This window comes from Vigna angularis, chromosome 1 (assembly GCF_016808095.1).
Source record: "Vigna angularis cultivar LongXiaoDou No.4 chromosome 1, ASM1680809v1, whole genome shotgun sequence".
NCBI classification, from domain to species: Eukaryota; Viridiplantae; Streptophyta; class Magnoliopsida; order Fabales; family Fabaceae; genus Vigna; species Vigna angularis.
The window spans coordinates 16,985,650-17,103,456 of NC_068970.1; the positions used below are offsets into that span (position 1 = coordinate 16,985,650).

A 117,807-nucleotide genomic window follows, 5' to 3' on the forward strand; every position below is an offset into this window, starting at 1 on the left:
TAACTTTAAGGTTTCACACATCTTTAGAGAAAAAAAAATCTGCCAATAAATTTGTTAATTTAAGGATAGACTATAAAAGTTATTTTATTTGGTATCATATAATTTAGGGTCTCGTTATATTAGACATGATTTTCGTAAAAATGTATGGATGTCCAAATATAGATTATTTCAGTATGTTTATTTTTAGTATTATCAAAATGGATAAAAATTCGTGAATCAATTTGTTCATCATAGGTTTGGGTTGGGTTAGATTAAAAAAAATGTGAAATTTTAATACAAGCTAATTTTGATTAATTCACTAAGAATTCGGTTTACTCGGGTTTAACCTGTGCTGAGTCAGGTTGGCTCACCAACCCACTTATTTTTTTTTTAAATATTTTTTTAGTGAAATAAAATTAATTAATTATTCAATGAAACTAAAAACATTGCAACTCAAATTCTTATTTTGCTTATACAGAACCCTTTTTTATATCAATTGGTCCAATTATTATTGTTTTAATTTTATCAATCAAAGTAACCTGTCTGAAAGAAGAGGTAAAATAAGTTAAGTAAGTCAATGACTCAACCCATTTAACCAACATCCCGTGGTGGGTCGTGTTAGGTTTAAATTTTTTTGGCTTGCTAATAAATAAATCGGGTTGGGTTGATTCACTAAATAACCAACCTGTGGTGGGTCAAGCAGGCCAAATGACCCATTTTAAAAACACTACTTATATTTCATGTTTATGATTTGGTTTCGCACTTACAATTTTATGTATTTCAATTATGTTATTTTTTTTAATACATTCTTCATTTTGGTATCACTTATATATTGACATAGTTTGATATGTCTTTCTAGTTAGGATATCAAGGTTTCGTTGTAATGTTGTATGGAATAAAACCTTTTATAGAAAAAATAGTATGGTATCAAATAATATGATAACCTTAAAATATTTACAAAGAATAAAATGAAAAAAACATGTGAATTTTAAAGAAAAAATATAGTGTTGTAGACATGTAGCTCGTTATTTAATTTTGAGACCATCTTCTTTGTGCTCCCAATGAAGAGATAGATGAATGGTGAGGAAAACTGTGGATGATCTGTATTTAAGAATAAAGGTATAAAAAGTGACAGCTATTTCTTGGTTTTTATGTTACCTTTATTTATTACATAGTTTAGTGTCAAGTATTATTATTTCGGACTAAAAAAACCGTTTACAATTTTAGTACTTTGTATTTAGTGAGTTGTGTCCATCCCTCTTTGCTACAGTTTGGTGGTCCCCTGTTGCGCAAAATTAAAACGATGTTGATAGATTATCTTTGTTGTACCGAAGCTCTCAAATCTTGTCAGGTTATCATCTTCCCAAATAAAAACATAGCCTTTTTATTTTTATTTTTATTTTTATTGCTTGAAAGTATGTGGGATCTCATTCAATATTATAGCTCAATGCAATTATTAAAATGGGTATAAAAACTAAGCTGTGTGTATTACTTGACCATTGCGTATTATTTATACACTAGTTTATTTTGCAGATATATAATTGCATGTAATATAATTAATTGCAGATAATAAATTATGTTTTATTCAATTTTATTATTTTTATCTAGTGTGAAATTTAGATTTATTTTTTACTATTCTCTCGTATCCAAAATTAGGGAATATAATTTATTTCTTTTTACTAGAGACACCATATTTCATTCCAATTTTGTTTCCTTTCAATAGCTACACACCATTGCAAAAATTTTGCTAGGTTTCTACAGTATTATGCTAAGTTAACGCAGACAAGTGTACATACACAACTAATAACAAAAATAACAAAAATTTTGTTATTTTTTTTTTAAAAATGAAGCAATTAGGTTAGTAACATACTAACACCACCGTTAAAGAAAATATCATTTATTAATGTGTGATTTTTTTACTTTTTAAAAAAAATTAATTATTTTTATATTTAAAAATAATAATTTATCATGTATCAAACTAATATTATATTACATAATAATAACAACAATAATATGGCATGACAATAACAACCTTATATATTATTATCCTATCACATGTCATTATATTAGTTTCTATTTTGTAATGGAAACATATTGATTTTCAATAAATTATAGATATAAATAAGTTGTGTTCTATTCCCATGAAAAAATGTCATGTTTTAAAATACAATTCGATTTCTTAATTTATTTTTAACATTAAAATTTGTATATTATAATATGATTTTGTTTTTATTTTTTTAAATAGAAATAATTTGTTAAAACATGTTTTACACTATTTAAATAAAAATTATCTTTCAAGACACAACTTTACTTATATTTCATAAAGTATTTTAAATTTATCTATTTTGATGATTTTTTAATATATATATATAAAAGAGAACTAACACTATCGATTGCTTTTATATCATACACGCACACACAAACACGTTACTTTGATTTTTTAAATGCTACAAAAATGACTTTTTTTATTTATTTACAATGTTAATTATAGACTTAAATTAACTTTTCTTTGAACAAAAGTTAATTGAAATCTTAATTAAAAGATTACATATTCTCTATTGAGAACTTAAGTAAAATCCTTTTTTTTTTATTTACAAGTTCATATTAATTGATATCTTCATTAAAGGAATCGAATTTAATACTATTTGACCAAGGAGTTTCTGATACATATGATATGCACTATTGTTCAGAAATTTTGACATGATTGAATCGTTGTATACTAAGACCAGTTTCAGAACGTTAACAATTCCTATTATTAGGACATGACACAAGTTTCAGAACTTTAACAATTCCCATTATTAGGACATGTTTTCCTTCTGGTAGTAGATCATAGACTCAACAAATACAGCGTGTCAAAAGTTAAGAAATAGTACAACACAGACGCAGACGACACACATGGTTCAAAGGAACTCCTGAAAACAGGAAAAAAAAAACACCGTATGTTCAAACAACAATTAATACCGTTACAAAATCTGGCTTTAACTGATATTTCTCATTCAAGATATTTTTCAATAGAATGGAGTTAAAAACTATTTATTTATTTTTTAATTTAATGATTACTGAAGTAAATGTTACCTCTTTCAAGGAAGCCTTTTTTCTACACACTTGATAGAGGATCAAATTCATGACATGTTAAAAAATCTAACTGTATCAGCTTTATATTGAAAAGAAAAGGTTTGACCATTTAGGAGAAATATATAGATTGTTCCTTGGTAGATAAGATATGATGTATAACATTTCAGAGAGATGCTGTTGCTCACAGTTATTACTCTCTGACTTAACAAAACCAAAGGAATTGATGTTTCTATATAGTTGTTTTTTGACAATAGAATATGAAACTAATTATTATTTAATAATAGTTTAACCTAGAATTAAGAAGTTGAGATGTGCAATGCAAGTAAAGGATTAGTCAGATGTAATTAAGAGGGTCATGTTTAGGTTGAAGCTAAGAGTAGGTGCTTGAAGAGGACGACACAAACAATGACAAGAATGTAAGATGGGCGTTTTCTTGGTGTGTTCACAGGCGAAGAAAGTTATGTTTGAAGTGTTTCTTTATAGGGGTGTCTTTAATTGCTTGTCCTATATATCTGCACTCAATTTAGATGAAAGGGTCAGAAAAGGGAAATAAACAAAAGTACCAATCACTCGTTATAAAACAACACTTCAAAACTTTAAACAATATATATTTTAGAAACACAAAAATACATTTTTTTTATATATTCTCTTACAATTTTCAATAATTATTTTCCACCTTTAAATCTTTAACCAGTGTCCTTTGAAAATCAATCAACAAGCAGATCCTCCATACCTTGTATGGGGATAGTGAACCATTTTTTAATATTTTATTTTTAGAGATGCATTATAGACAATAGTATAAAATTGGCAAACATTATTAAATTAAAAAAAAATTCATTATATTAAAAATATATACTGCTTTAATTTTAATATTATAAAAATGCGTAATATAAAACTTTAAACAATTCTTAATCATTATTAATTAAGATCCTTGAAACGGTCCTTTTGTGAAACTTGTTTGCCGAGAATTACCATCTAACCATCATAAAATATGATGACTTTTTTCATCTCATTTATACTTACAAAACTTAAATTTTTTGCTATTTAATATTATTTATTAGTCATTAGCATTTTTTGTTTAGTGAAAATTAGACTGATAGTATAACTATTTAAATACTGTGATGACTTTATATGCAAACAAAATGACGTATTAAACATACTATTTGTTTTACCGGTTGATGTTGTGTTGTAAAAATATTTTAATTAAAAATACATAGAAAGTAAAGTCGTAAAAGACATGAAGTTTTTTTTTTTATTTCTACGGTTAAACTCGTATAGTCTAAATTACCAAGTTATTATAAAAAATGTTAATATTACTTATAAGCAATGAAATAACATTTTTTATCTGCATAAAACAGATTACATGTTATTGGTGGTTGTTCGGGGCGGGGAGATGATTAAACAAGTGGCAGAAGAGCGTCTCAGACATTTTGAAGGCGTAGAAGCCAAAGGAAGGAAGGTAATTAATTAATAAACTAAGATGTTTGAAGCAACATACGAAAGTTATTACTAATTAAGATAATTATATGATGTAATGTTTGTATAGAGGATCCAAATGCTGGGTGTCAAAAATGGGTGATACATTCGATTGGGGTTTTGAGGGATTGATTTTGGTCCCTAGTCATGTCCCCTACTACATATATATTTAAAGAATTTATATATTTTTGGTAGCTAGCTATCTCCAATTTGTTCATTCCCACATCGACTAACTCTCCCATCACTTATCTATCTATCTATCTTAAATGTCAGTTTCAGTACCATGGCTACAGGGATTGGCCTTGTCTCGGTGACCAGATCCAAAAATTCTACCATCCAAACCCTAACTCCATCACCACCTCTCCTCCTCCCTCACCCTCTTGGATGTGGAATCCAAGGGACCAAGAAGATGACTCCTGGGAGGTCAGAGCCTTTGCAGAGGACACCAGCAACATCATGGGCACCACTTGGCCTCCAAGGTCCTACACCTGCACTTTCTGTAGAAGGGAGTTCCGTTCAGCACAAGCCCTCGGTGGCCACATGAACGTTCACCGCCGCGACCGTGCTCGCCTCCACCAAGCCTCACCCATCAACCACCACCACCACCACCACCACCACCACCCCATCTCCTCTCTCTCCCGCTCACACCACTCTTCCTCTTTTCTCAACCTCTCTCACTCTCCGGACCCTTTCGCAAATGGTGGGGTGTGCCTCTTGTACCCCTTCCCTAGCCCTAACACTGCTCCATTCTCCCCTCTTGGCCAAACCACCAGTTTCAATAATGCATGTGCTGACTCTCCCTCTTCTCTTTTCTCTGTCTCCTCTTCCCTTTCACACCCTCCAATGAGCCTCCCAACTTGCTCAAATGCCTCCTTTGATTTCCCAGTGGCGGAGCCTGCCACAAGGAGGAGGACCGTTCTCTCTTCTTATTCTGGGAAAGGGGAACAAGAACCCGCAACCTCCTCCGCTCATCATGGCCAACACGAGGAGCTTGATCTAGAGCTCCGTTTGGGAAATAGATCAACATCAACGCCATGAGAAAACGATTGGGTTTATTTGTTTAATGTCTTGTGAAGCAGGTGAGGAAAGATCAAAGTCCAAACTCCATAGAAAAGGAAGTTATGTGCATGTGCTTTGCTCCCTTTTACAGCTAAGCGGCGAGAGATGACAGAGAGAAGTACTGTAATTTATGTTTTGAAGACACCATGTAGAATTCTCGTATATTATAGCTGAAGCTCTGATATGGATCTTTTGGTTGGATATATTTTTCTTTTATTTTTTTGTTCAATTTCTTTGTAAGGATCCCAGTTCTTGGTTGATTCAGTTTGTTAGTATTTGGTTGTTTTGCGAAAGGTGCACCTCAAGAGCTATATGGTGGGAGGGGATTGGAAAGGGAGGAAGGAGAAGGCTTCGCATATGTAACTTCAAAGAAAGGGAAAATGTAAGTTGGTACCATTATTTTTCAAAAAAAAAAAATTACCATTAATTTATTGATGGAAGAAGGATTAGGGTTCGAAGGAGACACTGAGGAAAGGTTGTAGTGGAGTGTCATTTTCCGTTTCAGAAATGTTGCAGTACATATATGTCTACCTGCTCATATACATTTTCGAGGTTTTTTTCTTATATATATTTTTATTTTTAATACAGTAATATTAACATGTTCTCACTCAAACTTATGCAAAACTCCAAATGCATCATTTTCAAATTTTTTACTATTTTATGATTTTATTATTTATGTAATTTCTAATTTACACACATACATATACATTTTTTTTTATAAGAATACCTAAACAGCATTTATCATGAAATATATAATATTATATGTCAGAGAAGCCATTAAACTTATGGATAAGTTTAGATCACCAATTGAAAAGCATTACTAAATTTGTTAATATAATCTTTAGAAGACTATATTCGTTGGAGCTTGAACAAGGTGTTTCGTGCTAATTTAGGTTGTTTGTGTTGAATCAATTCATAAAATCTATTTTTTTTTCTTTTGTAAATTATAAATACTATTTACAAAACATTTATATAGAAATTAATAAAATAAAAATATGTGTGTTTCATGTTAATTTGTGTAGTAAATGTTTTGTGAGAAATAATACTTCTCTCATGCGTGCGTGTTCAATCATCTAGCATTTTCTTTACAGAGCAGATAATTTCTTATGAAACATTAGTACAAAATAGTAAAACACGTACTTTTTTTCTATTGGACAGAAGCTAAATAAAATATGAAGAAAAAAAAACTTAATTTTTAGAAATTTATTGTCTCAATATTCGTGTGAACGAATTTATAAAACCTATTTATTACATTTTATTTAGTTTTTTTGTATTTTTTTTCTGTTACTCCTTCTGTTTATTAGAATATTAGAAGCATGTGTATGGTGTTAGTTTGCCAAATTTTGCAAGAAAGTAATAATAATCCTTTGTTCAGAAAAAATGTTCTAGGTTTTGCAAATTTTCTCAACACGAATAACATAATATAGAGACAATACAAATGCAACCATTATTCTTTCAAAAATGAGATATTTTGTATTTTATTTAACTTATATGCCTATGTCACAGAAACATATGTGGTACTAGTTCTTGCAGTGATTGCTTCACTAGAAACAACAATAGTAGCTTTATTCAACTCCTATATAATGCTTTAAGTAGCTATTTTTCATAATTTTTTTACGGTTATTCTTTCAGAATACGTGTATGAATACGATTTACCTAATTAACTGAAGTATTATAAGAAATTTATTAGAATGCAGGCTAATTTTCATTTTCATATGTAATATTTATTAAGCTGAGACTTATACCATCTCACCGCACTTATTACCTCTTAATACAAAAAAGAATAAGGAAAAATCACTTATATACCAAATTTTTTATTTAAAGACTAAAGTATTGCCTTTAGCGTGTAGGATTCTACTTCTATTTAATATAACTTATATTTTCCTTTCCAGTTTTATGGGTTCATTTCAAAGCTCAGTCTCTCTTTCTGTTTACATGGATTTTGGAAGTTTACAAAATTCAGACTAATTAGTTAGTTTAATATATAATTAATCATAACATTTTTTTTTATTTTTTCATTTTTATTATTCAATAATTAACTTTTCTTTTATTTCCATTGTGAAGATTATATATATATATATATATATATATATATATATATATATATATATATATATATATATATATATATATAATCAATATGAAAGTTTTTCAACGAAACAATGGGTAGTTTGTTACTTGACATTTAGATTTCAGTGTCCTTAAAGTAATTGTCGAATTTCTTTCTGTTGAAAGGGATTAGTACTTAAATTGGGCAAACCTTAATTTGTTGAAGCTTCATAGTGTTTTTATCTTATTCTTTAATTATAATTAAAGTTTCATCTTAATAATTCGTCTAATAAATAATATAAAAAAACACTTAAAAAATTATAAGTCTTATATTTTTCCTTTACAATATTGATCGATTTCAATCATTCCTCCAATATGTGTTACTTGCAAATTAAAGTTTTGAAATCATTAATTACGTATGCATGTGGAACAAATCCAATTAATTGTTTTCTTTGGTGATTGTGATCTAATTACAAACACCGCTTTAATGAATAGCTAAAAATATGAACATAAATTATTAGACTTTTTCGGGCAGATTATAATGTATATAGAATAAGATAACTCAAGATACTAAGAAAAGTTAGCATTTAGTGCTGCTGCCTTCCTTTGTCCACACACACATGCAAGTTGAAAAGTAACTTAACATATAAAATAGTTTTTAGAGTTATTGCCAGTTATTTCCATTTTTTGAATTGTTTTCCATGTTTTTATTACTATTTTTTTTTTCCTTTTTAATGTTTTAATCATCTAATCTTATATTCATTTGTCAACTTTTGATATGCAATATATTAATAAAAATAATAATTGAAGTATCGATTATAGCAGTAAGGCATTTTAATAACATATTTAATTTCTTTTGCTATCTTTCCTTTGTTTTTTAAATGGTATTTATAATAAAATTATATAAGATTAATATTACTATATAATTATAGTATATAATAAATATTCTTATCACAACAACAATAATATATTATAGGAGAGATTTATTTTCAAGTTTCAGAAATCTCTAATAATTTTCGACGATTTTATTAAAATCATAGTTAAATTACAAGTATTGTTTTTAGAAAAATATTTTCGACGATTTAGGAAAGAAGGGTAAAATATTATTTTGATTCCCCTAATACGCCTTCCTTAGCACATTTTTATTTTTGTTCACTTTGGTTTCTAATTTAAACTTCATCTCTTCTTCTCCACTTTGACTGTTCATCTCTTCCACCATCATTTTTGTTGGCTACCATCTCTTTTATGTCGTCAGTCATTGCGTCACCTTCATTAGATTTCCATCTTCTTCACCTTCTAGCCACCACCTCACGGCTCTATCAATCACTGTGAGCCTCCACCACTTTCTGTTAAACATGCAGTCAGTCATAAGAATCTACCACGACATCATCTTTATTCCACCATTGAATCAAAACTCAAGTCCTAAATCACCACCATGTTTGGTCATAGTGTCACCACGAGCATCATCAAGCCACCCAAATTGTGAAAACCCAAATTTATAATGTTTATTTATGATAAATATTTTAATTAATAAAATGGGTGTCAAAATTATCGCTTTGTACTTTGACCATGTCATAGTAAAATTTACAAGTAAATCTACAATAATTATTTATCTTTAAATTCTTCAATAATAAGCTTTTTTAAAAAAAATTCATCAGCATCCGTCGATAATTGAAATTTTTGAAACTTTGTTAGTAAATACGTTGATATTGAATCTTTTACAAATTTATTGAAAAATATATTTTCTGTAAAATTCATTAGTAATTTCATCAGTAAATCTACTACTAAAATGAATATCAGGCTTTACAAAAAAATTTACAAAATACTTGTTATAAATTAATTGGAAATTAGCTTGAATAAAAAATGAAGAAGAAAAGAAGTAGAAAATGAGGAGGAGAAGGATGAAGAAGAAGAAGAGATGAAGCTAGCTAATAATGATAAAGGTAATGTCAATGATGATAAAAAGTGATGTCACGTCAACTACAACAGAAGTGGAGACGACGATAACAATGGAAAATGAGAAGGAAAAGAGGAAGGAAGAAAAGAAGGAGAAAAGAGATAGACAAAGTAGCAAGATAAGAGAAATAGGAGGAGAAATGAGAGAAGAAAGAGAAAAGAAAGAAAGTGGAGAAGGATGAAGAGGAAGAGCAAAGGTGACAAATGCAACAATAATTATGATGACAATGACAATGACAATGATAAAAGAGGGAGCAAGTTGAAAAAAAAAAGGAAGGTGAAGAAAAAAAAACAAAGATCAAATTATATTATTTATTGATAAATTTTTATTAATGGATTTTGATGAGTATTGAGAAATTTTATCTATTAATGATTAATTTTTATATCAATTAAAATTTATCAATAGAGATTCTATAATTGAATTTTTTATTGTCGATAAGTCAAATAATTTTAGTTTATAAGTGAATTTTGATAATCACCGGAAAATTTCGATAATCAGTAAATCCAAATTTTTCCTTGTAGTGCTATGATACTTATTATTAGCATTTATTCGATTTTTATATAAATTTTTACTTTGTTATTTAGTATTTATATTATGGACGGAGTGCTTGCGGATGGATATATATATATATATATGTATATATATATATATGTATATATATATATATGTATATATATATATATATATATATATATATATATATATATATATATATATATGTATATATATGTATATATATATATATATATATATATATATATATATGTATATATATATATATATATTAGATTAGTTTGAAAATGTAGGAATTATTCCTCCCCATTTCCCAACAATTAAATTTGTAGAAGAGAAAAAAATCCTTAAAACTCAATGTTAATAAAGAAAATTAATAGTTTGACTCTAGCTTACAAAGCAATTTAATTACTACATTTTAGCTTAAAATGAATTTGGTCTAAGTCTTGTTCAGCTTCCTTGAAATATTATTGACTTAAAAAGTAAGAGACACAGTTTGCCCCAAAAGTTAATTTCTTGATTATTTATTTATGCATTTTATTTTCTTAAAATTTTATATCATCCACTTTATCCTTTACCTTTATTTTACCAGTTAATAACGAAAAAAACATTTTATCACAATTTAAATTATTAAAAATAAATTAAAAACATATTTATATTAAAACTATTGTTATTATAAATAATTATTTCATAAATAAATATTACAAAAAAAAATACTGGTAAATATCTATATTCCTTAATAGGTATTTGATCTTTGTATATATGAAAAATATCTATTAAGAAATTATCCTCTTAAATTTAATTTAATATTTCATAAAAATAGTTTCTAATTCTCAATAAAGACATCCCAGGTATTAAACATAAATAGCTGTCCATTTCATATCTGAGTTAAGAGACTGAAACCTTTTCATGATTCGAATAGAAAAAAAAGTGTCGTGTAAGGTTGGACTGTGAATTACTGTACCCACCTTTTTTTCATTGAAATTGTAATTGAGTCTAGTACAACATTTTATACTAAAAATTTAATAAAATTCATTTCATTAGTCATGTTTGATTAATTATTACAAAATATTTCTAATTAAAAAAAAAGCTAACCAACGTGTTACTTTTTATACTCTAAAATATATGTTTTTTAACACTTCCGTTTTACTCTCACATCAAAAGCGTAATTTTTTTTCACCCTTCATTTAAAAAATTTATTACTCTTTTCCATCCCCCTTTCACCTCATTTTTCCAATCTAAACACCTAAACTAATATTTTTGTTTTCACTTTCTTCCATCTTTCCCAGTCTCAAATTTTTTTAGATCACTCTCTTTGATCTTATTCTTTAATCCCAAAACTATATCCCTTCAATTTCCTTTTCATCAACCATTTTCCATCGGACTTCTCCATTACTTTTAAGATTTCATTTTAATTTGATTAAAATAATACGACATCACAAAGTACTGAAATTTATTTGATTGAGTGTGTAAAGCACATAGCTATTAAATATTTTGTATCTTTCTCTAGTTTAAATTAGAATACAATTTTGAATATATAATTAATTCTTATATTTACTGAAATGATGTGAAATTTGTTCCTAATCAGAAACTACAAACTAAAAGTATATTAAAGTTTCTAAAACAACTATAGCCAAACTTTCAAAATATTAACATAATTTATTCAAGAAAAATCCTAATAGAAACCAGAAGTATATGTAAAGATTGAAACTTAATGGATCAATCTAGTTAAAGAAAGTAGGATTATAATTAAGATGTGGCACGAAGAGAACTGAACATATTTCTTTTTCACATAAAAAGGAACGTAAGAAAGACTTGAACATATATTTTTTATTTTTTTTAAAGTTTGTAAAAGGTTTAAAGTACCCAAATAGTTATATTAAATCAATTATTTATTGTAATGCATCCTTGACAATCTATTTTTGTATTAGTCTTTGAAGAGGTAAATTTGTGTATTTGAAAAAGAAATATATAAAAAAAGTAAAATAGTAAATGTAGAGTATAAAAATTGGGAATGAAAAAGAAAAAGTATACATAGATTGTTGCTTTTGTGAAATGGAGGAAATGAGCACACACAGAAAACGAATCGTGGGAGAGGCTTTAATTTTGTTAGTCTAAGTAGGCCTAACCTGCACATGCAGATATCTAGTTCCATGATCAAAAGCTGAGATTTTTTTCTTCACACATATTACCCAATTAGCCATCTCTAGCTTCCCTTTTCTGGACAAGTAGGCTACACATGACCAGAAACATGGTAAAAGAGTAAAGACTAAAAGTTCAGGTACTTAACCTCCGTTTCGTGCTGCTGTTTATTTTCCATTTTTACTGTCTACACTTTATACATGCCAGTTTCCACACACACGCTATCTTTCTCTCTCTCTATTCCCATGAATGCTTGATTAGCTCAACAAACCAGACTCCATATATATGCATACATACACATACACATATACATATAGCATTAAACGTGAGTCAGAGAGCTACAACAACTATGCTGGGAACCCAGTAGGTACATATGCATGTGTTCTTTGCTAGCTGTGTCGCCGCACTATTGGCGTGCAATCTTTATTGTTAGGCTACAGCAGAAAACGTACATTCATTGAGCACTTTCTTGTGTTGTTACCATTAATTAATCCATGCTCATGCATGTGGTCCAAACCCAACATCCCAATGTTTTAACATGTCGTTTCATCGTATCCGTTAGGTTGATGATGCTGTTATTATTGTTGTACTCCACACAAGTCCAATTCCTTCCCACTCAACACACTTAACCAGATTTTTTTCTTCAAAAAAATCACGTCAGTGAGAAAGAGAGATTCATAGATTAGCAAGTTCTACACTATGAATTCAAAAAATTACTTAAACTCCGACAGAAGAGTTTAGTGAGTTATTTGTCACCGTTGGTTAGCTTTTACATCGCTATATATAACTAACTGGGTAGTGTAAATCACAACTTCACATGTATAAGCGGGACCATACTTGATTTGTGTGCATAAACCCCACTCAGTTATCACAGTGTTGCCCTATCTATCCTACGACTGAGACTTGAAGGTTTGTAAATTAGGGTGGGATAAAGAGATAAGGTCACTGTATATATAGGACACATACTTAAGTAGGTTTAATGTTTTTGTACTGACTCGACCAATGACTAAGGTAAGATATGAGTTGGAAGGAAATGGGGAAGGAATGGACCAACCCTCAAGTTGAAATAGAATAAGGATCTGTGATAATGAATATATATTTTGTATATGCTTTGCTTGGTTATTCTTATGATCATAGTCAATTTCATTTTATATGCAAGATGATGCTTTTAGTTTCAGAAATAAAGCTAGAGGTATGGCATTTGGTATGGTTCTCTGTTACCTGATTCACATATGGCCATTGAGACTCGTGAAATTATATATTTTATAAAAATTTATACTACTTTTCTTTTAATTTTTTTTTTTATAAATTATCTTTTTTTCTATTAAAAAAATATGGATTCCCCTCTGAATTGGATATACATATATGGGAAGATATTGATCAGTTGAATTGTTCAAGGGTGTTCTTGGATATGGATTGGAGCAGCAGTTCTGCCTGTGGGGGGTTCATTTTACTTATCCTAATCTGTAATCATTTGAATCCAAGTGAAATATATTTCTCAATATAATTGGTTTTAGTTTTAAGGATTGGATTCCCTTTGCTTCTTTTTATGACAAAAAGTTATTTGAGAAAGGCAGCAGGGATAATAATAAAAATAAAAATAATAGTATTAAATATAAATGGATCAATTTGTTTAGAAATAAAAAAGATCTCGGTGGATATTGTTATTTAGTAAATTTCTTTTTACAAACTAGAAAAAAAAGCAGAAGTTATACTTCACGAATGTTTATAATTAGAAGAAAAATAACAAAATTTATGAGACATGTTTTTTTAAATATCTCATTCTTTTGAAAAATTATAACAAACATGAAATCAATTATTTTGAAGAAAGAAATTTATTTGAAAAAAATTCTTATTAAAAAGTGGAATTATTATAAATATAAGTAAAAATTAATCAGTAATATAATATATTACACTCCTGGCTTTGTCTATCTCCTTTGAGGTGCTAAAAATTATTGCTCTTCCTAAAAAATACAACTGCATCAAAACTGTTAGATTTCTCAAAGTATGATAACAATTTTTAAATATATGGTTGTACCTACAAAAATTAAATGAACATGCTGCTCCTGAGAATTTTTGTACTATTAAAACACTGTTGTAATTTTGTTCATTAATTAAGGACACGAATCAGCTTAGTTATCTTGCCAATAGACCAATAAATTATACCCGTACATGAAGGGAGACCACTACACTATGCACAAGGGAATAGCTGAAACCTGAGAGCAAACCTTTTATCCTTAATTTGGAATATATATTACTATATCTTTCCTATAAATAATAATAGGCTAAATTTTTTTATTTTGTATCTTGAGTTTAATCTATTAATTTTCTTAGAAAAATCCCCTTGGTCTTTCTAAAATTTTAAAATTATTGATTTCAGTTTTTTCCATACAAAACTAATCAAAATGTTAATTATTTTTATATTACTGAATTAGTCTACTATTTCTGCGTTGAAAATTTATTCTTTTTAAAAGGGAAATAAGGATAATGTTGTTGTTTGAGTGGGATAAAAGAGGGTCCTTTTCCAAATTGTGATATTAGAGTTAATGTTATTTGTTGTCACTGCATACATGATATGGATTTATAGTCCCGCATACTAAAATCTCTCACTTATGTTAATTATGTATTCAAGAAAGAATATTACATACGAAATTACTGTCTTAAGCTCTAAAAAATCTAATTCTAGACAGGCTTGAAAAGAAATTTCTCAAAATTCATTCTTCTAACCACTCCAAGTTAAATTCCTTCTTCTTTTTTACCATATTGTAATAAACCTTGAGTTGGATTTCCTTTCTTAATCGACTTTCAAATTTCAATTGAAAGCAGTGAAATATTTACCAATAACATTAACCCTATACTTTGATATAATTTGAAAAAGAAAACAAAAACATTTTTATCCACCTCAACCACAACATTTAAACGTTTTATCTTAATGTCATCAAACATAAACTTAAAAGATATATAATCTCAATGTTGTACATGTATATATATTCATAACAACTATAAATAAAATTTTATTAACGTTTTCAGTTAATTTATAATAGAAAAAAAAAATGAACCAAGTTTAAACCTTAAAGAATTAAAATAGACTTTTTAAAATTATGAGATTAATGTCACCATAAGTTAAGGAGAGAAAAAAATAGAATTTAGCCATAATTAATATTTTGCACTGATCATCATGGGAGCACATATGAATAATGTGTTTCACTATGCAAGGAGCATTAGGTACTCAAGCTTACAGGGTGGTGGACCCCAGCATTTTACAGGGTAGCCAGCTAAGAGGAGCACAAATATTTATAGGGTCTGCATGATTTCTTCAACCCTCATTTGGCACCACATCGATGCTTCACCCTTTTATGTGCTCTGACCTTGGTCCCCTCTCCTACCTATTCCTCTCCAACATAGCATACCATACCTCTTTCTTTTATCATTCTGCATCTTCTGATCATTCATCTCTCTCTTCTGTTACTGATATAGATGCCCAAAAATCTCACAACCATGAATTCAGTGTCCACTACTTTTAACATGATCGATCATCATATGTCCCTCTGTGTGTGCCTTGCAACAACCCCAACACAAAAACCATTCATTATTACTCTTCTAAACAAGTACCTTAAATTAAAAGTATTGATTAGCATTCTTGTAATTAATTAGTATTATTTAATCTGATAGGAACCCATATTCAGGACAGTTAAAAAGAGTTGAAAGGGGTTTTAAAAAGCAAAAGCGTGTGAGATGTGAGTGGGTGGTGGGATTAAGTTTAGTCGTGGTCACTGCATGGGCTCAGATACCCAGTTACTCATCAGTAATCATTGCCTTTCTCTTATCCTCATCTGCATGGAAGCCTGTCTTTTGCCCTTTTCCTCCCTTCTAAACAATTGACTGTTCTTAACAGTGACACTTCCATCTCAGATTAGTGCATTTTGAGACTCTTGCAACATGCATTCACATTTTTGCACACCCAAAATGATCCAGAATATGACACTTCCCACTTGAGCATTTTTTAATGTTTACTGTTGCATCGGTTTTTGTTTATCTTCTATCATGTTATCTCAAACAATCGCAGCAAATCTGTGTGTTGTTCTTACTGAAGCATCCTCCAACAGCAAAAAGACAGCCCTTCAAAACAAGTTTGGAAACTTCACACCACATACATCTACTTTACATGAATTCTAAAATCGCTTTTTCAACAGATGTAGGTGATGACATATATGAATATCTGTGAACTGAAAACCATACTGGTCGAATTTTTAGCAGAAAAGGAAGGCTTCTGCACATGAGAAGAAAACGTAATAATAAAAAGCTAAAGTGGTGTCTTCGTCACTCTTTTCTTTTTACAAAGGAAAACCAACTTTTGAATATTTGATGTTTTGTTTTGGTCTGCTTGGCTTAAACTACTAAAACTGAAAAGGTAAAGCCAAAAGACCATATACGAATTACAAACTTTTGTTGAGTATAGCTTAGCCGATTATTTGATTCAATATTTTGATTCAACCTTTTTAAAGAAATAACTTTTTGTTTTTAACACATTAATGAGAAAACTATTTGAACATTAGCCATTACATTTATAAAACTAGCTAATTCTAACCATACTTGCAATAAAGGAGATTATAACTTAAACTCTGGTAAACTGATCACAATAAACATAGCAAAGTAAAAGAGCAATCAAAAGGGTACCATTAGTTTTGATTAAGAATGAAATAAATTAGATCATTTGTGAAAACCTATTGACACATATCAATTCTAAGTTGGGTAGTCCTATTTACAAAAAATAAGTTAAACAATCCCTCTTAAGCTTTATTATTAAAAAAATAAAATAGGATTAAGTCATTCAAAAGTTTATTCATATGCTTTATGAGCTAACACAGTTAAGCGAAAATAATGATATAATAATCTTATTATTATTATTATCACTATATTAATTTGGATTGTAATATTCTAAAAATATATATTGCTAATATGTTAGAAAGTATAATGGTGAGAATCTCCCTTTTATCAAATTAGAAAAAAAAAACTTTCTTGTTCTTCCCTAAACCACTTTCTCTCAAAACAACTTTCCATTTCTCTTCCCAAAATCTAATTGTTAATATCTTTTGAAGATCCCAGGCAAAGGAAATGATATTTGCTCAGGATTATACTAAAGCTATTGAACAATCTCTCCTTCTAGGTAATTCCATTTTCTGCCATTTTGTTGTGAACTGTTACTTCCTTTTCATGTAATTATTTTCTTGTTGTATGTGATTTTCTTTACTATTCTCTTTAAAATCTTTTTTAGTGGAGACATAAAAGAAAAAAAAATTGTGCATGGACCGTTGATAGATTTTTTATTTTGGTAGACAAGGGATTTTAAGTGTGATATGAATGTTGTGTGTGTGTGTAAATCTTGTAAATTGTGGATAGGAATGAGAAAATTATGAAAGGATGAGAAAACATTAATTCTTGAAAATTTTATCTATTTGTAATGGGTAATGATTCTTTGGAGTTGGGTGATACGTATGTGATATTTTTTTCATACTGGGAATGATTTTTATCTTGCTAAATGATTTTATTTGTATAATACCTTTTATAATTTTTATCATGTGTGAAAATGCATGTGTATGCATGAAGTTTTAATCTCAAGGTTGTTAAATTAACTATTTTCAAGGGAAAATGTTAATTTATGATGAGTATGATATGAAAAATAATCATACTCAAAGAGCTATAGTAAACGTTATGAGTACTGGATGAGATATATTATGTTCCACTTGGTTACTATTGTTGAGAAAGAGCATGTGTTACAATAGTTCTATGTTGATCTTTGGTCTCTTATGTGATATATCTATATTTCAAATATTTATTTACACAACCTTTATATATATATATAAGATTTAGATTAAGGTTTATTTTTGTGACAATTCGCTTACCCTTACATTTGTGTTTGTTTCTTGTTTTCTTCTCTCCTGCGGTGGCAGTAATGTTGAAGCTAGAATAAAGAATTGAAGAATTAGTATAGGAGTGTTTTAGATCTTGGGTTGGTCCTTTTGAAAAAATGTATTAAGACTGTAGTTGTATTTGAAGTACTTATGAGTTCATTTTGAATGTATTTTGAAAGACTGAACTATAAATGAAGTTTATATTATAGAGTTTTACTTGTACGAAAAACTCAGTTCTATTATTAACAATTGTAATGTGAATTTGTTCACACATAATTATTAAAAGGTTTAATCATTCACTAAGTCCCTATTTTCGTATGAAATCTCAATTTCGTCCCTTTCTTTCTGAAAATATCAATTGGGTCCCAATTTTATGAAAATTGCAACAAATGGATCCTTTCCGTTAAATAGTGTCAAACGGCGTTAAGTGTTGTATGACCTGATATGCTTACAGTGTTATTTTTAACACACGTGTCATTACGTGGATAAATTTTATTATTTTAAATTTTGAATTAAAAATTAAATTAAAATAGGGGAAATTCAATTAGGGCAAAGTTGGCAATTCAATTACAGAATCCCATTCTCTCTGCAATGATAATGTATTCCGGCAACGTCTCCTCTTGGACCCCATGTTTTCCGGCACCAGTCTACAGCCACTCCTCTCTCAACCCTTCCCATTTTCGCGGACTGACGACCCAACCCTAATTTCGCAAACCGCATAGCCTCCAAAAATCCTTGTCCCTAAAATCAAACCCTCTCAACCTTTCAAATTCTTCCCCAATACCATCCCACCCCCCTTTCTCCGCCTCCCGCAGCTCCGCTCCTCGAAGCAGCCCCAGCAGAAACGGCAGCGTTTGGAGTCTCCGGTGATCCCGCAAAGCAACCTGGCTCGACAACGCAGACAGAAGATGAGCGTGAAAATTCTCGAAGATTTGGAGGGTTCGAGGGTTGAATTGGCGGAACCAAACACAGATTTAGGTGATTGAGGAGAGACTGTCGGATGAGACAGTGGAGGATTCTGAATCTTAAGCTAGGATCCAAAGAGAATCATTCTGCTTTGTGACTTTGATGTTACTTCCCCAGGTCTATTGTCGTCAACAAGAGCATCAACAAGACCCTTTGAATCCAATTTATCCCAATAACGCTTGTGTTCGCCAACTGGGGTTCTGGGGCTGTTTGTTTCTGACCTGAAAGGGTTTTTCAAGCCAGACAAAGGCTTACTGTCGAGTATAGAGGTTGGACTCGTCGCAGTCTCAGTTTCACACAACACTTTCGATGTCAAATTGGCGAATAGCTTAGGAGAACTAAAGAAAGACGATACCAAAATAATATAATTTCACCACGTTCCTAATGACACGTGTGTTAAAAATAACACTGTCAGCATACCAGGTCATACAACACTTAACGCCGTTTGACACTATTTAACGGAAAGGATCCATTTGTTGCAATTTTCATAAAATTGGGACCCAATTGATATTTTCAGAAAGAAAGGGACGAAATTGAGATTCCATGCGAAAATAGGGACTTAGTGAATGATTAAACCTTATTAAAACTACAAGGACCATATGTTAATTAAGCATTGTTAGTTGTTTGTCTTGAATTTTTGGATTGTTACCTTTTGGTATCATAACAATTTGAATTTAGGTGAATTGTGGGATGTGGGGTTTGTACTTGTGATTATGTTGCATGTGTATAAGGAAGTGTTTGAGTAAAGAAGTGAGCAACATTAGTAAAAATTAATATATTAAGGGAGAAATGATTTTGATATAGTGATGAGGGTGCACACTAATGACTAAGTAATGATAACTTTCTACCAAATTCTGTAATTTTATTTTTCCAAGTTGAGAGTTGGACTTGTCAATTTTTGTATATAACATTGAAATACTGGTATGGTGTTTAACATAAATTTGTGTATGATTGGGGTGTTATGCCCTTGTTATTAGGAACATGTTAAATTATAAGATGGTTTCCAAAATGCTATAAATGTGTATCTTATTCCTTTTCTTATGATCCAATGAGCATGTCTCGTAGACCCCTTCCACCACCTCAACCCAATATTTACTTAGGTCAATTTATCAAGGCCATCGAGATGATGGTCAATGTCATGCAACAACAAAGTATGACAATGACTCACGCTCATCAAGAAACATGAGATAGTAGAAGGCTACAAGGGTAGCCAATGTTAATGTTGTAGGTCCTTTAACAATTGAGAATGTTGTTGGACCTTCAATTGCACAACCTCAAGAGTATTTGAGTTTGTCCAAGTTTATGAAGCACAACCTTCTAAGGTTTAATGTAAATGCCCATCTTGATCAAGAAGTAAAAGGGTGGATAGGGCAATAAAAAATATTTTTGAAGCGACCTCATGTTCGAAAATAAGAAGTTGAGTTATGTAATGTATTTGCTATTTGGGGAGGCCAAATTTTTATGGGTAGGAGCAAGGCAGATGAAGGAGGCCAAGGCTGAGGAAATTTGTTGGGAAAGCTTTAAGATGCAGTTCTTGGGAAAATATTTTCCAAATAGTGTCAAGTTTGCTAAAGAAATAGAGTTTATGAGGTTGGAACAAGGGGATATGTTTGTACATGCATATGCGGCCCCAATTCAAGTATCTATCTCATTTTTACACCTAAGCCACCTCTAGGGCTTAGAGGTGTAGAAAGTTTGACAAAGGGCTTATACATTATTTAAAGAAGATATTGGCTTATGTGTGTATTCACGAATTCCTTGCATTAGTGGAAAGGTGAAGATGATTGAATGACTAGAATAACACCCCAAAAGAGTTATGAGGCTATATCACAGTGGGTCTTCAAGTGGGTCTTTTGATGGAAGGAATAGAGCACATCAACAAAAACCATATGATAGGCTTCAACCCTTAAGGTTTGTAGCATTTTCCCTTCAGTCTCAATAATAAATGTTAGATGTTTTCAATGCATTGGGCTACATTTGAAGAAAGATTGTCCAAGGAAGATTACAGAAATGAAGTGTTTTAATTACAACAGGCTAAGACACTTAGTTAGAAACTGTCTGCAGGGTGAGATTCATAACACTTCTGCAAGACCAATTGTAACATCCCATAATCTCACACTAGAAAATGCATTAATTTATATATTGTAGCATTACATTTACGGTAACATCCCGTAATCTCACACTTGAAATTTTGTAGTTGATATATATATATATATATATATATATATATATATATATATATATATATATATATATATATATATATATATATACATATATTTCAAACTCAGATTTCAACTATTAATTCATAAATAAAACTCAAATTTTTCTAATTTAATCTTCTATTTCTTTCTTCATCAGCACTGGGTCAGATGACATTCCTTCATCTGCTCCCGTATAACGAATTATACGATCATCGCACATACACAAACACAAAAACAAGTAGGGTGAGCTAACATGCAACAAATCATTTATAAGACATGCATAATTATTTTGATATAAACATCATATAGTAATTATGTCCGACACCCTCATACCATAATTCCTATTAGACACTCGTCCCACGATACCCAATAAACACCACAATACCCAATAGACACTCATTCCACAATACCTAATAGGCACTTATCCCAACGATATGTTGATGAGCGATACAACGGAAGGTTTTTCACTTGTGATGTCATTCTTAGTCCCCTCACTATGTCCAAAACCGGCACATAGACCAGGACATTCTGTCCTCCATACCATTCACAAGGTTAGTCCCCTCACTATGTCCTAAACTGGCACATAGACCAGGACCTCCTGCCCCTCTCACCACATAATTCATCATTCTCTACTTGAGACTGAATGATTATTAGAGTATCAGGATAACCTCCAACTTCATGACCCTCAACATCAACATATACGCACATACCATGACATTACAGAATCTCTCCACGAAACTCATACAATGCTCACATTCCTTAACTCATATTATACCATTACGAAATCTACCCATAATCCTCATACACATACCCTGACATTACATAATCTCTCCGCGAGACTCATACCATACTCACATTCCTCGACTCATATTATACCCTTACGACATTTCCCCGTAATACTCATACATGTTTAGATGCATAAATTCAAATCAAATAAACTTCAATCATTTCAGAAATCATACAAACTAAATATATTCCAACAAGATATATTACATGATAATTTAACAGTACATAATCTGTACACAAGATTTAAGTTAAAAACCTGTCGAGTAGACTTCCAGGAAAGAGAGGTGCGTCACAATGGACAACTTAAGTACCAAGTCTTTCCTTAGCCAAAGTGTTCCTCAACTAGTTTTTAACAAATTTCTTATTAACAGATTTAAAACAACAGCATATAATATTTACACCGAATATCAATATAGATAAACATACAGTAAGCATTAACAATATTCATACATAATTTCAAGACATGAATAGTAATAAAACAGTACTAAATCATAATATAAAAGCTTAGAAAAGTTAGCTCCCCTACCTCTATTCCAGATTCCTCTTGATCTGAATTTATTTCCCCGAAACCCTTCAGAACCTCTACTCTTCTTGCAACTAAAAATTTCTCCCTAGCTCTTTCTTCTCTATTTCTCAAGCTCTCACTTGATTCCTCTTTTCTTGGTGCAAAATACCCTTCCCTCCCATGGCTATTTATAGGTAAAAAAATTTACTATTCATTAATTTTTTTAATATTATTTATTATTTTAATATTATTTAAAAATAATATTTTAATTAGCCACTTGATTAAATCTGAACCTAATTTCATCCATGCTAAGGAATCCTAATTTCTTCCATGCTAAGAAATCTTAAATTTTTTTTTTTACTATTCACTATTTACTTTTTACTATTCACTATTCACTTTTTACTATTCAATTTTCTAAAAAAATTCTAAATAAGTTATCAAAATTTTGAACCTCTTCTTCTAGAATTACTATAATTTTATATCCAAAATTTACATTTCTTTTTTTTCCATTAAAATTATTATTACTAATAAAATGCTAAAATTTACTATTATAAATATTTTTTTTTCATGGTTCTTACACCAATGCCACAACAACCATCTCATTAACAACCTACTAGACAGGGAGGTGACAAACCTCACTAGTACAATACAGAGAAACGACACCGGTTATTTTCGCTTATACGCAGCGGTTCTACAACCGAGGCATATACAGGCGAGGTAAAAAGGGGTAAGCTTTTTGCCTCGGTTCTGAACCGAGGCAAAAAGGTATGTGCTTTTGCCTCAGTTCAAATCCAACCGAGGCAGTATAGGGGTTTTTTCTTTTTTTTTTGTGTTTTTTTTTTTGCGATTTGCTAGGTCAGACATTAGTCCTTGGCCGCAATCCATCAACGTCCAGTGAAATGCAACCTCCAAATCACTACAAGAACAAGGACAACGATGCAACCTCCAAATCACTACAAGAACAAGGACAGCGTGCTCCCACCACCACCTGCAGAGAATCAATCAAACAGAAAACAACCCATTCAAAATCAGAAAAAGGGGAGGGAAGGACGCTTCCTCCTTCGCTGCGAATCAAAATGGAGAGAAGAAGAAGAAGAAGAAGAGTGGCCACTGCGCCCTTGTGCCCCGGCTGCGCCCCTGTCGCGTTTCCGTCGCGCCATTGATGATCCCTCCAAGTTGGTTGTCCGCGCGAGAGGAAGAACCCTAGGCTAGGTTGGATCGGAACAAGAGGAGGAAGGAACAGAGAAGAGGAAGGAAGCCTCCCTCTTGGCAACGTGAAAGAAAATGGGAGAACAAGAGGAGTGGCGCAACACCACAAACAAGAGGAGCGGCGCAATACCATGCCTGTTCACGAAATTTAACCCTAAACAGATGTTGTTACCTCGATTATTTTTTAACCGAGGCAATAAGGGTCTACGGCCTCGGTTCTATAAAGAACTGATGCCTAAACCCTCTAAAAAATATATAAAAAATTTCAGCAGGGTCTATGGCCTCGGTTCTATAAACAACAGATGCCTAAACCCTCTCAAAAAAATAAAATAAAAAATTTCAGCAGGGTCTACGGCCTCGGTTCTATAAAGAACCGATGCCTAAACCCTCTCAAAAAAATAAAATAAAAAATTTTAGCTATTTTATGCCTCGGTTCTTTAAACAACCGAGGTAATAGACCTTTGCGATAATTACAAAAATGCCACCGCGTCAGTTTTAGGCATCGGTTCCTTATGAACCGAGGCATATACATTTCTGATAATTACAAAAATGCCACCGCGTCAGTTTTAGGCATCAGTTCTTTTTGATCCGAGTCATATATGTTTGCGATAATTACAAAAACACCACCGCACCATTTTTTGCTTCGGTTACAACTAAACCGATGTCTAATGCACGAGTTAAAATCCTTATTTTTTACTAGTGCCTCACGCAGTCGAGAGAGTTTTTTCTTTATCCATGGAGGAGGCAGCCATATTAGGTAATCTTATTTTAGGGGGGTGCATAGTAACTAGTAGATGTTTGGAAGTATTATTTGATACTAGAGCAACACACTCCTTTGTGTTAACTTTGTGTGTGTAAGGGTTGGAATTGTTAATGAAAGAGTTGTAATTCAAGCTATTAGACCCACATCAACCTCGAGCTCAATATCTACTTCTCTAGTGTGTGTGTCGAGTGTTCAGTTGTAGTGGAGGGACACAGATTCAAGGTGAATTTGATTTATATATATGTACGTGAGTTAGACATTATCTTAGGGATGGATTGGTTATCTGTCAATCACATACTCTTGGATTATTGTTATAAGGTGCTTTTTCCCAAGCTTGAGAAGTTGAATATAGTGTTTACACATCGGACATGGAAAGAGATAAAGGAAGGAGCACATGTTATATGCTCTTAACTTAATTGGATGAAGGAGATAATGGAAAAATTGATATTATTCATGTGGTGAGTGAATACATGGATGTTTTTTTCGAGTTATCTATTGGTCTTGTGTCCAAAGTTGGGTCAGTGTCCATAGCCCCTTACCAGATGGTATTGGTTGCAAAACCAATGACAAATGCACCGATCACAGCGTAGCAAGTGATAAATATGGTTCTCTCTTAAGGGTTGTGCAACACTCGACAACTCTTGCACTTAATAACTCAATTAGACCATACAGTTCACAAAAAGACAAAGGAAACTTTTTTTTTGTATTTTTAATAAACAGTTTTTGTGTGCAAAGAAATGTAACATAGAGTATTTAAAATTTGTTAAGACTATAGTTTATCCATTCATTCTCATGTATTAACAAACACCTCAATTCCATATTTAAGTCAAAATCAACTCACCAAAATACTCAAATCCTATCCCTAGTGACTTTGAGTCTATGATAACTCATCAAGTCTCAATTCCTTGAATCATCAACCAACAATCATGCATTAAGTTCAACAGTCTTATGATTATTAATAAATCATGTTTTATCCCTAGATACAAACTCCATTTGGTATTCAATTTAAGTTCTATGTTCAAGTCATATTTTCTAATACATCAAGAACCATAAATCAAGTCACAATAAACATTAAGCATATAAATCAAATACTAACTTTGAAATGGAAATACATATGTATTAACATCACAAAATACATAAGATTCAATTTATTACATCTAATCTCACCAAATAAGAATAATCATTCATGGTGGAGAACTTAGGGTTCTACAAATTGAAGAAATGGGGAAGAAATGAAAACTAAAGAGAAGATGCAAGCTCTCTCCCGAGGTTTTTGGCAACTGCTCCATGCTGCAATTGTGTCTCCCATTTGCACCAACACCTCCATTTTTGTGGCACATCTTCATCTTCAATCCCAAAAGAGGAAAAACTACCATGTATGAAGGAGGAGACCCAAGGAGGAGAGGGAGAGATTTCCAACACTCTAAAAATCCTCCAAAAATTATATATATTTATTTTAAATTGTTATATAGTTATACATCTATATAAAAGTTAAATTTGGTTTAAATTTGGAGAAAGATGTAATCACTTTAATTTTAAAAAAACATTAGGACTAAAATGAGACATTATACAAATAAAATGATTGAATTGAGATTTTTCACATGACAAGTGCCACTGTCACTGCCACGTCACACTGTCTCTACCATGTTACATTGTCTTTGCCACGTGACATGATCTTCATTTAACATGTGACAATATTTTTTATAAAATAAAAATTAAATAAAAATTAAAAAACCACATAATGACATGTGATATTAAGTTAACGTCGTCAGTTCTATATTAACGGAAAGGGTCAAATTGCATCATATTTTAAAAATGAGGACTCAATTGAGACAACTTAATACTTGATAACCGAATTGATATTTTTGTACAAATATGAAGACCATCCGAGAGTTTTAACCTTAAAAATAACAATTTTATAAATTCAAATGATTTTTTTAAAATAATTTTAAATAATTTTATAACAATTTAAAACAAATAAATTTAAAATTTTAAAAAAATTAAATAAAGTTCAATGGAATATATAAATATAAATAAACTTAATATTGTAAAATATTTAATAAAAATATCAATTTTAATAAAAATATTTGTATAACATTTATTGAAAAATATATTTCATTTTAATTTGGAAACAAACAAAATTGCTTTATTTTTTTAAAAAAATAAGCCTAATTTGAGATAAAATAAATATAGAGATATTAAATCTAAGACAATAAATGACCGTGTGATGAGTGATATTGTCATTGTCACGTCACATTGTAACGGTTAGGGAATACAATATTAATTTGAAACATGATTTATTTTCTTAAAAATTAAAAAATAAAATAAAAATAATTAAAAAATATTTAATAAAAATACACAAACTAACACGTGACATTTCTTTAATATTGTTAGTACAATAAAAAAAACTTGGATGGTATAAATTTTTATAAATTAAAGAGCAAGACAGAAATAAGAACAAATCAAATGATTTAACCAAAAATTTAATACCATTTAGTCATGTAATTAAATTTATATAAAAATCATAACATGATCTTAATTCGAAATTTCAAAAATGTATCTTTGTAATTTTTTTTATCCTTATATTTTATTTAGCTTCTATCATTTTTAGGAAACATGTGACTTTGGATACACAAAAAGATATTTTCCTCGTTGACATTTTTTTTATGTGGATCTTAATGAAAAATTTATTGTTTGTAAATTTGTTTTAAAGGTGAAGACTTTACAATATACCGAAATTTCCATAATGTATTTCGATAAATCTAGTTAATGTAAATGTGTTTTTGTTACGTCAAAAAATTTAAAATGTTAATAGTGAACTTAACAAAAAAAGGGTGAGAATAACGAAGCCCAACCTAAACTAATGTTTATGCACATTATAGGCTTAAGTTTCAACTTAAGAAATTGTTATTTGTACCTATGTTTCTTTCTAATTCACATTCTATCTATATTTGTCTCTAAAAAATACTCTTAATTATCCAAACTTACCTTCTAGTCACATCTTCATTTTAATAAGGAATCTTATTCAAATTCATTAGATAATATATATTATTGATTCTTAATTACAAGCAATACACTCAAGTTCTGATTTCAGTTTAAATAAAACTTCTAAAGTTACATTATTTTTAAGCAATTTATATTAAATAATTTTTTATCAATGACTAGTTCTATAAACACTCACATTTTTATTTTTTTATTTACACTTCACATTTTCTTTTTTTCTCCTTGTGACATGCATAGGATGGAATTGATAAATACAACCCACTCTACGTTAGCAAGATAATATCCCATAAATAGGATTCAAAGCATTATTTAAGACATTAATGTCATTATTTGAACCTATAATACAAAAAAAAAGCATGTCAAATACATAAGTTTTGTGAAACCATGACTTTAATATGTTCATAGTTTTGACATGTTCACCAAAGAAATTGTCGAAGAAATTAGAAAACTTGACAAATTAAAGAGGAGTTAGATTTCAACCAAAGTCTCCTATAATCCAAACATGTTCTAATCAATGAATTGATGTCTTCTAGTTTTACATATATAAAAGTTATTTAGACTTGAGACACCACACTCGTACTTGAAAAACCTTCAATTTTAGTGAGTGAGAAAGATTGCATATCGAGTAAAAAAATATGCAAAAACTTAAACTTCACACTAAGCTTTAATTTTATTTTAAATTTAAATTAAATATATTTTTAGTGTATTAGATTTTAATACAGTTTCATTTTCAAACTTTAAAAATATATAAATATATTCTTTCTATTAATTTTTCTAGGTATCAAATAAAGTTTTAATATGAAATTAGAATTGTTTATATTGATAATTTTAAGTTCAAATATGAGTCTTTCTGTAACATTCCAAAAATATAGTGCAAAATCATATAATAGAATAATCACATATAATAATATTATAGTTCAGTTATTACAAAAAATAGGACGTACGGTTATGGCCGAACAACCTTACAAAAATAGTAGGGAGTTAAAATTGTACAAATGGCTACAAATATAAAACGAATGGCTTATAACCTTTCCTATGTTGAACGGTCAAATCAAAAGATAAAGTAAACGAATGATCGAACGCTCCTACAAAAGAGTAGGCCAACAACTGACCGAGCGTCCTAAGGTTCGACCTTCACGTCTGTCTCTTCCAATGCTTCTTCCAGCAACTCTTCTCCTTCTGTCCCCACCCACAGGGTGATCATCGCAATGACAAGGACGAATGAACGAGAATACATGACAAGACAGGAAATAGGGTAAGCTTATGTAATTTAATTCAAGTATCAACATATATTTCACACAATCAACTAAACAAGATAAATCATTAACTCTTTCATGCAAAGCCTAATACTAGACTCTGACTGTCCGGACTGTATGAATTTTGTGTAGCTACGACGTTCGTGCACCCGGGTGATGTAGTAACTAGGATACCCTCAACAGCTGCCACCCGAGGTTAGTCCTATCTGTCCAAATTAACCATAAGGACTAGGACCTCCTGCCATTCGCACACATGACTTACCCTTCTCTACGTGAGAAACGAGTAATCACGGAATATCAGAATGAACCGCCAACTTAGCTTTATCCACATTCATACTTTACCAATTTCCAATATCCATTCATGATATATTCCTCCCCGGAATACTCTTTCATAATCAAAGTCATTTCATCCATATCATATTCCATCATCTTTCATCATTAAAACTTCAACTTAACCAATTTGAATAAAGATCTCGTAGGATACCAAATATCGAACGTTAGTTTTTTAATCTAGAACAAGACCAAACACTTGAAGTGAGACCGAGATGTCTCCAACTCAAAACAGATCAAATCGAGAGAGTTACTCACTTATTGTGAAAGAGACCGAATACAATAATAGTTCTCAGAGGCTAATAGAATCGAACGTTATTTACCAAGTAAGCCAATTTAATGAACTGATTCTTGATAGTTCAAACCGAACACCATAAAGCCTAGGCCGAGTACTAACACTCTAGGCCGAACACCATTAGAAACTGATACTGTAGGACATCAAATAATAATAACAGACGTAATTATATGAAGAAACCGAACGATATAAATACTTAGCTTTATTAATGAGTTTAACATTAAGGAGACGAGTGCTAGTGGAAGACCGAGCACTGTAGAGACCGAACGTTATTGAGTTTGGCCGAATGCTCTTATTTTAAAAATCATATTACTGAATCAAGGTCGAGCGCTTGGTTTAAGACCGAACACCACTTAGTACGAGTACTTGGTGTTAGACCGAGCACTACTTAGTACGAACGCTTAGTGTAAGACCGAGCACTACTTAGTACGAGCGCTTGGTGTAAGACCAAGCACTACTTAACTTATAGAATAAAGGTTTGATAAATATAAGATATCATTTAACTAATGTTCAAGAACGAACGAAACATACAAATACATATAGATATACTAAAGTTTATAATCAAATACCAAGGAATGAATATCCTTGGTTGAACGCTTAAGTCCAAATATTACAAAACGAAACGAAGACGCTAGTCTTCAACTAGAACTCTCTCCAAATGAAAGAATCCAGTTCCAACCGAGTCTACAAGAAAATCGAACACTATATCGAACGAGCGCTGGTCTAATACCAAACACTTATTAAGAACGAACGCTACTGAGAACGAACGCTTGTATAATTGAATGGTCAATACTGACTCTCGACAACATGGTCTAATACCAAACACTTATTAAGAACGAACGCTATTGAGAACGAACATTGGTATAATTGAATTATCAATACTGACTCTCGACAACATCCCTACCCATTTCATGGCTTTCATTAATCATCAATACTTTTAAACGACATACCATATTTCATCATCAACCAAATCATCAAACACAATAGCATTCCAGTTCCTCATACAGTCAACAATGTAGTAACAACCATTTTTCATATTCATTCAAAAATCAACGAACATGCATCCATACAAAGCAAGAATCTAAATCAAATTATATAAGCTTCCCTTACCTCTAAGCGTGACCGAACGTTCACAGAGGTAGAATACGGGTTCACCACTATGGTTTCTTCTACCCTTAAAGCTCACTGATTTCAAAACTATACCAAAGTAAAGGACCAACACACTATCAAAATTAAATATGGAAAGGTGATCAACTCAAGCAGCCAAAAACTAGGCTTGCATGCACAGAAAAATCACTCGGCTGAGAGAGATGAACTTACCAGTCCAAAATCCGAAACTGATATGTTCAAACGGACGCCCTCGACGCCGGGAAAGTAGAAATGGTGCCTGAGTGGTGATCGGAGGAAGGAAAGATGAAGATTTCTTAGAGAGAAGTAAGAGCTTTTTAGAGAGAAGGAGGAGAAAATGGTTTCAGAGATTTGGAGAAGAAGGTAAGCATGCAGAAGTGGCGTGAACTTTTGAAAACCCAGAATTTTACTCCTATTGTCATTAGCGAACGACCAGCCTCCTGCTGTCACCTGATTTCCAGTTCTCTTCTTTGACATTTGGCTTCCATTATGCAGGGGTTTTTAGTGGTTTTAAATGAGTTCTGACACTTTCTTAGATATTATTTAATATGTAAAAATATTTAATGTTGATAAATTAAAATAATTATATTTATTTATTTTTTAAAGTTTGAGAATAAAAATGTATTAAAGTTTCAAAAAAATTAAAATACATTTAATTCTTTTAAATTTTAAAGCTTTGAAAAGAAAAGGATTGAAGTTTAACAATAATAAATGAGCTTATCTTAAACTTTTCAAACTTATCAATAATCGAGTTTGACAATAAACTTTATAATAATAATAATAAAAAAAAATTCCAAGAGTCACGAAAACACGCATAATCCTTAAGTAATACACAACAACATAATAAACATTTTTTTATGTTATTAAAAACTTTTACATCCCCTGCTAATTGGTTATAGAATTTTAATCATTCTTGATATTGATTATTGTTTTACATCTACTGCATATTGCTTACTTTTTTATTTATTTCGCATACCATATATACTCACGTATTATCTCACAAATTCAAATAAATTATTACTTTATTATAAATAATAAAGTTTAACAAGTTCACCTATCATCTCTAATATATATTTATTAGCTATAAAAAGTAATATTCACTTATCTAGAACTTGATATGCATACAAGATAAATCAAGAAATAATCAATATACATTGATTATTAATTGTGCACGACTAATTTATGAAATAAAATATTGTGATGATTTTTAATCACAACTTTTTTTAGTGAAATTCTAATACAAGGATTGCCGTTTTGGCTTAATTCAGAAACATAAAAGATTAAATTAAATTTTCTAAACAACAAAATACTCATACTAAGTTTAATGAAAAAAAATAAAATACTATAATTATAAATTGCTGTAAAATGTATATAAAACCTTGCATTTAATTTAAATTTACAATAATATACGATAACTTAACAGTTTCATAATTTTCCATACATATCAATTGAATTGAATTTTAGTTTATTTTTGTACTAATCACTGAATTGAGAAAAAGAAAGTCAGATAATCTCAAATGGACGTAAGTATTTAATAATAATTGTTTTAGCACTAAAAAAACAGGCAATCTGGCGATACTGGGAAATAAAAGAAGCGGTGAGTGTGTATGGTTTCGAGATGCAAATGCATTCATGTGCAAGTAATGAAATTGAGTTTGGCAATAGCAGAAAAAAGAGGAATAATAGCAAAAGATTATTGCCCATTATGCACAACGCAGAGAGTGTGGTGTGGATCATGAGTGTTCTTAGAGTCTGTAACCCTTCCTTCCATTCCCTTGTCATGGGTATCGCTTCCTCTGTTCATGCGTTTGCATCATTGCCATCATTGGGGAGGCCAAAGTTAAAAACTTTAAGGATCCTCTATCAGACTATTACTACTCACCAACCTTCTCAGGCATGTATTATTTTTTCTCTCCTGCTTTTACTTACTATTAATATTCTATTTTATATTATAATTAGCCTGGCGGTTCTGGATATAGTATGTGATTAAGTGTTTTCTCTTTGGTCTTTTTGTGCGTGTGTGAATCTATGGTTTCGTTGTCTGATTGGGATTGTGGGTATCTAATAAATATAAAGGTTATGTTTTTCATGTCAATACTTGATTTGACTTTCTTTTAGAAACAGAAAATTTTGTGGAAGGTCTCTTGTTTATGCTGTTTCATTTCCTTTCTCTTGTTTATGATATGGAGTCTTAATATATTTTGGGTATATACGGCTTGGGTTGCATGCCTGTCATATGTTACAATGGCACTGTTGAATTCGGTCTTTAATGATCATATGGTTCTGAAAAAAAGAAGAAGCAGTAATGAAACCTTTTGGAAGTTTCTTCTGCTCTTTCTTGTCATTGTATTGCAAAGGTTTAGCTTCTGCATATATGGTTTATTGCATCAATTTGTTTGTCCTGTTGTAGAACTTTTGCTTCTCCTCGACCTTCTCCCTTTCTGCTCTGCCCTGGTGATGGTCTAATTTGGACAAGGTTTCCTTCAGCGGCACTTTGCTACTCAATCTTGAACATTAAAATCCAATAGTTCATATGCTGCACCACATTTATGGTTTGCATGATTGCATCATTGTAGCTTATGGGTTACGACTACCTGATTGACATTAGTTCCTGAAATTAATATTTTTTTTTTATATTTTCAAGGCTCGAGTAAGAAAAATGAATCAAAGGAAGCATGTTCTGATTAAAAGAAGTAGATGAAAATCAATTTACTTTTATCTAAATGAATTTTCAGTTTTTGACAGAGTACAGTGGCATCACCTGTTCCATATGATTGACCACATGGTGATTGTTGTGTGTTTTTAATGTTTCAATGGAGTGAAGAGGGCTAAAGAGTCCATAAAGCAAGTAAATATTGAGGCTCTTCTACCTTGAGCATATAGTAAACTGAAAATAACTGAAATAAGTGATTCTAACTAGTTTTGATGTGAGAAGCTCAAGTCATGTGATAATCATAGGGGGCAATTATGTAGTAGAGATTATTTTTTTGACTTGTCAAACCGTTTTTAATGTTGTTGTATTTTGTAATAGTTTTTGCCAGTTGGGGAGTTGTTAGATTTGAGAATATGGTAATAAAAAAATTTCATCGTCCCTCTTTAAGTTATAAACAATCAGTTTATATCGAAGAACATTTTCTAACTTTTTATGTTTGTTTTCCCTTTTGGTGGTGTCTAGATTTATTAGTTCATTTTGACACTTTCCTACTATCTTGTGTGTAGGTAAAAGTGCGGAACAAGATAATAGGGTGCCATAAATGTAAACTATATTATAATTGGTTGAATTTTTTCAATGAACACTTGGGCTACCTTAGTACAGTAGTGGCCCATTCACCTGTAGTATATTTCCTTTAACAAAGATTAACCTTGGAATTCTTGCATGGAGAATGGAACATCCATTTCTCAACCATTAAGGCTCTCAACCATGAAGCAAGGAATTTTACATTTTTGGGTGCTATCATTTTTAAATAGCACCATTAATCATATAGCTATATTGAAATTGATATGATTTTGAATCCATTTCTTTGAAAACCACCTTAATTGTTGTCACCCTTACCCTACCTTAGTTGAAACCTCAAGGGTGTGGTTTAGTTTCACACCGACTAGAGGTATATGGCATAATGCTCAAGCAATCCTCACCTTACAATTCAGTTTTGTGGGTTTAAGTTAGGCCTTAAGACTAATTTCAAAGACAGTTATTTTTTAAAAAAATATAACACAAGAGACTTGATTTTTAAATTCCTTGAAAGGATATTTGATTTTTGAAGTTGTCTATGGTCTGAGTTATTTATGTATGTATTTATTTTCACCACCCATGATGAGGATTTCAATTCTATATTGGTTATTTGCCAATCATATAGTTTGTGCTGATATCTTTTAATTGAGTACATTGCTGGCTCCTAGCATATCTTTGTTGTTATTGGTAACCGTCGTGATTTGTTATTATTTCAATTAGTAGATTGTCGTTTCCCAGCTTTTCAGCCTTTCGAGTTTGAAATGGAAGAAAAGTTCAGATCGTGCAATGCGTGTGACACATGTTGCTCATGCCACTGTATGTGCATATTGAACAAGTGGCGACAACAGCGGGTGTGGGAATTGACAACTTTACTGATTAAACCTATGAGGGTAAGGGAACCAATTCTCTTCTTAGACAGCATTCAGTCCTCTCCTTTGTTGAGTATCACTTGCAATTGTAGTTGTGGGGTAAGTACCATCTCTATTGTATATTCAAATCACAACTTGTTTTCTGGGAATGCAGAAAGTTAAACTACTTTTAGGGATTTTGATTTGTGCAAAGACATTGAATTGCTTTTAAACGCGAGCAATTCCCAATGTCGTATTCGATCCAATGCCTACCTGAGGTTTGACCAATTTTGACGGTGATAAATTTTCAAATTGACTTATTACATGAGAGTATAAATTTGGGGATTGATTTTCAATGCCGTTGATAGGAAGAATTCATGAAGATTGGCTTTAGATGATAATTTTTAAATGGTTTTTGGTGTTCATTTTGGCGAAGGTAATTGCGATCATCATGATTCTCAAAACTTGGCCAAAGAACCTTCAATAATTGGAATCTTATTTCAAACAGATCGGATCAATTAGATGTTTTTCATTAAGAGATTTTTATGATAATGCTCTATCTTTGTGGAGGCAGATTATTTATAATTTTTTGTAACTGTATTATAGATCTCTGGGGAAATTTTCTATCAATAAAAATTGATTCCTATTTTTTTATTTCAGGGAGTACCTTCCTAGTTCCTAAGCAAACAAAGGGAGTCCTCATTAGCAAAAACAGCACTATCCAGTTAGGCTGTTGGGCAGATGAAGTTTATAGCTGTGCTACTTGTGACGGTGGTGATCACATTTGAGTTGGATTGAAGCTGAACATCATTTGTAATGCAAGAAGAAGCATCTCCATAAGTCTATTGTTGTGATTAAGAACACCAGTGTGCAAGAATCTTGTTCAATTGCATTTGGCGAATCCTTGGGGTGCCTCAGATAAGATGGACGGTAAAGTATGTTGTATTTCCTTTTTATTTACTTCAAGCTATCCACTATTAATTGTAAATTTTTTGAATTAAGATTGTCTGTTCTGTCACTTGAGATTGACCAAGGATTTCTTAACTGCTTGAGGAGATTCTCAGCATGATGAATTATATACTCATAATTCACTATCTCTAGTATTAGGAAACTAGGAAAATAAGGAAAGTAGAGAATTTGGAAACAATACAAGTCAATGCCTAATTATTTACGAAAGAATACAGCCAGTAAATAGAACATTTTTTATTTTCCCAGAGTAGAAAATACTTTCCAACTTGTTTGAAGTGGTTTCAATTTACAAGGACCTCAAAGAGGCTTTGTTATGATATATGAAAGCTAGTCACCGGAACTAGCAAACTTAATAGTGATTCCCTAGATGGAACTTTTTATGCTTGGTCCGGTCATAAAAGACTGGATTTGGTACAATATGTGAAGTTGCTTTTATTTTAGTAAATTAGTTGCATATGATCAACATTTCCAAATTTTAACTCACCAAGTGTCTATTTTACTTTTACATGTTCACTAGTGAATATGGCTCAATACTAGAGCTTTATAGAAAACTGATTAACTGTATTTTGCTTCTTACTTTTCTAACATACAAGGTTTGCACTATTAAAAACATGTATGTACTCCCAAAAGATGTGATTTTGGACCACCTTCAACTTTCCAAAAATTAACCTGACCCTTGGATTTCTTGCTCTATCAATCTAACTTGTACTCTTTGCTTTTGTAATGCAACCTACCTGGCTTTGTGACTGATAGGTTCAGTGGAAAAGTCTATATTAGGAGAAATAAATAAAGGAGGTAGTTATAACCTTCTGCAGCTGTAACAGGTTGTAAGAAACTAGTATATATAGTCTGTGTTTAGGCTATTGTTTAGTTTTTTGGAGTTTAGGAGGAAAAGGGGTTTGGGAGAGTTAAGGTCCTTTCGAAAAGACCTGTGTGAAAATCTCTGTCCTAGGTTCTATGGACCTTACAAGGTTATTGAGAAAATTGGAATGGTCGCATATAAGTTGGATCTGCCCATTCACAGCAGAATCCACCCAGTGTTTCATGTGTCTCTCCTCAAAAGAGCAGTCCAGCCAGCTACTGTTATCCAGCCTTTACCTCCCACACTCACTGAAGAATTAATATTAGATGTTCATCCATAATAGTTATTAGACACCAGGACAAATAACCAAGGAGAATTGGAAGTCCTAATCAAATGGCAGCACCTTCCAAATTCGGACAACATTTGGGAAGCAGCCTCTTCAATCAGCAACGAATTTCCAGATTTTCACCTTGAGGACAAGGTGAAACTTCATGGAGGGGGTATTGATAGGTTTGGCATTGTCTATAGTAGAAGGAAAAAAACATGACAGTTAGGACAGTTATCTTAGTTTGAGGAAAGGTTGTGGAGAGTGAGGTCTCTCGAAATACCTTAGTTGTAATAGAATTCTTGTCTAATTTCCCTAGTTCATTGATAAGGAAATAGACTTTGTGGGAATAAAGTATATCTTTCTATAAAGTTCTCTTCCTGGACCTATCACATTCCTAGTTTGTGGCCTTACAAATATTCTTACCAAAAGAAGAATGAAATAGAAAAGTTAATTAGTGAGATGTTGAAGGATGGCATCATTTGCCCAAGCATCAACCCTTATCTAGTCCTATAATTTTAGTGAGGAAAAAGGATGGTGGGTGGAGATTTTGTGTAGATTATAAGGCTCTTAACAAGCTGACAATCCCTAATTAATTTCCAATTCCGATAGTTGAGGAGTTGTTGGATGAATTAGCTGGAGCAACCATTTTTTCTAAATTGGATCTTAAACCTGGCTACCACCAGATTTGAATGAAGGAGGAAGATATTGAGAAGACAACTTTTAGGACTCATGAAGGCTACTATGAGTTCCTTGTCATGCCTTTTGGGCTGACTAATGCTCCAACTACCTTTCAATCTTAATGAATGAGGTTCTAAACCCTTTTCTCAGGAAATTTGTACTAGTGTTCTTTGATGACATATTAATCTACAGCCCTTCATTGGATATGCATCTCTAGCATTTATCCCAAGTTTTACAGCTCTGGGAAGTCAACAAAAAAAAATGTAGTTTTGGCCAAGCTAGTGTTGAATGTTTAGGCCATGTGGAAGTGGCCAATCCCAAAAGATGCCACTACTTTAGGTGGATTTTTGGACCTTATGGGTTTATTACAGGCGGTTAGTGCAAGATTACTGAAAAATTGCAAAACCTTTTACATAATTATTGAAGAAGGATGGGTTTCAATGGAATATGGAAGCTCGGAGGGCTTTTGAAATCTTAAAGGAAGCTGTATCACGATTGCCCACTTTGGCCATTCCTGATTTTTTGAAACCTTTTGTGGTTGAGACTAATGCTTCAAGCAAACGGTTAGGTGCAATCCTTCTTCAAGAAGGTGTCTTGTTAGTGTTAGAGGCTGGAAGGTGTATGAGAGAAGGAGAAAGGTAGGGAAGTGAGTTGGAGAGCCTAACTGTATTAACAGTTAGGAAGGGGTGGGTGTGCATGCCTATAAAACATAACCACTGTATTTTTGTTTAGTTAGTTAAGACTTTATTTTGTACAGTCAGGGCTAGGACATGAGGAGGGGGATTAGGCTCCCGCATATACCCATTTTACTTGTATTTTGATCGTTGTTAATACAAGAATATACCATTCTTTTCCGTTTAAGTCTTACTTTGGTGTTTTGGAGTGAGAAAGATAGGTTTCATTTTCCAGAAACCTATCAGTTAGCTTTCTGGAGCCAGGCTTTGTCAGACCATGCTCAAAACAAATTGGTTTATGAAAGTGAATTAATGGTAGTACTACAAGTAGTGCATTAATGGAAGCATTATTTGTTGGGGGCTCATTTCGTGATTGTGACAGATCAGAAAAGCTTAAAATTTCTGATGGAGCAGAAGCTTTTAATAGAAGAACAGTTCAGATGGGCATTAAAATTAATTGGATTTGATTTTGAAATCAGATATAGACCTGGAAGAGAAAACACCGTGGTTGATGCTTTGTCCAGAATTGCTCATTTCAGCAGCATCTCTGTGTTAAAACCCCAAGAATGGGACGATTGGGAAGATGAGATGCGGAAAGATGTGAAATTGAGTGGTATTATGATCGGTTTACTAGTAGATCCTAATGCTCACCCTCATTACGAGATCAGAAATGGAAGACTGTATTATCATGGTAAATTGGTGTTACCCAATAATTCTTCCCAAATTCCTATCATTATTAAGGAGCTGCGTGAAACCTCCTTGGGAGGACACAATGGTTATTTTCGTACCCTTAAAAGAGTCGCGGGTGTTTTATATTGGGAGGGCATGCAGAAGGACATCAAAACTTTTGTAATGCAGTTGTCAGAGGAATAAAACTGAGACACTGGTCCCTGCGGGATTACTGCAACCACTGCCTATTCCTACACAAGTATGGACAAATATCCCCATGAATTTTATTGGAAGACTACCAAAAGCAAAGGGTAAAGACACCATTTTGTTGTGGTAGACAGATTCACAAAGTATGTTCATTTTTTTGCTTTATCTCTCCTTATTCAGCATTGGAAGTGGCTCAGCTTTTTGTGAAGGCAATTGTTCGTTTACATGGATTCCCCCTCATCCATTGTCAGACTGAGACAAGGTTTTCCTTAGCCAATTTTGCAGGGAGATTTTTGAACAGGCTAAAACTAAATTTAAGTACAACACGGCTTATCATCCACAATCGGATGGCCAAACAGAGACTGTCAATTGTTGTCTGGAAACATATTTAAGGTGTATGTCAGGCACTCAACCTAAACGGTGGCCCATTTGGTTACCTTGGGCTGAATTTTGGTTTAACACCAAATACAACACCTCTTCACAAATGACACCATTCAAGGCTTTATATGGATGTGATCTTTCTCTCATTTTGAAAGGCAAAACAATCCCAATCCAATGTGGAGGGTGTTAATCAGATGCAGGAAGAAAGGGATGCCATTTTGAAAGAGTTGGAAGATAATTTGTGCAAAGCTACAAGCCAACAAACATAAGAGGGATGTGGTTTATAATTGAGATTGGGTTTTCTTAAAGATTCAACCATATAGGTTCAAATTTTTAGCAAGAAAACCAAATGAAAAATTGAGCCCACACTATTATGGCCCTTATCAAGTGGTGGAACGAATTGTTAAGGTTGCTTATAAATTACTCTTGCTGAACACAGTCGTATTCACCCTGTCTTTCAAGTATCTTTACTCAAACCAACAGTGAGTGTTATGCCATCCTCTCAACCTTTACCCCCTATGATGTGCTGTCCAAGGAATATATGTTACAAGTTACACATGAAAAGTTGTTGGATACATGAAGGAATACAACGGGCGAACTGGAAGTCTTGCTCAAATGGCAGGAACTCCCTTGAGATGGAGAATAGTTGGGAAATGTCATCAACACAAAATTTCTAGACTTTCACATTGAGGAGAAGGTGAAACCTCAAGGGCGGGGTATTGATAGGTTAAAGTCTATACTAGGAGAAATAAATAAAGGAGGTAGTTATAACCTCCTCCAGCTATAACAGATTGTAACAGACTAGTATATATAGTTTTTGTTTAGGCTGTTGCTTTTAGTTTTTTGGAGTTTAGGAGGAAAAGGGGTTTGGGAGAGTTAAGGTCCTCTCGAAAAGACCTGTGTTCTAAGACATCTTGGGTTTTCTTGCCACATTGGCTGTTAGAGAGTGGAAAATGTATGAAAGGAGAAAGAAAACATTAATTACCTAACTGTTTAGCAGTTAGGTAGGGCGAGAAGTGTAAATGTGTATATAAGGTAGAGTTGTGGTGTTGTAAAGGGTTGTTGAGTATATTCTTTTGTTAGTTGTAGGAGACATTGTCCTGGGAGGGAGATTAGGCTCTCTAGTGACTGCTTGTACTGGATTCTTGGAGATAATTCTATACAAAACTATTCTTTCCCTATTTGTTTCTGGTGATTAGTGTGGGTGAGTGTGTGTGGAGTTGGGTTTCTCTTTCTAGAAACCTAACAATTGGTCCGACCTGCCGGATCCCAATTGGGCGTGGAGATCAAATGGATAGGCGAGTGAGCGTGGTTGAAGGGCGGCTGAAACATATTGAGATCGCCGTGGATGGTTTGAAGGTAGAATCGGCGGCGAATCGTCAATATTCTATGGCGATGCGCAAGGATATCCAAGATTTGATGAGGATCATGGGAGCGCAAACCAAACATATCGTGGGGAACTCCGATGGGAGTTAGGGGTCGGTCAATGGCAATCGGGAGGACCGCCGGGATGATCGGGACGAAGAGAAGGATGGGGAACGCCCTGAAGGGCCACCCACTTGGCGGAGAAGGGTGGAGTTACCTGTTTTCGAAGGACAAGACCCATTGAACTGGACAAACAGGGCAGAAAAGTTTTTCGAAATTCAGAAGGTGACTGAGGCGGAGAAGGTTGAACTGGCGTATATTAGCATGGAGGGAAGCGCCGATTACTGATTCAAATTCTGGAAAGAAAAAGCGAGAGACCAATCTTAGGGGGGTCTAAAGGAAGCTTTGGTTATCAGATTTGAAGGTCGAAATCGGGGCGAAATTTTTGAGAGGATGGTGGCGATAAAGCAAACGGGCACGATGGAGGAATATGTGCAAGCTTTCAAGGTGCTGGTAGGACAAACTAGGGCGTTTTCTGACGACCAGTTGTTGGGGTATTTTTTGGCGGGCTTAAGGGAAGAGTTGCAGTGTCAAATTAGACCCCACGATCCTCAAGATTTGATGACGACCATGAGGATTGCGCGCGATGTTGAAGAAGCGCTACGCGGGTTGAAAATGAATGGGTGGACGACAACCAAGAATATGCAATCTTAGAACCGGTTGACGGGAGGTGGAGGAATAGTGACGAGGACCGAACCGGTGAGGAGTAACCCAGGGAGAATTAGCGCGACGGAGAGCGTGGGTTCGGTAGGGCAAGACGAAATTGTGAGAAGTGGAGCACCGCGAGGCGGAAAAACGGTGGGCAGTGACAATCGAGGCGGAACTCGCAAAACCTTCCTTACCCATAATTTTTGAAGCGATGAGAGGAGGGGAGATGCTTCAGATGCGGGGGACCTTTCAGCCCTGGGCACCACTATCCTGAGAGGAGTTTACGGGTAGTGTTGTTGGCAGAAGATGAGAGGAGGAAACAGAAGAGGAGGAGGCCGAGGTGGAGCAGAAACTGATGGAGTTATCAGTCTTCTCGGCTGGTGGACTGAACCAACCTAAAACAATGAAGCTGCAGGGTAGAGTTGGAGGGAAAGTGGTGTTAATACTCATCGACAGTGGCGCCAGCCACAATTTCATCAACATGGGATTGGTGGAAGAGCTAAGTCTAGACCAAGAAGACACCCCCATATCAAGTAAGCTTGGGAGATGGGCAGAAGAAGAAAACAAGAGGTTGGTTCCCCAGAGTAAGGGTCAATATAGAAGGGATAGAGATAGCAGAGAAATTTTACTTGTTTGAGTTGGGTGGAGTGGATATGATCTTAGGAGTGGAATGGCTGGCCAAGTTGGGGGAGATCACCGTGAATTGGAGTGAGCTGACTATGTCGTTTAGACAAGGAGGGGAGAAAGTGGTTATCAAGGGGATCCTACATTGGCAAAGAGGTTGGTTGAACTTGAGGCACTGTTGAAAATGAATGAGGTAGAAACCTGGGCCCTGGTATGGAGTTTAGAGCATCAGGAACAGGGGCGAGAGGATTATGGAGGACAGGGGTTAACGGGGAAGCAAAAGGAGAAGTTGGAGCAAGTTCTAGAGGACCATGCAGAGGTCTTTTGTGAGCCCAAGGGGTTACCTCCTGACAGGGACAAGGTGCACCAAATCACGCTTAAAGAGGGTACCGATCCGGTGAATGTCCGGCCATATAGGTACCCCAATTTGATGAAAGGGGAAATTGAGAGGCAAGTGGCGGAGATGTTGAAAGCAGGGATCATTAGGCCGAGTACTAGTCCTTATTCGAGCCCCGTGATTCCAGTGAAGAAAAAGGATGGAAGCTGGAGGTTTTGTGTAGACTATCAGGCGTTGAACAAGGCTACTATCCTGGATAAATTCCCTATTCCGGTCATAGAGGAATTATTAGATGAATTGAGAGGGGCAAGGTATTTTTCGAAGGTAGATTTAAAGGCGGGGTACCATCAAATCAGGATGGGGAATGAGGATATACATAATATAGCTTTCCGAACTCACCAAGGTCACTATGAGTTCTTACCAATACCCCGGCAACGTTCCAAAGTGCCATGAACAGCTTACTCCAGCCTTTCATGAGGAGGTTTGTTTTGGTATTTTTTGATGACATCCTCATCTACAACCGAAATTTGGAAGACCATGTACAACATGTGGGACAGATTCTGAGTGTGTTGAGGAAGAACAAATGGGTAGCCAATAAGAAGAAATGCGAGTTTGGCAAGGAGGAGATAAGATATTCGGGTCACTTGATATCTGCAAGGGGTGTGGAGATGAACCCAGAGAAAATCAGGGCAGTGATGGAGTGGGAGGAACCCAAGACGCTGAAGGCGTTGAGAAGATTCTTAGGTCTTACGGGTTATTACCGACGTTTCGTGAAAGACTATGGGAAAGTAGCAAAACCCTTGACAGAACTATTAAAGAAGGGGAAATTTAAGTGGTCGGATGGGGCCAAGGAGGCGATGGACAAATTGAAGGAGTTGATCACCACTGCACCAGTGCTTGCTCTGCCAGATTTTGAACAACCCTTCCCTATAGAGTGCGATGCATCTGGAGGAGGAGTAGGAGCAGTATTAATGCAAGGAAAAAAACCCATTGCGTTTTTCAGTAGAGCTCTGTCAGAGGGATCACTAAATAAGTCCATATATGAGAAGGAACTACTTATGGCGTTGGTTATGGCAATACAATATTGGAGACCCTACCTGTTGGGGCAGAAATTCTTCGTTCACACGGATCAGAGAAGTCTCAAATACTTACTAGAACAAAGGATAACCACCCAGAATCAGCAAACCTGGATTGCGAAGTTGCTAGGTTACGATTTCGAGATCCAGTATAAATCCGAAGCCACAAATCTTGTTGCTGATGCTTTATCCAGGAGAAGGGAAGACAAGGAGGAGGAGGAAAAAGAATTAAGGGTGGTGGGGTGGCCTTATTGGGGAGACTTTGAAGAAGTGCTGCGAGAAGTAGAGGAAGATGAAGCTTTGGTGAAGATCAGGGAAGAAATTAGAAAGGATCCTAATCCACCTAGCCTATACACTTGAACATGATCGGCTGCATCATAAGGGAAGGTTAGTTCTGTCTGCAAAGTCAGCTTGGATACCTAAGATCCTAGCTGAGTTTCATTCGACTAGCACAGGGGGACACTCTGGGGTGTACAGGACCTATCGTCGAGTTGCCTAGTCACTCTTTTGGATCGGGATGAAGCAGATGGTGACTGATTTTGTAGCAAGGTGTTTGACGTGCCAACAACACAAATATTTAGCGTCCTCCCCCAAGGGTTGTTGCAACCCTTACCCATATACCTCATGCTGTCTGGGAGGAAGTGAGTATGTATTTCATTGTAAAATTGTCGAAATCACAGGGATATGATGCAGTGTTGGTTGTGGTGGACCGCCTCAGTAAGTATGGGCATTTCCTGCCACTGAAACACCCTTACTCGGCCCATACTGTTGCGGAAATTTTTGTTAAGGAGGTGATAAGGTTGCATGGGGTGCCAATATCCATCGGCAGTGACCATGAACCTTTGTTCTTGAGTGTGTTTTGGAGGGAGATCTTTAGGATGCAAGGCACGCAGTTGAAGATGAGCACTGCCTATCATCCTAAAACAGATGGGCAGACGGAAGTGTTGAATAGGATACTGGAAGGCTACCTGAGATGTTTCTATTCTGAGCAGCCAAAAAACTGGAGTATAGTAATTCCTTGGGCTGAGTATTGGTACAATACTAGCTATCAAAGTACTGCAAAGTATACTCCTTTTGAAACGGTGTATGGGAGAGCTCCCCCTTCCCTGAATAGGTTTATACCGGGGGAAACAGCGGTGGAAGCGGTAGCACAGGAGCTGCAAATGTGTGATGAAGCGTTGAAGCAGCTTAAGTTCCATTTAAACCGAGCCCAAGATATGATGGCAAAGTACGCCAACAAAAAAAGAAGACTTGGAGTTGGAGATATTAAGATTGATGATTGGGTTTACTTAAAAATAAGACCCCACAGGCAGAATTCTATGCCTGCTAGGCTGCATCCCAAACTAGCAGCAAGGTATTTTGGACCCTTTAAAGTGTTACAGCAGGTGGGGGAGGTTGCGTTCAAACTTCAATTACCTAAAACAGCTCGGATTCATCCGGTATTTCATGTGTCCTAGTTAAAAAAAGCAGTGGGTACCCAGAATGTTGAGAAGGAGCTACCACTAGATCTGCAAGTAGACCAACCTTTTGACCCTTTCAGATTTTAGACAAAAGGCAAATGCAGCAGGGGAGGAGGTGGTGCAATGGAGTGGCAAGAAGGGGGAAGAGATGGTGCAACATGGGAAAATGTTTCAATGATCCAAGATCCGAATTTCAACCTTGGGGATAAGGTTGCTCATCTAACTGCGGGTAATGTTAGAGAGTGGAAAGTGTATGAAAGGAGAAAGAAAACATTAATTACCTAACTATTTAGCAGTTAGGTAGGGCGAGAAGTGTAACTGTGTATATAAGGTAGAGTTGTGGTGTTGTAGAGGGTTGTTGAGTATATTCTTTTGTTAGTTGCAGGACAATGTGTCCTGGGAGGGAGATTAGGCTCTCTAGTGACTGTTTGTACTGGATTCTTGGAGATAATTCAATACAGAACTATTCTTTCCTTATTCGTTTCTGGTGATTAGTGTGGGTGAGTGTGTTAGGTTCCTTTATTCAGGGAACCTAAACAATAGCTTCTCTTCTCACTCACACACTCAACAACGGAAGAAATAAAGTATGTATATAAGTATTTTATTCAATCTGTAGTGTAAAGAAAGAAGAAAATACAAGTAAATGTTCCCCAAGGAAGCCTCCCTTCGTCCACTGGCCAAGAGGTCCAGTCTAAACCCTAAACAAAATCCTTGATAAACCCTCTCCCCTTATTTTGTAATTATTTATACTCTCTCTCTACTAACAACTAACCAACTTTCCCGCCCCCGACTTTCCACCTAACATAAAGTCTCCACCGTTCGGTATTAGCAACTTAATACCGTTCGGTCCTTCACTCCCTCCTCTCCTGCATCGTCCGTTCGGTGTTAACCGCATTACGGTTCGGATATTACTTCCACATTACCGTTCAGTCCTCCTCTATCATTCTCGTTCGGCCCTCCTCTAACATTACCGTTCGGCCATCCTCTTTTATTCCTCCTCTGATATACCTTTAGCTTCCTAACATTACCCTCCTTCCCAATATCAACCTTGTCCTCAAGGTTGAAATCAGGGAATTGCTGCTTAATATATTGCTCCTCCTCCCAGGTAGCACCGTCTACACCACTCTCTTGCCACTGTATGAGGACTTGGGGTATTTCCTCCCCTTGCTGCGGCTGGTTTCTGCGCTGTAGCACCTTCATAGGTGTATATTGAGGTTTGTCATCCTGTAGTTCAGTAGGAAGGACGCCTTCAACTGGATGTGATCCTATAGCTAACTTCAGCTGGGACACATGGAGGACAAGGTGTATTTTTGATGTGTCCGGTAACTGCAGCCGAACGGCTACTGGACTAATTTGTTTCTCCACCAAGAAGGGATCATAGTACCTTGCTGAGAGCTTAGGATGGAGTCTTGTGGGCATATATGTTTGCCTATGGGGTCGGATTTTCAAAAATACCCAATCTCCTTCTTTGATCTTGGCATCCACCCTTTTTTTATTGGCATAATATGTCATCTGGTCTTGAGCCCTAGCCAAATGATATCTCAGTTGTTGTAAAGCCTCATCTCGAGTCTGCAAGTCTTGGGCAACTGCTTCCACCACTGTCTCCCCCAGAATGAATCGTGTCAGTGTGGGAGGGGGTCGGCCATACATAGTTTCAAAGGGTGTGCACTTGGATGCCCCCTGAAAACTGGTATTATACCAGTATTCAGCCCAAGGCAACACTAAGCTCCAACCCTTGGGTTGTTCCGAACAAAAACAACGCAAGTATGTTCCTATCACCCTGTTCACCACTTCAGTTTGCCCATCTGTCTCTGGGTGGTAGGTAGTGCTCATCTTGAGCTGGGTGCCCTGCAGTCTGAAAATCTCCTGCCAAAATATACTCAAGAATGTCGAATCCCTATCACTTACAATGGTCATAGGTATACCATGTAGTTTAATCACCTCTTTCACAACCACTGTAGCTATGGATCTTGTAAGGATGCTTAATGGGAATGAAATGCCTATATTTGCTGAGCCTGTCCACCACCACTAAGATAGTGTCAAATCCTTGAGATTTGGGTAATTTGACCACAAAATCCATACTTATGTCCTCCCAGATTGCTTTTGGAATAGGTAAAGGTTGTAAAAGACCCTTGGGTGAGGAAGCCAAATATTTATGCTGTTGACAAACTAGGCATGCAGCCACATAGTCTATGACTGTCTTCTTCATTCCTGCCCAATGCAATGATTGTGCCACCCTTCTATAGGTCCTATAGACCCCTGAATGTCCTCCTGTGACAGTGTTATAAAATTCTAACAATAATTTCAGTATCCAGGCCGATTGTGCTGATAAGACCAACCTTCCCTTGTAATGTAATCTCCCATGTTCCAAGGTATAAGCTGGATGGGAATTAGGGTCTTCTCGTATGTCTTCCACTATTTTCTTTAAAGTCTCATCCCGTTCGACCTCTTCCATAATTCCCTGGAAATCTGATCAGTACGGTCGTGATATCATCTGAAGTGCTTTGTCTTCTTCCTCCCATTCTCCCCCTTTTCTAGATAACCCATCCGCTACTCAATTCGAAGCTCATGTCCTGTGTTGTATTTCAAACTCATACCCCATGAGTTTAGCTAGCCAATTTTGTTGGCTTTGAGTAGTAATGCGCTGCTCCAGGAGATACTTTAAGCTTCTTTGGTCAGTATAAACAACAAACTTCTGACCTACTAAGTATGGCCTCCAATGCTGGATAGCAAGAGAGGATTCGGATAAGGCCTTACTGAAGAAGGCTGTGGGCCTTTTGTTCTGTGATAGTACTACTCCCACTCCCTTGCCAGAGGCATCACACTCCACATAAAAAATTTGATTGAAATCAGGTAAGGCCAACACTGGTGCTGTAGTAACAACATTTTTAAGCTGCTGCATAGCTTCTGTTGCAGCTGTAGACCACTTAAACATCCCCCTTTTCAGCAAGTCAGTAAGGGGTCTAGCCATCCTCCCATAATCTCTAATGAATCTTCTATAATAGCCTGTCAGCCCCAAGAATCCTCTCAGCTCTTTGATATTCTTGGGCTCCGGCCAGTCCAACACTGCTGCAATCTTTTCTCTATCCATTTCAACCCCGACTGCAGATATTGTGTCCCAGTACTGCACCTGTCTTTTGCCAAATTTGCATTTTTTTCTCATTGGAAAAGAGTGCATGTTCAGCTAATACTTCCAAGACTTGCACTAAATGTTGTGAGTGTTCCTCCCATGTTTTGCTATATACTAGTATATCGTCAAAGAACACTAATACAAACCGCCTCAGGAAAGGTCTTAAAACGGAGTTCATCATGTCTATGAACATGGCTGGAGCATTTGTTAGCCCAAAAGGCATAACCATAAATTCGTAATGCCCTTGGTGAGTCCTAAAGGCACTTTTATGAACATCTTCACTCCTCATCCTAATCTGATGATATCCAGCCTTTAGATCCACTTTTGAAAAGTAAGATACTCCTTGGAGTTCATCCAACAGCTCCTCAATAACTGGGATAGGGTATTTATCAGCCACGGTTACTCTATTCAGTGCCCTGTAGTCTACACAAAACCTCCAACTTCCATCCTTCTTCACCAAAATTACAGGGCTAGAGTAAGGACTATTGTTGGGCTTAATAATACCCATATGAAGCATCTCTTCCACTTGCCTCTCAATTTCTTCCTTCATCCCATGAGGATAGTGGTATGTCCTTACATTTACAGGTTCAGTACCCTCTTTCAAAGGGATTCTATGATCAACTCGCCTTTTTGGTGACACCTTGAGGATCTCGGAATATTCCCTCAAAATCACTTAATATTCTTCTCAGCCCGGCCTCTTCATTATGAGTTAAGCAACTCTCCTCTGCCTCATCTTTCATCAACTTAGTTTGACTCAAACTCCAAACTAGAGTCATTATTTCGATCCCCTTTTCTTTTAAGAGAATTTCTGGAGTTATCACTTGTCGCGTTAGGGTAGGATCCCCCTTTATTTCCACCTCCTTCCCTTCATGCTCCACCTTCATAATGAGCTGTCCCCAATCCACTTTAATCTCTCCCAAAGAAGCCAACCAAGTTACTCCTAATATTACATCCACTCCACCCAACTCAAAGAGATACAACTTATCTCTGACTTCCAGACCTTCCAGCGTCATAGGAACTCCCAAACAACACCCTGGGGCCACCTTCTTCTATCCATCTCCCAAGCACACTTTATAAGGAAGTGTATCGATGCTTTCCAACCCCAACTCCTCCACCAATCTGGTGGCTATAAAGTTGTGACTCGCTCCGTTATCAATTAATACCAAAACCTTCCTTCCTTGTACCCAGCCTTGTAACTTCATGGTATTAGATTGTGTCAACCCTCTGGCAGAGAAAACCGACAACTCCATATTTGTTTGCTCCATTTCGATCTTCTCTTCACCCTCTTCTCCTTCATCTTCTTTTGCCAGAATCATCACCCTCATACTCCTTTCAGCACACCTATGGCCCGGGCTGTAAGGGCCTCCGCAAGGAAGCAACGCCCTTCTTCGCTCCTCTTAATGTATTCGGGATAAGGCAAGGTCCTTACTCCTCTTCCTTGAGCATTCCCTCCTCCGCTACTGCCTACTCGGGAGACTAAATTGCTGGAAACGCCTTCTTTCTTCATTCCCGACCCGCCACCGGCGTTTGCCGACCCCTCCGTCGACCCGCGATAGGTTTCCGTCCTCGCGACAGTACCTGTACTCGGGGCATATCTTCCCCAAGTCGTCCCTCCTTTTCCTCCCGTTCCGCTATTACCTCGCGATACAGATCCCGCCTGCTCGACACCGCGAGCTCGCTCCATCGCTGTCAACAAATCGCGTGGATCGTGCGGCCTCACTAGATTTCTCAATCCTTCCTGCAACCCAGAAAAAAATACCCCAATAATTGTTCCTCCTTTACTCCAACTGCTTGTGCCACCAAGAATTCGAACTCCTGTATATATTCGTCGACATTTCCCCTTTGTCTCATAAACGGAACCCCTGTTTAATCCCCAAACCTCCATGTTAAGGCGGCAGTGAACATGCTCCAAGTTGGGTGTTGGGTCTTCTTCCGCCAGAAGCGGAACCAATAACTAGCGCCTCCCTCCATACAAATGTATACCAACTTCATCTTCTCCCTCTCCGTTACGTTTTGAAGATCAAAAAATTTCTCGGCCTTCGCTATCCAACCCATGGGATCCGTTCCTTCGAACGTTGGTAGTTCAACGCGCTTCATCTAGCTTCGTTGCACGTCTCCTCTACCATCTTCCACTTCGTCCTCCGAACTTTCTGGTGGTCGTCGTTCACGTTCAGCAATGATGGAATCGTGACTTCCTTCGGAACTCCGATCATGGTTCCTGGAGCGTGGTCCTGAGGTTCGCTGAAACGAGAGAGTCATTGCTCGCATCCCCACCTTTAATTCCTCCAGAGTCGACTCTATCACCACAAACCATCCCTCTATCCTTCCTTCTAGTGCGTTTAGTTTCCCCTCCATTCTTCTTTGCTACCGTTCCTCCTTGCTCGCTCCTCTTCCCTCCGAAACAGGTCCGGTAGGTTGGACCAATCTGTTAGGTTCCTTTATTCAAGGAACCTAAACAATAGCTTCTCTTCTCACTCACACACTCAACAACGAAAGAAATAAAGTATGTATAAGTATTTTATTCAATCTGTAGTGTAAAGAAAGAAGAAAATACAAGTAAATGTTCCCCAAGGAAGCCTCCCTTCATCCACTGGCCAAGAGGTCCACTCTAAACCTTAAACAAAATCCCTGATAAACCCTCTCCCCTTATTCTGTAATTATTTATACTCTCTCTCCTAACAACTAACCAACTTTCCCGCCCCCGACTTTCCTCCTAACATAAAGTCTCCACCGTATTAGCAACTTAATACCGTTCGGTCCTTCACTCCCTCCTCTCTTGCATCGTCCGTTCGGTGTTAACCGCATTACCATTCGGATATTACTTCCACATTACCGTTCGGTCCTCCTCTATCATTCTCGTTCGGCCCTCCTCTAACATTATTGTTCGGTCCTCCTCTGTCATTAACATTACCGTTCGGCCATCCTCTTTTATTCCTCCTCTCATATGCCTTTAGCTTCCTAACAGAGTGTGTGTGGAGCTGGGTTTCTCTTTCTAGAAACCTAACATTGGCAGAACAGTTGTATTCATAATCAAATCATTCAAGAACTTGTCTTGGATTTTTCTGAGCTACTGGGTTCCTATCAGTGACTTTCCTTGAACTGTGTATTAAAAACGTGTTACAATTTCCACACTCTAAGATGTTCAATTCTAAGTATGAGGGGTGTGTTGAGATCTTACATCAACTATATGTATGGTTAAAGTAGACCTTAAAAAGGCTTGGGAAATCCTTTGAGTTAGGCCTAACCAAGTTCAAGATGGGATTAGGGACTGTCCTAAATTTGATATTGTGTCCTTCAACTGACCCAATACATTTGCTGTTTTTCAGTGCAGTATAGGAAAAAAAGTAGTCCTACATGGGCCATCTGCTTTCCAAGTGCAATCAACCTAGCCCTTTACTTTCCTTATATAAATCTCTTTGCAAGTTTCATTGATGTATATAACCAGATTCTACCAGGTTGAGAAATACCAGAAATGAAAAAACAACTTGCAATTTTCAGAAAATTTCTTGCTCTTCTTTAGATATAAAATTCTTTTATAAACTAATTCCATGTGCCATTAAGTCCCAGAAGAATCATCACAACAATTATGCTTGCCCCGTGCCTGAATGAGAAATGGTCTGAGTAGTTTTTTGCTTTTAGAAAGCTTAATCTAAGTGATTGGCTGGTATATGCAATGTTTAATGTGTGAGCCTCTACAATGCATTGCTGGGAAGGCAATCCTCTCTTGCTTAAACAATGTTAGTCTTACACTTGAAGGTGGGCGTGTACATTGCAGAGGAAGGTGGGTTTGCTCCTACCCATGGCTGAGCAAATTAGAAATATGTTGCCATATAGAATGTATAAAATGCTTATTTTTACGTGTTGTCTAAAAACAATTATTTATCCTTGTTCGCAATCCTCAACTACCATTGGCCTCTGTCCACCGCCAACAGTTGCGAAAAGTCAGCCATCTTGTTCCTATTGACAATCGACAATGGCTAATGATGTCAGTCACTGCACTGGTTGCCATAATTTAACTAGCCTACGCAAGTTAGCAGTTGAAGGTGGTGGGTGAGTGTGACTATAGCCACCATTGCTGATGACTGAAATCCAGCCACCTTTTTCACGTGTTAATAGTTGATGATGTCTAGCAAATTCAGCCCACACAAAAGATTAGTGATGGTTGGCAACTTTGATCATTGTTGCCAATCACCAATTCAGGCTCCTTGTGCAGTTTCTGGAGGTTTACAGCTGGATCGTGAGTTTAGCTACCCACTAGTTATTGATTACCAAAATTCTGTCACCTCTTTGTGCTGTTAGTATATATGAATCATGTATCATGCGATACTTACTACCATGTTCTAAAGTTTAAATATATGGGATTAATACGACAAAATAATAAGGACATTAATGATAATGTTATGCTTACACATAGGATACAAGCAGGATAACATTGAAAAAGTGATAGCAATCTCCTTAGTTAGGTTGGGCCAAAGCTAGGAGAGAAGCTATGGTGATGGTGAGATGGAACAAAGGATGTGGAATTTTGTGGGTTAGGAGGAGAAGGCTCATGGCCTTGGTGCTTGGATGGTGATGGAATGGTGTTTGATGGTGCTCTAAGAGAGGTTAGGCCAACTCTAGAAGAAAGTGGCTAGAGGAGACCACATGGGATGCTCTAGCCTTTGGTGACCTAAGATGAGTAGTATGGCACAAAAAGGGAAGCATAACATTACTCAAATTCAAAGGTGAATACAAGAGTGGGAGACACCTCTATTTATAGGCTCAAGGGTGTCTCCAAATTGTAGAAGCTAGACCTAAAAATCCAAACTTGGCTAGCTTGGAGAACAAGGTGAAAAATCCTTTCCATTAGGAGAACATGTGGCAAAATATCTCTCCATTAGGAGGAGGACATGTGGCCACTATCTATGGAAAATTCTCTCCAATGTGAGCATGACACATGGCCACTCTCACAAAGGTTTGGGAAGTCCACTCCTTGCTCTTGGACATCCCACTTGGTCAACATTAGGCCTTGGCCTTTGTTGACTTAAGTGGTCTAAAAACCTTACACTACTTGGCACAACATACAAGGCCCAAAATAAAACCTACACTACTTGACCCGTAATACAAAACCCAAATAAATCTTAGACTACTTGATCCAAAATACAAGGTCCAAAAATTATTCCTACTCTAGAAACTCCATGATGGCCCAAGATAGTCCAAGAGAGAGAGTCTAGGTCCATCTTTTACAGATGACTTCAACTCTCCTTGAAAGTGCTTGGCTATGGCTAGGGGATATGCCTTCAAAAAGGCTTCAGGTGTTATTTGTAATCATAAGGTTCTTACCATATTCTTAGACAAGTTTTATTGTACTACTATGTGTCCAATTATACTCTGATATAGAGAATGTTGAGCTTTAAAGAGGCAACAAGAGGAAAAGGTGACAATAGTATAATGAGAATGTTAAGAAGGATGTGTGAACACACTTGAAAAAATGAATAAAATTGTTTTAGGTGGGTTTAGCACGTATAAAGAAGGGTACTGAAGGCACTAGTGAGAAGAGTAAATTATATAGTCTTTTAGTTTTGTTAAAATGGTGAGGGAGACCGAGAAGGACACTGGATGAAGTTGTTGAGAGGGATTCCATGGTGAATCATACTTCAAAAATTAAAGGAGGTGAACGGCATTTTGTTATCTGTGTAGCTGACCTTACCAAGTGGTATAAGGCTTTTGTTGTTGTTTTAGTTTTCTGTAAGCGGACTGTTTATTGACCTATTTGTTCTAGTTCTGGTTTTGTTGATTCAATCTCAAATTGCATAGGAGCTTTTTGTATTTTTCATTTTCAAATTCATGAAAAAACATTCGTGATTACCAAATCTTATCCTACTGATCGTAGTGATTCTACATTCCTATATGAAAAGAAAAATTGAAGAAATAGTAAAATATTGTCCACTGAGGTGTGTTTGGAACTCAGTAATAGGAAGAGTCTCTTATTTCACTCTGTTTACTTAGTGTCATAAAGTTGATGGAATTTCTTCACTGAATGTTGGAGGAGAAACCGGGTTATCTGAAACCTCACCAGTAGTTGATGATTTACACCAAGGAATTTCTTTTTGCAAAATGTGAGCCAAGGAACACTATTATATGCTAGTGGTTAAATGTTAAACTTTTAATAATAATAAAAGGGTCATAAGCAAAACGGACAGGTGTTACATGAGGAAATATATGGATTGATCAAGGTTGAGGAAAAACAGGGAAAGTTAAGTGAGGTTTAAAATAGAAAGCAAATCTAAGTTTTTTACGGGCTCCATATGGTGCATGGAATGTTTAAAACGAATTTGCAATGTTAAGAAAACTACTTTAAATATTTTAATAGTAAGATTGTGAATTTTCGTTTTAGCAAACTTAGATTGTCTGCCTTTTGACCCCTTTGTTGCTACCCTAGTAGATCTTGTTGTAGCACTGTGCTATATAGTATTTTATGTTTTTCAAACCTATAACATGGAGTATTTGATAGATCTTTAACCTAGCTTTCTCTATCTTTCTGTTATACATGGCACTCAGTTAAGTATCCCATTCAAATTTCACTCTAGAAAAACTTGGTGTTCAACAGAATCCTTTACATCCTGTTGTGGCATGCTGTGCTCTTTTAGTGTTTGAAATTCCATCTACAAATGTTTTTTTTTCTTTTTTTCCATTTCTGCATCATACCGAATAATCAAGTTCTGTTGACAACAATTTCGTGAACTTCTGACATAGCATTATAGCATGTTAAAAGACGTATACATGCCACATAAAATTTGCTTATTTTTTGTTTCAAATGAATTTATATAGCTTCTTTTGCTCCCATTTGATAGCAGGATATAGTTTGTGATATCTGTGGGGATGCAGGAAATGAAGAGGATCTTGCTATTTGTAACAAGTGTACTGATGGGGCAGAGCACATGTATGTATTATAATATCTTGCATGGTTGTATATTTGTTTTGGTAGCCTCTTATTATGGGCAAGTGAAATGATCTGGTTTTACTTCTCATTCATCAACCAGTTATTGTATGCGTGATATGTTGGAGAAAGTTCCTGAAGGTGATTGGTGGATGTGTGAAGACTGCAAGAAGTCAGAATGCCAAAAATCCAAAAGTCAAGTAAATCTTGAATCTTCAAGTAGTGCAGAATTAAACTCAAAATCTTTCCATGATTGGAAAAGGCACACAGGTGTAAGTACTAGATCTTATTCATCAGCTAACAGGCATGGTGTCCAGTCAGAAGCCCAGTCTTTGAAGGAGGACAAAATGAGTGCCAAATCCTGCGACAACACCCCACTGCAGCATAAGGACTCCTCATACAAAACTTTTAAAGATGGAAAAGCAAAAGAAACCAAAGATACTACTTCTGAGCTCCAAATTTCTTGCAATCCTCAAGACAAAGCTAAAGCTTCTCATGCTTTTAGTGACAAGAGATGTGCTGACACCTTACAAGTTGATTTAGATAGAAAAACAAAGGCTCTTGATACAAGTGCTGGACTCCCTAATACGTCAACATCACCCAAACGATCTCCACTAGTTAGGGAGTTGCTGTCCGAAAACTTGGGGAAGGCAAATGTGGAGCAATCTTCCTGTGTTTATCTGGAAAAACCCAAGTCACATTCTCATTCAGGTAATGAATTGCCAACATTGGGCTCACAAACTGAGATAACACATGTTGTATACGTGACACGGTGATAACTTTCTTTTCGGTGTTATTTAATTTAGATAAGTATTATTAACTTTGATGTATCCACGCAGGCCCTCACTTGATGTCCGGATTGACTGGGATTGTGGATGTGAAATTTGAAGGACATCTGGACGAAGCTCGTTATTTGCCAATGAAAAAGGTTGGGAAAGATATAACTATACATGATACTAAAAAGGCGACAAATCTTGGGTCGCTGTCCAAATCTGAAATGATTGCTTTTATAAAACTTTCAAGAGGATAAAATAAGGGAAAATGAAATAAGTTTCTCCTCGAGTTAAAGTTAGCTTTTGCAAAAATTAATTTGTAAATGTTCTCTTTATTAGTTTCTTCTAAATCAATTTTTACATGTGTATTTGTGAGTTTTAGCTTATGGAAAAGGGCATTTCAACGTTTCTTCTAGTTTTTATCTCCTAAAAATTGTTTACAAAGAAGTTTACCTAAACAAACACATAACAAAAAGGATGGTTGGCAATGATCGTAAAGAGAAATGGAAACAGTTGTATGTAGTGGGGAGGAGGTGGGGGATGGAGAGTGAAGATTCTGTTATGTAGAAGGGTCCTATTCTCGGGAAGAATGTTATTTTCTAGTTTATTGCTTTTCATCTCGCTAGAATCTTTGTTCCATTCCTTTGTTATATAATTTTAGTCTGTCTATACATCCTATGCTACGTTGTATTATGGATTCATCCTTTTGAGAGAATTTTCAGAATACAGATACCAATTACCTTATATTTTTTCTTGTCTTTGCTTGGGTCCTACCATATAACTTCTATACCGAGTCTGCTCACAGTTCTATTTAAAAATGTTAGAGATATTGTTGCACAATTAATACTACATAATCAGTCAGTATATTGAACTCAAGTGAAAGAAAGAAATCCTGTTTTGTCAGCATTGAGAGTGACAATGACATAAGCTGTAAAATGAATTTAGATACCATGTGCATGGAATAAAGGCTATGTGCATGGATACACAATTGGTGCTAATACATGCTTACTTTATTGCAGCGAAAAATTAGAGATTTTGTGAGCAGTTCAGCATTGGATCTCAATGTGAATCTTCAAGGGGGCATCAACAAGGTTGGAGCAACAGATATTCCTGAATCTGATGCTGTGGATACAAGTTTTTCAGGTGACAAGGTTGAAGCACATGGAATTGGTGAATCTGATCTCGTTCTTGATCTTAATACTTCACTGTGGCCTGAAAGGGCAACCCCGGAAGTTGGCCCCTGTCTGCCTGTTGAGAATGTGGATGATCAACCAAGCAAAGATGTGAACGTCAAGATGCCAACAGAAGAGAACAAAAATGATGACAAAGTTGAACCACATGAGGAAAATCTGAACAACAATGCCGAGAGAAGTAATACCGACAGACCTGAATCCCTTGCTTCTCCAACAAGTGATGAGGAACATCTGAGCCTGCTTTATTGGCAAGCTGTGGAAGTTTTATCCTCTAAATTTGGACTTTGAATTGCACCATGTCAAAAGCACTTGAACATTGTTATTCCTTTCTGCACACTGGCTCACCGTGATATTTAAGATTTCCAGTAATACATACTCCATAGAACATTTGACTGTAGGATGGAACATGCTTCTTTGCGATTCCCTTCGTTTGATTTCCCTTATTCTGGTTGTCGTCTCTTTCCAAGTAACATTTGCATGTGTGTTTTTTTCTGTTGAGACATTTTCTTTATATACATATTTGCCGGCAAAGAGTTCAAATGATTCTATAACTCCATTGTTTCAGTTTCTCATGCTGATTAATCTGTTTATTTTAGGAAATTATTGTCTGCTAGAATCGTAGATTTGGCTTTGGTGAAAGATGTGTTCATCATAGTTTGATTGGAACACTTGTAGCCGCCAGTTTGGCATGTGCTAGATTCTTTAAGTATATTATGCGTTATGATTTCCAAATATATAACTTTTGAGCGTTGCAGAATGCATGGAATAATCTCTATAGATACGAGTGTAGAAGTTGGTCCTGTATTAGCTTTTGATTGATCTAGAATATGATACAACACAGATGCTATATTCATAACTTTTTTTTCTTTTTCTTTTGGTGCATCAATTTGTTTCTTTTTTTCTAGTTAGTAGTACAATTGGAGTGTGGAACTCTAATATCACTTGCTACTTTTTTTCTTATCTATGATTTTGTGACTACTTTTTATATGTGATGAGTTTCAAATCATGATTTTGTTAAAGGGTTAAATTTGGACCTGGTTGTTTCCACGGTCAGTATAATTTTTCATGACACAGCTATGTTCTTAAATTCTATCCCACTTTTTTTTATTTTTATATATATATATATATATTAAAACTCGTGTTTTCTTTTTATTCATTGAAAGCATATAACCTTAAGATAAATTATTATTATTTATTCATGGCCTTGGCACCACTTCTTCATTGTGACATCATTCTTCATGTCATGTCATATGTGATTAAATATGATTGATGATTTTATTTTAAAATTTAAAGACTTAAATATAATCTGTAAGGTTCGTCATCAAGAAGACTTTTTATGTGCTTGATTAACAAATTAAAAACAATCTGTAACCACTAGAAATCAGCACCCCACTCCTCAATTTATTTATTTATGTAAATGGTGAGATAAGATATTTCTAATTATGTACATAAGTGCTATATTCTAGAGCCTTTAATATAGGAAAGCAATCATTTTAACAATGAGTATCCATAAATTTAATTTTCAAAATTATTAAAATATAAATTAAAGTATCCAACTTGGGTCATTTAAGTTTATTTAAGTTTTAAATTTAGGAACTAATTTTTTTAAAATTAAAAATTTACATGTTAGGCATCATTATCAACATTAAGACCCTCCGATGTTGAATCATTGTATATTATTACATGGAAAGCTGAATAAAAGAGAAAACAAATATAATAATATAGGAGAGCAGACCAAACTTATATAATAAAAACTAAATAATCAAACTCCAAAAATAAAAATAAAAAACTAATCAAAACTTAAATTATGAAATTCATACCTAATATGGAAGAAATCTAGACTTAGAGAACACTAAATGAAATAAAACCCATCAATCATTGATACCAAAGTTAACAAGACTTTCAGTAGAATACTATTTATCTTTTAATTCTTTCAGATACTAAATTCAATATTTATAATCTCGCTACGTGAGTTGGTATGCTTATTCTAGATCAGCAAAGAATATGACAAGATAAGATCTTGCTTATGATATATCACAGGCTAAATTTTCAGTCATTTTATTAAATTGAAATAAACAAAATAAAGACATTCTCTCCCTTAAATTAGAGAAACATTTTCTCACTCCTAAAATTTTACAAACCAAAAGGGGACAAAGAGTATCCTAATCTCATTTTTAATTTGTAAAGTAATCTTCATTAGTCTTACTAAATCAACTTTAATATGATATTTTCGTAATATCGTTTTAGTTTAGTGTGGGTTTGTTCTCTGTCGTTAACTGAAACATCAACGAAAAGAAAATCAAAGAGAGTAGGTCACTGAACTTGAGACAAAGGACATGCATAGAATACTTTCAATAAAGTTTGATGATGATTAAACAAATTAAACAAATAATTTATTTATTACAGAAGATTTGTGGTAAACAAAATAAGTCATCTCAAATAAATAATAATAAAAAATAGTATAATTTATCACAGGATTTTTATCATATAGCAATATACATGTTTCACGGACGAAAAAGGAACAATAAAACTGAGATGCCTTTTTATCAGCAACAAAAGAAAACGTGAAAGAGCAACATAATCAGAATATGCTCCACATGCACTAAACGACAACGCAACGTGGTGTACCTAAAACAATAAAATAAAATAAAGAAATGGAACCTCGTGCATTGGGAAATTACATGTGAATTATAGCATTCATAATCAATCAATGTTGACAAAATGTAATGTTACATTTTTTCCCCCAAACTTGCTAGCTCAAAGTTTAAACATTAATTAAACTAAGTTAATGAGCTATACTATGATGATGTTTTTCACTTATAAATAATTTTACTTTCTCCATGTCCATTTCTATGACAAGATCATAAAGTTAAGACTTGAATATTAACATGACATAACATTAACGTTCTGAATCACAGAGATAAAAAAAAGTATTTTATTATCTTAAATATATCAATTATTGAAAATAAAAATTGATATAACATAACTAATTCGCATAAAGTGAATTAATAACATAATTACTGCACTATTTTTCAGTTTTCTTTCGCTGCATTATTTGTATTAAATGATTGCACAATTATAACTCATTAATTAAGAAGGAACTAGACACGGCTTATTTGTCTCCATTCATTATCGTTTACAACTTATTCTTTCTCCATATTAATGATAAGAAAGTTACGCTAGCAATAATATTATATTTATAAATATTATATTTATATTTCTCCTTCACCAATTTTAATTAAAGTAGTAACATAACTTATAAAGAATTAAGGGTAATGTAATAGAGTGAAAGAAGCCATGTTGAATCTTAACATATTAATTAACATCATTCATCTTTGTTATTTATCAAATTTATTTCCAAAATTATCAAATTTATGTTACTATTCTATTACAAATTTGAATAATTACAAATTACTATTTTATCAAATTAAATCCTTATGAATACAAACTTGTTATATTACAATTGAACTAGTGTCCTTGTTGGATAATTTAGATCCCTTAATTGGAAGGTTAACATATGCAAATTCCAAGATCCTCAAGAAATTGTCAAGATTGTAGAGCACGAACTAGAGAAAGAACTACTTTTTATAACATCATGTGTTAAAATAAACAAGTCTACAAAATGTTGAATTATAGATAATGATTGTATAAATCACACAACTCATAATCGAGAACTTTTTAAAAAGTTCAACAAATCAAATATTTTCAAAATAAGAATTAAGAGTGAAGAATATATTTTTGCAATTAAAACTCGTCTAGGTGTCAAATTAATTTTTGATGTCTTATAAGATTTGTTAAGTATTGCTTAAATGTTAGAGATATGTTATAAAGTCTTTTTAAAAACAAAATTTATATGACCAATACCTAGAAATATTCAAAGTTATATAAAAGACAAATAATTTATTTTAGGTTTGATAAAGGAGGAATTGGGAAGAAAATATAAAAGAATTATCAAAATATAATAAAAGACTAATATTTCGTGAAAAAGTTTGATGTTCAAATAAAAAAAAGTAGATGAACACAAATACAATGAAAAATGTTAAATTGAATGAAAATATGGTCCTATATAAAAAAAGAAAAAAAGAAAAATTACAAAAAAAAGAAAAAAAAAAGAAAATCAAGCACCAAACGAAAAGAAACATAATCAAATTTGAAGATAATTCAAATAAGAAAATATAAATAAGGAACAATGTGAGAATATTTATATAATATTTTTTTATTTAAATTATTTTTTAAGAAATATTTAAAACCTTTCTTCATATAACATATCTCCCATATCTTTAAAAACACTAAAAAAATTCTCAACAAATATTTTATAATTTAGTTTAAGAATGAAACACAAAAGTAACTAAAATTTAATTAACTTCTTGAAAAAAAAAATGATAGATTCATGAGAGATTCTCTATATTAGTTCTTCATATATTGTTTTTTTCAAAATTCAAATTTGTGACCGTATTTCTAGTAAATTATAATTGGCATACAATTTACAGTGAAAATCCATATAAAATGCCTTATATGGTGCCATTGAATAGAACCCAAACATAAATATATTAGCGTATATATTATTTTACAGTATATTTGTTCAATCAATTTCTAGTCGGACGATGAAATAATTATTGATTGTTTTGTTCATATATTAAATAAAATTAAAAAAGTCAAATGTATTTCTAATTACACGAAAATTAGTTTAAATCTTTTAAAAAAATTAATCTGTTATAACTCTCATTAAAATGAATAGGTTTAATCTCCCGTAAAAACAAAAGACATAGTAAATTTTTTTGGAACTAAAAAATAAATCTTAAAATATTTTGAAAGATCAAAATATATCTCATCAAATTAAAAAAAAAAAAATCGGGAAACCTATGCTTATATTGCATTGTCGTTGTTTATTTCAAAAGTTTATATGTTTTGTGTTATGCTGGAAAGCCTGTGAAAATGTATGAAAGTTAACTATAAGACAAAGGGGAAAATGTGGTCTCCATCATTTTATCCCGTAGAGACGATGGACATCACTCATTGCGACCAACTTTTTCATCTTTTCTAAACTTGTTACATCAAAAGTTATGAAAATGGACAAGTTGAACCGTTAAAAAAAACATTTATCTAGTGTTGCAGTAAGAAAAAAAATTTACAGATACTATTTTTTTATTATTATACAACTTTACGGTCACAAGAAAGTAAAATGTGATATCAAATCAATAATGTAATGACTAAATGAAAAAACTATTATGCAACAAAAATAGTTCAATAGTTTATAGTTTTTGTAATTAAAAAAGTAAAAATGATTGCATACCCCACGGCAAATATGGTCGTCGTAGTGATGTGAAGATTGTTTATAAGTTAACAAGTAGGAGAAACTGGTTTTGGCATAATCATTTCATCCGCATTATTTAATGAAGGTATATTTTGCCTAGAAAAAAGGATCTAATAAACAACTACTAAAGGTTCACAATACGGGGTTCTGACTGTCAAATTATTGAGAAATAGCGGGTCCAACATTAATGTTGTGTTCCTTTATGGGTGATTAATTATTGTCCCATATGGATTCAAAAGCAGTGTTTATTTTTCGTATTTGAAAGTGAGGGAAAATAATGACGTGGGGGATTTAACATTTTTTCAATCTTCACAAAATTTGAGAATATTTAGGCTGAAAAACTATGTTTGCCCTTGAACAAGCATTCAACCTTTTGAGAATCAACACAGCGAAGGAATCGATTTCATTTGTAAAGGAGGAAATCGATTTCCATCATCTTAGAATCGATTCCAGTGGCAAACATGTTTTTGATGTATAATTGTTTTCCTTTTACAAATTCCATATTTTTAACATCTATGTCTATTACGCAAAAGTTTCACAAGATCCACTAAATTTATAGATAGTGGGATATTATATTATTGAAAAATGTGAATTCGTGTTATCAAAAGTTTATCGTTAAGAAAGATTACTATAAGCCTTGTGAAAACCCTCTTCTAGTGCTTTTCTAGGTCTTTCTGAGATATATCTTTAGCACTTCATCTCTGCTTCCTGTATTAACTCATTTTCTATCAAAACAAAGGGGATTAGTCATAAAAATCATCAAATTCAACCTTAACTCTCTTATTCACACAACTTCATAAAAAAGCATGAGTCCAAGCAAGTTTCTAAGTCAAAAAGGGTATATTTAATATCAAAATTACATCACAGATAACGGTATTTTAAACCGTTATCCGTTTTGGGTAACTTCTGGTGTTCTTCGTAATTCTGCAGAATTATGCAGAACGTGAAGTGTGCGCTGTTGATCGCTCGACCATGCGCTAATTGGTCGTTCGGCCATGTTCAGGTACTCGGTCATTAACTGTGTTCGGTCTCTTTAGAGTCTTACTTGTTCATGACCGTTAGGTCTTAGGTGGGTGGGTGGTTTCTTAGTAGTGTTCGGTCTTACACTAGCAGTTATGCTAGTGAAAGCGCTCAGTCTTATACTAGCATTTATGTTAGGGTTAACGTTCGGTCTCTTCTAGTGGTCGGTCTTTAATAGTGTTCGACTACTTCTTCTGTTTTATCTATTATGGACAGTTCGGTCCTATCCTTTCGGTAGTGAGAAACCGTTCAGTCTCCAACGTTCACAAAATTCTCGGTTTTATGAATGATGATATGATTGTTGAATGATATTATATGTTAAATGATGAGGATTATGTTTTAAGTACTGTGGAAGAGAATTTCAAGGCAGAATGTCTCGTGGATAGTTAGTGAATGTAAAGTATGAATGTGGATATCGTGCTAAGCTGGTGTTTATCCTGATATTCTATGATTACTCATTCTCAAGTAGAGATGAGTAACTCATGTGTGAGAATGACAGGAGGTCCTTTAACCTCAGGGTATCGAGGTAATCTTCACTGGACTTACCTTGTGGGGTAGCTTGATGGGTGTCTTGCTGTTTCACCACCACAAGTGCAAATCACCTGTAGCTACACATTCGTACAATCTGAATGGTCAAGTCAGGTCATATTTTCCACATTAGTCTTTAGTCCATTAAGTTTGGAGTTTGGATTCAGAAAATCATATATATATATATATATATATATATATATATAAATGTAACACCCAGTTTTTTTTCTTTAATAACAATCTTGTGACTTGAACATGGATTCTTTTTGGCTTTTGTTAAATCCATGAATTTGGAACCATTAACTCCATCACTATAAGATGCTCTAATTGCTGTAACATCTTTATTAAGTCCTAGGATTGCCTTCAAAAGGGTGGTGTCCAAGGAGTGCTTTAACCCCAACAAAAATAGGAACAAGTGTGTCAGCCTCGATTCCATCCACATAAAAGAATTCGATTCCATCCACATAAAAGAATTTTCTAAGTTGCTCCTTAATATTAAAAAGGGGGATTGATTCCCATAACCCTTGGAACCGATTCTAGTGACAAAGATGTTTTAGTTTTAATTAATAATAATAATAGTAATAATAATGATAATAATTATAATAATAATATTTATTAATTTTTTTAATTCTACTATTTCAAATAATTTTACCAAATAATATATTATTCATAAATATCATTTTATATTACTATTACCATTAAAAGTAATTTGATAATCTTTATTTTCTATATATTAAAACATATTTTTTTTTTAATTTATAACATCAGTCAAAATTTTCACAAATTTTACTTTCAAATTCCCTCTCAATCACCTCCAAATCCATAAAAAAATAAACATTTTACTCTCAAATTCAATCACTCACTCTCCCCCAAATCCTTCCACACAAGTGAGTGAACACACCTAAAGATAAAAAAATAACTCAAATACATTCAATAAATGAATATGATACAGATATGAAATTGTCCATTGGCATTAGACAATACTTGAGTACCATTGAGCATAATAGGATATTAAATTTTATTGAGCTAGAGAGGTCCAAGCGTTGGGCGTCATCTAAGGATCATTGGGCGCTACTAAAAGTTTAATTATAAGGAGCTCCAAGAATCATTGAGCGTTAAGTTGGCTACTAAGCATTGACTCATTTGCACTGAGTGTGTTTGTTTTCGTGAATAAATAAACTCTTTTCTAGCTTTTATCTTGTTTTATCCTCAAGTTCATCGCCTCTTTTGTATTTTCATATTTTTTAGTTAGTGTGTGCTTGGTTTACCTTTAATATCCTTTTGAGTGATTGAAATAAGTTAATAGAAAGAAATTATGGTGGAAGATAACAAGTTAGAACTCAAGGAAACACATTTTAGACAGGACAAAAGAAGATAGATTTGGAGTAAATACTTGCGTCGAGCACCAATTGTGTACTACACCACAAAGTCAAATACCAACTAGTGTCATAGGTGCCCTAGTGCTGGGTGGAGGAAAATGACCTTGGGAGTTGCCAGCCTCTAGAGAACCACTGCTAAACGGTGGAAACTAACGTTGAGAGGCACCTAGTGTTGTAGAATTGGCGTTGGGTGGCCTAAGCTAGTGTAGGGCTTCACCTGGTTTTGTAGGGTTGGCGCTAAGTGAGGGAAAACTAATGTCGGGTGATGATGATGCTGAGTTGTAAAAAAATAGTTTATTCATGTTTATTGTGAGGGTTTTGATTCATTCTTCATTTTTCACAAATAGAAATACTTAGGGTGCTTGGGAGAGACCTTTGGATATTGTTAGAGGTATTGGGAAGCTTTCCCTCTCTTCCTTGTGTCTCTTCGTTTATCCATGGTGGTTTTCCCCTTTTGGAGTTGAAGAGGAAGACAAGTTGTGATTTAGAGGTATTGATGTGAATCAGATGAGCAAATAAGTTTGGAGTGGCTACTAGGTGCCTTGGGAACACACACACACACATATGCTACACATACACATATATATATGCTACACACACACACACACACACATACACACACACACACACACATATATATATATATATATATATATATATATATATATATATATATATATATATATATATATATATATATATATATATATATATATATATATATGCTACACACATATATGCTTTTTCAATTCAAATTAGAATTAAACTTAGTAATCTTAATAATCTTGAACTTAATGCATGATTTACTTGTTGATTATCCAAGGGATTGAACTTTGATGAGTTATTATAAACTCAAAGGTACTAGAGACATAATTTAAGTATTTTTGTGAGTTGATTTCTATTTGAATATGAAATTGATATGTTTGTCAATGCATAAGAATGAAATGGATGAAATTTATTATTAACAATTGTAAATACTCTATGTTAATTTTTGTTACACACCAACTGTTGATAAAAATTCAAAAAGAATTTTTTTTTATGTTTTATGGCTTTGTTGTCTAAATTAAATAAGTTGTGAATGCAAGAGTTGTCATATGTTACACAAGTTTCTTATGAAAACTAGTAAAAGGTTTTTATAGATGTTTTCTTGATTTGATGATAATGGAAGAATGAGAACTTTGTAGTGATGGTATATGTTAGGTTGAATAAAGTGTTAGGTTTATCAAGGTAGGAGGTTCACTAGAAAGATATAAATCAATAAGACCCAATTCCAACCACATAAGGAATTGACATCACTTTCTACCCAAAACCTGAAGGTGATGAGTTAATGGGTCTTCACTTTTATATGGTGCTGCACTTTCTCTCATTTCTACCGAATGCGAGACTTCGACTCACACTTGGATTTCCAACAATCTCCTCCTCAAGGGTGAGTCCCTTCCACATTGGTACACTCCCCCTCCATCAGATGCATTCACAACCACGATTACTTGGAATCCTTTCTAGTAAGACTTTTGATACAAAAAATATATTTTACTTGTCCAAGCCGGTCAATAGGACTAACTATTGGTTTTGATATCACTATTGGGTTTGTATTGAGGGAGGAGTTTCATTAGGGAGATACAACACCAATGAGACCTGAGCCCAATCACATAAAGGATTAGTATCACTATGTACCCAAAACCTTAAGGCAATAGGTTAATGGGTCTTCACCTTTATATGGTGCTGCACTTTCTCATTTCTACCCAATGCGGGATTTAGACTCACACTTGGGTTATCAATATAAAGCCTAGATTTGAATACCGAAAATCTACAGGAAATTGTGATTTAAAGATATTATGATGGTGTAAATTGTATAAATACATTCATTTCTAAGAAGTGTAATATTGTGAAGTCTGGTGTAGTATATACAATGGTGTAAAGAGTTTGGCGTGAAGTCATCCTAACTCTACCCAACTCACAGACTCAGAGAGAATGAGATTTATATGGTAAGAGTTAGAGGAGGTTTCTCGTTTACGGTATCAATATAAAATAATGTCATAACCTAGAGGATTGATCAGAACTATGTTTGTCATGGTAATTGACCCAAGTTGAGTCATAACTATTATTTTTGGTCGAATCCACTATAGAAAGATCATGAAAGGTGTAGGACTTCATATGAGCATTGATTCCTTATGTATATGTTCCTGGACGAGAGACTTATAGGTTTATTTGTGTTTCGTGTGGAATGATGAATTGAATTATAAATACATGATAGAAACATGAAGTATAGGATCTTAAATGCATGATATAACTTTATAAAAATTAATAATCTTGCCCTTATATTTTATCTATGATTGGTGTTGATTATTCACCTATTATGATTGTGTGATACACATGAGCATATAATAGTGCAAGAAGTAGTGAAGTCTAACAGTAAAAGTGATTATGAGCTAAATAATTAAAAGTTATTACAATCAAGTTTGGTTGTATATGATATAAATATATGGGACCTCTTAATATGATTTCAGTTTTGAGAATGCATTTTTGTTTGCTTATGATGTGTTAAAAATTTTAAGGAATTTAAATTCATATTTGCGTTCCTTGTTTTTACATTGCTTAATACCAAATATGTTAAATTTGATTAGTAAATTAATACATGTTAATTTAGGTTGTTACTAAGAAAACCTAAATTATCTTAATCTTAATCTTGATATAATTTCTATTGAGACAACAAATTATATTATTCTTATTTCTTGCTATTATAAATAAGATACAATACATAATAAAAGTGAATAAAAACAAAATCTTGATTTGTTTAAGTGTTTTTTTAGAAATCTAAATAAATATATAAATATAAATAATTATTTTTTAAATAGTTTTTTTTTCCTAAAAGAACTGAACAAACCAACCCAAGGAATTTGTCAAAGTCATGAAGTAAAATTTATTTCTCCTCTAAAAAGGTTTTCCTATTTAATGTTTATTCGTACCTTCAATAAAAAGAAGAAGACAAATTACCATGTTTAAAATTTATATTGTAAAATTTTAGATTAATAAATTTACAGTAAAACGACTTGTAATTGGAAAAACAAATGCGACGTTAATCTTAACATATTTTATAACACGTTAAATAATTTAAAATCAGTATAACTTTATGTATATAATATGCGGCAATATTTTTCAAACCAACAATGGACTTTAAGATATAAATATGTAATAATTTTATTTAATAGTTTAAGAAAACATTTACTCACTTGACTTGATAGTTATAGAAATACAAATTGATGAAATTTGAAAGGCAGAAAACATGATTAAACTAGGAAAGTTTTATATTTGAACGAGATCCGCCGTGCACATGTGTTTGTGTAATAAAACATAATTACTGAAAAACATAAAGTTAATTAAAAATAAGATAAAAATTAATCTGGGCTGGCTGACTACTTGGCTCAATTATTGAGATGAATAGGTTAATTAATATCACATGATTCATATTCCACGTTCACAGCTACAGGGTGGCACACTAGATTTTCTTGCATCTCCCCTATAATTAAATACTTAAAATTTTGAAAGATATGATTAAAAATTGCCAGAGTTATCATCTAACAGCCTATAACAATTTGGAAAATAAAATTTATGCGATAAAATTATACAATTTGTCTCATAATAAAAAGACAAATATGAGAAAGAAAAGTAAACAATAATTGATGTGATGAAAAAGATTAGAAAAATATTATTATTAAAAGCATTATATAGATATAAGCAATTTATAAGGCACGAGTAGATTGTCCGCACGTGCTTTATTTCTTTCCTTTGTTTAAAGCCAGTTGAAGAATTGAAAAGGTGAAGACTAGTAGGCTATAAAGATTGAACAAAGTTAACTCACATTTCGCATTCAGTAGAAGAGAAAAAGCTTTGAATAGAGAAAGGACAAATCAGTGTTCTGTACGTAAAGTGTTGGTGGCCTAATTATGATGGAGGAATCAAACAAACCAATGGATGATGCATCAGCACCCAGCTGGTTATCTGATTTGGTAAGAAAATTGATTTTGATTTCCAATCATGAAAAATGCACAAATGGATGGTTACAAATCCTTTAACACACTTTGTGTTGCTTTTTTTTTTTTTTTTGTCTTTGATGACAGGACATGGATGATTACAATTTATTTCCAGATGAGTGTGCCCTGAACTTGAACTTGTTTGATGATCAAGAGTTTCTACCACAATACATTGCCAGTGCCCTTGAAGAACAGACACAGAGCCTGCAGCGATCTTTGTCTTCGGAGTGCCCTTCCAAAACTGTGAGCAACTCATCCACCGATGAAACCAGTTTTGACTTTGAGAGACCAGCCAAGTTACTGAAAACGACAAGCAGTAGTTGCTGTAACTCTGACTCATCCACCATCACCAACAACCTCTCGCCAAAACTTTCCCCATCCACATCCTTCTCCTCCTTTCAGTCTCATATTCTGTCTTTTGACAACCCCAACTCCTCCCCTCCCACCACCACCACCACCACCACCACCACCACCACCCACTTTTACGGCTTTGACTTAAACCCAACGCAGAACGAAATGGTGTCAGTGTCAATGCCCCAATTGACAAAATCACGCTTCCCTGATCAAACGCCAAAAGGGTCCTCAAAAAATCACAACTTTGAAACAAAACCCTCACATGGTAAGAGATCTCCTGCTCACGCTCAGGATCACATCATGGCCGAGAGGAAGCGAAGAGAGAAGCTCAGCCAGAGCTTCATTGCTCTTGCAGCTCTTGTTCCTGGCCTGAAGAAGGTAATTAACTACTGTTATGCTAGCGCAAGTCAATTATGATTCATTGGAAAATGTTTGCGAAGGAATCAGTTCAGTAGTGGAAAATCATAATTAGAAATTGTGATAATACACTTGATTACTGTTTGATCATAGAATTGATAATAAAATTTACATAGTTTTAAGTAATTGGATTAAAAAATTTATACTGATATTCAACTTTAACCTGACACACTTGCCTAAAAGATAAAGAAGTCATCAATGCCACTGGCTTGGTTACCCTGCTTGACTAAACGTGTGGAAAATGTGTTGAGCCACGCAGATGGATAAGGCTTCTGTGTTAGGGGACGCTATCAAATATGTGAAAGATCTTAAAGAGCGTTTGGCAGTGCTTGAAGAGCAGAGCAAGAAAACAAGGGAAGAATCGGCGGTGGTCCTGAACAAGCCAGAGCTCTCTGGCGATGATGATTCTTCTTCATGTGATGAGAGCATTGGTGCTGATAGTGTCAGTGACACTCTGTTTGAGGTGGAATCAAGAGTGTCAGGGAAGGAGATGCTGCTTCGGATCCACTGCCTCAAGCAAAAGGGGCTTCTCGTCAAATTACTGGCCGAGATCCAAAGAAATAACCTACTCGTTATTAATAGCAGCATCTTACCATTCGGTGATTCTATCCTTGACATTACCATAGTTGCTCAGGTAGAAGGACAATCCTTACCTTAATAACAAAAATAATGATCATACTGTAATATTATTTTTATAAGCTCTTGTCATTTTTCTCGCACCCTCACTACGTTTTTAATTGCTTGAATCTATACCAACTTGAAGTACAATTAGTTTAATTGTATTTGAATGCTGATGGTTTTGCAGATGGGAGAAAATTACAATTTGACTATGAAGGAACTTGCCAAGAACCTACGCGTTTCGGCAAATAAGGTTGTCTCATAACATAAACGCGGCTCGAGTATGGGATACCATGAAGATATATGGCAAGAATCAAAACTCTGAATCAGAATTGGTGCACCAACCATAGAGTAAATAATCCTAAAATGGAATATTTTCTGTTAATGTGAGATCTACTCCAGCTAGCTTACAGTGTTCCTGTGTTCCCCGAAATGCAGATGATCGATCCAAAAGGGATATTGTCTTTTTCGTGTTGTGCGTGGTTTCTCAGGCCTTCCGTCTGTGCCTGCTTGACAAAACAAAGAGTATTTGAATAATTTTGTGGAGATATTAGGAATGGTTCCAATCTGACACGGCTTAGTTAACGCGAGCTTAATTAGAGATAATAAGTTAAATTAGTGATTACTTATGACACTGACAGCTTTTGAGTTTGATAATCTGCTCTCTTTAATCTTTGATCATGTTTGAAAGATGCAAATCTCTCTCTTTAGGCCTTTGTTTGTTTCAATAGAAAATGAGAAATTCATATTTAATATTGAGGCACCAACATTTATGTAAACCACTTGCTATACATCTAAGTTTATACTTGGACAATCATATATCAATAATCGCGAAAATTTACATTCCTCTCTTCTAACCATTTTTATTAATTGTTTTTTCAATAATTTAATTTTATTGTCATAGTATTATAACGAGAAAAAACATGTTCTGAACCTAGCTTTATCCTTCATACTTTTGGTTGTACTTTTGATTAACGTATAAAATATATCATTGATGATGCGAATGAAAAGATGCTGTGAAGGACAAAAGCAGGTAACCTATCTATCTCAATAATGATGGATTTTAATAGAATTGATATTACGTATTATTATAAGGTTAAAAAATTAACTCAATCGATAAAATAAAATTGGTTTAAGATGATATTCATGTGTGTGTGTGTGTGTATATATATATATATATATATATATATATGGGGTTTGTTAACGCGCTTACGGCTGTTTTTCAGTTGATATATTTTAGTAATGTGTACTGGATTTTAGTAGACAAAAATATTCTTATATACCATGGATTCTAAGTTTGTAGCCCCAATTGAAAAAATCAGAAACACTTGTCGTCAAAGAATCTTACAAAAAAATGATTTTATAATGAGTTTTTATTTTATAATTTTTGTCTTATCTAATTTTATCTAATTTTCACAAGCATAATGACATCAAAGGAACTGGTAATTGGCCTGGAAAAAATCAGAAACACTCGTTGTTAAACAATTTCTTACAAAAAATGACTTTATAATGAGTTTTTATTTTATAATTTTTGTCGTATATAATTTTATCTAATTTTCACAAGCATAATGACATCCGAAAGAATTGGTAATTAGCCTGAAGTTGTAGAGGTGATGATTCAACATATGCATATGATGAAATTAGAGAGATTAGTGAAGATGGTGAAATTGAAGAGATCTTGAATGAACCTTTGCCTAAAGGTGAATATGTCAATGACTCAACTCTTTACAAAGGCAAATTGTTTAAAGGCAAGTGTTTCTGATTTTTTCAATTGGGGTTACAGTAGGGATGACAGAAAAAAGGTTGGAGTGAGAGAGATGAAAGAGAGGAATGAGAGAGGTGAGTAAGGGTTTGGGGGTTTCTTTCTTTTTTTTTTTTTTTTTAAGTTTTGAGAATGAAAATTATTAAAATACCTTTAACCTTAAAACTTAGAATCCATGATATATAAAGGTATTTTTGTCTACTAAAATCCGGTACACATTGCTAAAATGTACCAACTGAAAAACAGGCGTACGCGCCTTAGCAAACCCCATTTTTTTTAAATTAGTTTTATTTTTAGTTAACGTGAAATCTTTAATATAATATCTTTAATAAATAATAAATTTTGTTAAGATCTAAATTATGTTAAGAAGTAAACTTTAAAGTTTAACTCTGTTTCACGAAATTAGTTTATAAATTAATATTTGTATCCATTTATATATTTTGAACTAACTTTATAACTAACAATGACTTTGATATCAAGTTAAGAAGTGGACTTTAAACATAATTCAATTTCACAAAATTGGTTTGTATGATATTAGAACCGTTATTAGAGTTTATCCTAGTAAGTTTGTTGTTTGTTGGACAAACCGATTCTGTAAGATTTAGTTAGAATTAAAGTTTACTTCTTAACATGATATCAAAATAATGGTTTAGAGTTTGTCCTAACAAAATGAGTTGTTTGTTGGGTATATTGTCCCACCTACTATCGAATCAGCTATTAATATCAAGTTTTATTCTCAAAATATATATACCTCGACATCAATTAAAAATGAGATGATCTCATAGAATATAAATGGGTGTACATTCCATCTTACAAACAAATTTTAAAAGTTTCACATCAACTAAAGATAAGATGATTTTATAAAATATAAATAGATGTATATCTCATCTTATAAACAAATTTTATGAGATTGAATTAAATTTAAAATTTATTTTAAAAAATAAACTACCAAATGGTATTGTTATTTTTTATATTTGAATCAGATTATTTGAGAAAAAATCAATTAGAAAGAGAAATTTAACAATAATATTCTGATAATAAAAAAACGTATGAATATAAATAGAAAAACATATTCGAATCACATTATATGAAAAAAAACTATAAGAAAGAGACATTTCACAATAATATTCTCATAATAGAAAACATATGAATACAAATAGAAAAGTCACTTATTTTGTCCTGGCAACATTAATATTAACGCTATTATATTTTTATTGTATTTAAATTATGAAGGAAATTGTACCGTCCGGTCTTTCCGACCCATAAACCGAGCGTCACTCCCAGAGACCGACTGAACGTTGAACGGTTTCCCAAAGCGACTTTCCCAAAGTCGACCGAGCGGTTTCATAAGATTGACTCTTCCAAGGTTAACCGGGTGGCTCCCCCAGGACTGGTCCCCCACGACAGACTCCTTTAAGGTCGTCCCAGAACCGACCATTCATAAACCGAACGGTCTTCGCAAGGCCGTCCATCCAAGCAACAACCTTGGCCGACCACCCTACTGACCATCATTAGGTCGACGATACGGTTAAGCACTAATGACTCATTAAAGTCCCTAATGGAGATTAAGATATGATTGGGCCAACATCAGGCCCACAACAGGTAAAAACCATAACAACCCGTATAAATAAAGATCCCAGGTATGATTTCTGGACAGATTGCTTACGATGCAATATATACATGCATTACAGACCACTCGGTCATGTTACTGACTTAAGCGTCGGAGTGCTTTTGACAGGTACCCGACCGCCCGACTTGGAGAACGAGGAGAGAGAATGAATACTACAACCAGAACTTGAAGACGAGAGAACCCGTTCGACCCTTCCCCGCGCGTTCACCCAGTTTTTGACAAACTTTTGAGTGTTTTAAGAGGGTAACACCAGATCCAACCGAAACTGAAATTAAGGAGAATAAAATTTACCACTCTCTACCCTATTTGATTTTACAAAACGAAGCCGAATAATAAAAAATAGCATTAACATTATGGTTTATTCTCTTCCACCACTTTAAGGATGCCCTTAAACTATTAACAACTATAGCTAAGCATTACAAAAGAAATTGAAAGATGAATGTAAGAACACGTGTGAGTGTCAGTAGTTTTTTTATTTTTTCTTTTGTTTGCAGTTATCGATGGTGATTATACCTTGCCCGTAGTGATAAGTTACATGCTGCCCATTTTGTCATACTGATACCCCTATAATTTAAACTTCGGAATTCACGCTTCTGATGTCTCTTTGGAATTGAGTAGCATTGCTCCCACTCAACATATCACGAATTTCAATAGCAAAACGATTCAATATTCAAGATTTGAACCTCTATAGCAAGTTTCTTACGGATGAACGTAAAATATTTGGCCATGGTAATTTGCAATCGGAATTAGGTTTGGAATGACTTTGTTCATTGCGCCAAATTTAATGCGAGTTGTAAATTTAATCATCCATTAAACAGCACAAACTTTGACCATTGCGTCCAATTCCAACAGTGTGTGACATGAGAGTTTAATCTATGTCTGATTTGTCGATTATGGTTTCCATTTTCAATGTCATTTTTAGATTCTTGAATATCATATGGATAAGGCCCGCTTAATTATCGATTATGATCCCATTATTATCTCGTCAAATCTTTGTCAATCTTAAACGGATTATAAATCACGTGGCCTCACGTGACATTTTAGATCATCCAGGAAAATAGCACATGTTTGGATTGTCCCTCCTCATTACAGTACATTTATCTTGGGCACATTAAGTTTTCGTATGTCTAAAATATTCGTTTGCTGCTAAGAAAATGTGGGAACATTTAAATAATTCGATCACGTTTTCCTAATTTTAATGTGAGAACATTACAAAAAACGCACACATGCTTCATTTTCCAACTTCAATTCATTAAATTTTTATCGTAGTCTTCGTAGTTGTTAGATGGCGCTAACGTTGCTTCTGGAGAGGTCAACTATTACGTCAAAACTTTGGGATTCACAATAATTTTCTTACATTTTTAAAACGATGTTTTCTAATGGCCAACGAAAGAGTTTAAAACACGTTGTAATGACTTTAATTAAATTGCATCAAGTTTAATATCAAAGTTAATCTCTAATGTTTATAAAATATATTGGAATAATATACGCTAAAAACTCTTCTACTAACGGTTAGTTACTTCACTAATAGTTGTGGTATATAAAAGAAAATTATCTAACAGAAGGTAAGTTATGAATATACATATTATAAAATCACATGAAATTTATTGAGGGTATCGAGAGATCAAGAAAGAAAATCCAACGAATGGTTACAGATAAAACTCGTCGTCAATAAGTATATTATGAAAGATGATATTGACAGAAACGTACCATCAAGGAAATGATAGAATTGGATCGAGTGATTTTCTTGTAATGAGTGATTTTAAGACAATTATAATAATTAATGTAATTTTTCTTTTATTTTATTTTAGTTTAACAGTAAAAGAAAATAGAAAAAAAGACATAAATAGATCATTTAAATGTAAAATAAGAATAATAAATTATATTTACAATTTAGAAACTCTATGAATGCTGCAAATAAAAAAATTGAGACATTAAATACAATAAATACAAAATAAAATATAATTGTGAGAAAAAAGTGTATGAACATATTAAAGGAAAACTTAGCGATTTGAGAATAATTATGAGATTAATTCATAATATAAACGAGTTATATATTAAGTTTATGCTAATACTAATAGTGAAATTATAAACATTAACATACTTTAGTTCAAATTAAAAAATACTAATTTGTTAGTTCAATTAACTAAAAAAAATCACGTGGAATTGATTTGATTCACTTTCAAATACATTTTTTGACTAAACAGAACCAGAATTGAAACAAAATTATAATAATATAATGATATTAACAGTAAGATGCATTGTGCATGAACATGAGGCGTGAAAGTATGAGAAAAGATATCCTTGCTTAAGCATTATGTTGAGTTTTAAATGTAATAATGAAAAACGATGCATCGAAGTTATGAAAAATAGAGAAAAATGAGGTATTAGGTGGATGGGAAAACGCGTGATGTAGACGACACTAAATGAAGGAACGAATCGAAATATGCAACCTGCAGATCGCAATACTGTTAGAGGAGAGATCACGGATGCGCATGGTTTAGGGGTTTGATCAGAGTCGAGAAAGATGCCCATTACACAAGGACACATTTTGCGTTAATATTGGACCAAAACTATTCCCATATGTTCATCATTTACGAATCAACTCAATCATTCAATATACTATCATCATTCTGCACACATATCACCATCCCATATATGCGATATGTTTTTCATTCACTACACACTATTGATACAGTGAACAATTAATTTACCAAATGTTTTTCATATAATACGTATTGTGAATTTGGGAAGTAAGTTTGAAGGGAAAAGGAGGTGAATGTAGAATTGTTTAGATTGAAAAAAATTATGTGAAAGGGATTTAAGATCAAAGTTTATCAAAGTTTGCGAATGATAAATTTGATAGATTAAGAAAAACTTAGTGAATAGAATTGTAATACAAAAATATAAATTAAAGTTAAGTAAATTTTAAATTAAAAAATAAATATTATATCTCAAAATAAAAATATATTAAAAATTAAAATTATATACATATATATATATATATATATATTACAATTCAAATAAATTTAAATAAAAAACAATATAAAACTTTTAATTTATAAATAAAAATTATATCTCAAAATAAAAACAAATAAAGTAATAAAATATTATAATTCAAATGAGTGAAATTAAATTAATTTATTATTATTTTAATATTTTTAGTTTAATATAAAACATATATTAAAAACAATCAAATTATTTATTTATTCTTTTAATTATTGTTTATATTTATATATTTTAATTTATTATATTATAATAAAGAATAATTATATTATTATATTTTATTTATTTTTAATTAATTATATTTTAATAAATTATTAATTTATTCTATAATTAAAAGTTAATATAAAATTATAAAAATCTACTTTCTTTCACCTTCTTATATGAACAATGAAAGTATGTAACATAATTATTTTTTATTTTTATAATATTTCTTTCACCTTCTTACATATGAGCCATGAAAATATGTAGCATAATTGTTTTCAATTTCTATAACTTTTCTTTCAACTTCTTTCACATATGAGCCATGAAACTATGTAGAATAATTATTTTCAACTTCTATAATTTTATATATAGTTATTTGTGAAATCTGTGTTTTTTTTGTTTGATGAGTTTTTTTCATTGAAAACAAACATATCTTACAAGAAGCTTCTCTTCTCGCTCTTTAATCTTTAATTTAAAATGTTTTTTCTTCACTTATAGGTACTCCAATATATGTAAAGGTTTGAATGTTCGGTTGTAAAGAAGTACTTCATCATATATGTGCATCAGATAATAATAAATATTATAATGAATACATAATTATTTATCTTGTGAACACTGTTATTTATAATAGATTCATGGACTTTTACTTGGTTGGATTTAGCGTACCTATATGGTTACTTTTGTTAATTAGCTTTGGTATTCCACTACTTCGTTTTATGTTTTAACATCTCATAATTATGTTTCATCTTTACTAGTTTTGGTCGAGATGATTTGCTAACATGATGTCACTTTATCTAGTTTAAAATGATTTTGATCATATATTATATAATAATATTTTTCAAAAATAATATATTAAACTATATTATATGAATAATTTAAATATTTTACTAATTTGTTTAAATATATATAATCAATCATTTAATTAAAATTTAAAAATAGAAAATAATAATTGACAAAAGAATAAAAGACACTTAAACGATAATACTATGTTTACATATAACTTCTTTTAAGTATGGCTTGAGCAACCAACCTATTCATAACCTAGTAATTGATATATGAACAAAAAAAAAATCGTTGTTAAAAGTAATATTAGTACTTCTACCAACTTAAAATTGTTTAATTCTTAATCAACAATACTTTCTTTAAATAATAATGATTATCTTTTAAGTGTTTCTTAAATAATTAACCTAACGTTTAGAAAGAAAAAAAATCAATTAGTTGTTGGACAACTTAAAATCATTAAATCCTTAAATAATAATACTTTGTCCAAGTAATAATGATCCCTTAAATGTTATTTGAGCGATCAACTTAACCTTCAAACTACATAGGAAAGGAAAAAAAAAGAATTAATTAATTGTTGAACAACTTAAAATCACTACTTTTAATACTCTACCAAAGTTTAATAAATAATGCACCTTATCAGTTCCCTTTTACCTATAGAGATAACTTACTTTGTAAAGAAAATAAAAAGCTTTCAACTCAATAAAATAATCTTATATACCTTTTATTGAACCTATAACATCAACACCTCCATTTGTTCTAATTGTAAAAGATTCATACTCTTGAGACAAATCGAGTATAAATTTATAATCAACCGTAAGAAATCACAGAGCTTAGATCAAAATTTTGATTTACTTATTGTGATGTATCATTTATTACCTCCTCAAAAGTGAAATATAATTTTAAAGGCGATGGACAATTATTAAAGAAAGTGTAAAAAAACTTTGAATTTTGAAAAGAGCAAACTTATATCAAATAGATAATAAATTATTTTAAATCTATCTATAGACCTTTTAGTCTTACACTTTTCTTTATGGTGGCCATTTAATATATATTTTTTTTCATATAGATTAAGGTAATATTTTTTCTTTTAATATAACTTTCAGTAAGTTACTTTTAATTATATTCATTTTAGTTTGGTTATCTCAATGTACATTATTGTGTTATTATATTTTCACTATGAGTTATCATAACTATTTTTTTATATTAATTCAATTAAAAGTGTAATTAAAAAGTTATATTTATCTTGAAATTTTAAAAGTGATAAATAAAAATATTCATATTTGTCAAAAGTTCAACGATAAAAAAAAACATAATAAATAATAATTTACAAATAAACAGGTAAGAAAAATGAAAGAGTTGGTAGATCTATATGGTAGTCAATAATAGCATACTTATTCTTTTCTAGTTATGTTTGAACTTACTTGGAAAAGCATTAAGTGTAAAAATTTGACTTTTAATAATATTTTAATGGATACGTGGGTAAAGATTATTGGGTAGTGGCCGATTTACCACCTACCAAAGGTGGATGAAATAAATAGTCGACAAAACGGTTATCGACTAAATTTAATTAATAGCAGTAGTTGATATTGTCGATCACTAATTAATATCATATAATCTAGCATTTGACTTGGTTTTTAGGAGCACTTCATTACCCACTGATATGTACAATCACTAGTTTACCCATTAAATGTCATCAACTTAATTAAGACTAATCCAATTCAATTTCTAAATGAATAGTATCATAACGACCAAATTGTTAATGACAATTCTTTTTTTCTGATTTAGAAATAACGAATCACATGTTTCAACACAGACAAGGGTGAATCAAGGATTTATTTTAAAGTATAAAAAATTATACACCAAATAAAAATATCCTAATGACGTGCACAAACAAATAATGAATTCTTTGTATTTCTTTCATATTTTTTTACTGATAATAGAAATGTCAAAATGGATTATAACTTGTAAGACGATTTGAATTATTACAGATTCAAATTAGATTAGGTTGAAAAGGTTTAAATTTTTCAAAAGTAGATTGAACTAAACCTCAACTCACTTGACCCACAAGTTAAATGAATTTGAGTCAAATTGAAAATGGATTAACGTATAATATACAAGGATCTAGAAAATAGTCAAGAGTAGAAGTTTTATTTTACAAATAAAGTTTGAATATTTATTATTAAAATTCAAAATTTATGACTGAATTTTATTTTATAAAGACAGCAATAAAGATTATGGATTAGAGTAGAGTATCTTTATCCAATAAGATTTTTTGTCTAAGTAAGTTTATTGTTAGCAACAAACAATTTACTGACGAAAAATTGGTCGTCGCTAATTCGTAGGTGATAGGCATTACCGACGACTTTTTGCTGTTTTCCACGGATTATGATAGTCGGTAATGCTCTTCTTTTTGGTAATATGCATGTGTAGGGAGTTGCTGACATGTGACTTAATAAGACTTAAGATGAATCTATGTTGGTATAGGATTATTAGGGCATGTTCAAATAATTGATATGAGTTTTTGTGTGTACAAATATTATATTCTGTAAGAGTGAAAGTTCTTGGAGTTTCTTTAGTGTTAAGAAGCTTAATCCAGGTAAGAAAAGTTAGTTCATTCTAATAAGCATGATAAGCTAAATGATTTTGTTGTAAGAGTTTAAAGTGGTTATCACCCTTGATTTGAGATGATGGATAATTTTTTATGCCTAAAGATTGTTAAATATTGAAATAAGAATGTTGAATTGAGATATTGTTATGTGATTTGAGTAATAATTTAAGCTAGATATACTAGTTTGGTCAAATTGATTCTTTGGTACAATATTTTTAAAACTGAAATGTATTAGTTATGATATGAAAAAAGAGATAAAACATCGATTGCAATCAATATAATAAATTAATATATTTGTTATGATTTATGCAGTCTTGTTGTGTGAGTCACTTATTTGTTGAGTGAAATTCAAGTTTTTAAAATTTATAGAACTCAAACTGTTTTACTCGTTGGGCGAGCTTTTGAAAAAGGGCTTTATGTTTTGGGTCACTAGGCAAGCAAATCACTCATTAAGTATAATTTTTTTCATGAAAGACATTGAGAGCTCGAGGTGGATTTGTTGCTTGGGATCGACTATAATAAGCATATTTGATTGGTAAGAGCTTCCAATATACTTAGTTGTTTGGGTGAGCCAATCCTCTTTTTGAGTGAAATTATTTTAATTAAAAACTATAAATTTTAGAGGAATTGAAAGTTGAGTAAGTCAAGTTTCACTAGGCGAGTATACCTCCATAAATGTTTCATTGATCGAGTATACCTTTAGATAGCTCGATGAGTATACCTTCAAAGGTGTCTCGTTGGGCGAGCTAGTGAGCCCGTTGAGTGAAAAAAGAACAATTTGAGTAACTTAGTGATTTTTAGATTCTTTAAAATACATGTGAATTTTTTTAAGTTATAGTGAATGATAATAAGAGATTATTGTTTAATTAGATGTGAAATTCTAGATGTTTGATATTAAAAATGAGTGTATGCTTTATGATGTGTGAGGTCGAGTATAGTTAAGGATGGAACCATAATCTATTACTTATATGTTTGTGTGGTTGGGTAAAGTTAGGGGTAAAGTTATATTCTACTACTTGTATGTGTATGTGGCTGAGAAGAGTCGGGTGAAACAATAATAATCTATTTTTTATGTATGTCTATCACCAAGTAAAGCTAGGAGGTGATGCCTATAATCTACTATGATTTATTGATGTGATACTAGTGTGATATGAATGTATATATTTCCAAGGAGAAAATATTATATTGAAAACTTGTAGATTGTGCATAGAACGATGATTTGGTAAAAGATTATTCTGACTCTATTAATATTAAGAAGATATTAATTAGGTGGTGATATTTACGAAGATTCCTATGACCTAGAATACATTGTGAAAAAGAACTGTATCCATATCCAGTAGGTTGTAAGAAATTTACCTTATTATATGAGATTAATTTAGTTCCTACCAAATAGTTCTTTGTGAATGAAGGTAGTATAATATATAATATATAATATATAAGTCTAAGTCTTTTGGAAATAAAGTAAAGTATTTGTGATGATTAAACAATTTTATTATTTGAATGGTATTAATTAAATGATGAATGAGATTTCAAAATATGTGATTGTGTAAATTTTGATTTTTATGAGAGTGATATTTTTAAATAATGTTAGCTTACTTTACTTGTGTTTTGTATTTTCTTTTATCTATAATAATTGTATAATACACGAGAATAAAGAAATTGTTCAGTGTAAGAATGTTTAATAATGATAATTGGAGGAGTAATATCGAGAAATTATTGTAATAATAATTTTTCATATGTTGTGTGTGTCAAAAGTGTGATAAATGATTAGTTATAAATATATCTATTTTATTAGAATATTAGATAATGTATACTTTTTACAAATATATTAAAATATAACTCAGATTATCTTATATTATTTTTTATTTAATCTAAAGAATGTTTGACATAAATATATAAAATTTTAATTTAACCAGATTGAAAGTAAAAAGTCTTTTTTTTTTATACTTGTTTTGTATTTTGGATCTTAAATATTACCAAATATCAATGGTATTATTGTTCCGACATAATCTTTTTGTCTCCTGTACGTGCAAAAAGCACTCTAACGCTCAAGTTAAGCGTTGCTTAATGAATTTTTTTTTATAATTGAGTATTTAGGATTTAGTAAAACGTACCTACCTTTGTGGTTTAACCTTGTATTTATAAGTTATTTCTTGGACCTAAAACTATTACAGGTCAAATAAAACGAACTTACTTCTGTTATTCACAAACAACTTCCTTATCAGATATCAATATCTTTAAACAATATTTTAACTATTATGTTATTTATTCTCAAATATTATTTGCCCAAATCACTAACCTAACAATATCTTGCGTGTTGGCCCAATTATGGCCTAACATTAATGACTTAAACAAAGGTCCAACATCAGTGCTTTAAGCGTCAACCTCCCATTAATTTGGCTGACTATCGTTGTTGTGGAGGATGGATTGAATGGTGCTGACCGCAAACCGTTTGGTTCATGCCATATATCATACACATTCTATAATAATATGATCGATAAAATTTGTTTGAGTGATTTCATGCATCTCTCGATTTTCGTTATGCATCTCTAAAATTTTAATATTGTCCTTTTGATTAACAACCAATAATTTTCAAAAATCAATTAAAAGTTTTATGAAATTCGAAAACTGATAAAATCTTAAGCGATTTTTGAAAATTGATGAAATTTTAATAACTTTCGAAAGTCAGTAAATTTCTCGGTTAGTTTTCGAAAACCAATTAAGGTTTTCATATTTTTGTTTTAATTTCTCTTAGTTTATTTTTTATATTTAATAATAATAAAAAAACATACTAAAAATTTAATATTTTAAATTAAAAATATTAAAACATTTATTTGTTTTAATTTAATAATTAAAAAGATTATTATTTTTTATTTAATAGTGCAAGCTTAGGAGATATAGTTAAGTTTTCGTTCATCAGTAATAAACCTTCTTTTTTAGAAATCAGGCTGAATCATCTTTAGAACATTTTATTTATTAGTTTTATCCTATAAGTAATTGGACATTTATTAGGAAAACAAAATTATAATATCATATTATTTGATAATAATAATACTAATTTTGAAAAATAATTTTATGACAATACATATTCATTACTTTGAGGGAAATTAAATTTGAATCTCTTAAATTTACTTGTGATTAAATTTTGTGAATTGAAAAATATAATTAAAATAAAAGGATTTCTCACTAAATGTAGTTGACTAAATTTTCTAAGGGAGACTGATCACTAATAAAATGGATAAAATACTCACAATAAAATCAAGTGATAAAAAATAATAATTTCAATTACTTCTATAATTGTTATTACTTTTTAACTTATAAATTTACTTTTAATGCTATAATTTAAAAATAAAATCACATCCACACTTATAATTTTTTAAAAAAAAAAATACTTTTTGTATTTATAGATACTAATGATAGAAAATCACATCCACACGTATTAAAGTGCAAAGATAATTGAAAATAAATTTAAAAAGTTATATATTATTTTCGTATATATAGATAATAAAGTACATTACTAATTAAAGTATTAACTTAAAAATAATCTGACCATTTTAATTTAAAATATTTTGTGTTACCATATAAAGCCCAGTTCGTCATGTTAGCTGTATCAACAATAAATAAATAAAAATACTAAAAAAATTTCAAGATTTGGGGTTTAAGATTTAAAATAGAAATAATAGTTTTTAGGATTTAAAATATATTTAAATAAATTAAAGTTATAGCACGCTATAGATTATTTTCAATTGTCGTAACTTTTGAACTATCGTACAACAATTATTAAAGAACACACATACAACTTAAACTATAACAGTTTGACTGTATTTTATCTTCGATTATGAAAATAATTTATACATAAATGTATGAATTATTTATTCCAGAAATCTTTATTTAATCTGTTTACATAAATCTATGAATTATTTTTCTGTTACGGCATATAGTTAATCGAAAACTGGTGATGATCTGTTTCTATACACATAAAATATAACTGGGCTCGAATCTTAACGCAAATTAGTTTATATTAATTTGTTTAAGTAAACTTCATACTTACCAAGTTACAGGTACTAATTGGCGTCATTCATGCTGTCTTACAGACTATTATACCACAACTTCCAATTTAATAACGTTCATGGTCAGAATTTTACCTTTTACTTTTTGTTATTTCAAAATAGAAATTAAAACAGTATTCAACTTTAATCAATATTTTATAAGTACAATTTTTTTTATTTTTTTTTCTGTTGCCAATATTTATAACTACAGTTGAGTATTGGTATTGCTTCTTCTTCTTTTCTATGATCAGATTAGCACGTTTTCCCCTTATCTGAATTGAGAATCAGTATCATTATCATTAAGCGAGGTCATAGAAATGCAACTAGACTATAAAGAATAGATCTTTTGGAGTTGTAAGCTCATTACATCTCTTGGTAAGTTTTTTTTTTTTTATCATGATATGTGTCCATCAAAGAATTTGTATGATCTAATTCTTTTTTCCTATTAATTTAATTACTTTTGTATTGCAAAATTTTCTAATTTACATTTAAATAAAATTATAGATGACAAATAAATTTGTCTTTATCTGTCTAAATTTTAATGAAAATGTTTACATTGATTTGAATATAAGTACAAATGAATAATATGAAAATTTTTACATTATGAAAATAAATATGTATATATTCATACCGTCCTCATCTTTAATTATATTGAAATATTATAAAATAAAATTAAGCTTTAAAATAGATTGTGTGATTATATAATAAATTAAGCCTGTATCATGGTTTTAGTAAATTGAACAGTTTTAAATATTTGAATTATTAAAAAAACTTATTTTAAAGTATATCTTTTTTTCAATTTCATAAGTTGTTCAATTTAATTCAAGTAATCCTATTTAGACGAAATTTTATTTTTAAAAATTAAAGTGGTATAATAATTCAATCTGTTTTTTGTTAAACAATTCATTTTTTTATGCATCAATATTAATTTAGTATTCTTTAAATAGTTCTATATCATATTTACAATACAGGTCATATTTAGTTAGAATGACAAAATAGTTTATTTTTTCCAAAAATATTTATTACTATTTTTATTTTGGGCATTTAGTTGGGATGTTCTCAAAATTCTTGATTTTGTGTTGTTCATGTACTTAATAGATTTCTTTCAAGTATTCATTTTTCACTACATTAATTTCCAAAACAATATATATATATATATATATATATATATATATATATATATATATATATATATATATATATATATATATACTTTGACTCTAATATCCTTATTTCAAATTAAGTTCTCGGCTATTTTTCCAAGATATTTTAACTCTAATATCATATCAACCCTTATGGTGCTTTAAGAATAAGTTGCAGAATTGTTTTGTAAATAACGATATTTCCTCACAGTTAAACAAAATCTTCCAAACCCCTCTCTAGTATTGTTCCTATTAATATAATATCTTTTGCAACATGCATACAGAACCTGATGCAAAGATACATAAGGGCTTGTGAACTTCTTTGGTGAAGCTCCAAAAAAGATCAATTTAAATTTTAGTTGAAGAAATTAATATTCAGTTGTATTCAACTTTTGTAATTAGTAACTTTTACTTAGTATTTTCTTGTATACTATATGCCTCTATCTCTATTTTATGTTTTATGAATGAGGTATGCTTACAAAACTATTCATAAAACCCACTGCAACGATACAATTCTTTTTCATTTAAACTATAGTTGTTAAAACCTAGTATATCTAGGCATAGTTAAAAAATAAACTTTTAAATTATGATTGAAAACTGTAACTTATAGTTAAGTATAGGTTACACTTCCACCAGATAACTGTAACCTAAATTCAGTTTCAAAGAGGGATATAGGCTGCAGTTTCAAGATTACATAAGCCTATAACCCTTCTAGAACAATTTTTAAAAAAAATCAAGTATAGACTACAATTTTTGATAGAATAGTAGCTATACAAGTAATAAAAAAAATTGAAAATAAAAAAACAATGGAAGAGGGCTACGGTTTTGTAAGTAATAGTAGCTTAAAAGCATCAATGAAAAAAAAACAAGTATAACTATAGGTTTTGCCTTGAATCGTAGCATATATTTAATTATATGGTATGATTTTTATTAGAATAGTAGTCTATAGCTACTTTCTTTTTAAAATATTTTTTTTTTAGTTTTGGTTTTTGCTTACATAATTTCAAAACCTGGAAACTATTTACCCAAATATATCTAGATACAGTCAAATCTCATAACAAAATATATAACAATTCTATATTAAAGTCAATTCTATAATAAAGTAAGTACTTTCAAACCTTAAAATTTTAACGTGTTTGAAGTGTGTTTTTAATTGAGAGTATGTTTAACCCACATGTTAAACAACTAAGAAGCCATAAGATTACGTATATTCGTATATTGCAAGTACAATGTGAAAGAAAAGTTTGTCATATAAACATGTTGGGTCTAACGAGGAGGAAGTTCATCGAGGAGACATAATATAAATGAGATATGAGTCCAATCATACAAGGGATCAACACTATTCTCTACCAAAAACCTTAAGATAATGGGTTAATGAGTCTTTTAACTTTATATAGTGTTCTACTTTCTCATTTTTATCTAATGTAGGACTTAGACTCACACTTGGATTCCCAACCATCTCCCCCTCAAGGGTGAGTCTCTTCCACTTGGATAAAAATGAGAAAGTAGAGCACTATATAAAGTTGAAAGACCCATTAACTTATTGCCTTAAGGTTTTTGGTAGAGAATGATGTCAACCCCTTATATGATTTGGCTCATATTTAATTGATATTGTGTTTTTCCGGTGAACTTCCTCTTCAATAGACCTAACAAAACAAAGAATTTACAACTATTAAAACTAAAATTCAAAATTTCTTTCATATCTTACCATTTGACTCCTATGATTGTTTGGTTTAATTAGTTCTTTCCAAAATTAGATATATAATTAAATTATTATGATACTGTCTTATCTAAAAAAATGTCCTATGATTTTTGAATTTGATTCTTCCGTAAAATAATAAGAAAATAATAGAAGAACATATAAAAAAGACAGATAAAGACTCATCAATCTAACATATTATTGAGTCAATGAAAATTTTATCCAAAAATTTTAATCTTCGAAAAACAAATATCCTAAGACAAAAACTAAAAGAATAATCTTTTTATGAATTCAAATTCATATAACACATAAAAATCATGTACATAAGGACGATTTTAATATGGTGATTAATTAAAATCATTGCTTTTTTTGCGGTATAATATATCAACAACCAAATTTTGAATGTATAATATGGCGTTTTTAACCACCATCTTTTTCATTTCATTGTCATACTATTATTTGAAAATATAACACTTTAAAATACCATTTTATAATAAAATATTATTCGTTTTTAATTTATGAATATTTTCCCAGTTCTTATATGTCCAAGTCTCCCTTTTCTATTTAGGTTCTGATTTTATGTCCACTTTTTTTCACTTTTATATTCCTGTTTTATTTAAATTTAACTGATTTTTTAAATTCAACCGTCCTTTTAGATTTAGCTATTTTTAAAAATTAAATAAATAAAAATAATCTACTAAAGAAATAAAATACCATTTACAAAATAAATAAAACTATTTATTATTTTTATAATTATAATTTCATTATTTTTTGTTATAAAAAAAAGTAAACACGCACGTATAATACATGTATTTTCACTGGTGTAAAAATAATGACAGTATAATGCAGTGACATTGAATTGTTTTTTATAACTGAATCTACAACATTTTAAAATGATAGTTTGTTTTTTTTGGACAACAATAACAAATATAATTAAAGAGATAATTGGGTTGCCCCAACCCCTATAAAAAAAATAGAGAAGAAAAAAAAAATCCATGAACCAATTTCCTCATGTGTACCTCCTCCAATAATGTGAATCAAAACAAACACATAATATAATTTCAGAGAGTCCAAAAATTAGTAGAATATGAACAAGATAACATGAAGTATAACGTCAATGAATATGCCTGAAAAAAAGACATAAACACTAATCTTAAGAAAAAGTTGTTGCTGGATAATTATCTGTGATCCAAACTCATGCTTTGATCTGGTTTAACATAAAAACCTTCAACTATTGCATTTCTAAATATGACTTCATCTCTGAGAACAAATGGCCGAAATGATAGTTTATCCACATATTTCCTCAAACTTGATTACATTTGTTACTACACCCTATTAGTTCAAATGTGCTAAAATGTATTTTTTTTTCACTATATTTATGCTAATATAGAGATGATCTTCCTATCCAAGAATCACAAATATGTCAAATGTCTGTTGCCACTTTGGAGTTAAAAAAGACATAACTCAATGCCAAAAATTGAAAAATGACATGCTTTAATTTTCCACAACACATCACATTTCAATCCACCCTCAACATGATTTTGAAAGTTTAATTTTCTATAAATCAATTTAATAATGTATCCTTGTGTGTTATTATTTCCAAACATCTTTCTTTTCTCTGCATAAATTTTTTATTTTTAAACCTTTTTACAAATTATTAATCAATATTTATCTCGTTCATACTATTCTATTTTCTAAGATATAGACTATCGTCATTAGTCAAAAGTCTCGTACCAATTAAAAATATATAAAATCAATTTATAATATATAAATAGTATAAATTTCATTTTATAAATCGATTTTATGGAATTAAATTAAACTAGTTATTCAAAAACTAAAATTACTTAATATCTCTTTCATCCAAATATCTTTTCAAAATCTTATTTTATTACCATCCGCTGTGCTCTATTTCAAATTACTATCACACCAATAATCGTTTTACCAGTTTAAAATATGAGATATTTTCACCACGGTTTTATAGTTATATGATATATTTATAATTATAATTTATATTATTAGTACATTAGTTTTAGTGCTTCTTCTAAGACAACTTTGGGATAAATAAAGTTAATCTGCAAACCATCATCATTATCATCTAATGTGAGTCTAGTGGTGGAATTATGAATGGGAACAACTTTTTAGATCTCAAAGCTGCAATCTCTCTACAAATGCATTAAATGCAATGTTAATTACCTCCTTTTCCGTACCTTGTTCAACAGACAGACGCAGATATATTTATATTGTAAGGTCAATTGTAAAATCGAAATCCTTCAAAAAAACAAAAGTTACAGATATTTAATATGTTGGAGGTCCACGGATTTTTTTTTAAATGAGTTTTTAACTCTTATAATATTTGTTGTCATTTATTTTAATCTTCCCGTGAATTGTAACAAAAAAAACATGTTTTATGTTCATTTAAATATATTATATTTAAATTTTGTAAATATAATATATTTTTGGTTTAATCTTTATATATACATATATTAATCAGTTTATCCCGACTTCCATGTGAGTGATATAACACTCATGATTTTAATAGGTGATGAAGAGTAATTTTTGAATAAAAACATAAATTGTTTTGTGAAAAATAAAAAACAGTTATATTTGCGGAATCTTAAAACAATTTTAAGTCAATTAGAAACAAGTAATAATAACTTATGAATTTTGAGAAGATGTAAACCCAATCCCCATCTTGTTTATAAATATGTTTTGTTGGTTTTTTTTTTTAATTTTATTTTGAAATTATAAAAATGGAATAACTTTTAAAAAAATGAAATTTAAATAAGTCACGTCAAGTTAATACGGTTTAAAAATAAAAATTGTGTCATACCAAAACAATTTTATTTTAACTGAAAAAAAATTGTGTCAAGTAAGACGGCTTTGATAAAAAAATTGAAGTGATAGTATATTAGACTTTAATACATTTCATAAAACAGAATTAAAACTGTTACAATATCATATGACCTTAATATATTTTGTAAAACATTAAAATTAAGCTGTAACGAATTTAACTTTTTCATAATTTGACACAACTTCAATAGCATGGTCACTACACAACTTCCTTGTCTAAGTTTTAAACTTTTTAAAAGTTAACCATTTGATAATTTCAGATACACCAAAATGGTAAAAAAAACGGTTTTGTTGATTAACTATAATAACAAGCATATTTGTAATCCTGTTTTTCATAAAGTAAACCAAAAACATGGCCAAATATTTCAATTTTTTGTTTTCTTTAATAAAACTTCTTACACATTTTAATGGTTTATAGACAATCACGTTAAATTCTATTACAGCATCAAAATAAATGCGCACGTTAAAAAAGAAAAAAAATGATTTTTTTCACACTTAAATTTTTTACATTCATTTAATATTATTTTTCTCTATTTTATATTCTTTTTCTTTTGAAAAAATATAAAAATTTATATTTTTATAATGATTTTATCCTTCTATTCTAACAAATGAATATAAGTGTCTTAATATTATTATTTAAAATAAAAAGTTTATACGACAATTAACCAGACAGTAAAGTGTGGCAGGTACAAAATAATATGCAGAGGTAAAATGTGCATGTTCTTTTGAAATCATCCTGGTGATTCATCTAAACAGGTTAAGGTGTCAACAAATTCAAGCTCTGATATACTGGTAAATTAGCAAGTGGAACAAGCACTTTCGGACACGTAATAAAGTATGTCTAAAAATTGAAGAATCTGCGCTGGGGTGCTGCCCTCTATAAATCTAAAAGGCCCAACTTGTGAGTTCTTTTCCATAGATTGGGTTCGCGTTTAGGTATTCAGATTTTGCTGGAAGAGGTAATTGAGATCTCGTTTTCTCTTGGAAGGTATATATGAACCAAAGAATGTGTATCATTTGTTTTACTTCCTACTTTCAGGAACCATTCGTACTCTCATCGTGCTTGCGGAAACTGAAGCAAAATTTGTAACAGGATGACCTCAATGGAGGAATCGTGGACTAGTTGGCTCTGTGATATGGTAAAGTCATATTATTATAACTATCGGTATTATTAATGTCTACATGCTATTACTTTTTGCTTAAATTTCACTACATTGTTGCAGGAGCCAGATGATTACAGTTTCATCGGTCAATCAGACACAAAGGTGGAGGATGTTAATGGAAGTTTAGCATCTCCTCGTGATATAGCCACTGCATTAGAAGAGAATCCGCAGAGCTCATTTTCCTCTGAGAGTCACTCTTCAGTGACTGAGAGTGGCATAGAAGAGAGGCCTTTGAAGTTAATCAAGACATGCACTTCAAACTCGGCCAAAACAGACCAACTCTCACAAATGAGAGCTTCCACACCCTGCTCCTATATTCTTTCCTTTGACAACACCAATCCACCAACACCTAAGGTTGAATCGGCTATAAAGCCAGAAACCAAGGTTGTGAAACGTGGGATAGCTCTGCCTTCAAAGAATGAACCAAAACGTGTTACTCAGGAGAGCAAGAAAACGGGCTCATCAGCCAGATCTTCTCATCACACACAAGATCACATAATTGCCGAGAGAATGAGGAGAGAAAAGATTAGCCAGCAGTTCATAGCCCTCTCATCCCTTATTCCAGACCTCAAAAAGGTTCATTTTTCTTTAGTGTATTTAAGTTTTGACATCATGTCACTCAAACATGTAAATATATATATAGATAGATAGATATATTTGTATTATGGCACTAAGGAATGGTAATTTGTTTGAAGATGGACAAGGTGTCTGTATTGGTGGAAGCTATAAGGTACGTGAAGGAGTTGAAGGAAAAAGTGAAAGTGATGGAGGAACAGCGCAAAAGGAAAAGCCATGAACCAGTGACGTGTGGGAAGAAAGCTCAGGTTTGTGCTGCTGCGGACGAGGATGTCTCAGACACTTCATCAAATTCCGGTGAGTTCGGAAATTCTGACGATCCCTCATCCAAAACAAATCTGTTACTGCCAGAAGTAGAAGCAAGGGTGTCAAAAAAGAACGTGCTGATACGAATCCTCTGCGAGAAAGAAAAGGCAGTGCTGGCGAACATTTTTAGAGAGGTAGAGAAACTTCATCTCTCAGTCATCAATAGCAGCGCCTTATCTTTCGGCTCCTCTGTTCTCGACACAACCATCGTAGCCGAGGTACCTTTGTTACTATCAAAAAATCATTTCCCTTCAAAACAACTGCACAAGGTTAAAGAACCTTTTTAAATTCAATGGAGTTTTCAAAAAGATGTTTGAAATTTCACAACGAGTGTTGGTTTGTTTCAATTGATGGCAGATGGAAGATGAATTCAACATGAGCGTGAAGGAACTGGCTGGAAATCTGAGAGTAGGACTGATGCAGTTTATGTAGAGTATGCAGAAGACTGAGCTGCAATAAAGACCAGGAATTCAGCGTGTTAAATATCCTAGTAAATCTAATCTTTGTTGTTAATTAGCTTATGTAAAACAGCATTAGACTGATCCGGTTAGAGAGAGGCAATGCCGTAGCATGGTCCATCATGGGAAAGTGGGATCTAACTTTTTGCAAAAAGGCTTACAGCCTCGGAAACTATGCATTTTATAACTTCCCTTACTATTTTGTTTTGGTTCTTTAGAAGTGTTATTCCTATTTAGTACGTAATATTCACGATACTAAAAATTAAAACATTTATCCTTTGATTTTAGTCATTTTAATCTATTCTTATCCTAAATAAGTGACCTTTAGTCTGTTGAAATTTTATTCATAATTATTGAATAACAACAAGTTGTTTTAAAAACACGAATGAAGTAAGAGAATTTATAGAATTATATTATTTTTCTCTACTAGTTTTTTTGTTTTTTTAACTGGGATATCTGTGGCATGACTGGTGTAGTGGTTAAAGACAAACTATAGGGACCACTTCGCATGTTTTACAAAATGAAGTTTTAAATAGTGGCGGGCTTGTTTCATCGCAGGTACCTTGGTACACAAAAGGAATCTCTGGTGGACTGGTTGCCATCATGTGAACTTTGTTGGATATCATAATACTTTAAATGAGTAGCATAGATTGATTAATAGAAAATGGTTAAATTGGTTGGTGTAAATAGTCTTCTTCAGTGATGAAACCTTTGTACTTTCAATTCTATAATCGATGCTTACAGTAAAACTATTGTTAAAGGAATAATAAAGATAGAAATCAAAAAGGATGACAAAAAACTTAATATGAAATAGTTGTGATGAAAAGAGAGTGAAGAAAAAAATGCTGTAAAATATCTTGGAAAAATAATATTATTCTTATCTTGCCTAAATCGTATTTTTGTCTCCTTATATGTTTAATTCATCTTGATATTCCAATTTTTAGATGTGCGCATTTAGCCTCCCAATCATTAGAATTAAGTGATTTTGATCTATCCATTCACTACCAATGTCTCAACATTATTGATTATGATGTAACTTTTGAATGGTAGGATGGCATAAACATTACGAGAATTTAATGGAGAGAAACTGTAAGAATTTTTATAATTATTGTAATTATTAAAAAAATCATTAACGAAAATAAATTTAGTAATAAACCTAAATTTATTGACAAATTTTAGAATTTAAATTATCAACCGAAGATGAATTCCAGATTTGAAAAAAAGATAAGAAGGAAGAGGGGAGACACAGGAAAAAAAACTAAGCGAGTGGAGAAGACGAGAAAGAGCAAAAAGTGATAATGGAGATGGAGGTTAAACAAGGAGAGGAGGAAAAAAGAAAGAAAAAAAAAAGAAAGAAGAGAAGAAAAAATACTCAAACATAGCATTTATCAATGGTTAGATAAAAAATTGTTAGTGATTACTAATAAATTTGTGATAGTCGATAAATGTTTATAGATATTTATCGACATATTTGTGATCGTGGATAATTATCAATGAATTTTGTGATCTTTTGATAAAATATTTCAATAATCATTTTATTGAAGAATTTTTTAATATTGATAACGTATTTTAATTAAAAATTTAAAGAGATTAAAAGAAAAAATACAATTAAACATATTTAAATGTTATTGATATTATAAATCTTTATATAACTAATTTCTTTTCTAGCTTGTTAAACTATACACATTTTATTCATTGAATTATTTTGCATTAGATATAAAAAATTATTTTTTTCAGTTTTATCCTAATATTTTTTTTTTCTTACTTTCATGATTCTCGTTAAAGAAAACTTTAATGTCTTACATGTTGATGGTTTCTAGTGGTATAATAATATAAGGGCTTTATCTAATAGTTTGGTGTTTTTTTTTTATTTCTATCGATATCTTTTTTAAAAATAAATAAATTATTGATTCAAATGTCAGTGCTCAGGTTGTTTTGTTCTTTGTTATGTTTTCAATTTTATAGATATGACACTAATAATGACAAACTTTTTTTCCTAGCCTTGTTAGTTGATTGTTGTAACATATATTTTGTGGAAATAAAAATTAAATATTTGAATTCTGTCATACCAAAATATATTTGTTATGCTTTGAGTGTAACTAGAGAGATATATGGTTCAAAACCAAGAAACTTTAGGAAGACATAGGAAGGTATGAAAGGTCAACAATAATAGTAAAAAATCAAAGCATTACACATGGATAACTATGAACTTATCTAAAAAACAAAAAGTGGTTGGATGATTTAGCACGATTCGTTAAATGATTAGTATACCAATCACATAATAACAAGTAATAAGTAATTATCCTTCTTCTAAATATATAATATATAACAATAATTATAATTGATAATTAATTTAGTCAAAATAATATTTCCGCAAATTTTTTCATGTTTCATTAATTAAAACTATGCAAAAATATATAAAATTTCTCTGAGGATTTTATCAAACATTTAAAATGCAAAATAGATAAGAAATGGTATGGTAAATTATTTTTAGGGTTAGATTTTATCAAAACTCTATGTAATTACTCAACTTCTCTTCTCTTCAATTTAACGCTAAGATCAACCCACATTTTTACTTAAACCCTAAATTTTTAATGGATAAGTCTATGTTTCTTTATTACGAGTTAATTCATGGAATCTTTATTAAATAAAATTACTTTCACAACTAGAGTTTCCGAAACTTAATGAGTCAAATGTTTTATTAGACATTTTGTTACAATTATAGACTACAAAAAATATTTTCTAATAATCAAATATCAATACATAAATGATCAAACCATAACAAACATTATACACAAAAACAAAATTATATAATTGAATCAAGTCATATATATATATATATATATATATATATATATATATATATATATATATATAAATAAGACCCATGAAAAATATTTATAGTAAATTTTAGTATTTTATTAGTAATAATAATTTTAATGGATAGAAAAATATAAATTTTGGATATAAAATTATAGTAATTTTATAAGGAGAGGTTAAAATTTTTGATAACTTATTTAGTATTTTTTTTTTTAGAAAATCGAATAGTAAAAAGTGAATAGTGAATAGTAAATAGTAAAAAGTAAATAGTAAATAGTAAATAGTAAAAAGTAAATAGTAAAAATAAATTTTCAGCATTTGGATTCCTTAGCATGGAAGAAAGTAGTAGGTAGAAATTAGGATCAGATTTGGTGAGAAAGTGATTGAAATATTATTTTTAAATAATATTAAAATAATAAATAATATTAAAATATTAAGGAATAGTAAATTTTTTTTTACTATAAATAGCCATGGGAGGGAAGGGTATTTGGCACCAAGAGAAGAGGAATCAAGTGAGAGCTTGAGAAATAGAGAAGAAAGAGTTAGGGAGAAATTTTTAGTTGCAAGAAGAGTAGAGGTTCTGAAGGGTTTCGGGGAAAACAAATTCGGAGCAGGAGATTAAGTCTGGAATAGAGGTAGGGGAGCTAACTTTTCTAAGCTTTTATATTATGATTTAGTACTGTTTTATTACTATTCATGTCTTGAAATTATGTATGAATATTGTTAATGCTTACTGTATGTTTATCTATATTGATATTCGGTATAAATATTATATGCTGTTGTTTTGAATCTGTTAATAAGAAATTTGTTAAAAACTAGTTGAGGAACACTTTGGCTAAGGAAAGACTTGGTACTTAAGTTGTCCATTGTGACGCACCTCTCTTTCCTGGAAGTCTACTCGACAGGTTTTTAACTTAAATCTTGTGTACAGATTATGTACTGTTAAATTATCATGTAATATATCTTGTTGGAATATATTCAGTTTGTATGATTTCTGAAATGATTGAAGTTTATTTGATTTGAATTTATGCATCTACACATGTATGAGTATTACGGGGAAATGTCGTAAGGGTATAATATGAGTCAAGGAATGTGAGTATGGTATGAGTCTCGCGGAGAGATTCTGTAATGTCAGGGTATGTGTATGAGGATTAGGGGTAGATTTCGTAATGGTATAATATGAGTTGAGGAATATGAGTATGGCATGAGTCTCGTGGAGAGATTCAGTAATATTATAGTATTTGTGTATATGTTGATGTTGAGGGTCCCGTAGTTGGAGGTTATCCTGATACTCTAATAATCATCTAGTCTCAAGTAGAGAGGGATGAATTATGTGGTGAGAGGAGCAGGAGGTCCTGGTCTATGTGCCGGTTTTGGACATAGTGAGGGGACTAACCTTGTGAATGGTATGAAGTATTTTGGAAGTGTATTTGTAAGAAGAAGTAGAAGTCATTCCAAGTGCATAACCTCCCGTGACCGCTCATCAACGTATCATCCGGATGAGTGTCTATTGGGTATTGTGGTGTCTATTGGGTATTGTGAGACGAGTGTCTAATAGGGATTGTGGTATGAGGGTGTCGAACATAATTATTATATGATGTTTATATCAAGGTAATTATACATGTTTTAAATGATTTGTTGCATGTTAGCTCACCCTACTTGTTTGTGTTTGTTTTGTGTTTGGGTATGTGCGATGATCGTATAATTCGTTATACGGGAGCAGATGAAGGAATGTCGTCTGATCCAATGCCAATGAAGGGAGAGACAAAAGAATAAGTTAGAAGAATTCGAATTATATTTATGAGATTATAGTTGAAATCTGAGTTTAAAACATGTGTAGACATATATTAATTATGAATTTATAAGTGTGAGATTACGGGATATTACCGTAAATGTAATGTTACAATATATATCTGGCGTGAGATATTGGGATGTTACAATATATATATGGGTGTGCTAACTTACTTATGTTCTTTTTTCAATTGGTACATTTTAGCAATGTGTATTGAATTTTAGTGGATAAAAATATTCTCCTATATTATGGATTCTAAATCTTAAGGTCAATAATATTTGAATAATTTTCATTCTTACCTCTCTATCATTCCTCATTCCTCTCAACTCTTTCTCTTTCATCTCTTTCACCCCAACCTTTTCTTTGTCAGTACAACTGAAAAACTCAGAAACACTCGTCTAACCTTAATCCATCTTCCTCACTTATCCAATTTGTTTCTCTCTCGTTTTCATATTCTCTTTCACTCACACACAGTAAACCGCGACACCGCAATTTATTGTTTTTGCTCTGTTCGTTCATTTGTTTTTCATTTTAATAACAAAAATTATTGATGATGTTGATGTCTACAATAATTTCAAAACTAAGAAAAAAACAAGAAACCTCCCGCGAAAAGACTTTAACATCAACCTATAATAGTTGCAAAGCATTTAGTTTTTTAATATCAATTTTGATAAAATCATAGAATGAAAGGAGTAGAAGTTAAAATCGTATATATATCACTTACATGAGAGTTTAATGGTTAGTTTTCAAGAAAATAGTAATAGTCCAGAAATTTTCAAATATGGGTTTCACATTTGTAGAAAAACAAAAAATCCCATTTTTTCACAAGGAATGAGTAAATAAGTCAAAGGCAACATTTTAGTAAAAACAACTCATAGGTATGAATATCAAAGTGAATCATGTTTAAATACAAATAAATACTTTAATTCAGCTCATGTTTTCATAAGCCAAAAAATGTGTAACCTGATTAGCTTTATCATAAATAAGTGGGTTAGTGGACTAACTTACTTAAAGATGTTTCGTTCTTCCGACTAATTTGATATATTCATTATTGTATAATAAAAATGGATTCACTCTATTCAAAGTTTTTAAAGCAATATAATTAAAGTATTTACATATTACACCAAAATTTAAATATAATAATTAAAAATCAAAGTATCAATCTACAGGACAAATATATAAATTAAACATATCTGAATTATTAAAATGTTATTAAAGAAAATTATAGTATTTAAAAAAAATGAAATTATCCAACATAATTAAAGTAGTGAATAATTATAAAAAAATTATGAAAAAAATGGTAAAAAAACTAATAGAGTATTGTTGGTGGTGGGTTATTAGCAAACTCACTCTTACACTTTATTCACTTGAATGGATTTAGAGGAGAATAATTGAATGGATTTGAGAGGATTTGAAGATAAATTTTTTGTTATTTATTTGAATGGATTTGAAAGTAAATTTTTTTTAATCGGTCACATCAATCAAATTTTGCACTAATTCTCACATACTTTAGTTTCAAATTCACTCTCACTTACCTCCAAATCTACTCAAATAAACAACAAAAAATTTACTTTCAAATTCTCTCAAATCAATTCAATCATTTTTTTCCAAATCCATTCAAGTAAACAAAATCTTAATCTATTTGAATTCGTTTACTCTGCGGTTTCATAAACCTAAGTTTCATATTTGAACTTAAAAAATGGAATGTTTAGTCAAGTATTGTATGGTACGACCATAGTCTCTCAACTTATATACCCACCAACCTTTAGTTTGAACAAACTTTATTTTCATTCCCGTCAAGATCATCTTATTTTCCACTTCCTCCTCATTATTTTTCTGTGGTTGGTGTGCACTTCTTTTAACACTTACAAAATTGTATCTCAGTGCTGGAATCAGAATCATGTTGCATCCTATCTTTCTTAATAGGTTTTGTCTCAATCTATTTGATGGTATATTCTACTGTCGCAATTGAAAACCTCATGTGTTGAGCAGCTTTACAAAATTATGCCCTGCATACCAAAAGAATCAAGGAGTCATCATCAACTACATTTACTTCGGTGTCCACCTACACGTGATATCATGCTTTTAATACTATTTCTCACATGTTTTCACTAGATATGCAATTAGTTTTCAAACTCGACAAAACCTAATGTGCCCTCAGAAAATCTTATTTTCATGATTATGAAATTAAATAAATAATAAATACTTTTATTATTTAATTCAGGCCCACACGCACACCACACCGCAATGAATTTTGGCTAACGTTATAATGTATAATTTCAATTAATCACGTACTAAGTAAAGGAGGTAGTTGTTTTAACAGATGTTATCGATAGAACTTACTTGATCTTTTGACGAGGAAGAATTGGTCGGGAGGGAGATCGTGTTATTTTGAAATAATTAAACTTCCTTATTTAGAATAAAATTTTATAAAAGGACTGCTCGCTTAATAATCCCAATTTTAATCGAAAACTAATATTATAACTTTACGCGTAAAAATATTCATTCAAATAAATAAAAAAATCAACACTATTCTCCCTAAAACTTTAGTCATCTAATATCTATGTATTGACTTCTACGGTAATTTTAGTCACTGATTTAGTTTTAGTAGGGATTTTAATTAATTTTCGATGAAGATGTACTTTTTTAATTCTTCAATACCATTGGTATTTTTTAGGCTCGTGTTGATGAATTCCTTCTTTCTTCACATTGCAACAACTGATAAAAGATTTGATTCTGAGTAAAGACAAAAAAAAAATATTTCAAGTAATAAATTATACGAACTTGTTCGTTTTCAGCAATGTGGCTAAAAAAGCAGGAGAAAGATAAAGAAATATTGTGGACACGGAATAAAATATAAAAGGGTTCATTCGACATCTCTATCGATTTCACCCTTTAAAACTTTATCTTTTAAGTTTCAGATTTTCCCTCTAATTAATAAAGTTTGGTGAAAATTAAATAAAGTTAAATGAAATGGTTGATTAACTTATTTAATAATGTGACCATGTTTTATAGTTACTTGTCATTGTACTCTTTCACCTCTTTCATTTTGTGTTTTTTTGTGTGTGGTTTGGTCTTCCATTTCTCATTGTATTGAAAGAGTTTTGAGAGACATTTGAGAGAGAATTCTCGTTGGAGAAGTGTGGTGGAGGTGTTGCTGTGTTGTTGATGTTTTCGTGGTCGATATTGGAGTTGGGAGATTGATTTTGTCTGAAGTTTCTCGCATCAAACAGGTGCATGAGTCTATTTGAAAGCTCCAGGTCTTAGCAATCTGACGCATACCCATCGGATATCGAAATTCGATCGAATATCAAAATCTGAAAACATGAACATCAGATGTCGAAATCCAGTGAAGGTCGACGGTTTTCGAAATCTGATTCGTGCCTGCTCACGTTTCTAGATTCGATTCACTGTTTTCACAACTTGTATATACAAACCTCTCTCCTTTCTCTCCTCCAAACCTTCTACTTACAAATCCTAATATAGCAATGAAGATCAACCAAGAAGAAGTCGAACAAATGCAGCAGCACCCAACAAACAAAATGTGATCACCATCAAGAAGAAGAGGTTGATCTCAAACAAACACAACGTGCTCTGTGAAGAAAGATGGAGAAAACGAAGAAAATGGGAGAAAGTTGGAGAAATCTTGGTACGAATAAGAGAGCTTGAGATCCGAGAGAAAGCCAAATATTTTAATGGAGAACGAGAATTTGGTCAAAGAATAATCTAGTGAAAAGATTCTTCTACTTTTATTATAAATTAATCACATTTTAATGGCGGGCATTATAGGTATTTTAGAAAATTTTGAAGATGTAGGATGAAACCATTTAAGGTGTAAGGTGAAACCTCCAATATAAAAAAATGGTAGTGATCAAGCTAAGGAGTTCATATATTCAAAACAAAACAACTACAACCCAACAACAACCCCCTTCTCTTTCACATCTTCATAGGTGTGATGAAATAACTATTTGTTCAACCTTATACCCAACTACGGATCATCTTTATTATCATCTTTAAGCCCCTGTTCACATGAATGGATTTAAGGGAGAGTGATTGAATAAATTTGAGAGGATTTGAAGGTAAATTTTTTGTTGTTTATTTGAGTGGATTTTGGAGGTAAGTGAGAGTGGATTTGAAAGTAAAGTTTGTGGGAATTAGTCTAGAATTTGATTTATGTGACAGATTAAAAAAATTTACTTCCAAATCCACTCTCATTTACTTCCAAAATCCACTCAAATAAACAACAAAAAATTTACCTTCAAATTCTCTCAAATCCATTCAATCTTTCTCTCTCAAATTCATTCAAGTGAACAAGAGCTAAGTGAAAGGGAGGAAGGAGAAGAAAGAAATATCCAATTCGAAAATACATTCTAGATTGCATAATGCATTTTGGAATGTATATTTTTGAGCAATTTCTAAATTAAAAAACATCTTTAAAAATGTACATTTTAAAATATAATTTTTAAAATATATTTTAAATTGTACAATCTAAAATATATTTTTAGATCAAAAATGTGACTTGGAATGCATATTTTAAAAAATATTTTTAATACATTTCAAAACTTGTTCTAAATTACAAAATCAAAAATTCATTAAAAAAACTAAGTGTAGAAGTAGCTCTTACCTTTTTATCATAATTTTAAAGATAGATAATTTGGGGACCGAGAAGAAATACAAGAGGTGAAAAAAGAATAGATTAGTCAAAACAAAACAGGTTAGACCAAACAACAGTAATAAGAGGGTTACTCCCTACACCACCTAGATTGCTCCCTACATCACCACATTTTTAAAAATTTTAAAACTATCCTTTATATTTTAAAAAATTCTACACTTCCACTTTTTTTCTTTAACGGATATGCCACATACGTTTAACCGTTATGCTTTTTTTAAGTTTTTAGTTTATTAAAATATTATATTTTAAATTAATTTATAGATTATTTAAATTTTTTATTTTTTTATAATATTACTTAAATTAATTTTATTTTATTTAATTAAATAATAATTATTAATTTAATTAAAATATATTATTTTTTAGTTAATTTTAATAAACGGATATTCCACGTCCGTTAACGGTTTACGGATGTGGCGACAATCGTTAACCAATATGGCGACATTCGTTCGAATTTTTTTTTTAAGTTTTTAATTTTATTAAAATGTTATATTTTTAAATTAATTTATAGATTATTTAAATATTTTATTTTTTTTATAATATATTACGTAAATTAATTTTATTTTATTTAATTAAATAATAGTTATTAATTTAATTAATTTAAAGTAAAACAAAAATCAAATTAATTAAATTAATAATAATTATTTAATCAAATCAAATAAAATTAATTTACAAAATATATTATAAAACAATAAAAAAATTTAAATAATGTATAAATTAATTTAAAATATAATATTTTTATAAACTAAAATTTAAAAGAAATCTTAAACGGATATGTGGAATATCCATTACTTATAATTAATTAAAAAATAATATAATTAAATTAAATTAATATTAATTATTTTATTAAATTAAATATAATTAATTTATATATAATTAAATAACAAATCTAAAAGAAATTTAAATAATATTTATATATTAATTTAAAATATAATAAATTAATAAATTAATAAATTAAAAACTAAAAAAGAAAAACATAAAGCTTGAACGTATGTGGCATACCCGTTGAAGAATTTTTTCTTCAATTGATGTTGACATCCGTTAAAGAAAAGAAGTAGAGATAAGATTTTTTAAAATATAAAGAATAGTTTTGAAATTTTTTAAAATATAAAATATAGTTTTGGAATTTTTAAAAGATGTAGTGTGTAACAATACAATACAAAGGCCCCCAAGATCACTTCATATAAAAGTGATCTAATTATAAATTGCTACTTTTTACACCCCCGTTAATATCTATCCTTCTCATCTTTTTCATTTCTAAATGAAGAAAGTGAAGATAAATTTGTATGGAATGTAGGATAAAATACCCTCAATTATAAAGAATTTTGATGGGTTTTGTAGTATGATAATGTACCATAAATTCTTACCATTTTACTTCATAACACGCGAAAAATCCATTCCAGGAATACCTTGGGCCGGATAATTTATCTCATTTCTCTCTTTTTTTTATAGAAAAATTAATATAATTTCTCATATCTTATAAAAAAAGGAAAAATTGTTTCAATAATTTGTTTAAGTGAATTTAATGAAATTAATTTTATGTTTTAAATCAACAACAGAGTAATGTAAATTAATGAGGAAAAAGGGAATTACAATAAGATATTTAATATGCACTTATTACTCGCTAACACGGAACCAAATGTAGAATAAAATGAAATATTGATCATCACTTACCCATTCTTCACTTGAATGAATTTAAGAGAGAGTGATTGAACGAATTTGTAAGAATTTGACGGTAAATTTTTTTGTTGTGTATTTGAGTAGATTTGGAGATAAGTGAGAATAGATTTCGAAGTAAAATTTGTGAGAATTAATATAATATTTGATTGATGTGACAGATTAAAAAAATTTACTTCAAAATACACTATCACTTACCTCTAAATCTAGTATCACTCTTTCCCAAATTCATCAAGTGAACAAAACCTTAATTTTGAATTTAATGGATCATATTCATGTATGTAATAAAGTCTTATAATTAGAGTAGGAATATAAAATAAAAAATAATTATATAACTTCCATTATTTAGGAAATAATTTAACAATTATAATAATAAACCTAGTTCAATTTGATAACATATAATATTGTCTGGATATTTTCTTCTAGAATAAATTACTTAATCTTATATTTCTAAATTAGAAGGAAAATACAAAATAAATATATTCTATCAGGTTTGAATAACTTTTATTTTGTGCCAAATAATTTAAAATGATGAAAAATATTCTTTTTATTTTATTTTATCTCTTTCTATCCTTCTAAAAAAATAGTGTTTTGTTTTTTACTTTCAAATATAAATTGTTTTGCACAATCAATTAATTAGAAATATTTACATGATAATTTATAATTGAATGAAAAGAATAAACAATTAATGTATTATAATTAAATTATTTGAAAATGAAATATAATTTTTAAATTTCAAAGGATTCATGTAACAGAGAGAGTTTCATATCAATATTACAAGGCTGTTTCTTGATGTTCATGGATGATGTTTTATTGGGAGTCATTATTTTTTTAATATTTTTTTGTAACAATTATTATAATATACTTTTATTTCTTTTAACCCTTTTTTCATTTTATTTTATATTTTTAATTTCATAAAAAAAAAAACTATCAGAAACCAGTGTATAAAAAATGGTATTACTGCATAGTTATTTTGTTTATGCCTCTGCATACAAAGTGATCAAAGCAAGAAGTATTGTCCAAAGTCAATTCCTACACAAATTCAAAAAGGTTATACTTTTTTTTGGTACTTTTGTTTTTTAAAAAGAACGTAATCATGATAATAAATATAATAACATTATAGAATAAAATATAATATTTTGGAGGAATGTCATGAATTTGCACATGATAAAAGAGAACAAAGAGAAAAAGTTGGGCTGATACAAGGGCAAGACAGAAATATGAGTATTAAATTTTTTATTTACAAATTTAATAAACCTGCACCAAACCAATAACAAATTACTTTACTATTAGATATTAAGCATAGAGTTTTATAAAATAATAATAGATTTTTTTTATAATTATTTAGTTAAAGTAAGTTAAAGACAACAAAATTATATATGATTATATTATATATGAATTTTTAGTAAGAATAACGTACCTTTTTTCTTTGACATCATTTTATTGATTTGTATACCTCATTCCAAACTGAATCACTCATCTCATTTTGTTTTGTGTGTTGCAAGACATTTATAAAACTTGAACCAATAAAATCTAATTGGTTTTATTTATTTTATTGAAAATATCATTGAACATTTCTAGTTTAGTGTAGTGTAAATAGGATGAAAATCTTATTGAAAATGGTGGGACATAAACTACCTTTCAACTACTTTTATTCTTTTCTTGATCTCTCCTTTAGTTTTTTATGTTTCTTTTTAATGAAAATCTTCTAACTTTTAGTTTATTTCTCATATGTTTTCACTCATTTATTTACTCTCAGCCAGAAATACTTTAAATTTTATTTTTTGTTTTATTTATTAAAAGTGATACTAAACATTTGAAAAATGTATTGAAATTAACAAATAAATCAATATAAACCATGTTAACTTAATCTATATATAATTAAGTTAATCTACAAAAAAAAGTATTATTTTATAATTACTTTTCCTTAAAAGTCATGTTATATTTTTATAGTCACTTAAATTCACGCAAGCAATTTTCGAAAAAATATTAAAACAATCTCTTAAAAATTGTTGAGTTTATCAAGGAGACATTCAATTGGAAAACACCATACCAAATGAGATTTGAATTTGACTACATAAGAAATTGACATCACTCTCTACTTAAAACCTTAAGACATTGGGTTGATGGATCTTCAACCTTATATGATGTTCTACTTTCTCATTTCTACCCAATGTGGGACTTACACTCACACTTGGAATTCTAACAATCTTCCCCTCAAGGGTGAGTCCTTTCCATATTGGTATATGTAAGAGCCGCACGTTCTCAGTGGAAGGGGGGGGGGGGGGGGGGGGGGGGGGGGGCGGCAGTCATCATATTTAGAAGCACCAGCCGCCCCAATATCAGAAGTGGGTTTCTTTTTTTATTGCTAATGGGAGCAGCACTCAGAGGGTCTCTTTCTTTCAACCTGCACCGTCCAAGAGCAACAAGGGAGCTGAGGCATGGCTTTAAAACTGCAGAGAAGAGAAAATAGAGTTTTAGGCTACAAAATCTGAAAGGTGAGGTTGAGAGCTCTGGATTTGCAAGGAGACCGTGGGAGGGAGATTCAAAGCTTTTGCTAAGGAAGTCTTCAAGAGGTAAGGGGAGTTGGATTTTTGGGATGTTGATAGTGGTTGCATGAGTAGGATGCTGGAAAATTGTGGTTGTATGTATGGTTGGACTGAAATTGATGTGTTGATTCATGTATGTAATCTTGTATGTTTTTGAAATTGAAGGAAATTGGAATTTCATAGCTTTTTAGTCTTTTGGAGAGGAAGTGAGGTAGTGATTTTGAGTATTTGGGATCTAGAGTGTTATTGAGCCTTTGGAACAGTTTCACCCACTGTATTATGACTTGTTAGAACCATCAAATTGATCAAAATAGGTGTAAAGTGGTAGAATTGGATTTTGGGTATCTAAGTTGTGAAAATTGGTGTTTTATGGTTGAATTTGAGTATGAATCCCTTAAGAATTGAATAAGGAACGGTTATAATCAATTAGGTAAGTCCAATCTAGTATAAAACATGAATTTAGGGTGTTAGAAGTTAATAAAAAGAGTTGAAAATGGTAAAATGAGGTTCTGGCCTCAAATCTGCAGAATTTTGCATTCTGCAGAATTCTCGCCCGGGCGCCCCTGTCGCGCCCAGGCGCCCCAGCCTCTGGAAGAGTCGCGCCTGGCATGTCGCGCCTGAGCGCGCGATGCAATAGTGAGCGTTCGTCCTTGAGTTGCATGTTGAACGTTCGTCCAAATAATGAGTGAGCGTTCGTTCCAAGCAGCGTTCGTCCGAATAGTTGAACGTTCGTCCGAATAGTTGGCGTTCGTCCAAACAGTGAGTGAGCGTTCGTCCGAATAGTTGAGCGTTCGTCCAAACAGTGAGTGAGCGTTCGTCCGAATAAATGAGCGTTCGTCCAAACAGTGAGTGAGCGTTCGTCCGAATAGTTGAGCGTTCGTCCAAACAGTGAGTGAGCGTTCGTCCAAATAGTGTCCAGTGAATAGTGCTCGTCCAAATAGTATTTTACAAATATGTTGAATTTTAATTTCCTTTGCTTTTGGATTGAATTATGTGTACCAATGTTTGGAATATTATCTATGACATGAATTATGTGAATGTATGAAATATGTTGGAATTGTTGGGATAATATGGTGGTTTATGATGTACATGGTCCCAAAAGAAATATCATGAGTTTTAAATGGTGGGATTAAATCGGAAATTAAGATCTCTCGGTGGGATCGATTACTGTATAGAATGAATGTAAGAGGCTTCCATATGGGGGGTTATCCCTACACTCCAACGGTCTTTCATTCTCACTTAGAGAGGATTGACGCGTGTGGTGGGAGTAGAGGGAGGTCCCAGGGTAGACGCTATCACTGGAGGTCTATTCCGCGGTAACGGACTAACCTTGTGTATGGTCGGGTGAAACCCCTCGGCAATGGCTTTGCAAAGCAGTAGAGTCCATCACAAGTGCAGAACCCGCCCCAGCTCTACATACATTCTAGTCCGGACGAGTCGGTCTATAAAGTAACAAGTCGGGGTATAAAGTAACAAGTATTGTAATGTTAGTCTATCATGTTTGAATGATTTTTGCATGTCGTGTAAGAAGGTGAATTGTGGTTAAATGAGTATGCTCTAATTGTTTTTTTTATACGAATCTAAGTATGATTATATGATTTACCTATGCCATATGTATAACATGCTTCTATATCTAGCTCACCCTTGCATTGTTCTTGTTATGTGCTGTTTGGGTATATTTCTTTGGCGATGATCATCCACTTGGATGGGAGCAGACGTTGTCGAAGAGATTCCCTTGGAGCAAGAGCTGGAGGTTGCTGATATTGCGGAGTAGTCTTCTTAGAATTTCCTGATTGAACACTTGTAGTGTTTAATCCTTTCAACTGTTTAAGTTTAAGTTTCAGTTTCTTTTATTTCTGGATGACTGTAATTTCACATTTTATTACACGTCATACTCCGACTGTTCTCTATATTTGGATGTTAACGTCTTTAATATATAATATTGGCTATTATATAGATGGGATGTTACAGTATACTCTCTCTCCATAGGAAGCATTCCCAACTAAGAATACCCCTTTGTACCGTCGTTCATCTTAACGGGACATGTTTACCTAGAATCCTTCACCAGGAAGACTTTCGATATAGGGACCATTGTACTCGTTTGAATAAGACAAATCATCGGCTTTGATACCACTGTTGGATTTATTGAAGAAGAAGTTCACTAGGGAGACACAATACCAAATGAGATATGAGTCCAACCACACAAGGGATTGACACCACTCTTTACCCAAAACCTTAAGAAAATAGGTTAATGGATCTTCGACTTTATATGATGCTCTGCTTTTTCATTTCTACCAAAGGTGAAACTTAGACTCAAACTTAAAATCCTAACAAAAGTCCTATATAATTGTTTATTATGATAATAAGAATATTTAATTATAATATTTTAATTATAAAATTTAAATACGTTTTTAGTAGCATTTCTTTTTTTAGCTTTTGTAGAAATATTTTGTAATTTTAAATCTCTAATGTTTTCTAACATATCTTTTTAGCTTTTATTTTAAACGATAATCAGTTTGATGCTAAAATTAAAAAATACTAATTAATTAATGTAATTAAGATAAGTTTGAATAAGTTTGATAAATAAAGATAAAGTGATTTACGAATATATGTGAAATTTGAATAAGTTTGACAAATGAAGAGTTTTATTTATTTTTTATGTGAACTGTGGTTAGAAATAAATACGTGTGTTTGTAGCACTAAAATTGTGCGGTGTTATAGGTGCTAACTAAAATAAAATATTAAAAATAAATAAGTTAGCGTTGGCTAAATGAACATTAATTTGAATAAACATTAAAGATAAGTTAGCATTAGCTTAATGATGTTAGCTAAAATAAATTTTAAAATTGAATGATATTTATATTGGCTAAACATGTGTTAACTAAAATAAGTTTTAATTAAACATGTGTTAAACCGACACTAAGTTATATATTATGAATCTGTTTGTATGGTGAACAAATATAAATAGTTGATTACTTTTAATTTAGTGGTCTTTATTTAATGATAAAAAATTTCTCATTCACAATTTTCTTCTTTCATTTTCTATACATATCTCATTACACTCATTTTCTTTATTCACATTCATAAATCTTCTCACATTCATATGTTTCATTCAAACTCATTTTTTTAAGCCCATATTCATTTCTTTCGTCTACATTAATCTTTTTCATGCACACACACCTTCTTCATCTGTATTTTTTTCCTCATCTTCTTCATCCACGTTCTTCTCCCCACCTTCTTCATTCATACTCATCAATTTCATCCACGTTCATCTCATTTATACATTTATTTACACACATCTCATTCATCCATTATAAAATTTTCTATTTTTTTCCATTTATATTTATTGAATATGGAAGTATTATTTTTTAAATTACTTTTATTAGTATTGATCACACCAATGCAAATTATCAACAAATTAAAAACTTAAAACAAAACATTAACATAAGCTTGGCAAATACTAAACTACTCTACTTATAGTCAATCTTTAAAAGTCAACACTAGTGCAAAAAAAAATTTGACATGTGTTTTTTGGCCTTAAATTCGACATTAATTGACATCAGATATAGAGCAATATCTGACGTTGGTCAGATATTGCTCTATATGATGTCAATTAATGTCGAATTTTGTCATTATACAACATTAATTTATTTTTGTGTTTTTTAATTAATTGGGATATATTTTTACAACTGTACGAGACTTAAAAGGCAGAAAAATGACAAATGTAATATAGTTTTTGGTATACAACATGAACTATAAGTAAAAACAAAAAAGTTTCACAATAGTAGTATTAACTTGTGAATATTGGTTTTAATAGCTATGGTTATTGGTTTTGGTGGAATTTTTTTTACCACTCTTTAGAACCCCTAGTTCAGGTAAAAAACACCAATAGCTCTTACTTTTGGGTCTCTTTGAAGTAAAAATTTTTTTTGAAAAGTGAACTGCGATAAATCTTAAAACAACCATAACATGTGCTTCGGTTGGCCGATTTGCTATTATTATATATGGATTTGGGGTAGAAAAAATTTCCAATCATGTAGTAGCCTGCGTAGGTGACTGTTCCTTCTAGATTTTTAAAAAAATGTCGTTTTCTATTTTTCGTCAATTTTTTTTTTCCAAACTTTGCAAAAACATTTCACATACTTAGACTTTGAATTTTGATCTAAAATTTTTTATAGGGGCTTCTTATGATATTTTGGTGCTTTGGACAAATTTTCAAGTTATTTAGAGATGTTTTGAATATACTCTCAGTTTTACCCTAAAACTTGGATGTATAACGTGTAGGGTAGTATGAAAACAAACAAGTTAAACAAAACGAGACAATACAACAAACAAATTCTTGAAAACGAAAACGAAAAATAACTTTCTTGAAGGTGGGTTCGTTGGAATAAAGTGTTCCCACTAGTGAGAGAGAAAGCAGAATGCGCCTATGAAGATGAACACCAAAACAATCGGACAAAATAAACGAAAATCATAACCAAAGTACTTAATCAACATGAATTTGTATAAAATGAAAGAAATATTACATGTGCTGGTCGTCAAAATTCGTTCAAGAACAGTTTAAGCATATAAGAGGTCTTGTGCTAAGATAAAGTGAATGAATTTTCAACCTCCCGCCTCAATTTTTATTGAATTCACTAACATATAACGTTTGATTCTAGGGCATTCGACGTTTTATAATATTTTGGCATCTGATTCTAGGGCATTTGATGTCATATGGAAGTACATTTTCACCTTCGTGCCAAACATCTTTGCCAAATTTACCCGATAGAGTGTTGAACTTCTCAATATTTGACATCGAACAATTGAACTTTTATTAACGTTGACTTTTTCATTTTCTGATGTTGAATGTGAGGTGATGAAGTCTTATTTTACACTAGTGTGATGATGACAAATTAATATCTATAATTTTAAAAGTTGTGTATGTACGTGTTGCAAATCCGATATTTGTAACCATTTTGCATTAGTTTTTTATTGTTACTGTTTGCTTTTAACCAACCTAATTCCATGTTTTTTTTAATTATTTTTTTATCTAGAAAGGTACACAAATAATAAATCATAAATAAAAAGAAATAGTTAAAGATATGAAGAAATTATAATAAAACATATAAAAGAAATCATTATCTCAATTAAATCAAATAATCATGTCTATTTGATCTATGAAAACTTAGTTCCAATAGAACAATCTCAATACATCTTTTCTTCCTTTTTCTCAATTATAAAGTTCAATTGTGATTTCGAAAAGATAGCACATTATTACAAGACGAAGAAAATATATATACCCATTCGGAATACTTACTTTTAATATGATGGATATAATTAAATATGTTTAATTTAATAACTTAATTACATATTTTACTTTTCAGTTATTATCATTTTAAGAATTTTATCATTTAATTGTTTACGCAGTTAAAGTATATAATTTGTTATTATGGATCCACCGTATGTGTGATGACATGTAAAGAAAAAAGTTAGAGAAATGAAATGACATTAAAGAGTTTATCCTAGGTACGCATACCTACTTTTTTTACTTACAGTTCTGCTATTACTCTCGTACCTTTAGTCCTTTGTCACTCTCAGTGAAAAGCTAATCAACCCAAAAACAATGCCATGTTTTAGTTCATGGTTTCTTGAACATGATCACAACACAACATAAGCTAGTGGAAGATCTTGAGCACTCCAGGTTTGACCTTATTTTGCTACTACGCGGCGTCACGCATCTTCCTCACATTTTTCATTTTCATTTCACCTGCTCCTCATTGTCGTACACCGCTACCGTACTTTTGGACCTTCAAAATTAAGGACAAAATTTTAATAATTGTTATGCTGTGGGACCCTGCACCTTCCGTACCCATAACTTTTGCTGGAATTTTCCAAAATCAACATTAATGCCCATGCATCCCTTTACGGTTTACAATTATCACTCTTGTTCTTTCTTTCCTCTCTCTCCAACAAATAAATGGTGCTCCATATCAAAGAGTCAAAACTGTGTTTATTTTAACATTTGAGTCTCTGTCAACAAAATACAAAAGAAAAGTGGGACGAGAAAAGAAGCAAAAAAAGACAACGCGTTTCAGAGCAACCAAAGATCGTAGAGAAAGTGGTAAAAGAAAAAAAGGAGTTTGTTTATTATTGTGGACAGACATTGTCAACCAAAACGATAGTGAAGGTTAATTAAAATATGCAAGCGGAAAATCAGCATTTCCTGATTCGTTGATAAGCTTGATTAGTTGATTAATTAATTAAAGTGGAGGATGATGAACGTGTAAACACAGTTGGGCTTGGAAAGGAAAATATGAAAAATAGTAGTAATTAATGAATGTCTAAAAGGCTAAAGAAGATAGTTGTTGAAGAAGATGTTGCAATTCCCGATTGATGGGAGGGAGAGTAGAAAGCTGAGTCATCCCATCCACATTGTTAATCCAAGTGATGCGATGATCCGTTGGTAACGGCAGGTACTTTGGGTCAACTAGCATCTACAGTTATTACGTGTCTCTAATCCTACTCTTTATTGTTACTGTTCAATCTTTGTCAATGCTTCTAGAATAAAAAACAATTTAACAATTTTGTTTTTTCTTTCTACTTTTCACAAGTCCGTTCGATCCCTTTCGGATTACGATACACACAATATAGTGAAATAATTCAGACTTTCGATGACTTTTCTAGTCTTAAATAATTTTTTAACTCTATCTTATCATTTTCTTGTTAAATTTTTATTAACTTTATATATCACCTTCGTATGTTCATGGACTATACTATTTTGTTGGTATGATCTATTTGGATTCATTCATGAACGGTTGTATTCTAACTCGTTCACTTAATATATAATTCTAAAAGTATGTGTTTGGTGTTAGGACAACGATGATGACTTAAACCAATTAATATTACTTTCGTGAATTATGCATTTGTGGTGGTGGAACAACTTGTCCAACCAAGCTATTAAACACAAGGTTAGTCCATTAACATCTTTGACCAAGATATAACCCTTAGACTATGACCTCCTACACCTTTCATCACATATTTCACTATTCTCTACTTGAGATTGCATGATTATTAGAGCGATAAAATAACTCCCAATACTGAATCCATATATTAATACATACACCAAAGAAATATTACCATAGAATCTTCTCACAAGATCCTTGAATTACACCAAACACACACAATGTTCATATTCATTAACAAGCTCATCATCATCACAATTTCATACATGAATAAACACCATCATATTTTTAAACATACATAAACTACATTGACTCTACCTCAAATAGTCAAGGAAGAAGAATATTTTAAAGGTACACATTGACGCTTAGAGGTGGTGTCCAACGCAATACTTCTTGACAAAGGTGGCGCTAAGCGCCATTCTTCTCATAACAAGTTGCGCTCAGCGGCACTTTTTGGCGGTCAACACCTTGGAGTTAAAATGCTCCAAACATACAGTATAAGCATGACGCTTAGTGGCACCTAGGGCATCTCAATGTCAAACCATACCCAAATGATTTCTAAAGAGAAAAAAAGAAATTGTGTATTCTAAAATAATAAAATCATTCTTAACAAGACTATTTATATTAAAAAAATTTAATATTAAAATAATCAAATTTTACTATTTTTAAATCATTATCACTAATAAATTACTATTTTTTAGGTCTTCACATTAATTAACTTTTTTAAGTGAGTCAACTAATAAACTTGAAACATCACAAAAATAAATCTACAATTCACATTTTTATTTTACAAAAATAAATTCATTTCCAACTTGTTCGGACTCAACCACTTTATAAACTACACTCACTAGAAAATTTGAACTCTTTGTAATTGTTGTACGTTATGTTATTATATCATTAGTAATATTAATTAAAAAGGTAACAACACCATTAAAATATCACATCAATATGTTATCTCAGTAGAAGATAAAAACATTAAAACCATATTTACGAGGACTACAATAAAAAATAGTGGACTAAAAATTAATTTTCTAAAAGAAATAAACATTATCTTAACATTAATATTCAACTAAGGGAAACAATTAATTATTGTGGCGCCAACTAAAAGAAATAAACATTATCTCAACATTATTTGAGGATTTAGAAAAGACAGAGAGATTTTAAAATGATTTTTTTACGTAAATATTTATGTAAAAAAATACATTATATTCAAGTAATGGTTTTAACTGATATAAATAAATTTGGTGATATTTAGTTAGGATAATTAGAATTTTTTAAGGAAAGTTATAAAATCTTATATTATGATTAAGATTTCTTTTAGAAGTTGTAAAAGTTCTTTTATAATTGAAAATATACCAATTTTAACGGATTATCTTCTTAAAAAAAATAGTGGATTTCGTGTTGCATTTTTACTAATAAGATATATAAAATTCGCATAAACTAAATAATCTTACGCAAACTTTTGACTAATCTCTCTTTTTCTACTAGTTGTCAGGCAATTTTTTTTACCTCTTATTAAGTTCTATTCTCTTCATTCAAGACCATATATACATTTATTTAAGTTCTATTCTCTTCATTCAAGACCATATATACATTTATGTGCGGTAGGATATAACTTTTTATTGCAAACAATAATTTTCGTTTTAATTAATCGACGAATTTTGTTATCAGAAATTGCAACGAAGAACATGATTTTAAGCCCAAAGGTTGAAACGAAAAGATACTAATGGTTGCCTAATACAAAAAGAAAATGAAGTTAAAACTAATTAACAATTGTATTGTAATTGATGTAGTTGTATTTTGAGTTCATTGTTGTTGATTGAAACTTGAGAACAAAGATCTCAAAATTGTAATTCATACGCTCAATAAATAACTTATACATGATTTCTCACCAAGTTGAATAAAAGAACACGAAAAACATAACTTGAAATCAAAACCGTACATAATTGATTCAAGTCTGCCTACAATCTATTAAGCCATTTCAAACAACACTTTCAAAACATCTCCTCCATTAATAATTAATAAGAAACAAAATCCAAATATTAATTTCTATGAACAAAACAAATAATCAAAAGTAAAAGAAGAAGTAAGGAAAAAATAATTTACTAAAATTCACCAGTTTTCTCGTTTCCTTTTTCTTTTATAAACCCAATTAATATACATTTTCTTTCCATTTTTTTTTCAATCGGACAATTTAATTTTCTACTTATTTATTACATATTTTTCTTATTTTCGTTTCTATTCCACTCCCCCAATTTCTACTCTTTCAAACCAGACAAAAACTTTAACTTCGTTCGTTTGTAATCAATTCACAATAACTAAAAAAATGGGTTAATTTACTTAATAATATGCAATTTATATGTAATTATATCAATTATCGTAAAATAATTAATGTATATAAAGAGTAACAATAATAACTAAAATTTTAAATTTCGAATGTTCATAAAAAATAGAAATATACAATTCATAAAATTTATTAATTACAGATTAAAATAATTATTCGTATTTTGATAGTGCGTGAGATAGTTAATTTTTTATGAAAGAATAAAAAAGAACAATATCTTACAATTAAAAATGAAAAAAAAAATTGTATTGCAAAAAGGATATTCTCAATAATGAGTAATTCACTTTATAGTCCTTAGTACAATTAATGCAATTAGAGTTCCTTAAAACATGTACCAGGGAGTTGATCTACCTTAAAAAATAAAAAATAAAGAATGATTGAAACACGAAAGTAGAGGAGCTAGCCTGTAAAGATCTTGCCAAGATATTGGCGGGTCAACTGGAACAACACAGACACTACAAGTCAAACACATGTTAATCACGTGTTCTTTTAATGCAACGAAATCACATATCTCCCCCTTTCTCTTTATTTATTTATACCCCTACACGTCTTTTACATAATTTGAATTCTCTGTTGTTTTTAGAATACAAATTTTATAATTTTTTAATTACTAAATTATATGATTTCATTTTCAATTTTATATATAGAATTTCATAATAAAAGTAATTTTTACATAATTATATAATTTTGTAAATAAAATGGACTTATATATATATATATATATATATATATATATATTATACATTAAAATAAAGTTAATGGATAAACTATTAAATATTTTTTCAATTATAATTTTATTATTGTTTAAATTTAATTTTATAAAAGTTAAACAGAATAAATTTGCTTATGTAGGATAAATTGGCATAATTCATTACTTCCAATGGAATGATGGAATATGAATATGAACACTTTTTCTCTTTTTTCCAATAGATGTTTATGAAGATGGTTTACTTTGTTTTTGTTTGCGAATTAGATATCTTAATTAGGATTGTTTTGAATTGTAATATAATAAATAAATAAATAACATTATATGCGTATGGTTATTATGTAATATAATGGATGATAAATAAATGTCGAGAAACAATTATATTTAACTAATTTATTATGAAATAGGCTATGTCTAGTTTATGGAATAATTTAAAGTAATTATTTGTTGTAGAAATGGACGTTCAATCATTTAGTTCTAAATTTATTGATTATGTTAGATCAACATGAACAATATACATTTATCAATTTTTACAATATTGTGTTAGATGTTAAATATTTTCATTTTAGTTTTCACTTATGGCTTTTATACTTTATAACTTTTCACATTATAACACTTATTAACAATTTATTTTGATATAATTGATTTCATGTTATTTTATGCTAAATTGAATAATAATTAATTTATTCCTCTATATGGTACTATTGAATCTAGTTTGTTGTAAAACAATTTTCATATATGAAAGTTGCTTAATCGATAAAAATAGTAAAAAAAATGAATTATATATATATATATATATATATATATATATATATATATATATATATATATATATATATATATATATATATATAATAAGAATACAATGATGATTACAATTTCAAACATTGTTCTATTCCATTTATAACAATTTCAACTATAATCATCGTCGAATTGATACTTCGTAATCAGTATGTATGAATACTTATATAGTATGCAATGAGAATCATGTTCAAAATCATAATTATATATGTAACAAATGATGATAATTTTTAGTGAATTTCGTCATCATATATACAATGAAGTTTCTAACAAAATTATGCCATCATTGATATGCATGATGATTGTCTTAATTGTCTTCATAAATATTTTTTTAACAATGATGTTAAAACTCTCATCAAAATATACAATTGTTAAATGGATCTTTTTCAAGTGACATTTTACTATTTTCACCTCTTCATAGGCTACAAATATAAATATAGTAATATTTACTGTTACATGGAAAAACTTCATAAAATTTATTATTCTAGTGTAATTTCTTAAAGCAAGGACTAGAATTGGATAAATTGTAAAAAAAACTATAAAATTGGATAACTTGTATTTGAGATGCACAATTTTATTTTGAAGAAGTCGTGCTTCAAATACAATTTCAACTTTTATTTTTAACAATATA

The 117,807-nt window shown here is 31.5% G+C and overlaps 4 protein-coding genes across 9 annotated transcripts; all 4 read left to right on the top strand.

The window, feature by feature from the left end:
- The first annotated feature begins 4,417 nt into the window (after nucleotides 1–4,417).
- On the top strand, nucleotides 4,418–6,191 carry LOC108338978 (zinc finger protein 11). Its single transcript, XM_017576077.2, has 2 exons — nucleotides 4,418–4,513; nucleotides 4,726–6,191. Exons 1-2 carry the CDS (start codon nucleotides 4,418–4,420, stop codon nucleotides 5,566–5,568), a joined length of 939 nt encoding a protein of 312 aa, XP_017431566.2. The 3' UTR covers nucleotides 5,569–6,191.
- A 25,978-nt stretch (nucleotides 6,192–32,169) lies between these two features.
- Nucleotides 32,170–57,523, top strand: LOC108323876 (uncharacterized). Of its 5 annotated transcripts, none has more exons than XM_017556681.2 (7): nucleotides 32,170–32,501; nucleotides 34,563–34,729; nucleotides 35,348–35,622; nucleotides 54,932–55,017; nucleotides 55,118–55,725; nucleotides 55,854–55,942; nucleotides 56,807–57,523. In XM_017556681.2, exons 3-7 carry the CDS (start codon nucleotides 35,611–35,613, stop codon nucleotides 57,266–57,268), a joined length of 1,257 nt encoding a protein of 418 aa, XP_017412170.1. In that variant the 5' UTR covers nucleotides 32,170–32,501; nucleotides 34,563–34,729; nucleotides 35,348–35,610; the 3' UTR covers nucleotides 57,269–57,523. The 5 variants fall into 5 exon arrangements, with proteins under 5 accessions (XP_017412170.1, XP_052728048.1, XP_017412169.1 ...); XM_052872088.1 differs by having other exon boundaries at nucleotides 32,181–32,501; nucleotides 34,578–34,729; nucleotides 54,929–55,017; XM_017556680.2 differs by lacking the exon at nucleotides 32,170–32,501 and having other exon boundaries at nucleotides 34,564–34,807; nucleotides 54,929–55,017.
- An 11,538-nt stretch (nucleotides 57,524–69,061) lies between these two features.
- LOC108333272 (transcription factor bHLH18) lies at nucleotides 69,062–71,317 on the top strand. Of its 2 annotated transcripts, XR_001832548.2 has the most exons (5): nucleotides 69,062–69,228; nucleotides 69,340–69,984; nucleotides 70,283–70,657; nucleotides 70,829–70,992; nucleotides 71,080–71,317. XR_001832548.2 is itself a non-coding variant. In XM_017568674.2 (4 exons), the coding sequence occupies exons 1-4, from the start codon at nucleotides 69,166–69,168 to the stop codon at nucleotides 70,904–70,906; spliced, it is 1,161 nt and encodes a 386-aa protein (XP_017424163.1). In that variant the 5' UTR covers nucleotides 69,062–69,165; the 3' UTR covers nucleotides 70,907–71,317. The 2 variants fall into 2 exon arrangements, 1 of the variants encoding a protein (XP_017424163.1); XM_017568674.2 differs by having other exon boundaries at nucleotides 70,829–71,317.
- A 19,891-nt stretch (nucleotides 71,318–91,208) lies between these two features.
- LOC108336733 (transcription factor bHLH18) lies at nucleotides 91,209–93,165 on the top strand. The gene is made up of 5 exons (XM_017573200.2): nucleotides 91,209–91,330; nucleotides 91,411–91,510; nucleotides 91,595–92,110; nucleotides 92,230–92,634; nucleotides 92,774–93,165. Exons 2-5 carry the CDS (start codon nucleotides 91,466–91,468, stop codon nucleotides 92,846–92,848), a joined length of 1,041 nt encoding a protein of 346 aa, XP_017428689.1. The 5' UTR covers nucleotides 91,209–91,330; nucleotides 91,411–91,465; the 3' UTR covers nucleotides 92,849–93,165.
- The last annotated feature ends 24,642 nt before the right edge of the window (nucleotides 93,166–117,807 follow it).

Bases quoted from the DNA above. Each gene is read 5' to 3' on its own strand.
- LOC108333272 (XM_017568674.2), top strand. From the start codon at position 69,166: ATGATGGAGGAATCAAACAAACCAATGGATGATGCATCAGCACCCAGC. The intron at 69,229-69,339 runs GTAAGAAAATTG...CTTTGATGACAG, and splicing joins CCAGCTGGTTATCTGATTTG to GACATGGATGATTACAATTT. The intron at 69,985-70,282 runs GTAATTAACTAC...TGAGCCACGCAG, and splicing joins TTGTTCCTGGCCTGAAGAAG to ATGGATAAGGCTTCTGTGTT.
- LOC108323876 (XM_052872088.1), top strand. The intron at 55,018-55,117 runs GTATGTATTATA...TTCATCAACCAG, and splicing joins ACTGATGGGGCAGAGCACAT to TTATTGTATGCGTGATATGT. The intron at 55,943-56,806 runs GTTGGGAAAGAT...ACTTTATTGCAG, and splicing joins GTTATTTGCCAATGAAAAAG to CGAAAAATTAGAGATTTTGT.
- LOC108338978 (XM_017576077.2), top strand. From the start codon at position 4,418: ATGTTATTGGTGGTTGTTCGGGGCGGGGAGATGATTAAACAAGTGGCA. The intron at 4,514-4,725 runs GTAATTAATTAA...TATTTTTGGTAG, and splicing joins TAGAAGCCAAAGGAAGGAAG to CTAGCTATCTCCAATTTGTT.
- LOC108336733 (XM_017573200.2), top strand. From the start codon at position 91,466: ATGACCTCAATGGAGGAATCGTGGACTAGTTGGCTCTGTGATATG. The intron at 91,511-91,594 runs GTAAAGTCATAT...ACATTGTTGCAG, and splicing joins CTAGTTGGCTCTGTGATATG to GAGCCAGATGATTACAGTTT. The intron at 92,111-92,229 runs GTTCATTTTTCT...ATTTGTTTGAAG, and splicing joins TTATTCCAGACCTCAAAAAG to ATGGACAAGGTGTCTGTATT.